Source organism: Schistosoma haematobium, chromosome 7 (genome assembly GCF_000699445.3).
Source record: "Schistosoma haematobium chromosome 7, whole genome shotgun sequence".
Taxonomy (NCBI): domain Eukaryota; kingdom Metazoa; phylum Platyhelminthes; class Trematoda; order Strigeidida; family Schistosomatidae; genus Schistosoma; species Schistosoma haematobium.
In genome coordinates this window covers 14,211,212-14,322,968 of record NC_067202.1, presented here as the reverse complement: position 1 = coordinate 14,322,968, position 111,757 = coordinate 14,211,212, and the positions used below count along the sequence as shown (strand labels likewise).

The following is a 111,757-nucleotide window of genomic DNA, read 5'->3' as shown; positions in this document are numbered from 1 at the left end:
AATTTTCGTATAAATATTCATGTATATTAGAGTAAAACCTTGCACAATGTTATTTCCTCCAGCAGCCCACAACAGACTTTTTGGGGACCGTAGTTGAAAGTATGTCACACCGTCGATTTTATTATGGTGCTGAGTTTCAACACATCTCAGGTACTGTTACTTGTTCTATTGATATCAATGTTGTCGAGGTCCTTCTTCTTTAAGTCCCTGGGCGTCTTCGTTTGTTTGTTCGTTTCAGAATTGCCTTTTTGCGGAGGTGCTAATAATTTTTTCTCAGATCTGTCGGAAGAATGTTTATATTGCCTCGCGAATCCTCAGCATATATGTCGCATGAGCCATATGCGAACTAGCTACCTGACTTACTAAGTCTATTGTAAGTAGCTTCTGTAAGGTCTACACATGCCTCATGAAACCAGAACTTGCACTTTTCACGTCGCAAATCACATGTTACAGCAAAGTGACATCCAGGTCGCTTGTATATGATCTTAGTGATCATGATGAAATGTGAGTTGTTAACCAAATTCTAGACAAAGTTTACGACTATGCGAGTGGCAATGTACTCAGAACGAACTGTCTAAAAAGTTAAGTCAGATCAGAATTTACCTCGCCGTGTAAAACCATAAGCGCGGTATGGCTAAGACAAAACCACAGTTAAATACTGACTCAGATAAAACTTAAAAAGATTCTCTTGATTAAAAAGAGCACTTTTTGAGTACTGGCACAGTAAACGTTTGAGGAATATAAATAACGTATGTATAATATTTCTGTTCGTAAAGAGCTCGTTAGTTTATTTTTACAGAATATTATTATGATGATTAGAAGTATTCACATTGTTGTAATGACTAGGGATTCTCAAAATAATGCAATTTACTGGAAGTAGAACCAAAATGAGCATACTAATGAACGTGCTACATTTGGAAATTCGTAACCAGCGGTAATTATGTCTTCAGTCTTCAGTAATAAAGATAGTAGGTTGGTGAAACTGTGTTAATCCTGACAGATTGCTTCCCAGTGAAAGTTCAGTTTCTCCTTGAAAATATTCACTGATGGGGCTGATACCACTTGTTCGGGTAAGGCGTTCCAATCATTGACTACTCGATGAGAAAAACGGGACCCCACTTTAAGTTTATTAGATCGCGGTTTGTGAACCTTCTTGCTATGACCTTGGAGATTATTAGTGCTGAAGGGCGCAAAAAGACAAGACATATTAACACCCAAATCATAATTGAAGATACGAAATGCCAGTGTAAGGTCACCTCGCATCCTACGATACGGCAAGGGGAAAAGCTTTAGGTATTTTAAATGCTCATCGTAAGGGAGTTTAGAAAGACCCTTCACTAATTTCGTTCCCACACGTTGGACACGCTCAATTGAGTTAGTATCTTTTACCAGATATGGGCCAGCGGCTTGGATACACTACTCTAAATGTGGTCTTATATATGTGGGATATAAAATTCGAAACATTTCCTTGTCAAAAGATTTGAACACTCGGCGAAGTGACCATAACGCACGAAAACGTTTGACAGCGGTCGCGTTGCAATGCGTAGTTGTTTTTAATTCATGACTTATTATTACTCCTAAGTCTTTATGTTCTTGAAGGCATGGAAGAGGTTTACCATCAATAGAATAAAGGTAACTATTACCGTGACCGATGTGCATTAGCACACTCTTCCTGTAATTTATTTCTAAGCTCCAACCTCGAGCCAATCTAACTAAATCGTCTAAGTCAGCTTGGAGATCCAGATTTTTACGTCCGCAAACAATAATGTCGACGACCTAAGCAACAGCGGTAACTCATTAATGTAGAGAAAGAAGACCAGAGGGCCTAAGATGGTGCCTTGGGGGTACACCACTTTTGACCGGCTCCCAATAGGATAACGTTCCATTGACCCTCACTCTCTGTCTGCGGTCACATAAGAAGTTTTTTATCCACTCCTGTACAGCATATATTATTCCGGAGCTCGAGAGATTCTGCATAAGACCTAAGTTTGAAACCTTATCAAATGCTTTTCTAAAATCTGTGAATATCATATCGACAGACAGGCCTTTATCTCAAGCTGCTGTCCAATCCTCTCTCGCGATAAGAAAGTTGATCAAACATGAACACTTGTTACGGAACCCATGTTGCTCGGGAGTTAGCAGATTGTGTGAATCTATGTGATTAAGTAACTTAACCCGAATTATCTTTCCAAGTAGCCTAACGACTATGCTAGTTAGACTGACAGGTTAGGATTAGGGTAACAGTAACGGGGGAATACCATCACTACGTTTCATTCGCCGTTTAACATACGAAAACAATCGTTCCGGACAAGTACGGCTATCATATAGCAACTGTCGTTCGTAAGTAGTACGGGATTTAGCTATGGTTTTCTTACAAATATTCCAGAATTTTCGGTACTCACGCAATGTGATAGCTTACGTGCCGACCATGGGATAAACAGCGACGTTACGGACTAGAATGTAGCCTTAAACTTGTTCCATTCGTCTTCGATCGATCCATCCGCGTCGACCGACCAATCAGTCGAGATAGCACTGTTTTTGATTGCCGGAATATTAGCTAACCAGATATTGGGACGGGGTGGAGCAGATACAAACTGTATACCAGGTGTCCTAAACTTAAAGTGAATTACGACGTGATCACTGTTCACTACTGGTGGAAGGTGCTGAATATCAAAGACATCCTCATAGTGGTGGGTGAGGGCGAGGTCCAGCAGTGACCGATCATGTTTCAAGTCAATATATGTCGGCTTTGCAGTACCTGAAACCCTTTCAGGTAGTACGTTTCTTATAACAGATTCCACTAACTGCAGATCGTGTGCATGTCTTTTCGGAGGGTCATTGTCTTTCGACTCCTCTAGATTCCAAATAATTAAACTAGGGAGGGGTTTAGGTTCGTTGGAAATCGTATCCACGGCTTTCGATCGTGATGTTAGATCTTGCATATTAATCGTTGGTATATTACGATTTGCTTTTATTGTAACAGGGTCATAGGAGTCGAGCGAGTGACTCACAACAATGTTTGACAAGGATTTACTTTGAGACTTTGGCACAGTAGTCTGACAGTGCACCAAGGACTTATCAAGTGAACGGGCATTAGTTTCAACGATGTTACATACTCTTCTGTGTTTCCGCGTCATCCATTCTCCATTAGTCGTAGCATCGACACTAGAACTACTCGGGACAGTAATTGTTTTGCCTGGATCACTGGTCGCTGCTGTAGCAACACGGACACCAATATCTAATGACGTGTCACCCACTGATTGTTTCGGGGTAGAAGGTTCAATAGCGGGTTGCACAGCTAGATGTCTGGTTTGCGCCGTGACAGCACTTACGACACTGACGCAGTCTTCACCATCAGTACGAATGTTACCAGTAAAGCCCTCGTCGACCTTCTTATTAGCCAACACAAGGAGGCTAATTGCTTCCAGGATGAGTAATGTTTTGCTCGAGCAACAAAAAATACAAAGCCAATGAGGGTTAGGCTTTGAGAACCTTTTATATGCAGTGGGGCTTAATCGGGTGCACATCTTATGGAACCACTAATTACACTCATCACATCGCATCCCTTCCTCCACTGGGAATAAGCAATATGGTTGTCCACATTTATGAGCAGAGCTGGCCATCTTGAGAAAATCAACTACAATGGTGACAAAAACAGGATATGTAAAAGAATTCTCAAACCTTAACCAAATAAATCAAGTAAACGTCGACCAAGTATGCTTCGATACAATAAATACACAAAAGCAAAATCGAAACACTCAATACAATATCACTTTGACTGGAATAGATTCAATTAAAGTGTAAACAGTAGTTTTGATGCGTAATTTACGATTAAAACAGTTAATTAACTCAACGTGAAACAATACCACTGCACTCTTAAATAGCGCGCTCGTACAAAAGAAATATTAGTTCGTAAAAATACCACAGTTAACATGCTGTGATACCTTTATAAGAATGAGCAACCAACCAGCTTCAGTTCTCGATACCTCTCTCTCATTCATTTCCTGCTTATGGAGTAATGTAAGAAGATTGCTACCAAAAATCTTTGAAACCAAGAACATAGTGGCTTCTAGAATGACCTTTAGAAGACTGATACCTTCTAGTCAGTCTAGTAGCGGGAAATATGAATAAACAGTTGATGGGACAGGTGAAGTGAATCGCAAAGTAATGAGGACTCCACAAACCCCTCAGTTATCCTTTGTATCGAGTTAGATAAAGAGGTTTTTCCATATGCTTTCAAAGTATTTTTCTAGAGAGTCTATATGTATTTGTAAATAGTTTAGCGACCTAAACGAACGCAGTCGCGTAAATGACCAATCTCATTATCTTGGGGAAATTTTTAAGAACTTTCGATGAATTTCTGGACTTTCCTCAGTCGTAAGAAATATGGTAGTTTTCCCCAGACGTTTCTGAGATCTCCCCAAAACTTTTGGGATTTTTGTGCCGTTTCCCCAAAATTTTCTTTAGCGATTTCCCCGGCGAGAGTATAATTTATGGACAAACCAATCATGTATAAGATTCCGCATTTTGGCACGAAATTCACTCATCCATTCGGCTGGAAAGTTTTGGCTTTATAGCTGCTGTCAGTTCGTGATGAAAGCCCTAAATTTAATTTCTAACATCAATCATCAACTGTAAATCGTAGTTCTAATTCCTCAAACAGGTTTATAGCCCTCTTTTGGTTCCGGTCCACTCAAACCAGGCACGATTTCCCCAAACTAGGGAGATTGTGTACCTTTATAAAGATAATCCATATTTAAAGAGTTAGTTTGGTCGCAGTTAGCCAATGCGTCGAATAAAACCTTTGTTTCATAAACTTCTATTTTGAATGGAAAAAGGAACTAATTCATTCTGATTGCATTCCTTCACTGCTGAGGATTTAATTAAATACCATTCACCTCTACCATGCAATCACTTTGCGATTGGAGTCTCAGGTCACTAAAATCCCGCCATTTCGTAACATGTTTGTTGTGCTTTCTAGACGAACTATTTATACTGGAGTTAACTGTTTAAAAAACACGATGTATACTGAGTTCATTAAGTAGTTCCCCCCTGTTTTTACTAACATGACGTCATTGAGTAACGGTCCTATGAAAGTAGAATATACAGTTGGTTTCATACAGACTGTGGGTCTTCCTGAGTTGGTAGTTGTATTTCCTTACTGCTTAGGATTTTTCTAATGAATCGTAGATGTGGATTATTTCCCATTCCACTCGGTGTCTTGACTTTAGTTTGCCTAACCGTACATTGTAGCCCAATCGAAGTACCCTTCGATATACCTTTGTTTGATCCTGTTTGACATGAACGGTTTTCTTTTTAAGGCTATCTAAGTCTCTGGAAAGGAATCCAAGCGATTTTCATTACTGTAGCGTATATTTTGTTGGTTGAGGAACACCACCGTAATAATCATGTCATTTCCTGCGGCCGAAAATGTCATACCAGAGTCTCTCAAAGGCTACAAAGTCAATGTGTTCTGCTCACCATTGGCACTGGACACTTGATGTTAAGCGAAAGATTCTCAATCATTTACTTATATCTCGTTCCAAAAAGTTCGGCTGGTTTTGCCTTCTTATCATCCTTCGAAATCAAGTCACATGGTCTTTATAGCTGGTAGGCGAATTATTTTCACCCATAACTTAATTCTCATACATAAAACCAGTTTTTAGTGTTACAACGGGTCACACTACTACAAGGGAGGTCGCGTTACTGACAGCGACTAATACCGTTTTGGTTACTATCTCTGTGAAGTAGCACATACTTGTCCATGCTGTACTGTCACCATGAGATCCTTCAGCCGCTAAGGCTGACAGGGTGGCTGACCACTTTGTTGCCTATGATCGGTCTGGACGCTGAAGTAGTTGGGACGTCTATGAAAAAAGATCAGACAAAAATTAGGACAGTGGCACCCTTAAAAACATCGATTGAGGCTGATTATTCCGATGACCATCAAGCAAATATGTAAATTGAAACCAGAGCAGGGATTGGTAGATCCAGCACTTAAACATGACTAAGTAGACAAGTTTGAACTAGAAAAGGAAACGGAAGAGGTTAATGTAAGTGGTAGTTGTCATGACATCCTATAATTTCTATTCCCATTGTATCGTTTAACTGTACCAAAGCAGCATATTCCCTTTTGTACTCAGAAAGCCGTTATTATGGTTCTCCGATCTTGTTTGAGGAGCAGATGGCCGACATCATTGTAAAGTCTTCATAGTGATAGTGTTGAATAAATTGCCTGCGTTCAATGGTAGCTTTTATCAGGTATATTTTCAGGAGAACTCGATTGCGTTACTTTTGTTTAGAACAGACACGGCACAGTGTCCAAATGACATGTGTTGTTTAACTGTTCTTTAGCTAGACCTAATCTACACGGCTTTCTCATTATGGGTAATACAACAACATAAGACTGAAAATAGTTCTGGTCATTTAAATTTTTAGTTTTCGATGTAGTACATAGGAAGAATTCGAATACGAGAGTGATCTAGATGAAGGACACTAAACCTCGTAAGTAAGTTGGTAAGCTAATTGAAGTTAACACTGACATAGCACAGCTGCCTTTGTACTATTGTGACCATTAACCATTCTGTCACTCGAGCCCGTGAAACTTGGTGTCCAACTAGAAATCCATTGTGAATATATGTTGTTGCACCGTTAAGCTAAGCACATGCTCCAGCAATCTCATTCGATTGGGGTTTATATAGAAAGATTTGCCTTTACTGGGAAGTTTATGTCAAATATTAAAACAACTCAATAAAGCTGCCATTATCCACAGCGATATTTCCAAAGCACCACTTACATATAGTTTACTTATTTAACCCATCTCCGGTCACGTTTTACGACTGTGTTATGGGTGAAGAGGTGGGTGAGTTGTTTTTTTTGTCTGAGTTCCAATGTATCGCAGTCATGGTGAATGTAGAGTCTGGCCTAGATATTTGTCATCCAAATTATCGTACCATTTCACCAGAGCGAGATGAAATTAAGGTAAATGACAGGTCAAAATGGTAGTAATATTGAAGATAGTGAGAGAGACTAATCACATGAAAAGCATGATCTGAAAAGAAGTTATGAGTGAAATAATATATCAACTCATAACTTAGAAGTAGTTAATAGTGATTACACATCGATGTAAGTTTAGTTTCAGGATACGCAGGGCATGTTCTACGCCTCTCATGTGATGCAGCTCTACAGTCATGTCAGCTGCATTTCCATCTTTAACCAGATTTTTACGTCCAACTTCAGTTTTTCTCATTCCCCTCATTCTTGAGCAATGTGTGTATTTCACCAACTACCAGTCGGACTGTCTTATTCACAATAAACTTTGTTTGTTTAAGTTATGTGCATCATCGTGATATTCCGGCCTCGTTAGTATTCGGTTTGCCAGGTTTTTTTTAAGCCTATGAACTTTCATCGTTCTAGAGATTGTGTTATATATAGTACTTGTAATATTGATTAGGAAGTCATATTTTCCTCTACAGGTTGCTGGATTGCATTGCAAAGCTTTTCGGTTAATCTTTCGAGCTAACCAGCTGACTTCTATCTGGTGTACAAATTATGAGCTCACAAGGTTTACCTCCTGGATGGTCTATGGGTTATGATAGTATCACTGGTTTCCCATTTTTTATCGATCACATTAACAAGTCAACTACATGGGAAGATCCACGAAAGTCTAAAACTCAAGTGAGTCTATATCAACATAACCGTTAACAAAATTGTGTCAATACAACTTCAAACAATAATAATACAATTGTTTGATTTGTTGGTATGTATATAATGCTTAAAATCATAGCTTGAAACCGTTACAACATATCGTCTTTATTTAGCTATTCCACCTTTCATAACCAAGTTGAAGCTTAAATCATCGAACCAATGGTACTAAACAGCTGTTTTTTCATTACCTTTGTTGGTGTGTGTGACCTTTCGACTGTTAATCAATGATGAATGTAATGATTTATAGTCTTGTAAAGTATGTGTTCGTCGTGTGTAGTTAATGGTTTAGGTTTATAAAATTGTCCTTTGATTGACAACCTCATATGTACTAATAAACTTTCATCCTTTAAGTGGTTGTACTATTAACTAGTTTTCCCGTTGGCCTGTTCTTTCTCTACTCTTACCAGACCTTGAACTTATATTTTTTTGTTTTTAAAAATAATTAGATTAGGTCTCTTTATTCAGTTATTATGGAATTTTGAATCACGAAGCTACTACTACAGTAATTTAATTGAATAATTTCATAATAAAGTTATTTTAAAAATTGTACACATAAAATATAAAGCATTTCAATTCTATGTACAGGTATATAGTTAGGGGGTTAAAGTTACACCAATAATTTTCTTGCAATTTTGATCAACTGATGAAAACAGATTTTTTTCGAGAAGGTCAAGGGTTTGTCAATATGTTAGAAACTTCAATAGTGATTCATAACTAGGATGATCGTCGAAGTCTTTTGTTGATAGAAATACTAAATATACGGAATCTCCTATACTTTCTAACCTCTAAACCAATATTGATAATTGTTGACAAACTAAATTTAAGACAGTTTTCTAGAAAGACGATAGTACTGAATAGACTAAATTTTAAAGATTTTCAGGGATATTTTAAACAATAGGAAGTACCCTTATGAACTCTAAATTTAGTAGAATAAAATTCTTGTCCTCAGTTGGATTGTTTACTGAACAGTCTGTGTATATACTTATATTGTTTTCAACAACAGATACAGATTAATACAGACACTACTGTCACCAGTAATTGTGTACTCATCGGCTCAATATTAGCGAGTTGTATATGTATAATTTAGGCAATAGAATGATCACTTCGTGGATTGGTTGAAGTTGGACATTAACACCGTTGGATGCCGGCTCAGTGGTCTAGTGGTCAAGTGCTTGCGCGCGAAGCCAGTAGGTCCTGGGTTCGAACCCCGCGTGGTGCAGGATCGTGGGTGCGCACTGCTGAGTCCCATACTAGGACGAAACGGCCGTCCAGTGCTTCCAGGTTTTCCATGGTGGTCTAGCTTCAATCGACTCATGATTTCAACCTATGAAATTTCTAAAAAAACTCCACAAAACCCATTCTGATAATTTTCAATAAGTTTAATTCTGTCAACTAAGTACACTCAACGCAACACAGAGTTGTACTGAACGAAAATTCATATAACTTTAGTTGATTAATTTTCAACTGTCACTTGCTTCAGTAGGATCCAGTTATTTCTTAAGAATAAAGAGTTTAACGTACATATTCCTACGTCAATCTTAATGAGGTCTATGATTATGTTGTTTTTATAAAACGGTGAAGCGTTTTTAATCCAACTCAGCCAGTAAACGTTCAGTCAATATCCCCTACTTGTCTATAAAATATAACTAAGGAGCAAACTCTGATAACTGTCTTACTTTTTGATGTCGAACAAAAATAATGTGATTCTTAAACAGTTTGTAATTTTTTATATACCTAATTGTAGAATTCTGGCTGTTCCATTCTATTTTTGGCGAAGCATCATTGAAATTCTGTATTTTAGACGAAAAACAATACGAAACTGATATTAACACCCTATAAGCCTACAAACATCTCCCATCATAACTGAATGTATAGATCAATAATTCAATTTTCATATTTCATCAGCTGATATCGACTATAACGTTCTTTTAGAATATCTTATTCAAAATAGTTTATTTGAAAAATTCACTTTTATTGACTGGATTGTAACGTGGAGTCGAGTCTCAGTTGACTATGAACACCACTACAAGAAAACTACGTGCCAGTTGACCGATAAAATCCCCTGTAAGTCAGAAGGCAGTTAGTGGCTGTAGTCGAGATGTATTTGTTGGCGATCTCGTGGTATCGAAAGGATACCGAGATCGTGTCAAAGGAGTACAAGCGTGGTTACCGAGCGCAACCGAACCCGTGCAAGGTCACAATCCGCGGAAAAGTAATGGAGGAGTAATATGGCTGTCTTTAGCACAGTTAAACAAACGAGCACAGTAAAACAATCACTGGTACAATTGGTTGTAATAATGATTGTTTCCATTCAATCAATCGCATTCTCTTGATAAAAGAAGGTCACTACACAGTAAACACACGTTATGAATACTGTCTAGTAGTAATGGTGAAACGAAATATTTTTCTGATAGATTGATCTTTTTGTGAATCTGTCGTTCGAATCTCGTAAGGCGGCATCGTAGATGGTCATTGATGAAAAGTTCTATACTAGGATGGAACGGCCGTTCAATGCTTCCAGGTTTTCAACGGTGGTGTCTAGCTTAGATCAACTCATAAGTTCATCTATGAAAATGCTACAATCTCCGAAAATTCTCATACTAATATAAAATGTTTTTAAAAAAAGTGAATAGTGTACTTTAGAAAATATTACTAATTCATTTGGTTATCCTATCAAAGAAAGCGAGAATATGACATTAATGATATAGAATACAACGTATTCATCATTAGGTGTTTTTGAGTTGCTTTATTTTTTAGCTACACACATATACAATCTAATACATTTAGTCATTTTACATTGTTTACACTAGAATTTGGAATTTACACAATATAAATTGTTTAATTACAAAGTATAGACTGTAAAAGAAAATGCTAAAAGCGATGACAGTACTAGAATATTTTAAGATCATTTTTGTTACTCAATGAGAATTCTAAATGAGGTTTAGAAAGAACTAATCAGTTAATTAAGTTATGATTATAATGAATTGAATGATAGAAAAAAAAAGAATAGAAGTCAATATACTCAGGTTATCATGACAGATGTTAGTTAATTACTTATTTGTTTAAACATAAAGGTCATGTTTAAGCTTTCTAAGTTGTTATGACTTCACTAAATTCCAATTATGTAGAATTACATTGTTATTCGATTATTTTGCATGAATGAATACATTCAGTCTGTCAGTCAACTACACTGTAGGACCAGGCACATATAAGCATCGGTCCAAGCTCCCATACCTCATTAGCACAACAAGATCAACACCAAATTCATAGAAGTAGTTAATCCAATGGTGGTAATATATAAAAGGAAGATTGCCTATAAGGAAGAATTAGTTCGTAAAAAGAAAGATATGAAGCGATTTTAATTTCATAGTTTAAGGGGAGACAGAGAGTGTATACACCGACGCCATTGTGACCGATTCTGAGACATGTTACCCAGAGTCTCCAACCATTGGTTACGATAGTCACACGGACCCCAACCAAGTAGTCTGTATCTCCCAACATGGCTCAGACTAGAAGTTAGTGACTTCAAGCGCTGATTCCACGTTTTGTTTTGGCCGCCCCTAACTTTCTTTCAACCATCTCCAACACCGGTTAGCATTGCACGTCGTGGTAATCGGTGTTCAGGCATACGTAACGCGTTGCATTCTCTTTAAGATAACCACTCAAGATATTGCTCGAATATGGACTTACAAAATACATACCTTGTACGGCCTATATAACGTGCTCCATCAAAGCAAGTAAACTGATAAATGCAGACTGAGGTGACCCAAAGCGGCAGTTTATCTTTGACACTTCGCTGAATGGTTTTTTTGCTGGAGAAAACATTACGAAACGAAGAAATAAAACGTCGTTCTCAGGGATCTACATAATCTGTTCTTTCATATCTTAGGATCCGTATCCCCATTGAATTCAATTTTCAACGTCGGAACTTCCCTAGGAACTGTAGGAATACTTTTAATTTGATGTTTTGGTTTTAGATTACTATCAATGAATCTGGGTGGGAAGCCATTCTTGAGAAGTTTTCACTGGACTATATTCAGCTCATCATCAAGTGCTTGTCTTCAGAGCATATTCCTCTGATTCTTGAGAATAGTGAATGGATTAAATTTATCCTTCTACTCAGCGATACATAACTCTGAAAGTTCGTATACTGTCCGTTCCAAGTAGGATTTCTGAATCACATCCGATACATGAATAATTTTGACTATCTTGGATAATTTATTAACACTCCTCTATTTTACTATAGACTAATTCACGCAAAAAACTAGCGATAAATACGATTGTACAGTTTCAAAAAAATGATATCGTCAAAAAGAAAAGATTTTCTTTACTGAAGCATCTTCACTTCTTCAAAATTAATTTTGTGCTAAATTTAAATTATTTTTATGTTAACCGTTCCAGATAATCAAACTTACTAGCTGGTACATGTGCTTAGTTGAAAAGAAAGCAACTAAAAATACGTAGTGAATTCGTCGTATTCTTGCTTTATTTAATAAATTTGTCACTAGTGGACACATGATTATTATCAGCATGGAGATTTTTGGAGGTTGTAGTGTTTTTACAGTTGAATTCACGAGTCAATCTAAAATATGGAGTCCCGTATTAGGAGGAAACTTCAGTCCAGTGCTTCTAGGTTTTTCAACGGTGGTCTAGCTTAAATCGATTCGTCAATTCAACTGTGAAAATACTACAATCTCCAAAAATCCTCATACTGACAACTGAGAAGTGTTCTGATCACTTTTCTTTTTCATAAAAGAGGGGTGTGTGGCTCCCTAAGTAAACCACCTATTTTCGTCTGGGCACCCTGGTAATAAGTATCACAGCCCTCACACAAATCAATGATAACTGCTACTGGCTTCATTGTTTTTGTGTGGCGCGTATGTGTTTAGTGCCCCCTTGTACCAATGTTTATCTGTTCAAAGAAATAAATAAGTCTATAAAAGATATCAGAGACATTGGTTATTTAAGAGAGTGGCTAAATATTGTTATCGATTGTACAGTTTGTTAATCTTATTCATGTTCTATTATTAATTACAACCTTGACCTTTGTGTTGCATATTAATCAACAAGCTTGTAAAGTAATTTTTCAAAATAAATCTATTTTAAGAAAAAGGTAGTTTAAAATGGTGCATATTCAATTATTTGTACTTACTATACGAAAATGTACTATATATATATATCTGTAGACCAACATACTATATAATCCAATCATTTATTAATGACAGCTAAATGTTCGTTTCCAACGCGAATGAACCGTTTCTGTAGTTTCTTATTTTTAGTTTTACTTCAGGTTTACAAACTTTTAAGAACAATGAAAATGTTACGTTTTAGATGTATAAAATAGTTATTTGAGAAAATGAATTCCTTTTTGTAATCGTTGAATTCATGAGTCGATGTATGACAATAGATGATTGGTTGCGCGAGACCGTGGACCGATTGAAATGAAGCATGAACATCGTTGAATTCCGGCTCAGTTGTTTAGAGGTTAAGCGTCCGCACGGGTGACATAAGTCCCTGTGTTCGAGTCCCGCATGAGGGATTGTGGATGCACACTGCTGGGGAGTCTCATACTGGGACGAAACGGCCATCCAGTGCTTCCAGTTTTTCAATGGTGATCTAGCTTGCATCAACTCATGAATTCAACTATTAAAAAATTACTACAGTGTCCACAAAACCCTCATTCTGATCATAAGATGAATTCTCTTTTATGGGAATGACTGTTATATTTCAAACGTTTATATGACTGAATTTGTTTACGCGCAATAATTCTTAGTTCTGAAGAACTGGGTTGAAGGAAAAATACAGGCAGTCAAGCCAAGATATGATACTAGTTCATAGAGTTATTGATTGTTGGATTAAGGCGTGTTGGTAGGTGCAAATGACTTGATCCACGCAATCATTGTGACCAGTGGTTTGAAAGACATTAAAGGATATGAAATGAGTTAAGCCGATCACAGTCCCCCACATGCATTCATTGTCTATCTTCCTTTAAATTTTTAGTTTTATAATTATCTCATCCTTTTTTTGCCAAGAATTCATTCTTATACTTTCTATGCATAATCTTTTTTACTACTACTTTTGACACTGTTACTACTTGCATTACTTTGGGGTTCGTACTGATGATTTCACCTCGTAATAGTGATTATATACATCAAGTTCTACATTGCTTGTGACTGACTGATTTACTGGGATTCTAGGCGAATCTTTCAAAATTTTCATGATCCCAGTCTACTACTGTCAGTATCTATTTATACCAATGTTTAAAATACTAAACATTTTGAAATTAAACTACTTAGAAATAAATATATTTTTCTGATTGAGTGATAGTACTATTTATTTATGTGATGGAATACAAGTTAAGGTAAATTATTTGTTGATAAGGCATTGATTTTCCTCGGAAACACGTTTTTTTAATCCCTCTAAACTGGATATTATGCAACTAATTGAAATGTTTATATTCACCACTTGAAACTAACATGAAAAACATTTCTTTCCATAAAATTTCCTCTTTATCTCATTTTGATTATGTTTATGTCTCTTATGTAATTTAGAATTTTATAGTCCTTATCCTATATTCATATTTTTAATGATTTTTCCACTATATTTATTTCTATAATCTAGAGTAATATCACACAGAATTTACAATCTGTCCCATCTTATTCATCTGAATCTATTAATAATCGTCGACAGTATAACCTTCCTGCAAATGAACCAGTGATCGATCCTTCCAATCCAGGAGATATTAAGTTAGGCAATGTAGGAGATAACATTCAACGTAAAACTCAATCACATTATGATAATGTTAGTGAACCAATACCAATCAAGGTAAGCTGATATAGTTGTTTTTTGTCTTAACTATGTGTGATGTTAACCATTATTATTTTTTGGCGGACTTAATTTGAGAGCTCTATTGTCCTATATGATATTTCAAATAAATCTAACATTCCCCTTTCCCCTATACACTCTCCGAGTGTCTTCATATCTAAAGGAGATCAATCGGTAAAGTGTTTTGGCATCTCTTCAATCAAGGCTCAATTGTTATATCTGCTTTGGTGTAAAAAACGGAACTTAACCACATAGAGTTAATCAATGATTTGACTGATAATCTCACTAAATTGAACAACGATAGTTAGCTATATTGGATTATAGGTTTCAACGTCATCGTTTTAACTATTTTCAACTGTGCTTCCTGAAAATCTTGTTGCCTTTACTATATAGTAGTACTGAGATCCAGTGATAACTCTTTTCACATACATACATCTATTGGTCGACATTTCTATAAGCCTGTCAAGTTGTCATTTTTAATTAGGGTTTCATCAGTGATCTTATAAACTAATGATCCAGCTACTGAATTATTCTGTCTGTACTTTTTCTTTCAGATACCTTTATTGTAAGAGCGAACCTTTCAGTTTCATTCACAATTATACACTGTTCTTCCCTTTATTTGTACAAAACTAAATTAAATAATTATGTTCAGTAATGTCTTTTGTCAATTAGCCTGACAACTATTTAGAAACCCTTTTATGGTTTTTATAGTTTAAATCACTTACTGGTCTTAGCTAAACCATTTTTGAAAACCTGATAGCACTGAACTGCCGTTTCGTCCTAATGTGGGACTTCTCAGCAGAGCGTATCCACGAACTCGCCTCCGGTAATCAAATAGAGGACTTTCGGTCTCATATCCAAACGCTTGACTTCTAGACCACTGGACAAGTATCTGATGACGTACATGTCTATCTTCAGTCAGTTCATGATATTGCACAACCCTCATCGCTTACCTAGAGTGAATATCTGTCTCACTCAACATGATTGGAGCCCGCCGATCACTCTCCTCACTAGGATTCCGGTAGTTGGATCTTGAAGCTTGTCGCTAGTGAGCACATGGTTATAACTACTACATGGGGTTTACAGAACTATGGAATTTTCGTAGTTTAGATCGTGAACTTAGCTAGTGGAATTGCCTTATACACTTTGAGTTTGGTATTTAATTTGTGTTCCTGTAGTTTAGGTAGTTCCATGTTAAGGTTCTTAATAAAGCCTCAAACCTGATCAATCGCACCTACTTGATCCTGCTGCCTTTCACTGTCCGAAAATTCGTGCATTTCCAGTCTAGCACTATCTGCATATTAGTTTAAAGACTTTCACGCTCAAGTAAACCTTTTTATCACAGCCTTTTTGCTTAAATTCTTTTTATTTTCCGGTAGATAAACTACATATCTAATTGTTTTTCTCAACTATTCACATGATAATCTATTAGAAAATTCTCCTCTTTAAAATTATAACTACTCATAAGTAATATGGCTGGACTGTTTAAGCACGACATAGCTCTCTATTTATACACTATTAGACAGGTATAGGTAATTAATACAATACAATGATGGATTGTTTTTGTGCCCATCGATAAAATTACAGCATGTTCGTACTTGTTACTTCAGTAAACTTTGTTTTTTTTGGCGATATTATTTGGTATCACAGATTGTTCATCAAACAGTGCCCGGTTTGACATCGGTGATAATCCTTCCATCGTATCGTTTACATCTTGAATAACCAGAGATCAATATTTCTAGTTGTGAGATAAAATGTGTGTGGTAGTTTGAATACTTGTCAAAATATGAGTTACACTTGAGCGTTGCAAACAACCTTACTGATTAATAGCGTCAATCAATAGCGCTCAATGACCAGTTTGATTACGTGTTAGTTAACGTTCTCATTAACAATTAGAAAATAAAGTGTTGTTTACACTACTACCTGACTAGCTGTTTATGTCAATGTGACTTTTGTTGTTGTTGTTATTCTTGCATTATTAATCATTGGACTTGAATATATTGACTATAGTTGTATTAGAATTGTATATGTTATTAGAAATATTTTCTTTCATTTTAACAACTCTTACCAAGGTGCATTCTATCAGCTCTTCGAATAATAATAATAATAGTAACCATCATGAATATGAACAAAAGCTGAGCAACACCCCAGCAACTCAGTCGTTTGATTCGTATAAACCTAATCAAAATTCTTCCACAAATAAAAGCGAATCAATTCCTATCAAATCTGTTTCTGTTAAAATTTCAGATGATAATAATAATAATAATAATAATAATAGTGATAATAATGAAAATGTATCTCAACCAACAACATCAGATCCATTCTCTCTTATAGAACAAGCTCAATGTGAACTTGCAGAAATAGAAACTGAGATTAGCGGGTTTACTTGTGAGTTGACTTATTTATTAAAAATATTTTGTACCGTATTATATACATATATAAGTATGTATATGTATTAATGAATCCGATAGTTTATACTGTGGAAAAACTCAGGTATAAGCGAGCAATATTGTTTTCATTTAGCTTTACTCTATTTTACAGTGATGTATATATATAAAAATCTTAAACCAATCAAGACAGTTTATGGGTCAATGAAAAAGGATTACATAACTAATCGTTATAAGTAAATTACACAAGTCGATAATAGAATAACAATTGTAGTAACAATGGTACGAATAATTAACGAAATAATGATATGAACAAACTTATTGATATATGAAATGGGTCAAAGCTTAAGAGAATAAACTGACCAAGATACTAATCATTATAAATTATGTAATAGGAAATGCATGTTAGCAGTCAAATAAAACATATAAGTAGTAAAAAAAGAGTTACGAAGATGTCGACTGGAGGGGGGATCCGGATGAACCTACAGATGTCAGTCCTGTGTAACTGTCTTTCATACCAAGATTTATGTCATAAACTGATCATCCTTTTTCCATTAAATTCCGATGTCTGCTAATGATAAATAATATGGAAGTCTGTGGAACAATATTCGTAACACGTATCCAATATACTGAAGTTCGATTTGGGTATACTATATCATGATTTCATACTAAGGATGGGAGAGTTTCCCGAAGACATCCAAACCACAACTACATGCTTCACAGTTGTCTTCAGGATATCATCGATGCATAAGTTTGGGGTCGGCCAGGAGTCTTCAACTTCACTTTTGACCTGAGACAATGGAGAGGTGGTTGTACGCTCTCACTCTGCCTGAGGTGTTTATTTACAGTGCATTTAGTTTATTCATATACTTCTCAGGGACCATTCTTAATCCAGGCTTGAGTTTCAGCATTGCATCGATTAGCTTATCTGTGATTACACCATTGGTGGTTGATGTTCCTCATGCCAGTTTTTCAGTTTGGGAGGAGCCTTCCACCCTACTAACACATGAACAGTTGTCAGTGGGAATCTGATAAGTGGGTCTCGATTTGGCTAGGGCACTTAGTGCGACATCGGTACCAGCTAAAATATACGTCGATGGTACGGGGCCCTTGAGTGAGAGCGTATGTGAAACAGGTTTTTGGAATCGACAAATAGAGATTACATTCTCATTTCCTTATTAGAGTCTTGTATCGAAGTCTCAAAAATTCAATACTTCAACATTATGGTTTTTCAAAAGACAGCCTAAGGTATCGTCAGCAGTGTGAATAACCAAAGAACGATATCGTCTAAATGCGTAGTGACTCAAAGTTTCTAGAACATTTTTTCGTAGTTATCCATCAATGTGTTTGTATTTGAGATGTGGTACTCCCTGTATTCCTAAACCGAAGCACATGTTTTCTTAAGGTATTACCTCTTTAGTCTTTGATCTGAAGGTCTAGTCCACAAAGGATTTGAACAACCTCAGAAGATCTCAGTCCCATGAAACCTGGTAACTAAATCAGGTTTATACACCACACTTTTCCTCAGGGTCGTATAGCTCATTTACATCATTGAAATCAAGATTTTCCAACTCCACTAGATAAAACTTTATCCAACGACCCCTGTTCTAGTCTCTTGAACACCCGCTTTTCGACTTCACTTTGGTAGAAATTACCATTACTACATGTAAGCAATAAGTGTGGCTTGCAATTTTTTTTTAAACAATATTGATAGTGACCCATTTTATTAGTCAAGCATAAATACTAATAAAATTACGTGAGGATGGTTGTAGCCCCAACTCTGCGTTGGATTTCCCGACAAATTAAATTTAATCTGAATAATTTATACTGAAGGCATAGAAGGTTTCTATTAGTTCCTTTCAATAAATTCAATTATTGTAGTTATCGTTAAGTCTTATTTTTGTGATTCATATCATGGTATTTGTTTACTTATTTATTTAAACACATAAACATAGGTACAGGAAGACATTAAATAGACGTGCACCACAAAAATCATTCGATTTATGTGAGTGTTAGGATACTGCCCGGGTGCTCAAACCAAAGCAGGTGCTTTTCTTAGGGGGCCACACCCCGAGCCTTTGACCTAAAGGTCTAATCCACAAGGCAGTGAAACAACGTGAGGATATACAGTCTCATGGTAGCCGGTGACCAACGACTGGTTCATACGCGATTTGTTTCCTTAGGATCCCGGATTCCATGTACACCTTTGTTTTGAAATGAGGGTTTTCCAACTTCCCTAGGTGGATCTTCCATATCCACCAACCCGGTTAAATCCGATTACTAGAAGACTACACCGATTTAAAGTATGAATGATCTTTGTATACCTTCATTATGATGAAATTAATGAATCTTTTTTATATTCTCATACATAATTTTATCCAACTCCATGTTGATATATATTTATATATTTTTTCCAGCTTCATATAAAACTAAAGCTTATCTGTTACTCGAAGATAAACTTGATAAGCTTATGCTACGATTGGATAAAATCGATTCATCTGGTGAAATATTTATCAGAAATAAACGTCGTGAAGTTATATTGGCTGTTCAAAATGCTCTTAAAAATCTTGAAAATAAACTGACACAAATAAAATCAGATCATCAAGAGCATGTTATCAGTTTAACTGATCAATCTTCTTCTTCTTCTAATAACAATAATAATACCAACAATAATATAAATAAACAAGATCACTCATCTATAGATTCTAGAGAAATTCATATAGGTTCTAATGAAGAATGTCAAGACAAGTAGATCATTCTCTATGGTACTTTATCTTATTCTTTAAAACTTCATTGTAGTTCAGTATTTTCCCGTCTACATTATAATATTTTCTGATTATTATTATTATCATTATTACCATTATCATGTGAATAGTTTGTTTGCTTGTATAAAAAAAATAATATGACCATAATTGATGCGTTCATTACTGAAAAGTCTTCTTAGTCGCTTTATCATGCTACGATAGAAATTTTAAACTTTTTCTCCATCCTGTTCATATCAAGATATGACGATATTAACTTCTTTTGTCACCATAGTCGGAAGTTGTCTCTGGTATTTATGTTATGTTCACATAAAACATAAAGAGAAAGTCCGGTTATACTTGATTTTGAGGGGGCTTTTTAAATATAATATTTTTATTTCATAGTCACTTTGTGGTAACTTCATTAATGTCCTTACACAAAATTTGTCAGACTAATTGATTGTAATTGATTTACAGTAGTAAACTCATCGTGAGCTATGGCAAGAGTGTTATGAATATTAGAAACAACATGGCAACTTAAATTTAGTAAGGCAGTCAATTTCAGTTCATTTATTACGAAAAATGAGTTATGTTAATAGGCAGTGAAGGTTCAAGTCATCCAGTCGTTTTTTGTTATCCAAGAGGTGTGAGTTATCCAACATTTTTGCTCATTTGGCTGCATATAAATGATTTTTACCAGCCTTCATTTGAAGCCCTAACTCATACCTTATTCGTTTTTCATCTGGCATGTTGGGATGCACTGCACTAAAGTGTATTCATAACAGACAGATGTGTGAAATGAAGTCCCCAGCAAGGTTACACTTTCATGCAGCACCCACTCATTAAAGGAACGGAACAACGCTGTATACTGCACATCTAATAAAAGGTCGGATAACCTCAGCCAGCATAAAACTGATGAGTACGTCCTCAGTAAAGATGCGTTATGTTGCTCCCATTTGGTCGAATACACTTATCAAAACGTTTTTTCATGCCGGTCATGGAGTAGACTATACACTCAATATTTGCTATTGACTGATTCGTCGATTACGGTCGCCCAGTTAGTAGACAGGATACCTACTCCTAAACCCGTTTCTGCTTATCGATCCAATCCTGTCGTCCTTTACTTTGTGATCGATATAAACAAATAATTTCTGTTTTATGTAGTTCCCCATATTTCCAATGAATTTGGTACTGGCTGTTTAAACATGTATTGCTGAAGTTTCGACCAACTATCAATGTCGTCATACGTCTAATTGATCAAGTTACCTTTATCATCCTCATCACTACTACACGTAGCTCACCAACTCATAAACCTCTTTGGATGTAGTGTTTATCACTTAGAAGTCCTTTTTGTTATTATTCTCACTAGATACTTGATATTTTTACGAAGCCATTTTTACACAGGTTTTTTTCATAGTGGTCAAGTTGTGACTGGTTAATAGGAGTGGTTAGTATTCGGATTTCTACACGTAAACTAGCATTTCGGTAGCCCCTGTATTGTCATTCAGTCTTACTAAGACACATCAACACAAGGAAATGGGATCGACGCAATGGATAAGAAAAGAGTTGAAATAGTAGTAATGTCAATGATAGTGTGAAAACCTAAACACTGTACAATGCATTGTGGAAAGAAGACGAATGTGGATAATGGCTTGTGTGAAGTAACTGTTGGGCTTATGTTTTAAAAGAAAATAAACAATGGTTTAGACATTGGTGAGCAAAACATCATGCATGGACCCCAGCCTGGTCTACATCTGCTTGGGGAGGAGTATATCAGATGCGCACTTAAATTTTCAGTTGAGCAAGCGTCACTTCAGTAACCTGTGTACCAATCAAGGCTGCTGAAATTGCAGAACTAAACTAAGCTTATTGACCCAGCAACGAAATAATCTATGGGGTTGTTCAAAGTAGGTGTCGGTACGATTCAGAGTATGAATTAGTGGAAATCCTGTCTTGACCAGTGGGCGCCCAATGGTATTCCATAAGGTAACAACTTATGACCAAAAACGGATAAGTTTACATTTTCTGTTGTGTCTACATATCAACACCTAAATATTCTGTTGTGGTGGTAACTTTGTTTGTTGAGTTCACATATAACTTTCGAATACCTTTTGCTTGTGGTTACATTGAATAGTATAGCTAGCGTTAATAAGATCGTTGCACACCTGTTTATCATCACAAAGATACGATGTTTAGAAGTGCGAATCGACTTTTAACTTATATCAAAATTTAGTCACATTATGTGAGACGGAAGTTCCCGTTCGTAATTAGCAGCTACAATTTCACAAATTACTCACTCAAGTGTTCCAGTCTATTTAATTTGTCTGTAAATATTGTATAATTGGGTTCTTATTCTATTGGTATTTTGTTCTGGAGATAAGGGCGCTTGTAATTTTATAATTAATTATTAATTATAATTTGTACATTTACTACAAATGACTGTAAAAGTAGTTTAAAATAACATGCCCTATCAAAGACATATCAGCAGAAACAGTCGCATCAGTATTTCCTGGTCTTTGGGTCGTCCCATCAATTGTTACTACAAACCGTGGTTCCATGGTTCAATCCGCTTTATTTCAGGATTTTGCCAAACTTCTGAGAGTGAACCACATCCAAAAAAAGCTTACCACTCAGTAGCGAATGGCCTGGTTGAGAGATTTCACCGTCGACTGAAAAGATCACTGATCTCACAAGCTGATACATCGAAGTGTAGCGACGCACTACCACTTGTACCACATGGGATTCGTTCAACTATCAGAGAAGATGTCGGTTGCACATCAGCCGAATTAATCTATGGTACAACCCCAACGTTGCCAGGACAATTAGTCAACCAAGACACAAATAACCCTACTCGCTTCGCGAGCCGTCTATTGCAAACAATGCAAAATGTTGAAGCAATACTCCCCCAAGTAAGCATAACAGTCTCATACAGCTTTAAAAACGCCTGAAAACATGTAACTCCGTCTTTATTCGAGTCGTAGTTAAAACAACCATACGAAGGACCTTATCAGAAAAAAAATCGGACAACCATACACTTCCTTATTAGCAGGAATGGAAAGAAGGAAACTATCTCTATAGATAGAATTAAACTTGCTTTCCACGAAGACCAGCAAGACAAAGAACATGCTATAACAGCTACAGGACTTCTACCATTAATTACTACGAAATCAGAGCAAGATGAAAAACTAAGCAGCAATTCTACATTCTCAACACACTCAGGCAAAGCAGTATAGAAACCTATGCGTTACGTCCATTTGCGAAATAAAATAAACTAACAAATACACTACTAAATCCATCCGGTCTTCTGTCGAAAACTATTATTTTTCCACACAATATGTACACAATTAGTTTTATTTTCCGCGGTTACTCGTTTTATATCTTCTGAAAATTCGACATAGCAATCTTGTCATTTTGAACCGCTCAATGCTGTCTTCAGAGTAATTCCTATTGAATTATCTTCCAACTGTCCAAGATCTTACTTCATCTCGACGCCAGTATGATAATTAGGATTATTCGAGTCATTGAATTAACTAAGAATTTCAGAAATAGTGCAATTTAAGACAGGTAAAACTAAATGAGCATAAATAAACCTATATTGTATTTGGAAGTGGTAAGCGTGAATGAATGGGTAGAAGTCAGAATCTAAAAGCATAATTGTCATAATATGGGGGAACAAAATGTTGTGCGCTCCTTACGTCTAAATTTAGCTCTAGTTTGATATGGAAACTGTCGATTGATCCACTCATAACTCAGGACCGAAGTAACAACAGAAGCAAATTCCAGTTCAGGCGCCGAAATTTTTCATCGTAAAGTACAAGTAATTAACCCACAGATATAATAATAATGATTTTTAACATTTTTCTGATTTTTGTGAGATCAAAATCGTCCATGTTCAACATAATTACTCACCTACGCCTGTTACCTCTCGTGGAGCAGCATAGGTCATCCACCAGCATTCTCCATTCAACTCTATCCTAGTCAATCGTTTCCAGTAGCTGTTCATCGTTTTGATGACTGCATCCAACTCTCGACGCAGTGTGTTCTTTGGCCTTCGTTTCCCTTCTGGATTCCAAGTTAGATCTTGGCCCGTGATGCAGTTTGGTGATTTTCTCAATATAAGTCCTATCCATCTCCAATGTCTTTACTAATTTCCTCTACAACTGGGAGCTGGCTTTCTCTGCCCTACAGTGGGCTGTTGCTGATGGTATCCGATCAACGGACATTGAGTATCCTGTGTAGACATTTGTTTATAAATACTTGTACCTGGTTGTAGTAGTTTTCGAAGTTTCATCCCCGTACAGTGGAACTGTTTTGAAGTTCTTATCGAAGATTGTGAGTTTGATGTTTGTTGACAGTCGAGTTGAGTTCAAATGTGGGAATGCCGACCTTGCATTGTTAATCCTTGCATTTACATCTTCATCGATGATGCCGTCCAGGTACGTGAGAGTTTCCATCACCTTCGGAGTCTCTCGGTCAGGTGTGATTGCGTTGATGTTCTCCATGTTGTATTTTAGGATCTTAGAATTTTTGTGTATGCTGTGGCATACTTATGAAGTGGCGTCTGCTACTCTAGCTGTCTTTGCATGAATTTGTTGGCGTGTATGGGATAGAAGAGCTAGATCACCTGAAAATTCCAAATCGTCTAGCTGAATCCAAGCTGTCCATTTTATTTCGTGCATCCTTCGAGATGTGAATGTCTTCGCAACCACCAGAAGGAAGAGAACTAGGGAGAGTAAATAGCCATGTCTGATATCGGCCCTCATTTGGATTGCGTCTGTCCACTGTCTTCTATGAACGTCTTTAAAGTGTGGTCCGTCGTCTGAATTCATATGATGTTGACAGTCTTCCCAGGTGCATCATAGTTGTAAGGTCCATCATGAATGTCTTGTATGTGAGAATCTCTCCATGTATACACTTTCAGTTTGTTCCTATTGATTCTCTTAGCTGTATACTGTTAGTCTTTTCGATTCCATTTGAGTTGTTAATATTTGCATTTTATTATAGTTTTTATTTTTCTTACGCCATGTTTCTTCTTGAACTGCATTTATGTTGTTTTACTTGATACTTAGTCTTGGCGGCAGCTATATTGGTTTGTCCCTCCTGTTGATTGTGTTGCTTGTATTGACCGAAATTTTGCATTTTTGATTGTGAATTGGGGCACTCTTCCAGAATTGGAAACATTCTATGTTATAAAGCAATCAAATATTATCTTTCGAACAAATCTGTGCATGGTTTATCCAGACAGCATAGAATAGCATTTATTTGTTGCGATTGGTAATTTTCTCGCATCCTTTATCAACTTCCTTATTTACTGTAATTTAGATTTGATTAATTGAACAATTATTGTTTGAATAGCTGAGTAGTCATACTCGTTTAGGTAACAATGTACATTTAAATCTATGATGAATTTTAGAACTGTCTTTTTGCCAGTTACTTTGTCTTGATGTCAACCGGGCAAGGACGCGTATCTAACCCACCTACACAGCTACTCATCAGTCCAGACCTTAGTTTGGATCTTACAATAGTATCGATTAAGGTTCCGCAATATTCCCCCATCAAGGCTGTCAAAACGCCTTCTCATAGTCAAAGAAGTTAATCTTTAGTGACATGTTACATTCAATTGATTTTTCAACGATGATCTGTTGTGTTGCGATGCGGTCTGTGTACGAGGGATATACATGTTATCCGGTCTGTTGATGGCGAAATTTTTCATCCGGTTCGGCAACAGACTGTTTCTCCCATAGCTGAGTTCCCAAACTTGCTCAGATCTTCCTTTGGTGTCTTAATGATGTATTCTTCTCTCCAGTTTGTCTGTGACACTTGTTGCCCTTCCCAAATCTTTCTTGATGAAACATGGAACATAATTGCAGTTGCTTCTATGTTTGAGTTCAATGATTCAGTTGGTATGTTGTCAGGTCATATTGCTTTCACACTCTTGATTTGTCTGATGGCCATCCTGATTTCTTCGATGTTCAGGGGAGTGACATCTATAGGAAGGTCTGTAGGTGCCGCCAGTGGTTTCAACTGAGTTGACGATGGTGTTGTATGTTGGATTTATGAGAACTGTGTGCTATATGCATGCAAATCAGCCACGTTATTGTTTTTGTTCCAAGTTCAAATTTGACCAAACACAAATGTTCAAAAGACAGTAAGATTATTTATATTTAATATCACCGTCTTTAATCGGTTACTTTCCTTCAGTTACTACTACAACAGTTGCCTCACAATTTAAGAAGGATTCGAGGTTCGCAGATATGAAACCAAAGAAGAGCAATCATCAATTCAGTAAGCCGTATCCAACTCACTTGGCATGGCTGAACTGGAGAGCTATGTAGAGAATAAAATCCAAAGGAATATTGTCTCAAAATATGATGCCAATTATCCACCCCTATTTTAATGGACCAAAAATACACTTAAGCTCAAAATTGTGCTGACGCAAGAATCACTTCAGCTTAGAATACCGTGAAACACTTACGAAAATACACTCACAGGGGTTTTATGAGCTCTGAAATTCCCCATCTGGAATAACAGAACTATGATATTTTGCTGAGTGTTCAAATATCAAAGTCATCATACACTTTAGTTTCGATGGAAAAGAAACAAAATAATTTTGTATCCTCCAACAATCATTCCAGTCAACAAATACTGACCTCCATTACTTTCAGAAAGAAGCTTCGACAAAAATTATAGGTCTTTTAAATGAAACATCTTTCTTAAAATTTTATGCTTACTCTTATCATTAGACAATTCGCAGATTATTTACAGTAGCTTCTGAGCTAACTAATATACGAAATTTGCCTCCAGTACATACCAACTTGCGCATGCTTGTTGAAATTCTTTAAAACAATTTAATTGAACCGCCGGACTAATCTTAGTGGGTGCTGCAAGATATCTGGAGCCTTTCACTGGGGTCATGTTGCAGCACTAAGTTAATCAATAGATTTATAACAAGTATTTTATATCTTATATAACCAAGTGGTTGTTTCTGATATCTTAGTCTTTGCTGACGATTTTAATTTATTAATGAAGTTAAACTGCGGCGTTCGAGCAATTTTCCAGTTCACATTGGCATTTAATTAAAGAACTTTATGTTCAATGGTTTACGTGTTCGAAACAATCAACGGATCTAAAGAGAGTTCTATGCATAAAGGTCACAATCAATGAGGTACTGTGGTTTTATGAATCGCAAGTGTGTTTACTCTAAGATTTTTCTCACCAGAACGTAAAAACGTCCATATAGAATGCGTAGGGTTATCGTTTTTTCCAAATTTCGATGTATTTAGATGGGAATTGGAGGCTGAACTCCGTCATAATGAAGTACCAGATTTTTATATATACTGAACTGACTATAATTCTTATTTATTAGATGAAGAAGGCCCCTCAGTCAAAATACATTTCCATAAATAGCTCACAAATATTGGTTCTTGTTAAAAAACAAAGTGACTGCCTACTTAAGCAGTGATTTAATATAATTATATTTATATAGCTTCATGTATACATGAAGCTATCTTTTGTGGCTTATGAATTTACAAAGGTACATATCCTTTGTTTGAGTTGTAAGTGGTATTTTATTTACAAAAACTTATGAGGGTACCGCAAGTTCTACAGTTCAATAATAGCGACGCTATACGACTCAGTATATCGCTGCCTTAATGATGTCATCTGCCTCGTTGGTATGCTGTTGAACAACAGTGTTATAACACGCATATTTATGCCAGTTTTAGTCTGTATATATTACAAGTGGCTTAATAGTAGGCGTTCTCTCAATACTGGTAGTTACCATTTCACTGATTTTTTGTACCCAGACATTGAAGTAGATGACGTGAAACTAACTAGGTTTACAGAAATGTTCCGTACTCGTTTTATTATTATTGCTCACTAGTCTCACAAAAACTAACCATTTTCTTAGACCTATATACTTGACTGGTTTCATTGCGTAATCGGTTATATTTGTTGCCCAATATCAGCAGTTGGCTTTAGCACGAGACGTCAAAGCAGGACGACAATTTCTGGACAAATTATTCAGATTTCATCTCACAATTTTTGCTTTTTTGCGTGAAATTCACTCATCCACACAGCTAAATCATATTCAGATATCGAAGCTGATGTCAGTTTGTTATGAGAACCCTAATTCTAATTCGTAATTTCAACTCCTAACTCCAAGTTGTAGTCCCGATTCCTCACACAAATATATCACCCTATATCACCTCTAGTAAGTGGCTAACGTTTCCTTAGAACACTTTTATATTACTCAGAGGTAGTCCATAAATTATAGTCTCCCTGTTGAGTGCTCAATCACATCCATAAATACTGTTCTGTATGCCCCAGAAAGCTGTTACATTGTTCATTTATATAATTATAAGTAAAATCCAATAGTAATGTGTTGGTTGTGTACACTAATCTAATGGTCTAGGTAGATCTCAGCGTATTTTAAAGATGTACTAGTTATACGTTGCATTCAGTTAATGGCTTGCAGAAATCTATTATTTACACCCTCCTTGAGTGTAATCAATAGATCTCATAAACCCGGACATTAGGGAAGAATCTCAAAATGAACTAACTAATCAAAACATACACAATAAACTAGCTAAGGAAATATAATAAACCGAAGCAAAGTGCAAATCAGTAGAGATTATTGTTTGCCGTCCTTCAATTTAGCCTAAGTAGATGGCTAACATGGTGTTCCAATCGTCGGCTGGTTTGTTCGCGTAAAGTCACCTATTTTTATACTCAAATAATTTAAAATTACTGATTTTTTATCATATCACCTTTACAGTGCAGTGAGCCATCGGCGTGTCACCCCGTCATTCGGCACGAATACTAACTTTTGTGAGGCGCAATATATCAAACCAAAGTAGCCAGTCATTTGATTAGGCCTCGTTGCATATTTGGCTAATATCATTTGACGTTTACAACTATCGACGTGTACTGCATAGGTCTGTGGTTTCTTCCAGTTCGTCGACTTTATTTGATGTAAAAGTAAGTTGTGTCTGTGTCAACTAAAATATAATTCACTTTGCGTATTTTGTCCGTCTTCGCTCTTTATATTGACAAACCTTGTGTTAATAGAACGAGGAATTATTATTGGTAAAATTGGCTCTCATGACGTTAGAAACTTCCAGTTTTGTCACAGTAACAGAATCCAACCAAGAAAAATAGAACGGGACTTCCACGATATCTGAGTTGTAGCATTTTATACTATTTGTACTAGATAAGAAATTGGGCTTCTCTGATCCTCCTAAGTTGGTGACTGTCAAAGCAAAGTAATGTTAGTGTTGTGATATTCTCCAGAAATGGATACCTCATATAATTGATTCTGTAATGATTTCTAACAGTAAGACAATATGTAGACCATTGTTAGACATAATTCGATGCAAGTTAACTCAACAACTCTTACATTGAGTGGATCACCCGTATGATTGATAAAAGACGAGTGACATAATGAATGATGGTAAACAGTTACGTTGACTAAGTTACTAGCTTATGAGAGATGATCACTCTAAGACAAATGTATTCAACCATTGTAAATGTGTTTTTGACTCCGTAAAAAGGCTACTTTAATGTTTAGTGTGCATTTCCCTATATGTTTGTTTGTATTTAAACAGACAAGTTGGTTATTCAACATTTTACCATAACTATCTGTGTTAGATGTATTTAATTGAAGAGCTAGGAAAAATTTGATATATAGCTTACTAATAGTTCAATTTAGGATATCGAATTTTATACTTGGAGATGTTAATTACATAACACTCACTGTAGTTTGGTAGATAAATTACTTGATGAATTACTTTGCCACACTTCTGTATCTTCTAGGTTAAATAACTATTCAGTCATGTCAGTTTATCCACCAGTTACCGAACAGAGCACCATTGTCAGAATGCCACGACTTTCAAACGCTGACACTCGTCATGGTAGTTTCCAGCCGTATCCCAGAGGTTCAAAACTCTCACGTCAGTTACAGCAGCCTCACGTCACACTGGTTGAATATAAAACAGCTCGTTTTCTAATCACAGATGAACCTAATGCACACAATATGGAAAATTTTATCATGGTACGTTGTATTTCTATGCATCAAGTAGATTTGCATCATTATATTTAAAAAAATCTAGTGTTCCTTTCTCTGACGAATTGAACTCAGTGTAAAATCTAAATCACATTGCTCAAATACACTAAACTGGATAGCTGTTGAATTGCGTATGTGAAGTCTGATAATCAATTAAAATTTACAGCTTCTTGTTAGATAAATTCTTGCTTCCTGGATTCTTATGTTATCACTACATACAATAACCAAGCCAATACTCATCTGAATTAAGTTTCTCGTTGTGTAAGACTCAATGTGTTATCGAGTTATCAGCAGTGTTTTGTTGATCACACAGGGGGAATATATTGTTTTGAATTCTTAATGTACAACAATATGCTAAATCCAGTGATTTATTTTACTTTGGGTGACTGAACGTCTTTCAGTGTCTTTTAATATAATTTAAAGGCTAACATCTTACGAAATAATAACACATATAGTGCAACAAGATAGTATTTGTTTTACTATCATATTTGGGACACTTAATCAATGTATTCAGTAATCCTATTTACAATTAAAAGATCCTAATCCCGTTTGTATACAGGCGTAAAATTTCCTTTTGGGATAGAACAAAGTACACCGACCTCACTGGTTTTAATGTAGAAATATTAGTAACATCATTGAGATGCTGGGTTTTTTTGCCTTATGTGGTCACGCAAGCAGTGAAAGAAGAATGCAATTATACCAGATGTTTATTCAAGCGTTAATAAATCTTAGACGCTAAGCGTATGTTTTTAGATAGAAGCCTATCTGAAGTAGAATGTCTCAATGGTAGCTTTATTTGTAACATGACAACCTCAGGAGAAATCCTTACATTTTCCAATATAGATATTGGATTGATTTAACAAGTTCAGAGACTCATGATTCGACTTTATTCGTCGTTATCCTCAAATGTTTTGTATTTACAACATATGGTGGGGGGCCATAATAGCTTAGCAAATATACTGACATTAGCCCTTTACCCGGGAGTTTTACGTATAGTGTAACTTAGTGTTTTTTAAAAAAAACTATTTCTAATCAATAGGTCGTAGATCCGAACCCTACTCCACCTATTTCAGTTTGCTTATTTGCATAAAATCACTAGTCCTTGCATCTTAACGTAAAACTTAAAATTTGTTTATTTATTTTATTTTAACACACAGATATTGGTACAAGGAGGCACCAAATACATATGCGCCACACAAGTCTCATTCGATATGTGTGAGGGCTGTAATACTGCTCGGGTGCCCAAACCGAAGCAGGTGGTTTTCTTAGAGGGCCACACCTCAAGCCTTTGACCTAAAGGTCTTATCCACAAGGCAATGGAGCATCGTAAAGAGGTGCAGTCCCATGGAAACCGGTGACCAACAGTTGGTTCATACGCCATTTGTTCCCGCAGGATACTGGGGCCCATGTAAACCATTGGTTTGGGATCCGGATAAAGCGCCGGACATTCGCTTTTCGTCCTCTCATTTTCATAAACAACACCCCGGTGGTGAGAGAAGGCAGTGAGCTAGACTTCCCTGGCAGAGGCTATATACGCGTGGCTATGTGAGAGCATTTTGAGAGGGAGAGCGGACTCTCCCCACTCTCGGCCGTACCAGGGCATTTGGGGGCATCAAACTACATTTAATAATTGATAAACACAGAAATATAAATGATATACTGTACATGAACTTCGAATTGTAACCGCTAAAAGAATGCATCACTTAATCTATTAAAGCATATAGATAGATTACATACGAATAAAATTCTTTCAATTGGTTACCTTTACGAATTTGAATATAACCAGAACAAACGTACATACCGAATAATATGAATTCATCATACTTTTACATGGTTTCTCATCAGCTACTTACAACTATTGATATGTATTGAAAGTTTACATTGAGAGATAAGATATAGTGTGAAACAATTGACAATACATACATGGCTGTTAGCAGCTGATGAGAAACCATAATTTCATATTATTCTGTATCCATGTTTGTGTTGACTTTATTCAAAATAAACTTCTATTTCTAGATGAAAGATAATCGATTAATTTGCTTGATTTAACTTTATTAGAATATTTCTATAAATCTTTTAATGTTGTTTTCTTTTTTTCTTAATCTCAATTTACGCTTTAACATCCCAATAATTCCTAACTCTCTGGATGAAATTAGGTCAAGCATTCATTAGAATAGAATAGAAATAAAACTTAAATTATTGATTGGGAATGAAAACTGCCAATTATGTATTTTATATCTATCAAATAATTGCTTTAGAGTTAAGGTTGTGTGTATGGTTTCATGTTCTGTATGGCAACTTGGACCGATGCATATATATGCCTGGTCCTACGTTGTAACTGAATGACTGACTGACTTTCATGTTCTGTAAAGATTGGGAAATCAAAGATTTATTTAGTTTGTTGAATAATTTGATGAAACAATTCTTTCATCTAATTACCGGTTCGAAAATTAGTATGTTTTTATTATTATTCAATAGTTTATTAATCTGGGCATTATTGACGTTAATCCCAATGGTCCATATAATGATTCCGCTTTCACTAGGCGAGTTCAAAAAGCTATATATTATTACTAATTTTCATGAACTAAATAAGTATACTTATTTTGGTGGAGTTTTGTTCTCTGAACTGGATAGTTTGGTCGTGGAGCTTTCATCGTTCTTCTGAACGACATCATCAGCACAAACTTCAGATAGAAGTGAAGTGTTCGAATTTCTCCATATGTGTTTCACAGCTTGTTCTGTGCACCTCGATGTTAATTGGTTGTTATTGACCTTAAATTTATCATGGTTTACTTCTTTGTTTTGGTTGTGTCCCATTGATTTGATTTTTATTCCTATATTTGTGCATGATTTTCCTGATTGGTTGGTAAATTGGATTGATTTCAATATGCTTGTTGATTGCTGATTGACCTGAGTACCAAGCTTCTAAAAATCCTCTGGTGTTTTTGGAGTTTCCTCTGTCTAAGATTTCCACATTTTTCTGATCGAATGAGTGTCCGCAGTTATCCACGTGTATTGATATAAGTGAGGAGATATCATGGCATTTGACTGCTAATTGATGTTCGTGTAGGCGAAGGTGAAGGGGGCGTCCGCTTTGTCCGATGTAGTGTTTTTCGCAGTTGGCATAATTTATTTTGTAGATGATGTTTGATTTGTTTTCTTTTGTTATTTCATCCTTTGGTTTGCATAGGATTGATTGTAGTGATTTTGTCGGTTCGTGTGCTACACCTATCCCGAAGGTTTTCAGCAGTCTCGTTGCGGTTTCTGATATTTCTTGTATGTATGATAGGGTGATCCTTTTGTTGATTTCTCTGCTTGACTTGGGTTCAGATTCTGTATGTGGTTGGTATTTTTTGATGAAGCTGATTGGGTAGCCGTTCTTTTGAAATACGTCCTTCAGGTACTTCTCTTCATTTTTTCGTGCTGCCAGTGTGCTGCAGTATGTCCTCGCCCTCTTGAACAAAGTGTGTACGCAGTTGATTTTATGACCTTCTGGGTTGTTGCTATTGTAGTTGAGGATTTGATCTGTATGGGTCGGTTTCCTATATATACTTGAGTTTCCAGTTTTCCTGTGTCGGTTCTAGTGATCAATATATCCAAGAATGATAGTTTATTGTTTGACTCCTGTTCCATCGTGAACATGATGTCATCGAAAACGTTGTTGATCAGTTTGTGTTTCCCAGCTCATTCTTTTTGACGATGACGAAAGTGTCGTCTACATAGCGAATCCAAATTTTTGGCTTGATCACTGGTAGTATCGCGGCTTCTAGTCTTTGCTCCAGGACCAAACCATCCAGCTCAGAACAAAACTCCACCAAAATCATCCACCTGAGGTACAAATCTCCACCATCTCAAGTATACTTATGCATAGTTGTTAATTCATTTCAAGAACATATTTTTTTATAACGATTTTCATTCAGGTTTTCAAACTACACAATGTACACAAATTGGTTCGAGTATGCAAAGCTACCTATGATAAAGCACCGCTTGAATCTGTCGGAATTGAAGTTGTGGTAAATTTCATTGTTTATCATAGTTATTATGATATAATAAAAACTTTCTAATGATGTGTATACTCTTACTCTTTCTACCACTACGGGATTTGAATCGACAATTGTATCTCTGTGCTAATGTGGTATGGCAACTCGAACTGGTATATGTACGTACGAAGTTCTACGTTGTTACTGATTGAGTGAAGACCACATATCAGTCAGTCATGATCAATATGAGAACCAGGTACATATGTGAGCGTTGGCTCAAGTTCCTATAACTCATTGGCACAATAAGATGAATATTTAAAAAAACGAATCGAAATAGTGCAAAAGTTGTGATAGTGAATATTGAGACGACAAATTTGAAAAGCATGTTTGAGAGAGTGCTGGAACTGAAAATCTGGAAGAGGATACGGAATGAATGGATTTGGGCTATTGTAACTGATTCTAGATCATATCACTCAATTTCTTCTAATCATTAGTCACATTTATTACACAGACCTCAAGCAGTTGGTTTGAATCTACCAATTTAGCTCTGACCACATATGTCATTATATTTCAGAAATGTTCAGAGATCTCTTTGTCATTCTGTTTCTCATCTTCAATTCTTATTTATTTATTGATAGATTAAGAGTTTTATCGAATGATATATGAAGATCTAGGTCCCCAGTAGACTGAATTTAAACTGCTTACTGTATTCACATATTTTGTAAACCAGACTAGATATAAATGATACAGAGTTAAGTCGAATGAATTTGTTGATCTTATTTTATCATAAAAATTAAATATTAACTTTTTCTCATTGATATCATGAATCAGTCTAATTTAGACCACCATTGAAAACTTGGAAGCATCAGATGGCCGTTTCGTCCTAGTATGGGACTCCTCAGTGAAGGTGGGCTTACACGACCACACATGCAGGAATCGGACCTAGAATGATCAGTGTTGCGCGCGAAAGCTTAAACCTATGACCAATGACCATGCACTCAGTAGTGTACAGGTCTAGAGGTTAAACGTTCGCGCGCAAGACTGGTCATGGGTTTTATTACTGCTGACGCACTGTTGAGGAGTCCCATGCCAGGACGAAACGGCTGTCTAGTGCTTTTAAGATTTGAATGGTTGTCTAAGTTCGATCGGTTCGCGGTCTCAATGAAATTCAACAATCTCGATAACCTCATGCTGATATTATTGTTTAGTGTTTCTAACCATAGCTTCTACCTTGATATAATGGTCAGATTTACTTATCGTGACGACCCTATCGAGTTATAATGAATTTTATGCTCTGTAAATCAGTTGATCAGACCAAACACAAGCAGTTTGTATATCTGAATCATAGGTCATTCTGTTATAGTGGTATCTGATTTCCTACCAAGAACTGACATCTCTTCTAATACTGGATTTCCGCAAAAATATTGGGGAACTAATATTTTAAATGTATTCACTGTGTATTGAATTCTTAACAAAATTAGTTTGTGTTGACTGAATAATAATTCTTAGATGATTCGGGCAACGTATTTATGTGTAAGGGAACAAAATATTAATTTAATCATAAATTGACTTAATCTTTTCAATATTTTACAGGATCTTGAATACGATGATGGTGCACCGCCTCCAGACGTAGTAATTGAAAAATGGTTTCAACTGATTACGGACGTATGTCAACAAGGACCTGGAAGTTGTATAGCTGTACACTGCAAAGCTGGACTTGGCAGGTTAGAGTTAGAAAATATTATGATAATATACTTCTATTATTAAAATTTTTATATCACAGTGACCACAATAAATTCCAAGCTGTGTATAGTTAATAAAGACAATATGAACGACATCGATTGTATCGACTTAATTTACACTAGTTTTCCGTTCCAATTGTAATTATGATATGCCATAAAACTTAATACACAAAGAGTCAGCGACATTTGTTTTTGCGTGTTATGAACTTTTTTTCACTTCATGGAAATATTTCTTGAATAAACAAATTTCACAACCGTTGAGGAAAGTTTTCTGCTCATTTAAATTTCGTATTGTCTTCCCAAGCAAGCTATTTTACTATTCGTGAATGTGTTAAAGATGAATTTTCAGTTTGGGCCACATTGATGTGTATTTGTATGTTTGTTTGCACATACAGGTCAGGTTATATTGACCACACATAACCAACATTTTCCAAACACATTTCAGAACGTTACAAGGCATGGAGTTTTAAAGAGGAATGCAAAGCAACCACTAAATAAATACAGCAGCACGTCATCAACTCTGGGAACGTTGCTCCAAAGGAATCATCCTTTGAAATAATCTACACAGTTAAAAAATGTGTCAAGGAGAGGTCAAAGAAAAAAAACTTATACAATACTGGGGTATTAGTGGTCCATCAATTCAAGCTTGAACTCTGGGTGCATATTCTCATCATTACATAGACCTAACACCTTTCTCCAGCATGTTTTGGTTTTGTTTTTAAGTTCCACCTGGAGCCCCTCTAGAATTTCTGCTGATCCCAAGCCTGGGTAAAAGAAGCTGGTTGAACTTGTAGTTAGCAACCTCATCTCGTAAAAAAAATCTTGTTAACAAAACTGTAAACTTGCAAACCTTCGCTTTACTTACACTTTATGCCTCTCGTGGAGCATATGCCGCTGACCTAACAATTTCCATGACTATTATTCAATTGTTATGACTCACACGTTTTTCATTTTCTCTTCATATCTGTTAAATAAACAGTTACCGCTCTCATTCCTCTCGAACCACACGATCACCACTACCCAATCTTCTTTCGTTATTTAAAATCTCGACTCACTTTATCATATAATTCTATTTCTATTCTCTTATAGACTACTATATGTATTTATCAAGTTACTGTAATAACAAATGTACAACTTAAGTAAATCATTTCATTGAAAACTATAATAATTTCAAGTAAAATTCTTTAAGTTTCAATATATTCAGTTTTATAATTTTTCATTTAGAGCTCCTGCTCTTGTTGCAGCCGCTTTAATTGAACTTGGTTTACCGTACAATGAAGCTGTAGAAATGATTCGTGGGTAAGTGAATAATAAGACTAGAATTAATGGATGAATTCATTAGATTTAAAATATGAAATTTGTTCATTTATATGACAAAAAAAGAAAACATTTTTTGTTGTTGTTGCCATTTATAACTGATGTTAGTTCGTGATGATGATAACAACTCAAATCTTTAACTTTCCAGATCGTGAATTTCGATTTCTTACACTAATTGATAACCTTCTTCCATTCTTAGCTAAAACGCAGGACTGGGTACATATATGCATCGGTCCAAGTTGCCATACCTCACTCATTAGCACAACAAGATAAACACCAAATTCATAGAAGTAGTTACTTTGATGGTAGTACAGGGAGAAAAAAATTAGTTCATAGGAAGAACGGTATAAAACAATTTTAATCTCATAGTTTAAGGGAAGATAAAATGTATACACCGACGCCATTGTGATTGATTCTGAGCCATTTCACCCATAGTCTCCAACCATTTGTTACAATAGTCACTCTGACCCCAACGAAGTAGTATGCATCTACCAACATGACTTGAAGGACCGATGCCAATTTTTGGTTTGACCGACCCCCCCCCTAACTTTCTTCCAACCATTTCCAACATTAGTCAGTATTGCGCGTCATGGTAAACGACCGTCTTTAGACTCTATTATGTTGGTGAATTTGTTTTAATGATCATTTTAGCATTACTTAAAGGTTGTCTATAATTTAGAATTTCATCAATTCATAAATCTAACATTGTTTTGATTTGTATACAGAATAGATCTACAAATGAACTCATATAAATTTGATTATAAATAAGAATAATTAATGTAGTAGAATACCATGAATTTATTTCTATTTTACCGGTTTTCATCAGCTGCTTACAACCCTCTAAAGAAGAAAACGCAGTCTACATACTTTATGTATTATAATAATGGAAGTATTCTCATTAATGAAGGTCAATGAAAAGAGTACTAATTAGTGTAGAAGAAGGAAAGATATAAGGTGTTCGTATGTTAATCGATATGAATATTTATAAGTTAGATATAAGAATATTCTAGAATAAATAACTAAGAGTATAGGAACAGAGTTATTCAGAAATAATATATTAATGTTATATTTATGTAACTCTTAAAATAAAATAAACGAACTAAATACAGAACATATAAAAGGTGAGAGGTTAAGCGCTCGCACGAGAGACTGATAGGTCCTGGGTTCGAATCTCGTGAGGCGGGTTCGTGGATGCGCACTGCTGAGAAGTCCCACAGTAGGATGAAACGACTGTCCAGTGCTTCCAGGTTTTTCATGGTAGCCTAGTTTTAATTGACTCATGATCTCAACTATTAAAATTACTATCATATCTACAAAAAACCCCTTCTGATATTAATTAATAATTGGTGTCATGAAAAGAATTTTATATCAAATATTTATGAATAAGTTCACCAATGCAAACCAATATTAACAACTGAATCTTTCTGGATATATAAATTTGGTTTCAGTCATTTTATACCTTTTGCTTCAGTAAACCTTAGTAAATTTGACGTTCTTTGTCTATTAATTATCTTGAAGGACTTTGATAAATCAATGTCATTGTTAAGCAGACGGCAAGCAATAGCACTACTGAAAATGTATTACCCTCTTAGTCTAAACTTCCGTGAATTTGGTTACGAACGAGGTGATCTCTAATGGAGTTTAAGGTTTCCGACTCTGTAGAAGGATCTCTACAATTGTTTTTTTCCAGGATTATTATTGCAGGATTCCTTCAAAACGACACTGATCAGTGTCGTCTACATGCATGTCTTTGCAAGTTGATGGCTAGAGATAGACGACAGGGTTAGGATACTGCCCGGGTGCTCAAACCAAAGCAGGTGGTTTTCATAGGGGACCACCTCCGAACCTTTGACCCAGAGTTCTAATCCACAAGACAGTGGAGTAACGTTATGAGATGCAGTCTCATGGTAGCCGTTGAACAACAACAGGTTTTTATTTCATTTGTTGCATCAGGATCTTGGAGCCCATGTAAACCGTTGGTTTGGGATGAGCATTTCCCCACTCCCTCAGATGGATCCTCCATATCCACCAACCTGGTTAAAGCGCCAGACATTTAATTTTCGTCCTCTCCATTTCTTATACAACACCCCCGTGTTGAGAGGAGGCAGTGGGTAGGACTTCCCTGACAATGGCTGTATACGCGTGGCCATGTGAGAGCATTCGGCGAGAGAGAGAGAGAGAGCCGACTCTCCCCACTCTCGGCCGTACCAGGTCATTTGAAAGCAGTTTCTGAATTATCTTATCAATGTTCGTTTATTCCGCTAATCCATATTTTCTTCTCGAGTCGTATCCTCGATGCCTAATCTTTTCTATTTCTACTACCCTGGATATTACCTTAACCATTCCATCTCGTTGTACTAACAGTGTGTAATCACTTAAACCAATACACATATATGCTGGGTTCTATGTTATAATGTATCAACTAGTATTCATCTTAATCTTGAAGGTTTATTACTGACTATTTCCATATACTTTTTAAAAAATTATTATTTTAGACAAAGAAATGGAGCATTAAATGCTCGTCAAGTTCAATATTTAAAAAATTTCCATCCAAAAAAACGTCTTCGTCATATCAAATCACAATCGGATCGATGTCAATTATTATAGAATAAAATGTCATTGTTAAATAACAGATATTTAACTTTATTATTATTATTTATTATCATTATTAATATTGTTGTACATGTATTCTCCCACTGTTGACATTATTTCATCCATCCCCCTCCCCTTTGACCATGACTTTACATTTTAATGTATCCTGTAAACTGTATCATTTTTATCTCGTTGCCTTCTTGTTTGTCATTTTCTTTCTTTCTGTACACTTTTATATTATTTCTCAAAGGATAATTTTTAAAATGAATAAAAAAATAAAGATAATTGTCAATGAAGAGAATTTCTTTTCTTCTTCATTTTTTTTGTTGGCAATTTAAGGTGTATAATCATGTTTATGATTGATTTATTTGCTGAGAAAATGGTAGTAGTGTAGCATGCGAGAACAAAAGTGCAGACAAAATTACAGAACGTGATATCAGTGCTTGAAGTCATTGATTTCTAGTCTGAGCTATATTGGTAGATGCAGACTATTTGGTTGGGGTCCGTGTGACTACCGTAACCAATGGTTGGAGACTCTTGGTGACATGACTCAGAATCGATCACAATGGTGTAGGTGTATACATTCTTTGTTTGCCCTTAAACTATGAGATTAAAGTTGCTTTATATCTTTCTTTCTACCAAATGATTCTTTCATCCTGTATTCTATCCTTATACACGATCTTTCTTTTATATATTACTACCATTGAAGTAATTACTTCTATGGATTTGGTGTTGATCTTGTTGCGCTAATGAGGTGTAGGAGCTTGGACCGATGCATATATGTGCTTGATCCTACGTTGTAGCTGACTGACTGACTGAGTGAAATCTGAGAATCATACAATAAATACTTCATTTGCAAAATGTCAATCCGCTGTCTCAAACCTCGTTGTACTTTCGTTTACACACCAATCATCCTCTGTTGTCGTTCTTTTCTCTTCGATTTTCTTAACCTTCTGCCTCCAGTCATTTCACTTTCGATTGATGATACATACTACTTATTTATATCTGTTGACATCAGTAGCGTACACCACCGTAATAGTAATGATAATAATATCAATCTGTAGTAAAATTGAATAGTGATAATTAATTTGCAAAACTTTGAAGTTGTATCGTACCATGAGCTGTATACAAAAGTCAAGTATTCAAAGAAAATTATATAATAATCCAACGGATAGTGAGAGCTGTAAAGATAATTGTCTATTTGATAAAATATTAAAAACAGAATAATGAAAAGTAGAGTTGCATGGTGACTAGTAATCTATGTCAGGTCTCGCGTTCCGTCTTACTTGAGACTCATCAGTTTGGTGTGCTTGAATTTCGAAGTTGATGTTTGCTCCGGAACTCAAACCTAGTACTGTTCTCTTTAAACAATTGGAGCGTTAATCACCCAAGTATTGAGTCCAGATAGTCACTAGGTTGTGCAATTAAGTGAAGTTTAATTCACTTGTACTGGTTGTTTGAATATTCTCTTTGATATTTAGGACTACAATTGATCAGTCTCTTGTTGACTTATATGTATCCTGTGCGGATTGCCTTTATATTTCCAATGTCATAAACATTATAAACAGAAATTGATGATGACTAGACTGATCAATAGGAAGATTCAAAAGGATAATGAATAGTTATAAAAACTAATTGGAAAATAGTGGAAAAAAACAGTAGATCATAGAAAATAGAAAGGAAGGTTAAAACCATGGAAACTGAGGGATTGAATGTACTGTTTTTCTACGCAGAGGTTTAGCTTGAATTAGTCCATAGCTATTGCCTCTGCTGTACTTACTTACTTACGTAAGTAAGTATTCCTTTAGAACCGATTCTTTTGATTATGAATAGCTTTGAAGAATGATTTTGATAGAACAGACTAACCAGTACTCACTAGATAGGTCAGGGTAGAGCTTTTGACTGATTTTTGTACTCCTTAAATAGCCAGACAGGATGACGTTTAGAGGTGGGCTTTGGAAGAACTCGATTTATGTAGTCAATATAACCTGCTCAACATAATCATATAAATGGATAGATGCTCAGTGAAGGCTTGGCTTTTGCACAGCTATGCAGCGAATGTCCAAACAGACAATGTTCAGACAAATGGGATGCTTTTCCTAAAGATCTCAAAAGTCTGCTTATCATAATTCTTACCTCAGCAAAATAAAGAGAAAAGGAGTAGAGACAAAAGAATTGTTAGTTTTAGTACAAACGACTAAATATAACAGGGAGTTTCAAGATTTGTACTTGAAATTGGATAGTACGATAATACACTAGGTTGAATCAAATGATACAAAATATCAGCTAGTGGTTGGGAACCAGATTATGAGACAGTAATCTTCTGTGAACCTGCACTCTTGCGACCGATTTTGAACCATGTTTCACAAAATCACCAACCGTTGATTATGTGCATATGTACTAACCACTTCGTTCGATAGAGATCTACAGTCTCGTTGAATTATTTGTCATGTTTGTGTAGTACTACAATCCTAACCACATCATCAGTCAGTCGGTTGTTTCAACATACACAGGTGGTGTTTCGAAAAGGCCTATGATCAGATAATGGTAACTTGAGAACGTCTAGTTCCAAAGACCAAGTTTTAGACCATTCATCTGCCAATAGCATTGAGATCTATAAATCAGTGACATTCTACTGTCCCCCATTTTACCTCCATGAAGTAGTTTTAGGACCTCGTGAAACGAAAATTACTTACATTCTCAAAGTTTTATTTGACCAACTTCTTATTTCTTTTATGTACATAGACCTCAGCATTTGTGATTGACAATTGCCGTAATATTACGAAAGGTGATATTCTTTTCGATCACTACGGATTTCATGGTACTGACCAGCCTTCTCAATATTACTCTCATCCGTTTCTGATTTTGAATACACCAAATAAAAAGTATTTGAGTATGTGCAGTTATTTCACTTTTGCAAACATGTAATTGATTGTTATTTCGTGATAAGTCGACCATCCTCCTACTGCTGACTTATTACTAAAATACTGTCTTTCGTCGCTTGTATTAAACTGGTAATTACTTTAAGACAAACCCTTGTTAACAGGACAATTGGGAATTAGAACAGTGATCTAGTTCGTGTACCTCATTGTCTCTTTCTAATTTTCAGGTGACCAGGAAGTAACGACCATCTTTGCATCTCTAAAAACACTCGGAGGCCTGTTGTTCACAATCGAATCCCCTCTTCATTTCCTGGTATCTCTACTACCAACTCCTCTTCTATGGTTTCTTCTTTGTCCCCACTAGCCATGTTGGAGCTTTCAATGTTCAAACCGTAAATCAAATCAAACAACAGACTTCATTAGCTAGGAGTCTAGAATTTCGTACCACTGATATATACTGTGTCTCTAAAACTTGCATTTAAGATGAAAGTGTAGTCAAGCAGTTAAACTCAATTAACACGGATTACGAATACTTTTCATCCTCTGTGTATCTGCTACTTCTCTCAGCCTTGCTATTGTAGGTATAGTAATCAGTTTAAATGTGAAGCAGGTTCTCTGTGACTGAATTTCAGGAGATAGTCATCAGTGTACTATCCATTTCAGTGGGATAGTAAGAACTCGGGAGCATAGTGATGCACATCGTTGTATTTTCCTCGTTTTTGCCTACGATCCTACTGACTGACTGAAATTTGATTGGAGAAAAGATGAGTTTCATAGGAAGTGTTCTACTTTCTACCGAAAAAATTATGGTGTGTTGTTCAGTCTTTAAAACTCATAGTTATAAGTATTTAGTACAACACCGTGATACATCAGATTAGCATTACATTTTAGTTTGTACAAAATGTTACGTTTGTTGTTTGATTAACACAGAATAGCGTATATCGCTACGGTACTCGAACACATGGAACTCCACAGTCACAAAATCAGAAGACAGAAGGAAGCTGGAAAAGTGTTTGTTAGGTAAGAATCAAAATGTACAGAAAATCATGGGTATTTATAGATATTAGCGTTTGTTCTAACATCATTATAATTCAGCCAATCCGCAAACAGGCAAACTATGCTACTGTCCAATCATAGTATGCCACGTTGATATTCTAGAAAGCCCCATCACGTTCTGATTGAATGAAAACTTTTCGTCTCCCTTAGGGCCTCCGGAGGCTCCGTCGTAATTCTCGGAAGCTGTCACAACACATAACTAGAATATGATAAGTTTCAGACATGGTAAAAATAAACAGTGTGATGATGAGAACTACCATGATAGTTTTAAAAAAAATTTAAAAAAAACTGAATTAAACTTAAGCTGACGGTTGATTAAGTAGAGTTAGTGAATATAAATGACTTATCTCTGTTCGATGAGACTATAATTTATGAACGACCTTTGAGCGACGCTAAAATGACACTGCGTCGATCTACTTACTAGAGCTAAATGAGGGTTATAAAACAGTTTGAAGGATAAGGATTATGATTTACATTTGATGGTTAGGGTTAGGAATTAGATCTAGGGTTTTCATCACCGACTGACATCAGTTATAAATGGATTTCGCGCCAAAATCTAATACCTATTGTCGTAAATCTGATTGGTTCGTCCATAAATTATAGTCTCATCGACTAATACATTGAGAGAGTTTTAGAAAGAATAAATTTATTATTATTATTGTGAAGTTTTCAGTTAACTACTTACTAATTAAATAGAGAAGTTACATCATCATATTATTGTAAACAAAATTAAGTAACAGTCACATAATACAAAGATTCTATTTATAGAAGTGAGAACATCAAGTCAGTTCTACTGTACGAAGCTCAGTCTTGGAGAACTAATACAACCATCATCAAGAACGTACAAGTATTTATTAATAGTTGTCTACGCAAGATACTCAACATCCATTGGCCAGATACCATCAGTAACAGCCTACTGTGAGAGAGAACAAACCAGCTTCCAGATGAATGGGAAATTAGGAAAAGTCGATGGAAATGGATAGGACATACATTGCAGAAATCATTAAACTGCATCACGAGGCAAGCCCCAACTTGGAATCCTGAATGGAATCGGAAAAGACCAAAGCTAAAGAACGCATTACTTTGGGAAATGGAAGCAGATCTGGAAAGGATGAATTACAACTGGAAGGAGGTGGAAAGGATTGCCCAGGACAGTGTTGGATGGAGAATGCTGGTGAGTGACCTATGCTCCTTCACGAGTAGTCACAGGCATAAGTAAGTAACTCTACTATACGGAGTTGAAACTTCGAGAACTATCATAACCATCGTTCAAAAGGTACAAGTATTTATAAGCAATTGTCTAGATAAGATACTCAATATCCATTGACCGGAAACCACCAGCGATAGCATACTGTAAGAGAGCACAAACCAGCTTCCAGTTGAAGAGAAAATTAAGAAAAGACGTTGTAGGTAAATAGGACACACATTACGGAAACCCTTAAACTGCATCACGAATCAAGCGCTAACTTAGAATCCTGAAGGAAAACGAATAAGAGGAAGACAAAAGAACACACTGCGTTAGAAATCAGAAGCAGAAATGAAAAGGATCAACAGATACTGGAAAGGATTACTCAGGACAAAGTTAGATGGAGAATGTTGGTGGTTGGCATACGCTCCTCCATGAGGAATAACAGGCGTAAGTAAGTTACATACAGAATAACACATGTTATTGAAGTGTAATTAATATTTTAAAAGTATTTTCCGGGACTATTTTATAGGTTATTTTTATATTATCATCCCATGTTCGTTCATAAAAGGTTTTAACAATAAAACTTTATTCACTTGGAATTGTTTTACATTAATCTTCCCATTGATATTTAGGACTGAGAATTGATTAGTCTCTTATTGGTATATGTGCATACTGTGCGTATCGCCTCGATATTGCCTTCCATCCAGCTGACGCGTTTTCTTAGGGGGCCACACCCCGAGTTTTTGACCTAAAGGTCTGATCCACAAAGTAGTGAAGCAACGTAAGGAGATGCAGTCCTATGGTAGCCGGTGACCAACGGTTGATTCGTACGCCATTTGTTCCTCTAAGATCCTGGAACCCATGTGCACCATTCGTTTGGAATGAGGGTTTTCCAACTTCCTTAGATGGATTCTTCATATCCACCAACCTGATTCAAGCGCCAGGCATTCACTTTTCGTCCTCTTAATTTCATAAATAACACCCGCGTAGTGCAGAAAACAGTGAATAGGACTTCCCTGACAATGGCTATATCCACGTGCCCATGTGAAAGTATTTGTAGAGGGACAGCTGACACTCCCCACCTTCAACCGTACCACGGTATTTGATAGCTATTCCTAGACTGTTCACTTCAAATTACCGATCATTCAATATTTATCATCAATATCAACTAAGAAGTAAGAATGAACTTATTGTATTCAATATTCAAAATCATTGAATGAAGACAATTTCAGCCTATAATAAATTATCTTTAATAACAAAAGACATTAGAAACAAAAGATTAAATTGATCAATAAAACATTCATTTCTATTTTATCCAAGAAACTGGAAAAAAACAAAACAACAACAAAAAAACATCTTAAAAACTAACACAAAGAAAAAAGTATACAAAGTTACAACTGTTGATTCCAATTCAATTATTGATTTTTCTTGATAACAATCATAATAGATGAGTATTGTTACAGTTCTACATGTGTGTGTGTGCATGTGTGTCGATGTTAACTAACATCTTGCTTACTGAAATGATAAATGAAAACTAGAAAAACAGAGAGTGGGGGGGGGAGAGGGGGAGAGAGAGAGACTAGATCATGTGTTCATCATTACATTCCTAACTATACAAGATCAAAATGAATTTTTATCTTTTATAGAAGAAGAAAAAAAGTTTTGTTTATATTCATTCTGACGTCTATAATCATTTTATTTTAGTAAGTTCTATTCATGAATCAATTAAAATTTGATTGGAAACAAATAATCAAGTTGGAATTTGTATAAATTTATATTATTTTGGAACTTTGGATTTGATACAGATGTGAAAGTGTGAATTAGCAAAGCAAGAACAAACAGCATATCTACCAGTGGAGTTCAACCAGGTCTGTTGTGAGATAGAAACTCACTGAAGATAGTGGTGTACGCTGGCGCAACTTCGTGGATTGGTTGAACTTAGACATTAACACCGTTGGATGCCGGCTCAGAGGTTTAGTTGGTTAAGCGCCTGGCACGAGACTGATAGGTCCTGGGTTCGAATCTCGTGGATGCGCACTCCTGAGGAGTCCCATACTAGGACGAAACGGCCTTCCAGTGATTCCAGGTTTTCTGTGGTGGTCTAGCTTCAATTGACTCATGATTTAAATCCGTGAAATATCTACGAGTGAAAAAAACATCTGGAACTCAAAACAAATGTCTTTCAACTAACATCAAAGTCAAAATTTTCAATACAAATATTAAGGGAGTTTTATTGTATGGGGCGGAAACTTGAAGAATTACGAAAGTCATCATCCAGAAGATACAAGTGTTTACTGATAGTTGTTTAAGCAAAATACTTCGAATCCGTTGACCAGACACTAATAGCAACAATCTACTGTGGGAGAGAACAAACCAGATTCCAGTGTAAGAAGTGCTGGAGGTGGATAGAACATACATTGAGGAAAACACTCGACCGGGTTACAAGGCAAACCCTCACTTAGAATTCTCAAGGCCAAAGGAAAAGAGAAAGACCAAAGAACACATTACGCTGAGGAATGGAGACAGGCATGAGAGGAATGAACAAGAATTGGATAGGACTAAAAAGGAAGGTTCAGGATAGAATGGGTTGGAGAATGGTTGTCTAAGGCCTATGCTCCATTGGGAGTAACAAGCGTAAGTAAGTGGACGTACTCCAAACTAAAGATGTATATATTGCACACTAATTCAATCTGTATTACTCTGTGGGTGTGAAAAATGATTTTCGAAAGTAAGAGGTATGTGTAGACTAAGAGTTTTTGATGATATATGTCCACAGAGTATTTCTTGAATTTCGTGAAACGACATTTTGAGTGATGTTAAGGATAATTCACAAAGATAGCGTATTGGTTGATGATGTTATGAATTATAATCAACTGAGGTGATTAGGATACATTTTACGGATATCTAAAAACCACTAACCTCAACGGACAAAGTGTGTTGGAATAAAAGTAGGTTTGAAAAAAGTTAATGGTAGTCAAACTAAAAAAGTGCATCTATCCATAAAGTTCCTGACTGTTGATTTAAGCCATGTTCATAGATGCAGACTATCTAGTTAGAGTTAGACAGATAACCATGGTTATTGTTTAGAGACTTCCAGTAAAGTGGCATAAGATTGATCACAATAATGTAGATTTATCCACTCTTTATCCACCTGTTGATCTTGGATTCTAGTATTCCTGTAGTACGAGGAAATGAATCATTCAACACAATGCTATGAAAATAAATTCCATTAACAGATACTAGCCTGTGATCCAAAGCATCTTCCAATGAAACAAACTACTACAAACAAAATTTATGCATCATAAATATACGTTGTTCAATATACAAATCCGAGCGTACATATTTAGTCAGTCAGTCACAACGTAAAACCTCATACATATAAACATCGGTCATGTCGGTTCAAGTTGACATACACCATCGCCACACAGAGATGAAATTTTCAGGCCAAATCCCAGAGTAATGCTGATAGTAACAGTACCAGTGTAGTGAACACGAACACCAGTGGGGACAAACGAATGTGTTTAACACAAACAGGACTTGTTAATAAAATCTAACAATCAAATAGTAAATACGTAATTCGCAAAATGTTCATCAGTTGTCTCATAATGACTCAGAATTCATTGTTCTTGCATTTTCATAAAAATTGCATTCTGTTTCGATTCTTTACTGTTCGATCCTCTTGTCTCTCTGCTGTCAGAACTTCTGTTCACGACTAACATCATATACTACTTATGTCAATATAAGTAGCACACACCACACCAGTACTAATAGGAAAGATTGGGTATTGAAGATACGATTCCAAAAGAAAATATAAATCAGCGAAATAAAAATACAAAACAAAAAACACGAGGAATTTAAGAGCTCAGAATTTGGGGGAAGACAAAGAACGGATGCAAATGCACCATTCTAAACGGTTTGAAGCCATGTCATTCAAAATCTCCAACCATCGGTTACGATAATCACACAGACCTCAACCCGATAGTCAAAATCTATTAACATGTCTCAGTCCATTTATCGGTGACTTCATGAACTGGTGTCATGTTTTGAATTGATTGCCACTAGTTTTCTTTTGGCCCACTCCTACACCAGAAAACATCGGCTGTCGAGGTAGGCGATGGTTGGGTATACGAAACATATGTCACAACCACCTTAGTTTATAAAGATTTAGTACATTGTCAGCTGTTTTCCCGTCCTTACGTAGTACCTTATTCCTAGCCCAGGCATTGCTCACTCGGTGGTCACAAAATACACGAGAAATGCTTAAAAGAGACCTATGATAGAATACCAGAAACGTACGAATATCCTCTATCTTTAATGACCATGTTTTGCCTCCATAAAGTGAAACGGAGAGAACCGTTGTACAGTAAACTTATCTTTTGGCTGACAAACGGATATCTAGCCTACGCTACAAGTGGGTCAAGTTGGCAAAAGCTAATCGAGTATTTTGAATCCCTGTAGAGATTTGGTCAGACACCAGATCATCAGGATTGGTAGAACTCTTAAAATAATGTAAGCGGTATATGCTTTCAACTTATTTATTCTCTGTCATTAATTCAGGCGATGACGCAAGTTAACCCTGAAGTAACATTTTACATTTAGAGGAGAAAACAGCATCCCAAACATGCTAGGATAGTTGCTTAAGGTAGTCAAAAGACCCTGTATTTTGTCAGTGTCTTCACCAAATAGTGTCATTTCTAAAAGCATATCTATTCAAAAGTTAAATAAAAATGGGGAAAGAGGACAACCTTGTCGAATACAATTTGAAGCAACCGATTCCGATGTCAGTTCTCCATAAGCCTTGACTGGACCAGTAGTGTACGATCAGAGAGCCTGTACAAGTTTAATCTACTTCTTTGACACGACTTTCAATATCAGACTCTAGTACAAATCCTCACAGTCGAACGCCGCCCTAAGGTCAAGGAATATAACTATAGTCTGTTGTTGGAAAGTATATATGTTCCAGAATGTGCCGAAGGGTGAATATTTGGCCCATACATCCACATCCAGGTCTGAAACCAGCCTGATTTTTTCATGTCACTCTTCATGTGCTCTAGTTAGAAGTTGAAATATTATCGAGGCTAATATTTTAGACACTATATAATTAAAAGTGATTCCTTTGTGACTATCAGAAGAGGATTTTTGTCCTTTGTAAAAGACTGGAACGATCAGCGATCGAGGCCAGCCAGATGGGATTAAGTTCAATCTCCAGATTTTAGCTTATTGGTGTCCATTTATAAATGTTTATTACAATGATCTCAGAAATAGGTTCCCAAAGCTTTGGTATGGCGTTGTCTGTTCTTGGTTTTGATTGCTTCTGCTTAGTTGTTTTCCACTTGGTTACAATAACCAATGGTTAAAGACTTTGAATGAGATCGCTTAGAATGGTTCAGGTGTATTCATTTTTGTCATCCGTTTTCAGACAGATTATAAGTTTCTAAACTTCTCATCACTTTTTATTGCTTTTATTTCACTAATCTATACTTTGTTCTGAAGTCGAATCTTCAATGCCTATTCTTCTCTGTTACCAACAATACTGTTATTTTCCTTGCTACTCTTGGATTTGGCCTAATAATTTCATCTTGTAGTGCTCATGTGGTATGGCAACTTGAACCGATGTATTCATATGCAAGGTTGTACACTGCGACTGGATATTTTAAGAAATCGTACCCTGTACATTTATGTCGGATAAATTAATAACTGGTAGTTTATTTCGCATTGTTAACATTAATAAGGTGGTCGATGCTAAATAGACCCAATTGAGTTCCAAGATACAAGTAGCACATTGAAAAACTGATGTATACTAATCCAGTTTACAGGAGTCAGTTATTAACAACGTATATACCGGCAGCTCTCTGTTAGCAGCTAAGAACAATACAAGTGGTAAGTATCGATGATCGGAAAAAACGATTAGACATAGATAATATGATTTAAAAAAATAAACAATCTTCCGACCGCACTTTGTACTCCTTATTAGGGCTATAGTGTATATGATTAATTGACAGTTTGTTTGGTAAAAGAGGGATGAAAATTATGAGAAATAAATTAATTATGATTTAAATATTAAAAGTACCCAGTAGCTAAGTGGATAACGCGATGGCGTTCGAAGCGAACGGTACTAAGTTCGAGTCCCAGAGTGAACATCAACTCTGAGATGAAGGGAAATCCAGCTGATGAGTCCCAAATAGGACGAAACGCGCGTCCTGGATTCCACTGCTAGCCATTATCCATCTTTGCATACAGTACCAAGTATATGTTTACTAGAACTGGCTTTGGAAATATTAGCGAATATACAATTTATAATTTTAAAGACGTTAATCGTAAGAAAGCATAGACATTGAGAAAACCCTTTTAATATAACATGAACATACGAATAATAGACCTACAAGTTCCATCTTGCCATTTAACATTGACAAAATCACCAAAGCAGAACTCTAGAAGTTAATTGATTGAAAGTAGTGAGCATGACAAACTGACTAACCTTGGTCACGTCGTATTTGGCACTTATTGGTAATGGTCCACCTGTAATCTTGAAGGGATTATGTTATATATATATATATATATATATATATTCCTATTGTTTAACTATTGAGTAATTAGATTATGCATATTCATATTCCTTTTATTCTAAGCTTTATTTTGACCTGTAGATTATTATCGTACGATTTACTATTCTTAAATTATACTCAGTTTATTAATTAGTCTTCCACGTTCACAACCAATTTTTGACTTGATCTTATATAAACATTAATTCTTATTTTATGGTGTAATGTGGTCTGTTTGGCTGCTTTAGAAACCAAGTATGTTTGAAATGAATGATTCGTATAGTGGAAGCTGGTATTGGTGTTCTGAACTCAACGGGCAGGACTAGAAAGAAAACAAATCAATAAGGACTCTAGGCTGATCATGCTGGTCAATACGTCATTGGATTAGTACAGTGATGGGATTGCAGAAGTTGTATTCCAATTGGCTAGTAAATCACGCGATAATTCAGTTCAGTTACACCTGTTACTCCTCGTGAAGGAGTATAGGTCACTCACCAGCATTCTCCATCCAACACTGTCCTGGGCAATCCTTTCCACCTCCTTCCAGTTGTAATTCATCCTTTCCAGATCTGCTTCCATTTCCCAAAGTAATGCGTTCTTTAGCTTTGGTCTTTTCCGATTCCATTCAGGATTCCAAGTTGGGGCTTGCCTCGTGATGCAGTTTAATGATTTCTGCAATGTATGTCCTATCCATTTCCATCGACTTTTCCTAATTTCCCATTCATCTGGAAGCTGGTTTGTTCTCTCTCACAGTAGGCTGTTACTGATGGTATCTGGCCAATGGATGTTGAGTATCTTGCGTAGACAACTATTAATAAATACTTGTACGTTCTTGATGATGGTTGTATTAGTTCTCCAAGACTGAGCTTCGTACAGTAGAACTGACATGATGTTCTCACTTCTATAAATATAATCTTTGTATTATGCGATAATTAGCCGGGCAAAAATCACGATAGATCACTGCTTCCTATCGGTGGATTCAGACTCTCTTCACCATATTGTACAGTTTGAGTATATTAACCAAGCCATGCAATCCCCAATAATCAGTTCGTAGTAAATGGCCGTAGGTATGGAATGTATTATGCACCTTCCAAGTGCAAAGTACTTTTACAAGACTGGAAGGACCTTAAACTTAAATTCACTCTAGATGGTGAGAAGTTAGAAGCAGCTGAAAGGTTTGTGTATCTGTGTATGTGCTGGCGGTGGCGTAAGTGATGAGATCAACTCACGTATAGTGAAAGCCAAACCGGCTTATATCAATCTGAGCCATCTTTGGCGCCTTCGTAATGTTAGTCTAACTGTAAAAGGTCAGATCTTCAACGTGTAGGTGAGAGCAGTTTAGCCTCATGCTTGTGAAACCTGGCCTCTACATATTAAGGATGTTAAACGACTCTCCATGTTTGGTTATTATTGTCTGCGAAGCATTACTAACATCTAATGGCTACACCATGTTAGTATTGTAGAGGTCTGTCATCGTATGTTCGGGTAAAGGGGCAATAATTCAATTGGTGTCACTATCTTAAACCATCGATTTCGGTGACTTGAACATATTTTACGAATGTCATCCCAGAGAATTCCATGAGACCGAAGGTCCTGGGTTCGACTTCTGCCTACGAGATCCCTGATATGCACTCCTGATGAGTCTTATACTAGGACGAAACAGCCATCTAGTGAATTCAGGTAAAGAAAAAGAATTAATTAAATAAATTCTACAATTATGAATTATCATTTCTTCCGAATAAAAAAGAGACAAACAAAAATAGGAAAAAGAAAAACAACAAATTACTGTTTTCATCTATTAGTGATGTCATCAACATATTGATATCTATACAAATAATGATCATAGTTTTGAAAGACTGTATGGTGAAAAAAAAGAAAAATCCTTACATTATTATTCAATAATTTCTCTTTGAAATGAATATAAATCTAGAGAGAGAGAGAGGGGGGAATGGTACAATCATTCTCTTTTAATTAGTTGTAATCATAACCCCGCCTGTAGCTTTTCTAAAGTTACTACCGGTCCCAAGCCCCGCTAAAAGAGGAGGGTTGGGTATGGGGTTAACTACCGTATCCTATAGAAAACTAACTCGATAAAAAACGCTAACCAAAAAAGTAGTTGTCATCAACAAACGGAGACAGAGAGAGAGAGAGAGCGGGAAAGAGACTGTTAAAACTATACATATTACATCAAGTTATCAGATTACATCAGCATAATAAACAGGAAATGATATAAAAGATTAAAATAAATTATAATAGAAAATGACAAAATACAAACATTTAAACATTGAGAATAAGATATGAAAATCACTGAATGGTAATGTATACATAATTAAATGCTGGAATTCAAGATTGTAAACAACATCTAAGCCATCATGATTGATTCCTAATCCTTTTAATGAACCTCTTTAATTGTTGATTATAATTTGACTATGCGAATAATCTGAACTACATAGTAGTGCTAGTAGTAGTGTAAGTAGTCTGTATGGACCAACATGGTTGAAGTATTGTATAAATATTTGTAGAAAACAAATGATAATTGATTTTCTTATGATCTCTAAAGGAGATTACTTGATTTGCCAATGATATGAGAAAAAAATAGTGTCTGATAAGACAAAAGAGAAGAATAAAATGATACATTTATATATGAATGATATGGTAAACAAATAGTGATGAATTCATGAGTCAACTGAAACTAGACCACCATGGAAAACCTGGAAACAGTGGACGACCGTTTCGTCCTAGTATGGGACTCCTCAGGAGTGCGCATCCACGATCCCGCCCCCCAAGAGATTCGAACCCAGGACCTATCCAGGTTTTCCATGGTGGTCTAGCTTCAATTAACTCATCATTTCAACCAGTGAAATTTCTAAAATCTCCACAAAACACATTCTGAAAATAGTGATGAGACTATAATTTATGGACGACATTTGAGGGACACTAAAGTGACCTTGAGTATATCCATCCTACTAACTAAAACTATGTGAGGCCTTATAAACTAGTGTGAGAAATCACAATTATGATTTACAGTTGATGGTTAGGGTTTTCATCACTAACTAATATAATCTATAATGCCCAAAACACTATTTAGCCAAAAATAAATGAATGAATTCCGCACCCAAATCGAAAACCGGTTATTCTAAATCTGATTAGATCATCCAAGCAGTTAATTGATTAGAATATCAAAGACTCTAAGATATTAACCATCTTTTTTTCTCTGTCAATCATCTGTAACATATAATCACAATTTAAGAAACCTTAATTGGCGAGACCATCATTTGTGGACGAACAATAATAGGTCTTAGATTCATTTACCCATTTGGCTAAATAGAGTCCTAGCATTATAGCTGATGTCAGTTCATGATGAAAACCCTAAATCTAATTCTTAACCCTAACCATCAACTGTAAATCATAATCCTTATTCTACAAACTGCTTTATAACCATCATTTAGTCGTAGTATGTAGACAGAAACTCTCATGGTCAGTCTGGCGTCGCTCAAAGATCATCCATAAATTATAGTCTTATCCCTTAACTAGCTTAATGATAACCGTCAAATCAATTAATCTTAAGTAATAATCAGCTTAATGTATTACAAACAAAACTAAATATTAATCCGTGTAAATAGTATAGAAATTTAATGCAATCGAAAAATCATTGCAATTTGAGATGGTGGTTCGAGATAGTCAACAGAAAACCTTGAACCCGAGTTTCGTGCTATTTGCCATTCATCAACAAGATGTATCTGTAATCTTGAGGAAACTGATGCTCCCTAACGGATTCAATCCCGTGTCAACTGGCTTCATAGTCAGAAATGTTACCACTAGGTTATTCGGGCCGTAACTGACCACCTGTAGGACTGAGATGTATTTACAATTGATTGATCACTTGGTGGTGATCAATGTCATGTGTGTCAGGTCCTTCTTAGTGTAAATCAAATATTATCAGTAAGTCAGTTTACCACGTTGGACTAATCACATATATGCATCGGTCCAAATTGCCATACCTCATTAGAACAACAAGATGAACACCGAATCTATAGTAGTTAATTCAATGGTGATAATATATAAAAGAAAGATTGCATAGAAAGAAAAATATAAAGCAATTTTAATCTCACGATTTAAGGGAAGATAAATACTATCGACCAAGAAGTTACAATGCGGTCACTAGTCTAGGTGATTCAACATAGCATTCAATTTGCACTAAATAGGACTTGACACACATGACATTGATAATCTTTTTGATGGAGTTTTGTTTTTTGAGCTGAATGATTTGATTGTGGAGATTTCATCGTTCTTTTGAATGATATCATCCGCACAAACACAAATGATGTTGTTCAGTAGAACGATGAAAGCTCCACAATGAAATCATCTAGTTCAGAAAATAAAACTCCATCATAATCATCCACCTGAACTACAAATCTTCTCGATCATTTCTTGATCATCACATATAATTGATTCAAGGTAATGCAAATCAGTAATTAATCATCTTCTTTCTGAGTTCATTCGCCAACTTATCAAGTTATAGATTGTTGAGGTTGTTCAATGAAAATAGAATTCATGCATTTGCTAACTCAAGGTTGAACTGAGTAATCTGCCGCGTTAAGGTCTTTTACTAGATAGAGACAATAATCTCATATATATATTAGTGGGTAGACGTTTCACGGATGTAACAGAGTCCTTATCATTTATCTTTATGTTCTTACTTGTGTTGACCTATACACAGGATCCTAGTACCAACTCAGTTAAGTATTGTGAGAAAAAAATCTTTTTTTATTAATTTTCTGACGTTTCGTAACTCAATGCAAGCTACTTCTTCAGAGAATAAATTAGATCATATTTGATCTGAATAAAAAATGTCTTCACTATTTTGACAAGCATTTTAGCAAAACAAAAAACAAATTCACAAGGATCAACAGAAAAATACAAAATGTTTCACATATCTAAACTATAAAGCAAAAAAAAAGGAAAATATACTATGGATATATGATCAAATAGTGTATAGTATTTAATTAGAATTCAATAATGACTAACAATGGCATTTAAGGCATGTGTTTCAGCCTATTTAATTGAAACTTATAGACTGAATGTATCTGCCATAGTCCAGTGTTAATGTTTACTTTGAGACTTGAAACCAATGCCTTCTGCTTAACTATTGAATTCAGATAACCGCTGGATTGTGTAATAAGGATGAATTGTAATGATTATGTATTTAATAACAATTAACCAGTTAATAATAATACTATATAATTAATAATCAATTGAATTAACCTGGATGTCAGTCCAATGTTCTTGTATTTTATCCAATAAACCACTTTAACAAGCTTGGATGGATGGAGAGAGAGAGTTTAGAAGTGAATAGAGTTATAGTAATATAATATCACTATTGTCTTTAAATCTATCACCCTGTATACTTTATCCATAACAAATATAATATTACTGATATGACCTTTAACAACTTGTCATTGTCTACATATTTATTATGATTGTCTCTTCCTTTGACCTAATTGCACAATCCTAAATTTTTTATTGGTTAATAAATTGGATTGGTTTCAATGTGCTTTTTATTGATCATTGACTAAATTCAATGCCAAGTAATTCTCTGGTCTTTTTATTATCTCTATTCAAACTTTTAACATTCTGTCACATTTGAAAATGTATCTATAATCATCCATTTAAATTGATATAAACGAAGATATATTATGGAGTTCAACAGTTAACCGGTATTCATGTAGACAAAGATGAAGAGTAGTTCCGTCATATCGGATGACGTCGATTAAAATATGAAGACTGTCGAAGCTTCATGGAATATATGTATATATAATCCCACAGAATTTATAATTGACTGATAACTGGACGGTGATCATTATAATGTGTGTTAGTTCCTTATAAGTATTGATCGACTTCCATCAATCAAATAGAAATGTGGTCACCAGTCCCAATGACTAGATATGGCACGCACTATGTTAAGATGTAAAGTAGTGAGGTTTGGAGGTAGTCGATAGAACATCATGATTGACCCATTTCTCCGTTTTAGTTGATGCTTTTAAGGAAGATGTACTAGTAATCTTGATAAAACTGACGAACCCTCGTGGATTTGAACATGTGTGACCAAGCTTGATAATCTGAGACATTCGAGCGGCGTGACTAACCTGTAGCCTATTCGTGAGGACTTTGAACGTAACTCTGAGAAACTTGGTATGAAATCCACCAAGGAATATCAATTCTTTCAATGTTACAGGTACACCTTGTTGATAAGTGCCAAAAAACACGAAACCTAGGTTACGTTTCATTCCTACTACCTCCGATCCTCACCTTACATAATAAAACAATAGAATTACTGCGGTGTAACTTACATTTAATCATAAAAAACTAGCAGAAACAATCGATACATAGAATAGATAGAGATTTAGATGACCAGTTCAATATGGGGAAAAGAACATTGACTACAACAGTACTCACGACAGCTTGCCAATAGTATGCGGGTAAAATAATTGAGCACTAAAATTTTGTTTACTTATAAGTAATATATATAACTATGTTTTAAAAACTCCACAGCACTCTTATGACCTAAAGTTTTCGAATTAGTTTATGTTATAGATGTTCTCATGAATTGAAATGACTTCAAATTATACCGACCAGTAGGATAAATTTAAGATAGAGTCACACATTAAAAGTATGAAATTCAACTAGAATAACTCAACCAACAAATTTAAGTTCAAATATATTACGATTCTTTATTGTCAGCATTGTCAGAAGTTTCCAATGATTAGTGAATTTCATAGTTTAATTTATTTGAAAAACTATTTGAGATCAGGAAGAACTGGAAAGATATTTTGCATTAGTGTTAGATATCTCAATAAAGCTCATTCATAAAATCAACGTAGCGGATGCATCCATTGCTCACTGGTGACTAATTCCGTCAAATGATTTTCTGAGTTCTAGTGATAAGCGGTGACTGGTGGAGTCCGATCGTGTCGAGTGTTAACCAGGGTAGGATCTAGTGTGGTAGGGTAGTGGATTTGCATTACTAAAAAATTGCATACCAGAACAAGACAGATGACCAGTGACTTCTGGTTTTCAGTGTTTATGTAGCTAAGATCAGATTTTGATGTAAATCGTAAGGTTGTTTATTGGTTACTTGTTTCTACTCAAAGGATACTTTCACCTTAATGCATTACCAGCCAGAATTTCGGCACTTTTGCAAACTTTAAAATAGCCAGTTACCCCTTATAGTATTATTATCTTGTCACTTATACATCAGAATTAAAATTTCTCGACCGTTGTTGCTACCTTGACGTGGTGGTCAGGCTTGCCTATCGTGATGAAGCAGTCAAAGTACAAACGTGCCTCATCCATCTCAACTGACGAATTGTCACCACTTCATCAATTGATTTGCCATCCCTAACTAGTACCCGTTTCCTAACAACTGCATTACTTACTCGATGGTCCCAGGATATACGAGCAATGCTTTGAAGACACCTGTGATCGAATACTGGTAACCTACGGATATCCTCTACTCTTATCAGCCATGTTTCACAGCCACTAAAGTACGACGGAACGGACTACTGCACAGAAAACACGTCCTTTGGTTGATAGACGGATATCTCGCCTACACCATAAATGACGCAAGTTGGCGAAAGCTAGTCGAGCCTTCTGTATCCGTGCTGAGATTTCGTCACACACCAGACCACAAGGGCTGATGAGACTTCCAAGATAAGTGAAGTGGTCAACACGCTCAATTACTTCACTCCCTATCATTAGTTCGAGTGTCGATGCAGCCCGATTCTGAAGCAACATTTTGCGTTTGGAGGATGGGGAGAATCGCATGCCGAACATGCTAGCATTATTGTTTAGAGTAGTCAGAAGACTTTGCATTTTGTCAGCGTCTTCACTGAATAGAACTATGTCATCGGCATATTCGAAGTCAACAAGTGAATCTCCTGGTAGAAGTTCAACCCCTGGAAATCTACAACGTAGGACCAGACACATATAAGCATCGGTTCAAGTTGCCACACCTCATTAGCACAGCAAGATGAACAGCGGATTCATAGAAGTAGTTAATTAAATGGTGGTAATATATAAAAGAAAGATTGCATATAAAGATATAGTACAAGAAGAAATAATTAGTACGTAGAAAGATATGAAGCGATTTTAATCCCGACGGTTGTTGCTACCTTGACGTGGTGGTCGAGCTTGCCTATCGTGACGGAGAAACCAAGCTATATTGGTTGGAACAACCGTTCCTCAAGGTCCTACCATGTCAGACAGGTTGGTTGAAGAGCGGTAAGACTAAAAGACATAAACCTAAGGTCCTAAAGCGAAATCGTACTGTTGACTGTACAGAGGTGTGACAGCAGTAAGGTATTTCCTTCAAACAACCAGCAGAACAGCGATGCTGCCTTCCCACAAGGAGGGGTGGGGTTAGAAAAGGTCGACCCTAAAAATGCATATCTCCCCTGATCCCACGGATATCCGTCTCCGGCAGTAAGGTTTTTACAAGTGCGGAGCTAACACGAAAATTACTCATAAAAAGGTCGTGTGTGACCGACCTCAAGCAGTTGTCTCTTGGTCACTGTGGTCACGCTTTCAGGTCACTAAGATCACCTCTAATCCAATTCCCTTTTTAGATACCTCCAGAAGAACCCTTCCACGATGTGCGCAACCGGGAAGCGAAAACTCCCTTTATACCTCCAACAGCACTCAAGATCACTGACTGACTGAGAGCTAAAATGTAAGACTAATATGAGGGTAATAATAATAAATTTTCGATCGATTGGTGAATGAGCTGACTAAATCAAGTGAAAAGAAAATAACCAGATAAACAAAAACAAAAAAACCCGAATGAAATCATAATTAAAATTTTAAAAAATCACCATGGTTGTAAACCGACCTACCAAAGATTTCCATAAATATAAAAAAACAAACATGTAAGACATATTCCAAATGTTTCCATGGTATTGTTTCAATGTTGATATGTGTTTACGTTAGAATTGATTTCAACAAATATCTAGAAATGTAAAGTAATCAGTGAAAATATATTTAATTATTATTTGTAAAGTGGAAGTAGTACATAAATAAAGAATTGAATTAAATTAATTGTTCATTCAATTACTTAAATATGAGGTCAGTCAGTCAGTAACAGCGTTGAACTCCGTACATACGTACATCAGTTCGAGTTGCCATACCGCATTAGCATAGAGATGCAGTTGTCGATTTAAATCCCGTAGTGGTAGAGGTAGTAAAAGTATAAGCAGTAATTGGAATATGAGGCATATAGTCTAAGTACGAGATCTAATGATACTAACTATTTAATTACTCAAATCGGAGTAGATGAAATGTGGTTTGGACCTTGAACTTAGTGATTGAAAGTTGAACCGTTTAAGCACTAACTCACTACTTTATAGGTTATTCGATTAAAATTAAACTGAAATAAATTGATGATTATGAATGAAGGAAGGATTGTGAAGACAATGATAAATTTGATGGGTTAAAACATAACGAATTTACATAGGCCGTTACTTGTATGAGTTTTTAATAAAAAGAAGAAATTTTGAATTATATGATCCCCGTAGAGACAACATTTGAAAACTCTTCAAGAAAATTCAAGGTCAATGAACCCCCCCAAAAAAACAAACAGCTATCAAATTTGTACCAAACAACATATTATCAGAATGAGTTTTGTGAAGATTTTTAGGAAATTTCACAGGTTGAAATCATGAGTCAATTGAAGCTAGACCACCATGGAAAACCTGGAAGCACTCCTGGAGTTCTAGTGAGAAGCCGTCACCAGTGGGGTTCAATCAGGTCTGTTGTGAGATATCAGCTCACTGAAGACAATGGTGGACGGTGGCGCAACTTCGTGGATTGGTTGAAGTCAGACATTAACACCGTTGGATGCCGTCTCAGTGGTCTAGTGGTTAAGTGCTCGCACGCGAAGCCAGCAGATCCTGGGTCCGAATCCCGCGGGGTGCAGGATCGTGGATGCGCACTCCTGAGGAGTCCTATACTAGGACGAAACGGCCGTCCAGTGCTTCAGTTGACAAACGACATATGACAAATCAGAAGTTACGTAATATGTAGATATAGTAGATAGATGTTCTACTTAAAAGGCGATCAAACAATATATGTCAAATGATAGAATGGATATAAAATGCCAATCAAGAATATAAATATATGGATATTACTATTCTATCTTACAACTGATGACAAATATCATGTGACAGAGCCACCTATAAGGAATCAGTTAACCAGTAACATATCTAACGAGTACTAGTAACTTTTAATTAACTGCTAGTACCTTATTAGTCTACGATATTCAAACTTCTCACTCTACCTAGGTTTTTGAGTCTAGAACGTAGTAATCAACCTGTACAAAAATATTATATTTCAAACATAAATGGTTTATATACAGACAATCCGATCATAAAATGAAAAAAGAACTAATTATACATGATCAAGATAGAAAGTGGAAATCAGTAAGGGATTAAGTGTAGTCAATCATTCAATGGGTCAGTCCGAAGCTTGTGATAAAAGGAATACATATGTATATAATTTAGTTATTTAATAATTATATAATAATAATTCATTAGGTTTTGATTAAGATCATGAACCGATTGATGTTAGACCACCATGGAAAACCTGGACGGTCGTTTCGTCCTGTTGTGGAACTTCTCCGTGGCAGTGCTCAACCACGATCCCGCTCGCGGGATTCGAACCCAGGGCCTTCAGTCTCGTGCGCGAACGCTTCCAGGTTTTCCATGGTGGTCTAACATCAATCGGTTCATGATCTCAATCAAAACTTAACAATCTCTACAACTCCTATACTAATAATTCATTAATTAGTCCTGGAGGTTACTATTTCTTTAAATTTTGTTTGCATGTTAGAATTAGGAAGAAAAACAAAAAATGGCATTCTATTGAGTGAATATTTGGGCTACTAGTTCCTCCCCTACTATCTAGATATTTCAATAAGTTATCTGTTTTCATGTTTGTTATAACACATCATTATGACTATTAGTTTCATAAGCTATTCAGATGCATTTTGTGAAAAGTTTACGACTTTTTAATTTACAAGTTGACAAAAAGAGCCCAATTAGAGACATCGTCAATGCTGGCAATATGTATCGAAAAGAATATACATTATTCAGATATCTATTCCTGAACTGTTAACATCTAATTGTCGATCACTTAATACTTATCACAAGGATCGACCAAGAAATAAGAATATTGAATAAAGTCAATAATAATGATATTCTTGATTATGTGTAATGAAAAAATCTCTTACAAGTTATCTCAAATTGAATTGTAAAATATATTAGCAATTTAATTTATTATTTATGTAACTGTCTTTTAGTAGTTCGGTTGCCTCCAAACGCCCTGGTACGAACGAAAGTAGGGAAAGTCAAGAGAAGTACTACTGACTGTCTTTTCGCAGGACGGAGGTGTTGTTTACGAAATTGAGAGGATGAAAAGCGAATGTCCGGCTCTTTAACTGGGTCGGTGGATATGGAGGATCTACCTAGGGGAGTTAGAAAACCCTCATTCCAAACCAATGGTGTACATGGGCTTCAGTGTTCTGAGGGAACAAATGGCGTACGAACCAATCGTTGGTCGCTGGCTACCATGAGAGTGCATCTCCTGAAGTTGCTTCACTGCCTTGTGGATCAGACATTTAGGTCAAATGGTTGGGTTGTGGCCTCCTAAGAAAACCAACTACTTCGGTTTGGGCACCGGGACAGTATCATAGCCCTCACATAAATCGAATGATTTATGTGGCGTATATCTATTTGGAGCCTTCTATTACCTATGTTTATGTGTTTAAATAAATCAATAAAAATGATGTTAGTCTTACAACATTCAACAATAATAAGCAACTACGTATTCATATTTTTTTTTGAAGAATGAAGCAAGATTACATTAAAAACAATGCTTAGCATCCAAAATTAAGTTCACTTCGTTGCTACTCGTTCATAGCGCTATTTATAGAAGGATAAACGTTGAAGCCTAAATTATGAATAATTTCGAGGATTGGATTATAAATGAAAAGAACAAAACAACAACAACAACACACAATTTAGTTTTACTCCATAAATTCTCTTTATTTAACGTATACGTGTTTGGATTAGTTGATTATAGAGTCAATTAATGACTGTTTCCTTCAACTAAGTGACATACCGATCAGAAAAAATCTTAAATCCTATTGATTCATTTATTTCTATGTTAAATGTACACATAACAACACAAATAATAAATCACTAAGTATACATAACTAAGTTCTAAATGATATAAAATTCGTATAGGTAAATGTATATTATTGACATTTAATTAAGTAAGTAGATGAAAGTTGATGATTAGGAAAACATAAACTAGTTCTTTAATAAATTGAAAAGTTTTGAAGTTTTCCAAATATCCAATTTTATGGAAACACAAAAGATTAAGTTTTTGATTGAGATCATAAACTGATTGATATTAGACAACCATGGAAAACCTGGAAGCATTAGACAGTCGTTTTGTCCTAATGTGGAACTTCTCTATGCCAGTGCGCATCCATGATCCCATTCGCGGGATCTGAACCTAGGGCCGTCAGTCTCGCGCGAGAACGCTTAACCTCAGACCATTGAGCCGGCCGACATCCGACTGTGTTAATGTCTAACTGTAATCAATCCACGAAATGATTAGTAAAATACTGAGCTATAGATTTATCATTGATGAAGTTGGTATCGTGAAGTACGTGTGTATATATATGAAAATAATTCACTATACAGTTATTGTGAAAATAAATAGGATACTATAAATGTAAACATACTGAAGATCTCAAAGTATATATGCAAGTGTTTATATCTATTTGATTCATGCATGACTAACTATTATACTTCAATGATATTTTCTATTAAAATAATAAACATTTCAGTTTTATAGTTTACATTACGGATTGATTGTGACAGGGTAACCATTAAAAACCAGAAAGTATTGAACAGTAGTATTGTTCAAGTGCAGGACTCTCAAGATATGTCAATTCATGACTTTATAAAAGTTCGAACTCAAAGTCAGCACATTTCAGTGAGTGGTAAACCTTTAGACCGGTAAGCCATCATTCACTAGTTTAAATGTCAAAATTCAATCAATTTGCGATGTTGCTTGATGATTTTTTAATGTGTACTGATGGATAGCTGTCTCATGCCCAAAATGGTGAAACTATACTGATTACGACTTCTCGGTGAAATTCTTAGAGTGACCTTTCGTGGACAGGATTATGATCAATTGAACTTAACTAAAATCAAATGATTCTAAACTTTTGAGATCATGGACCGATCAACGTTAGACCACTATTGGAAACCTAGAAGCACATAAGGCTATTTCGTCCTTGTATGGGGCTCCGCAATAGTGCACATCCACAACCCTGGACGCGGGGTTTAAACCCAGAACCCTCGACCCTGCACATTAACACCTTCGGATGTTAACTCAGTGGTCCCGAGTTCTCATGTGAGGCCGAAAAGTCTTGGTTTCGAATCCCGTGTCTAGGATCGTGGGTGCGCACTGCTGAGTAGTGCCATACTAGGACGAATCGGCCGTCCTGTGTCTCCAGGTTTTCAATGGTGGCCTAACATTGATCAAATCCCAATTCCTGTTAAAACTCAACAATCTTTACAATAGTATACCAGTAATTCTAAACTGGTGAAAAAATATAACATTCTTTAGATAGAGAAACTAAACTACAAATACAGGAATAAATACATATAAGGGGGTGTGGGTTGGTGTTTCAGGCGTTTGACTTCCGGCCTTTAGGTTCTACGTCCGAACCATGTTCTCCTAACTTCAGTTTAGATATTCAGAGTATTATTAACCATGACACGGGATCCAATAGTTGACGTGTCTAACTTAATCAATTCGCGATATTACTTGATCATTTCTCACATACAACATGCTTCAACTTCTCTTGTTAAGGCTTCACATTGGAACCCCGAGAACTATCTGTCGAAATTAGTCTCTAGTTAATCAGTCATCTACAAAGTAGAATCAGGAACATATATGCATCAGTTCATGTTGCAAAACTTCATTAGCACAACAAGATGAACATCAAATTCATAAAGGTAGTTACTTCAATAGTAGTAATGTATATAAATCAAGATTGCATGTAAAGATATGATGCAGAGAGAAAGGATTAGTTCACAGAAAGAAGGATATGAAGTAATTTTAATCTCACGGTCGAAAGACAAAGAGTGTATAAATCTACGCTATCGTGATCGATTCTGAGCAGTGTCATTCAGTAGCTATGATAGTCATGAAGACATCAGCCAAGTAGTCTGCATTTACCAACATGGCTCATACCGGAAGTTAATGACTTTATGAAGTGATACCACGTTTTGGTTGGGTGGCCTCTAACCTTTTTCTACCCGTCTTTAATGAGAGATTATCAATTGCATTTAAACTAAAATGATAAATAAAAAAACAACACTAAAACTCATATAACTTTTATCTAATTTCAAATGTATTGATAGAATGCAATATCTAGCAACATCGAGCACTTTTTCATTCACTTAGTAGATATTTATTGCATATAAGAGTGATTTCGATAAAGGATTTTATTTCAATCATATAAAGATATCTATATATTTTCTGTGGATATGCTACTGTAGTGTATTCCAACTTCCATAAAGGAAGATTATTTATTTACTTTAACACATAGATATTGGTACAAGGATGCACCAAATACATAAGCACCACACAAATCTCATTCGATATGTGTGAGCTCTGTGATACTGCCCTGATCCACTAGGCAGTGGAGCATCATAAGGAGATGCAGTCCAATGGTAGCCGGTGACCAACACTTGGTTCATACGCCATTTGTTCCTTCAGGATACTTGAGCCCATGTAAACCATTGGTTTGGGATGATGACTTTCCAACTCCCTCAGATGCATCCTTCATATCCACCAACCTGGTTAAAGCGCCGGACACTCGCTTTTCGTCCTCTCAATTTCGTAAACAACACCCTCCTCACGAGAAGGCAATGAGTAGGACTTCCCTGACAGAGGCTATATACACGTGGCCATGTGAGAGCATTTCGAGAGGGAGAGTGCACTCTCCCCACTCTCGGCCGTATTAGGCTATTTGGGGGCATAAAGGAAGAACCAAATAACATGAATGTAACTGCATGATATATAATCCTTAGGAAAAATTATTACTCTTAAACGCAACATGAATCTGGTAAATAAACAGAAAATCACCTAAAAACAAAAATGCTCGATGAATGAAGAAAAAAATGATTACACTACAATTCGACATACATCTATCCTATTTCTTAAATGATAACCTTACTAACCACCGATTGACAATATGGATGAAAAAGATTTTCTCTTTTTTGTTGTTGTTGTCATTAATGACGTCACTTAAATTGAAAATGTACAACTATTCTCAAAATAATAATTTTAGAAGTTTCTCCAACCATTATCAATGAAGGAATTGTTACTAATCATTAATTAGATATCGTTTAAACTTTCCTCCAAAATTTAACTTATTTGAAAGAGTAAACATGATGTAGTGATAGAATTCACTAGAATAGAATTTATTTATATTTTGAATGTTCATTTTCGTGATAAAAATAATATTACTGATAGGTTCTGAGTCCGAATCTCGTGAGGCGATGTAGTGGATACATACTACTGAGGAGTTCCATAATAAGACGAAACGGCTGTTTAGTACTTCCAGGTTTTCTATTGTGGTTTGACTTCAATTGACTCATGATCGCAATTATTGAAATATTACTTTAACTCATCTATATTAATATAAACCAAAGTTGTTAGGTTCGACCTCCACTGACAAGTCGTAATGTGAATTACTTAGAAGTTTCAGGTTTTCAGTTGTCTAATTTGGGTCGTTTTACGATCTCAGTAAAATTCAACTATCTTCGCAACTTCATATTGATAGTTTTACAGGTGTTGTGAACTAAACGCAATACAGTGTATACACAAATGAGAATCTAGAAAATAATATCTAAGCAAGATGAAAAGACACACAGTTCCTCACAAGTTTTATGGTATAGTTGAGTATGGAGTGAGTTGATTTATTTTCTTGAAGTATTATCAATACGCCATATGTCTACAACCTATGTTACAGAAGATTTACTCACTGCCGTCTCAATATTGATTAAACCAAGAAACGAACAAAAGGAAGTTAAGCGACAAAATCTAGAGCGAACTGATGGCGTATGAACATATTTTTGGTTATAGCTAAACATAAAACGGGAAATCCTCGAATCACTCCACTCTACACCACCTTATATATGAGATCTTTGAATCATAGTTCCAGAGAGTAGCTTCCTTGAAAAACTAACTCCTTCGATATGAACGTTCTAGTAGTATTCCAGGATCTTAAAATAAATGTAGAAATGTCAGGGTATGTTTTTCAGAAACCATAAGTAGACAGTCATAAACTATAAACATTCCTTAAACCTGTAATCTATTAGAAACTTCATCTCTTTAAACAGATGCTACCTACGTTTTTTTAAGGTCAACAGTATACGATAGAAACATTAAATAAAGTTGATAATTACTGATAAGTCAAACGGAGGAAATCTTTAACATTTTGAGGACTCAGTACAATGATAAACGGATTTAAATACCGGGAATGTATTCTTGTTTGAAAAAAAATTTCAGTGGAATATAAAACTAATTTCATAATAATCTTAGTTTTTAATTATTTACTACCAAATAACTTATGTCAACAGATACATATTTTAATTGAAGTTAAACCATTATGGAAAACTTGGAAGCACTGGACGATCGTTTCGTCCTATTGTAAGACTCCTCTATAGCAGTGCGCATCCACGATCCCACCTCATGGGATTCGAACTCAGGATCTATCAATCTCGCGTATTATTATTATTATTATTTGAACACATAAATATTGGTACAAGAGAGCGCCAATATATATGCGCCACACAAAACAATGAAAATTCGAAGAGAAATAGAAAGAAAAAAAAAACTAAGGAACGCAAAAGAAAAGGAGAACAATGACGAAGAGATTGGAGTAAGGTAGTGTGGTAGTAACGACGGAACGAAAAGGTACAATCAGAAGAAATCTTTCAGGTAAAGGAGACACAACCACTTTTTTATGAAGAAAGTAAAAGAAGGTTACAGCAGGATCGCCACTGGCTTCTATTCTGAGCCATATCTGATAACGTCTCTAGCCACTGTGTAGCACCATCTCTCGGACCCCAACCAGGGAGTCGTGAAGGACCAACACAAGCCAGTCCTTTGCAGCTTTCTTTCATACCACGACACCATGTCATGCACTGACCACCTCTCCGCCTCTTCCAACCAGTCCCAGAGTCGGCAAATAATGCACGACGTGGAATTCTCTGGGACGACATTCGGAGAACATGTCCAAGCCACCGAAGTCGGTGTTTCAAGATGGTGACACCAATTGAGTTATCATCTCTGTGCCCGAACACACGATGCCGAACCTCTGCATTACTGACATGGTGTTGCCACTGAATGTCAGCAATCCTTCGGAGACAACGATGATCGAACACAGAGATTCGTCTAACGTCCTCAACTCGGAGAGGCCAGGTTTCACAAGCATAGAGCAAAACTGCTCTCACCGACGCGTTGTAGATCCGACCTTTACAGCCAGACTAACATCACGAAGGCGCCAAAGGTGGCCCAGATTGGCATAAGCCGCTCTGGCTTTCACTATTCGTGCATTGATCTCATCACTCACACCCCCACCAGCACTTATGCAGCTACCCAGATACACGAACTTCTCAACTACGTCTATCTGCTCACCGTCCAGGGTGAGTACAGGATTAGAATCCTGCCAGTCTTGTAGAAGTACTTTGCACTTCGAAGGTGCAAAGCACATACCATACCTACGGACACTGATTGCCAACTGATTAAGTGCGGATTGCATGCCTTGGGCATTATCGCACAGTAAGACAATATCGTCCGCATACTCAAGGTCGAGAAGTCTTTCTCCAGGCAACAGATCCACACCACCATTACTTACATTCATCAGAGCTGTTTCCAGAATGTCATCGATGGCAAAGTTGAAGAGGAATGGTGAGATTGGGCAACCCTGCCTAACCCCACTGCTCGAATGGAACAATGGAGAGAGGTGGTTGTATGCCCTCACTCTGCCTGAGGTGTTTTTATACAGGGCTTTCAGGATGTTAATAAACTTCTCAGGCACACCCTTCTTCAATAGACAATCCCAGAGAACAGTCCTATCCAACGAATCGAAGGCAGCCCTGATGTCAAGAAACACTACGATTGTTGGCCTTTGAAAAGTATGGCGGTGTTCTAACATTTGGCGGAGGGTGAAGATATGATCGATACATCCTCGACCAGAACGAAACCCAGCCTGCTCCTCGCGAGTCAATCTTTCTCGGGTTTTGAACAACCTACGAAGAATGATGGAAGCCAATAGCTTAGACGCAATCGGAAGTAGACTTATCCCCGATAGTTGTTACAAGAACGACGTGAACCCTTTTAAAGATAGGGACAACTATCGACTCATTCCATGACGTTGGTACACACTCTAGTTCCCAAACCTTTGTAAACAACGTCGTCAATTCCTTAGTCAAAAGTCACCACCATCTTTAAAAAGAGCCGGAGGTAAGTCATCTGGGCCAGGTGATTTGTAACGCTTTAAGAGTTGGAGTTCCTTGCGGACTTCCTCCTCATTAGGTGGATCAGTCGTCACCGGCCATGTAGGGCAGGACAGTCTGACCGATGTTGCCGGAGCAGCAGGCCAGTTGAACTGCCCTTCAAAAATTCTGCCCATCGTCCAAGACGTCGATGGATGTTAGTGATTGGCATCCCATCATCCTCGCAGATTGTTTCACTCACACCAGACTTCTTGCTGCCAGTGGCTCGGATGAGCTGGAAGAGCTTCCGGTAGTTACCAGATGCAGCTGCTGCTTCCAGCTCATTAGCACGCATCGACCACCAGGCTTCTCGGTCCTTACGCAAGCTTTGCCCAATCTCCTTACGTAACATCCTTCGTTTATGGTCAAACTCACGGTCACCCGGAGTAGACTGACGGGCTTCAATGAGTTGTAAGGAACCAGAAGAAACCCAGTGCTTAAAGGCGGGACGTTTCGCAAACCCACAACTGACTGTTCCCGCCATTTTCATGGCGTCATGCAATTGCAACCAATGCTCATCTATACTTTTCGGTGGAGTGGTAGCTAGCCTAGAGGCTAGCTCGGTTCGATACTTACTTGCAACAGAAGTTGCAACCAGCTTGCTAACATCAATCCGTTGATGGCGTTCACTTCGTTGTCCACTGAAAAGTAAGGTAAGATTGGCGCAGACCAAGGCATGGTCAGAGTCCAGATAGGTACTCCAAAAGGAGCGGCAGTCTTTTACACAACCACGCCAGCGGTAGCTGATCGCGATGTGATCAATCTGAGTTCAGGCTTGAGATGCAGAGGGAGGACGCCAGGTGGCACATCGGCGATGACTGTGCCGAAAGTTAGTGCTAGCCAGGAACAGGTTGTGGTCTGTGCAAAGTTGCAGTAGACGGTCCCCGTTATCTGACCTGCGACCAACGAGTCCCCATCGGCCACCTAAACGACTCTCTTCTGTGCCTAGACGCCCGACCTGAGCATTCAAGTCTCCGGCTAGTACTACAATATCTGTCGAACGCACTTTCTGGAGAAGAACTGATAACTGGTGGTAAAACTCATCCTTGATTGCATCCGGGCTGCAATCTGTCGGGGCATAGGCGGAGATGACGAAAAGACATCGTTTCTCACGCCGATTTCTTCTCACTTTGATGGAACTTTCTAATCTAACAGCACATAACCGACTGTTAATGGGGATCCAATCGACTAGTGCTGCCTCAGCTCTAGCGCTTAGTGCGACACCAACGCCAGCAAGACCAGACGAAGATGCCACAGGGTCCCCGGATAAGCGCACGTAAAACAAGCTTTTCGAAGCGACAGATGGAGATCGAATTTGTAGTACTTCGCCAGAGTCTTGAATACGGGTCTCGGATAGACAACACACGTCGATATTAAGACTTTCCAAAGACATAGCCAGCCCTATCTGTTGTCCGACCTGCATAAATGTGCGAACGTTGAAGGCAGCCAGTTTGAATGGTGCACGTGGTTTCAGAAAATCTGCTTCAGTCCTCGTATTCGGTGGTAACATACAATTTTCAAACCGGACAGTGACTCGAGAACGTATAGATACAGTCGGATTTCCGCCAAAGACGAGCCGCTGTATAAGTATAAAAGAGGGTGAGTAATGTGGAAAATAATAATAGTAATGATAATAATAACAATAATGACAATAATACTAGTAATAATAATAACAGTATTAATAATGACAATAAATGTAATGATAATAATCTGAATCAATTGTTTGTTTTTCAAAGCAAGAAAGGTAATTTCCGTAGGCATAAAGAGTTCATCAATTTGTGTGTGGGCTGTGATACTGCCCGGGTGCCCAAACCGAAGCAGGTGGTTATCTTAGGGGGCCACTCCCCGAGCCTTTGACCTAAAGGTCTAACCCACAAGGCAGTGGAGCATCGTAAGGAGATGCAGTCCCATGGTAGCCGGTGACCAACGATTGGTTCATACGCCATTCGTTCCCGCAGGGTACTGGAGCCCATGTGCATCAATCTCGCGTGCGAACGCTTAACCTCGAAACTACTGAGCTGGCATCCAACGGTGTTATTGCTTAACTTCAATTAATCCACGAAATTGAGCGACACATCCACCATTCTCTTCAGTGAGTGATCTTAAAATAAAAGTTGAATTTTCTCTATTTAGCATAACCAATTATCATACTACTAACAAAAAATTACTAGTAGGTCAGTTCAAAAATAGTGAAAATGATAAACAAGTATTTAGGAATAACAACTTAAATATATATTGATTGATTAAGGGAGTTTTACATTCTTTATAAACAATAATTTAATAGTGATATTTATTTACTAACTGTAAACTAGGTTACATATATTGAAATCATGAACTGATCTAAGTTAGATCAATATTAAAACCTAGAAGTACTGAATGCCTATTTCATACTAGTGAAGGACTCTTCAACAGTGCTAATCTACGACTTCACACGCAGGAATCGAACTAAGAATCTTCGATTTCGTTAGCAAACACTTAACTCACATTACTATTGATCCGTCATCCAAACTTTAATCACATTTTACAATTCAAATTGACAATGATGAAAAAGATTTGCAATATAAATGAATGACTATGATTATTGTTCTGTTGTTCAATATGACGACGACAACAGCTCTAAAATTAAATCATTTAGCCCACAAAACACGACATAATATGAAAATATTCGGGTTTTAATTTATTATACGGTGAGACCTTTAACACACACCAGCATAAAATGGATAGTGACTAGCAGTGAAATTCGTCCTATTTGGGACCCGTTAGCTGGGTGTACCTGCATCTCAGAGTTAATGTTCACCCCAGGACTCGAACCCAGTACCGTTCGCTTTAAATACCATCTCACAAGCTAGTGGTTATAAGGACTCAGTAGCTAAGTGGATAATATGATGGCGTTTGAAGCGAACGACACTGAGTTCGAGTCCCAAATAGGACGAGACGTGCGTTATGGATTCCACTGCTAGCTACTATCCATTTTCGCTTAAAAAGCTTGTCACTAAAGGCTATGTCGAGGCAATCCTCATACGATGCTCATCTGCCAACAAAAGACTGATCAATTGCAGTCCTAAATAACAATGGGAGGATAAAAGTAAAAACAACACCAAGTGAATTTACACCAGCATAAGTATTTAGATGAAACTAAATATATAATGAGAAAATCAAAGATGGTTAACTACTGATTAATATTATATGTCATATTTGTCTAGTAATAAAATTCTTTTGATCAATTTACAGTATCACCACTCATCTACGTAACTCAACATCGCGTGCACTATATTTTTAATGTATGATAGTAGAAGGTAGTCAACGGGATATCTTGATTGACCTAAGTTCCGTGATATTTGTCACAAATAGTCACCAAGGTGTACGTACATTATTGAGCGAACTGATGGGATTCGAATCTGTTTTACACACCTTGACAGTATGAAACGTTGCCATTGAGGCAGTAATAGTTCATTGAATAACAAAAAACAAATTAAACTACTCATCAAAACTGTAACTGAAAAGCAGAAAAAATCAACAATTGACCAAAAAGCTTATGTTTTGAATAGTAAGCTAGTAAAGATACGTCTAACCATAAGTCTAACTGAAGTTGGAATAATGTTCGCGAAAAATTTGAAACTTGTCATGGAGTTGCAATTGAATTCTAGTGTTGATGTACACAATATTAAAAAAAAACAATGAAGTATAGAAATCTTTATGAATACGCCTGAGGGTATCTAAGCGATAGCTCAAAGATTAAGGTGCTAGAATTTCAACCACTAGGTTGCAGGTTCGAAACGTAATGAACCTACTTTGATTTCCATTAGCTTGATCGAGTCAACAGCCCCCCATAGATAAAAAAATGACTGAAAGTCGATTATATGAACTGATACTAACTGTGTTGTATCGAAGCCGTTCGATGTGTAAAACACTTCATTAAAATATTTAAATTAACGTCTAGATATGAGACCTTGAAAAAACTAAAATTAATTGGGATTATAGCTGAAAATTAAATAAAGAGAAAAAGATTGTCAACAAACATCTTAATATAAAACGTAGGAAATCTCTAAGAACGAAAACCAACTATAGACTTGATGTATAACATGAATAATATAATTGAATCCGTGTATTTACCAATTAGTAGATTATTATACATAAATGATATGACTTAGAAAATCACAAACCGATAGTAACTCTTTCTTGTTTCATAATACAGCACCTATGCAATTGACACAGAAACAGCTAAGAAAAAATTTCAGAATGTGAAATCTAGTTGTAACAAGTGAAGACGAATTCAAAATATTCCCGTTACTATTAAAGTAAATATGAGGGTAAATTGAATTCATTGTTTTAATTATTAGATTGATTAAGGCAAGATAATTAAAAATGTTTATTATGATCTTAGCGAGATCACCAACAAAAACCAGCAAGCATTAGATAGCTGTTTCATCCTTATATGCACATTAATGATCGCACCAAAGGAGGCCAAGTACAAGACTTTAAATGTCGCACGTCAACGCTAACTCTTTAAAACTTTGAGTTGGTACCTAATGGTGCACAAGTCTAACTTTAACCCATTCAAGATATTACGTAGTCACCTACGGTGGATAACTGTACCATATTTAACATGATTGAACACCACTAGAAGCTAACTGTGATCTAGAGAAGCAATCACAGTCGAGACGGGAGGTCCTGGGTCAAATCCCCGACAACTGCCACTGTAAAATCTCACACTAGGACGAAACGGCCTCCCACTGCTTACACGTTCTCAATCGTGGTCCTGTTAAGATGGGTTTGTGACTTAAACTATGAAATCTTAGATAGTCTAACAGAACAAGGTAATCACCAGAGAATGAAACGTGTGTCAAAGTGAGGACAAAATTTCAAGAAAACTGGTTAGTACAATATATATTTCATTGGTGACGAATCCTTAATATGCGATCACTGGGGAAGAATATCTAAACTTTCATCTAAATTGATTGCCAATTAAAATATAAAACAGATTATATGCAAAGATTTTTCGTGATGAACAGAGATAAACTCGAAATTCAGTGAAGAGTGGACAACTTTCTTGTCTTACACTGAGAATGTTTAGAAACATGACGTTACTTAGTCAAACGCAGCATTCTTAGGTCTTACAACGAGTACGATACTGTCGGGTGGTTCAGTTCAAAACTCTACGTCTATGAAATTCCGAAAATTTGTGATAGCCTAGCAACCACCTCATGAATCCTGTCTTTAGTTAATTGGTATATTTATATTCCTGACTTGATTATTTACACCGCTTCTTACCGCAAACTCTACTAATTTAGTTAAAGTTGAAAACGGCTGTCACTACAGATAAGCATTATCTGAATGAACGTTGAAAAATAGGCTACCATTTTGTTTTAATTTGTAATTCACAACCCGACAACATATAGGGACGCTCAGTCTCATGCTGAGTGTTATACTATTAAATCCCTCAAACAGGATGAGATCCATTACTTATATAATAATTAAATTTACCACGACAATTGCTTGTTTAAACAGCGTTAACTAAGGTGAATCCGATAGGTTATTTGATCAAGGTCTAAACATTTAAATCGCGGATCTTTTCAAATCGCCTTAATACAACAATCGAAGATTTAAACCGATGTAACTCATAAGTAGAAAATTTTTCTTTACGCAACTTAATTAAAATCCTATGTTCTCCTAAACATTCAACAATACCGTATTGTTTTGAGAAGACAGTTGTGAAAAGATACTACTACATTAAGTTATAATAGTACTATATTTTTAATATCCCCCAAGAAGTAGAAAACCGAATTCCCACCATTTCACGGGTTTTAATGAGAATTGAATTTTTAGGTAATCAGTAACCATTTTTCGAAATAAAATTAGTTGAAATAGTACAAGGAACAAGTCCTAGTTCTTTGCCTACATCCGGAACTGTAATAAAACCCCAAGGTTGTAAGTTAACATGATAGTTGCTTATGAATCAGCAAACAAATGATCAGTCAAGAATAATTCATAGTGAATACGTAATTCGTAAGTATCCAAAGATAAATGAAAGGAAAATTTAAATGGACCAACCTATCGCCAATTAAGTCAACTACACAGTATAAGGATTTTGTAGAAATGAATGAATTTTGTAGATAACATCATGGACTGGTTTTAGTTAGACAACCAATGAAAATTAGGAAACACTGTAAAAACTGTTTCATCCTCAGTGACGGTGCGTATCCATGAGCCCGAAACACAGGATCGAATCCACGACTTTTATGTGTTGTAGAAGAGGCTCGATCACCAGACCACTGGGCCATTATCCAATGGTTGACATGTCTAATTTCAAATAAGTTAAAAGAAATCGACAAGCATACTACCGCATGAAATCTAATGAAGATGGTGGCTTATTAGTGAACAAATTAATAACCGAAGGCAGATATACTGAAAATTACTAGTAAAAACATTTAACCATTTGGAATCAACTATCTACTCCGTAAAGCTATTTACAGGACAAGTTAAAATAATGAACACTAAGATTAATGAAAAGGGTACATGAAATTTTCAGTAGAAATATTAAATTCTTTGATGAGACTATAAATCTTTGGCGACTGAAGTAGTTATGACATATGCCACATACTCTCGGTCATCGACAAAACCAACACACTGAGTTGGTTAACACAGACTGTACATTAAAAACGGAATGGGGATGGCTAGACAGAAAATATTTAAATTTTATGATCAACTACAGATTAGTGGTTATTTCACAAGATATACGACCATACTCAATGTACTAGCGGCAAGTGTAACTATAGAAGAACTGTTTGCAACAAGAAAATACACCTGAAAGGAATGTGATTTCTAAGTAGTAGAGATGCTATGGCACAAATGTCCTAACATCACAAATATTTATCAATCCCAATAATCTACCTAAAATACATTCGGTTATATTATCTTTTCGTCGCATTCTAAACATAATTATATCATGGTACTATTCCATTGCAAAGTGGATAACTTACATGGCCAAACCAGTCTAAAGGGTGATTTGTCAGTATTCTCTGTGCAACACTTCTGAACTTGTTAGTGTTGTGTCATGAGCGTTTCACATAAGATGATATTTTTATTAAAATACTTAGTGTACAAACGTAATTTGTTTTATGGTTTAGGTTGAAAACGCGTTTTTAGCGTATTAACTAACTGAACGAATGAACTATATTTATATTGGTGTACGGTTAGCCTTGATATGAATACCGAGAATAAATTTTGTTCGATAATTTGTTCATTGCATAATCATCAAGTTTTATTACAATAACAAAATAAAAAGCTGTGGCCAGTGGAGTTCAACAGTATCGGATGAGAAAGATACCTAGTGAAAACAATAGATGGTTTCGCAAAATCGTGAATGGATTTAAGTTAGATAAAAATACTGTTGGATATCGATCGACTCAATGGTTTAGAAGTTAAGCGTTTGCACGCGAGACCGAAAGTCTTGGGTTCGATTCCCATTGGTTCGGTCATGGATATATACTACCACGAATGAGTCCTAGATATGGACAGAACGGCTGTCTAGCATTTCCTGGTTTCTAATGATTGTGTCCAACTTATGTAAGTTCGTGATCTCCACGACATTCAATGTTTTCCACAACCTCCAATATTGAAAAAAAAACAAACACTGATAAAGATTCAATTTTTGTATTCAACTATCCTTGTAAACATACTCGAAAAATAGCTGATATGAAGAGTCTTGAGGTCAACATCAACAATACAAACTATGAACATGAATGATTTGTATCTACTTATGTATAGATTATGTGTAAATAAACAATCTCATATTTATAATGCTTAATTAAATATGAAATTGAGTATAAACACATGCTAGTAGGATGACTGAAAATTGAATCTTTAAAATACAACCATACTAATTCAACTATGAGATAATGGAAATACAATTCATATATGGAAAAAAAAGCGACGTTTCATCAACAACAAAAAACGATATCGGGAGTACTCTCAGAGCGAGTAAACATATATACCGGATATCAAATGTTGAAATGAGGAGTAAACATTTGATACAATTGTGTTTACTACAGAGAAGATAATCAATCAAACAGGTGATAATTTCAATATAGTTTCAGGGGTTAAAAACTGAAATGCTTTTAGTGAACAAGTCAAGTTTATTATAAGTCAATTTCATACAATATCAATATATTGCCTACTTAGAGTATGATTTTTCAAAAAAAGGAATGTAACCATTTATGCATAGAAACCTAGAAAAGAACTATTTATAAATAGAAGAGATTCATATTACACATAAAGCGATGAGATAACTATTTACTGGATATATTCCATCACCACTTGTGAATAATGGTAAGCATTAATCATTGATTAATTAATTTATCATTTACATTGTAATTTTAAAGTGTTATCCACTTAGTTACTAGATGAGTGTAGTTACCACCTTTAAGTCACCTTCTAAATGTAACGGGGCCAATAATACTACATAATCAAATTCCTTAAATTAAAGTTGATGAAGTGAGGTTGAAATCTTAGCATTAGTGAGTTATAGTTACAGTACATAGTTCACTAAACCAATTATTATTAACCAAAAAGCTAGATATTTGTTAATAATAATAATAATCATAATAATAATAAAAACAACACTGAATATACAAAATCACTCGACTATAATAATTTCCCTTTTTCTAATAATCCTTATTTCGGTGTTAATCATCGAACACACAAAAATATACTTCAGTAAAAAATATGTTGGGATTAAAACAGATACATTTGTTGTACTGACTCTTTTCTTAACTAGAAATAGACGTTAATGTATATATATATATATATTCAAGTATAGATTCTCTGTTTAATTGAATGTATAGTGTTAACTAGTAGATTTTACCTGATATTGAGGAAATGTGTTTTTTTGTTTTTAAATGTGGAATTTGCTTGAAATGAAATATGTTGCCATGTCTAGAGATGAACATGTAAACCTGTAATAAAGAAAGGGTATATCACCCATTCACATGTACACACACACTACAGAATAGATTTATATACCATAGTGTGCTTGTATTCCAAGTAGAAACTATGTAATTAATTGCTGTAAGAATAAAAAAGAATATGCTCCAATATACAATACGCCATTGTACGTTTCAGTTGTACATACAACTCATTAGATACCATGATGAAACTTTCCATTTATTTTGTTCAGTTTTCTTTTTATTATGATTTCTGATTATAATGAAATAAAGCCAAGTTAATTAGTTAGTTAAGTACCACGAAGACAATGAATTATAAATGGTAGTTAGAAACAAGGAATTATTAAAATTATACACATAAAAATAAGAAAACACTTTTGTAATTTATGAGAATGGATATTGAATATCCGTACGTATGATAGAAATGTATATGCAGATTTATGTGCGTGTGACAGGGAGAGAAAGAGAACAAAATAAAGCAAGAATACACAGAACACAAGATCCAAAGAGAAGAACAGTACAAAAGACAACAACAACGAAAAACCATCACTAAGAGAGAGGAAGAAGAGTGTAAATAGTTTGCTAACAGAAAGAGAGACTTCATTTCCCCAAAACAGATACGATACATTGGTGAATATATATATAGGCTTATGGAGCTACGGAGATTAAAGAAAACAGTAGTAATAATAATTGTGTTGATAGATAATAACGACAATTGACAATACCATGTAATGGTAAACACGCACGTACGCGAGCACACACACACACACACACGAAGGATCCTAAAACTGTAAATTACAAATTAGTCAATAAGAAGTATACTAAGTGAATACAAACACTTGAGTAAAATTTAGATACAGAGTTTAGTTGTTTATTTTCAAAGTGAACAATTATGTTCATCTCCGACAGTTTGTATTTATACACTGGTGATGATATACAAACTTTATTTATATATCATTATTAGATACACTGTTTTATACACAGAAATAATTTAGATAAGAGGCTAATTAATAAGTCAATATTGTTTATGAACACAATCTTCATAGGATAGATAATATAAATACATATCTATGTGTGTATAGACACAGAGAGGGAGAGAGAGAGAGCAAACCTTTAGAATATTATAAATATCATTATATTGTTAACTGTGCATGAAAAATAGTAATAATAATAACAATAACAATAATGAAAGGAGACCAGTTAAAAATTTACACACCTAATAAATCATACAATTCTTCATCTTTCGAAGGCATTTTTGCAGTATTCGACATTTTGGTCAATAATGGAGGTGTATGAATAGTAGTAGCAGTAGTAGTAGTAGTACTAGCGGGTGTAATAGTAACTGAAGAGGATACTTTTTCTACAATATTGAATTCATTATTAATGGATGTTGGTGATGGTAATGGTGAAGTGACTGGATGACATGATTTGATCGGAGAACCAGATGCTTTAACTGCAGCTAACTTATCCGCTATTACTTTACGCTTAGCTAAAAGAACTGGTAATAGACTGGATGACGATGATAATGCAACTGTAGAAGATAAAGTGGAGGCCGACGATGTCGATGAGGTTACACTCGTTAAATTCGGCTGAATGTGATGAGATCGTGTTGTAGGTGTCATTTCTGATTTACCTACAGTGACTACAGGTTTTGAGTTAGATGACTTGGCAGATTTTTGTGAACTAGCTGCCGACATAAACAATTGTATACGTGAATCAAGATCTAGATGGTCAACACTAGGGGATGCCTTTGCTTCAAGTTGGTCAGACGGACCAACAGAGCCAAAAGATAATGATGGAGGGGGCGGCGGAGGCGGGGGTGGAGATCCTAAACTGGCTGGGTTTGGATAATTTATTGCGCCTGCCTCGTAAGCGGCTACTTGTTCGACACGTGACATGACCGATTCTTCATCTTCTTCATCATGCATATGAGCAGTGGCGGCAGCGACGGCCGATGCTCTAATTATTCGACCTCCTGTAGATCTTATAGAGGAATTGGTTACATGATTAGATATAGATTTATATGGTGTATCAGACCGTGTAGATGAAACGGCGGCAGCAGCCATTCGTTCTTCTGTTGCACGTATTCGTGATAGGACATCATCGACTTTTGCTTCTAAATCAGCTGTTAAATTTTCAGGTTCAATTGTAATAGTAGTAGTAGTATTGGTAGTAGTGGTGGTGGTATTATCCGATGTTGATTCGGAACTGTTATTTGAATTTGTATTATTTTGTAGTGTTTGTTTATTATCAACATCAGCGGAAATGGACAATGAATCAGTTTTTGAAGTATTTTCCATTACAGAATCTTGAACTGAATGAATACGATTTTGATGAGATGCAATAAGTGCCTGTGCTTGAGAGAGCTATAAAAAGAATAAACAAATTATGTTTTAATTCTGTTAATTGAACATTAGAATAATGAATAAAACTTTCATATAACAGTAGTTATTTAACAGTTTGGGGTTAATAATCTCCATGAGATTAGAATCTGCGTCATTGAGCATCACAATCTAAGACGCTATGAATAACTTATTTTCGAAATCTTGAAAAAGAAAGACTTACTATAAAACCGAATTGGGGAGTAATAGGGAATTAAGATGACAATGGTTGAGATGAGTTAACTGATAACAAATAATTAACGCTAACAGAAAATTAAACGGATAATAAAAATGATAATACCGTAACAAGACTTGAAAATAAATGCACATTTAACTTTCATTTAAACCACCGAATGCAGAATATTTGTTATCTTTTTCTAAAAAAAGAATCAATGGAACATTTCTTGGATTAATTGCTGATAAGAACAATTAGGTAACTGGTTTGTTACAGGATGATAATAATAGTGGATAGTACGTTCTTTGCAGCAACCATAGAGTGAAGTGGTTAGTAATCTATAGTTTACCATATTTTAGTAATAAAAGGATAAACGTTAGTGGAGTTAGGTATATATAGGTAATTCGATGCGCGCTCTTTGTAGGGACATTATTGAACTTGGTTGAAAAGCGGAAACCACGGATCCATAGGAAACTTTATAATTGAACGTCATGCGAGAGCACAAGTCATTCAACTAAAAACAGGCTAAGTATTCAAAGTCATCTTACAAAGTGAATAGAAACTTGACTAAAAATAGATATAGCTCCCATCACCTTACCGTTGCCAAGATCTTTTGCTATACATCATCTAGAAAAGCCAGGATTAGGTATGAGAAAAAACAATCCATATTTCTACTATAATCTGAACATTTTGTTCTTCAATGTCATTACTTTCTATATTTACATTTTACCTGTATCGTATTTTTGTTTCCATGCCCCCTACCATTCTATCTCTGATTATACCTTACTATAACGTCAAATATTTTATCTGATTATGTTACGTAACTGCTTCTCCAAATGTAAATTTTACTGTATATTAGAGTAAAGCTATATATATATATATATATATATATATATATATATATATATATATATATATTTGTTAAAAGTATTGTACAGTGACGAGCCAGTAGTAATCAAGAACTTACTTATAGTGTTTCGCCCAAATTTCAAATAACAAGTGTAGGAAACAGTTAAAATAACTTGGTGCATTACTCAAACCGTTTCAAATGATTGTATTTATTTTTTTTTATTTCAACACATAGATATTGGTACAAGGAGGCACCAAATACATATGCGCCACACAAATCTCATTTGACATGTGTAAGGGCTGTTATACTGCCCGGGTGCCCAAACCGAAGCAGGTGGTAATATATTTTATGGACGAGCTAAATACATATCATCTCTTGACTTTCTTTTCACCGCTAAATTTATTCATTCATATAGCTACAAAGCATTTATATGTTAGAGATAATATCAGTTCATGAAGAAAAACCGTCAACCCTTACAGAAGGAACAATGTGGATGACTCTGAAAAATCTATATACATCCTTTTAATGGTCCGATAAGATAGACAGACTAAATCCATAATAAGTTTATATATCGTTATCTTGTTTCCATTTAGACAGATTACCCTGTAGATTTTAAAAGATTCATTAAAATCAGTCTACAACTTTTTATTCTCTTTTCATTAACTATCCATTAACAATCGCTATTTCTTAATTGACTGTGTAAAAAGTAGTCACAGATGTTCTAAGTCCATCACTATACTACACTCTTGAAGATAGTTTCTGTGAAAATATGAATAGTTTTAAGATTGCATAACAACTTATAATATGAAATTGCGTAAGAATCTTTCTTGTATTTCATTAGGTATGTACGTATATATAATAAACTGATTATAGAAAAGGCTTAAATTCTTATTAGATTCAAATTACTGTTCTAAGAAACTAGGGCAAACGTCAAATAGTCACGCCTTATTATTATCATATCAAGAGATCGATTGGAAAATACTGTTTACATTATCAAAATAAATTGTTGTGCCAATATGAGAGCCCAGATAATCTAGTTTGTTTGGTTATTTCCATAATATCATAATATTATTATTATTTTCAGACTGCTTTGCCATAAGGTCATTTTATGTTACTATGTAAACAGAGTTGTACCTTTGCGACTTTCCACTTTTTGTTTGGAATATAAATTCTATACTAAAAGTGCTAGCTCCTCTGTTTTATATTATAAGTATCTATTATTACCCGCAGTGTTGTTATGTCAGTCAGTAACAATGTAGAACTTCGTACATGCGTAGGTACGTACATACGTATATCTGTTCGAGTTCCCATACCACATTAGCACAGAGATGCAGTTGTCGATTTAAATCCCGTAGTGGTAGAGTTAGTAAAAGTATAAGCAGTAATCGGAATGATTAGGGTTTAAAGATGTTATTCAAGGAATATAATCCAGTGAAATAAATTTGCAAAGAGAAAAAAGTGATTTGAAGAATTCAGAAGACTATAATTTGGGAGAACATAAAGAGTGGATGCACCTGCGCCATTGCAAACGATTTTGAACCATGTCATTCAAAGTCTCTAACCATCGGTAGTGTTGTTATGTGTTAGATGTCCAGTTTATTTGAATTCCTATTCAATGGATTGCATTAGGGAAAATTTTCAGTTGTTCTCAAATGGAACTGATCAGTCAATGGGAACCTTTCAATATATAAAGTCATTTTTTTTTAACAAGAATTATTATAGTGATATTTTTGGAAGGAAAAGAATATACTACTTTTATATACCTCTTCTTTGGTAGTATTCGCCTGTAAAGATTGAAAAAATTGAAATGTTGTTTGAGCAGCTTCACGAACTTCATTTGACAGTTTATACCGTCGACACTAAAAGAAATATTAATAAATATTGAGAATAGAAGAAATTTGATGAATGATTGATTATAGAATATCACTGAATCAAATATGTTTATTAAGAGGAGTAGAACAAAAGTAGTTTGCAGCAATGATGTGAGTTGAAACTTACAGAATTGTAATTAGCTCTAGTGAACTCTAGCATTAACATATTCTAATTCAGTTTATTTATACGACTATGAAGGAAGATTTGGCTATAAACACTTTACAATATATTGAAGTAAGGGTAAAGAATTTGAGAAATAATAATAATGGGAAGTTATTTAATCTTCCAAGGGCAATAATAATTGATTGAAGAAAGCTTCGTTTATAGATATTCACAATGAACACTTGCATCTATCGACATTTTGGTCCGTTGAGGTGGTTGGAACATTTGTTTCATATGCCCGGCTACCACCTAACTCGACGAGTGATGTTGTTTGGACTAGGAATAGATTGGAAGAAAGTTAAGGGGCAGTTAACATGGAACCAACCCATGAAGTTACTAACTGCTGGACTAAATCATGTAAATAGATGCATACGACCTGGTTAGGGTTTGTGTGATAACGGTGACCAGCGATGGGAGATTTTAGGTGACGTATTTCTGTTATATCCTAGTGAAGATTAAAGTACGAGTAACTTCTGAGACGAATTAATGGAATAATATTATCTATATATTCTTATGGTATAACTATTCAGTAATTAGATTGTATATATCTATATTCCCCTTATTATAAGCTTCATTTTGACCTATAGATTATTATTGAACGATTTACTGTTCCTAAGTTATACTTAGTTTATTAATTACTGTCTCCCACGTTCATAGGCACTTAGTGGCTTTATTGTGTGAATGTTATTTTCTGTTTTATGGTGCGTTGCGGTCTGAAATAAATGATTCGCATAGTGGAGGCTGTTAGTGGCATTCTGAACTTAGCTTGACGGGCTAGGCGAGCAAACGACCATTAGGACGCCAGGCTGGTCAGACCGGTCGAATGTCATTGGTTTAGTACAGTACGAATGTGAATAAATCGTATTTTGATTGGCGAATAAATTGCGTAGCAACTAGCGAGCCATAAAGACACAACAAGTTCAGAATCGTCAGCAATTATTATTAACGGTTTTATCCTCTTAGTTTCCGGATCACGAAATATCCTTATAATCTTTTCTTTTCTACTACTACTAATGACACTGTGTTAATATTTCTACTCATGAATCTGCCTTGACCATTTTATCTCACTGTGATAATGTGGTAAGACACATTGAATTGATGTATATATGTTCTAGACTCTACGTTGCATATGACTGAGAGATTAAAATCAACCTAAATTATGCTTCAAAAAAACAAACTAAAAGTGAGATTATCTGGCATTTCTTAAAAATGAAATATTGATGTAGCGTTTAGTACGTACTTCATTAGAGATTTAATCTTGACAGAATTTTTATCGTTAATTGACACTACTCAACTGAAGAAACACTATTGGCAAATACATTAATACCTATAAAAAGTGCGGGCATCCTTGATCCTGACTCCATAATGATCTGGTCGCGTAATTCGAAGATAAAACCAGGAAGGCGACCATCTGTAGTTTCAAAGTTACGTTTCTTATTATTTGATAGTAATTAGACTGATTATTTCTGGTCACTGCTTTTTAGCAGAGCTCTCTCTATTGTGAGATGGGGGTTGCTAATGCTCATGCCTAATCTTCTTCCTTTATCCGGGCTTGGGAACAGCAGAAACTCTAGAAGAGCTTCAGGCTAAGACGCTGCAAGGAAATCAAACTCCATCACAAGACAAGCTTTGATCACGAATCTTTAAGGCGGAAAAGAGGCAGATCAAAGAACATATGGAGTTGGAAACTGGAAACAGACATTAAAAGCATGAATAGCACCAAATAAATACAAAGGAGGGGGCAGGATAGAGTTGATTGGATATCTTTAGTCGATGCCTATCATCAACGAGAGGCAACACACGTAAGTAAGAAAACTTGAATCAGCGGCAATGAGGTTGAAATCTAACGGGGAATAATGATATGTATTTAGGTACATCCTGCGAAGAGATTTTAAACAGATGGAAGTGAACGACTGTGAACATCACTATGGGATACCATTAGATGTTATTAAAAAAATAATCAACCATTTTATTCTACAGATATACGATGAAAATATTACAAAATAAAAAAGCATTGATAGTAACATTTTACAATAATCACATTATATACAAAGAAAGTCAAAATACTAACTTCACTCACCTTTTTAATACAATCCATAAGATCCCAAGCTTCAGCTAACTGAGGAAGTCGAACAGGGATAGAACGAACTTTATTCAATAGTTGTACCGCTTCGGCAAAATTCTCGTGGCCTTTGATTAGACTGGTTTTCAGGTCACGACAGCATTGATTCAACTGAGTGACAGGATCATTTGATGCTGCAGCCTGACGAATACCTGTATTTTTATTAGCAGTTATAAGTTAAATAACTAACTGATATCAGTATGAAGGGTTTGTGGAGATTATTGAAATAACAACCCAATGACTACTTTTGATAATGTTGCTATATTTTCCGTTACTCTGGGATTTGTCTTGATATTTTTAGACATCCATTAAAAACGACGAAGCAGTAAACGGCTATTTCGCTTTAGTATCGGTCTATTCCGTAGTGCGTACACACGATCCAATCACAAGGAGTCGAACCCAAAACCTTCAATCTTGTACACAAATGCTTAACCTCTAGGTCGTTAACCTGGCATCCAATGGTTTACATGCCTAACTTCGACCAATAATTAATAACATATCTCAAAGAACACCGTAACAATTAAAAGAAAACAGAAATCAACGGAAGACCCGAGACCAGTACGTTAAGAAAGAACTAAAGAAGCAGTAGCTAGCCATAAACAATCTCGTGTAAATCGGCTCCGAGTGTCACAGTGAAGAGGGAAATAACAAGGTGAAAAACGTAAAGAGATTGAAATTGCAACATTGATGATTGTGAAGATTATATCCGGTAAATCCGAAAACGAACTAAATTGGCAGATGAAAAAATTATGAACATTGCAACATAGAAATATGAAGACGAATAAATGTAACTGTATGTTATGGGTGCTTAGAGGTTGTCGTCAGCAGAGAAGCCAGAATAGCTCAATAGTGACATCTCAAACTGTGAGGCTGAGTGAAGAGGGTTGAGTCAGTCCCTTGATGATCAGAGGTATACTTTACTGATCAGTTCCCATTAACACGAAACCTATGTCAAGTACTGTTCCCTGTTGACTACGTCCAACCAACCATAGGTCGAATCACTTAAACTAGTGACCACATTGCCCCCAAATGCTCTGGTACGGCCTCTCGAAATGCTCTCACATGGCCTCCTAAGGAAACCACCTGCTTCGGTTTGGGCACCCAGGCAGTATCACAGCACTCACACAAATCAAATGAGATTTGTGTGGCGCATATGTATTTGGTGCCCCCTTGTACCGACATTTATGTGTTCAAATAAATAAATAAATAAAGAATGACCACATTGCAACTTCATCAACAGAGTTCCATCCACACAAAGGGATTAGACAAACATCACATTGGTCACTATTCAGTGATCAACTAATCGTAAATGCAAACTGCATCAGTTATCGAGTTTCCAAACAATTTGTTCTTTATTTCATATCAAGCTTGACATTCAAGCAACATAAATATCATCACGATCTATTATTTTCCATAATCTGCTATGTATCTAGTTTATTTTCTCTTATTATGGTAACATAAAGTATGGCAACATCATCCACTGATTCAATGTTATGTCAGGTCTTACGTGAGATGATTACTGACTGATAAATAATTTAACAGGATATTAACACGCAGATAAACTGTTACAGACGTGATTCTTAGATAAAAACAATAGCTTGTAACTGATAAATCATCACGTTCGGTAGCAGATCTGATGATGTATAAATCCACGGAATTAGTTAAGTAAATCCCAGGTAATAAATTTGTTAGTGATCTAAATATTCATATGATATTATTACGTGTAATAAAAACAATTTGATCGACATCGCTTGAGTTCTAATAACATCACAACTAGATCTCATATACAAAACAGATATGATTCGCAAAATAGTAAATAGAATCACGTAGCTGTTTGTAATTATAGACCTTCAAAGTTTAACGTTGAAGGTAAACCAAGGAATTTGATCGGCTAAATTATAATTTTCATAGTTCAAATCACGAACTGATTTTAGCTAGAACACTATTGATAAATTGGAAGCCCTGGATGGTTATTTGGTCCTAGTACCCGACACCTAAGCAACGGGCATTCAAGGCCCTGGAACCGACAAATGAACCCAGAGCCTTCAGTCTCACGCCCAAACGTTTAACCTCTAAACCACTGATCCGATATCCAACAATATAAAATGTCTCACTTTAAATAATTCACAATATTGTCCAACCCTCATCGATTGCTTGCGGTGGATAACTGTTTTGCACTCGAAACAGTTGAACTCCACTGGTCAAGGCTTTTGATTGAAACTCTAGGAGTTGCATCTTTAAGCTAGTCACTATTAGTTAGGGAATAATTATTATCAGTAATGATAGATTTATAGAGATTGTAGGATTTTCATAGTTTAAATCACGAACTGGTCTTAGCTAGAATTATCAGTAATCTAAAACAGATCCAGTTGTCAAGAAAAGTAAAATAAGAACTTCCAAAAACGCGCAAAAAAATAGAGAGATGTATATAGATACACAAACAACTGAATGATGACGAGCGTCACATTTATCGAGTACGTCAGTGTTGTTAATCTAATTCTATCGATCAATTTACAAGGTGACCACATGTCTAATGGACTCGAAATCACATGCACTATGTTCAGATGTAATTTATTTATTTATTATTTATTTGAACACATAGATATTGGTACAAGGGGGCACCAAATACATATGTGCCACACAAATCTCATTTGATATGTGTTGGATCTGTGATACTGCCCGGGTGCCCAAACCGAAGCAGGTGGTTTTATTAGGGAGGCCACTCCCCGACCCTTCGACATGAAGGTCTGATCCACAAGTCAGTGGAGCAACGTAAGGAGATGCAGTCCCATGGAAGCCGGTGATCAACAATTGGTTCATACGCCATTTGTTCCTTCAGGATGCTGGGGCCCATGTGCACCATTGGTTTGGAATCAGGGTTTTCTAACTCCACTAGGTGAATCATCCATATCCAGCAACTTAGTTAAAGCGCCAGACATTCTCTTTTCGTCCTCTCAATTTCGTAAACAACACCCCCGCCACGAGAAGGCAGTGGGTAGGACTTCCGTGGCAGAGGCTATATACGCGTGGCCATGTGAGAGCATTTCAAGAGGTAGAGCAAACTCTCCCCACTCTCGGCCGTACCATGGCATTTGGGGGCAGTTGAAAGTAGTCGACAGGAAACCCTGGACCTAGAATTCGTTTTATTTGGCACTCGTCAGCAAGGTGTACCTGTAATCTTGAAGATGGTACTTCCCGGAGGTTTTGAGCCTATATCACTCAGCTACACAGGCAGAGAACGTTACCACTGAGCGATTTGGGCCGTTAATGGTATCCTGGAGAATTGAGATCTATTAACAATTAACTGACCATTGTCATGTTGATCTAGTCGTGTATACCGTGATATCTTTGGTCACGTTTTTCATATTAACAAAGGGAAATATAACATATATATGATAAAAACTTACCACTTGAAACGTTAGAGATTCTAAAAATTATAAAAAAGAATTTTTAAGATGACGGATCACGGACAAAATAAAATATAAAATTTTGGAAAAATACAAATGACCTAGTTAATCTATAACTGGATTCAATTTTGAGCCCTTTTTTCGTATCAATAATAATATTACGTAACGTAATAGTATTACGTAACAGTAATAATTCAATAATGGCTCAGTAGTTAATACGTTTGATATTCAGCTAGTAAGTTATAAGTTTAAAGCTCACTTCATCCATTGTAATTGGAGTAAAAAGAAGGGCCGCATTATTAGGGATGAATATACTGCGCGGCAGTTGGTTCTGTTCTACTTTACGGCTACGAAACGTGGCCATTAAGAGTAGAAGATACTCTACCATTGAATTAACTACTTCTATGAATCCGGTGTTCATCTTGTTGTGCTAATGAGTGAAGTATGGCAACTTGAACCGATGCATGTATGTGCCTGATCTTACGTTGTAGCTGACTGATCGACTAGCGGTTTCACTACACTTAAAGTACGACTATCGAAGCCAAGTACATACATCTGTATTTGATGAGTTGTGAACAACATCTATATTCTATATTATGTGAACAAACCAATGATTTTGAAAACTGAATAAAATTTGTGTGAATATACTTTATTTCCTAATTATCAGTTATTTATGAAAACTTAAAATAGGCAATCGAATCGATTATTAATTGGAAGTATCTTCTTGAGCAAACAGTTGAAAAATAGAAAAGTGAGACTATAATTTATGAACGACCTTTCAGCGACGCTAACGTGACCTTGCGAATGTCCACCTAAAAAACAGGACCAAATGAAGGTCTTAAAGCTGTGTGAGCAACTAGAATTATGATTTACAGTTGAGGATTAAGAACAAGATTTAGGGTTTTCATTACGAACTGACATCAGCTATTATGGGAAAACTCTTTTTATTCAAATGGATGAATGAATTTCGAACCAATAATAATAAAATACTCGTATTGAACAATTCACCTCAATGATCTTAACAATAAGTCTGAGTATCAAACGGAATTACACTATTTACTCATCAGCCTGAAGTGTCTGAACGTAGCACAGATTGTAAATTATTCAATGAAATATCTACTAATTCTGCTTATTTTATAAATCTTAGTCTAATGAGGTGTTTGTAACAACAACAAATATGAATATATCACTCAGTCTTACATCATATACATATACAAGTTGATTTCTTCTTTTAAAGTTGTCTACTTAATTTCCGTCATTGTTTCAAAGTCAGTAGATCTTTACGAACTGATAACATGTTCTATAAATTCATCTTAACATTGAATATTGAAATGGTTAATCTACTTTTAAAATTCAACAGCTCTTAATAACTAGTAAGCTAAGAAAGAATATGACTTGTGCTAAGAAAACAACAACCAATTAATGAATATAAGCAAGTAAGATATACATATGATAGACTGACTGAACTTATTCTCTCTAGCTGTAAATATTTACAAATCATCATTCATTTAGATTATCTAAAATAAGAACCAATAAGTATTTCAGAAAGGGATCTACGTTTAATAAATCTAACTGATTACACAATAATGGTTCACATGTATGGTTAAGACTTTTTATAAGTGAATATTTGATTTAGAGAAGTTTTATGGAACTAAATAAACAAATAGACAAATAAAAAGTTAGTTGACAATTAAATGTGTTAGTTCTATCATCAAAAAAGCTACAACTAACTGTGATAATCCATCATAGTGAAATTAAATGTCACTATACCGTTGATAACCATAGAGTGTGGGGAATAAATATAAATTAGATCAGGAGTCGAACAATTACTCTGATATCATACAGAACGACTAAGTTGGATCTAAAATGGTCGTTTGGAAGAATATCAAGATAATCAGCGGTGTCTTGTGGAGCAAAGTTGCTTAGTGTTTAAGACATTCGGATTTCAGACTCTCAGGATCGCAGCCCATTCTATCAACTTTAGTTTTGGAATCTGAGTAGTATCACTGATTTATTCTAAAATGCCTGGAGAGTGATTTAATTATATTCTTAATCAATCTTGACAAGTTCGTACTTTGGTCAGATATTTAAACTGGAATACTCTGATTAACTCATTTCCGATCAACGCTAACGGAGGAATCAAGATGCTAAAAGATTCTTATGTGAATCCAAGTCACTGAAGTATTTATTATTTGCTATTGATTCTTGATCTGATATCAGAAGAATCAAATTGAATACAATATGTCCAAGTGGTGTATACTTGACAGTAAAGTAGTATATCAAGGTTATGAATAGTGAGAAGAAAATCAGCTACATTTAAAAGGGATTAAGTATCATTATATGAAAGAAAATACCATTAAAACCTTTATTACTCTTACCTTTTTTCCTCCTGTACACTGATATTTGATGCTGCAGTTGGTTTGACTTCTGATTGTTTTCTTTTCACTTTCAAATTATTATTAGTTTTCTGATTAGATTTTTGATTTCTTGATTTTCTAGCTCGATTGGATTTGTTTATTGTTGACGGTTTTGGTGAAGAATTTCGACTTTTCTCTTTTAACTGTGAAGATAATTGATCTTTGCTCTTTGAATTCTCTATGTCAGAATCATTCGACAATGATAAAGGTGATGGAGATGATAATGATGATGGTGAGGAATCATGTAGGTTAATTACTTTCTTTTCAGAATTTATTTCATCTTCATCTGAATCAAGTAATATAGCGTTAGGTTTCTTTTTACGTAAACGAGAACGTTGTTGTACAGACTTGTTTCGTTTTTTATTATTATTATTACTAGTAGTAGTAGTGACGACGCCATGTTTAGTGACAGCTTCCGGCAAAGGTTCAGGAACAGTTGGTTTTGAATTGTCAGACGCATCAACTACTAATGAATCAGTAGCTTCAATTACTGCTGCTGATTGTTTGACATCTTTTTCATTGTTCGTTTGAGAGTGATGACTATTTGATTTTGACGATGACATAATTTTCATTTCAGGACGACACACTGTGTCTTCGTCTTCGACGTCATCATCATCATCATTATTATTCTTTATTAATACTGTTTTAGCTTTTTTCTTCGGAGGAATTTCACTATTTTCCAATTTAATTGTTCCACCATTTAATAGTTGAGAACCTTCATTATCACTTCCATTCGAATGAAATAATATTCCTGTACGTTTAATTCCAGTAGAATATTGGTGTTTATCATATTCTAATGGTGTAGTGTTTGAGAAATTTATTTCTTTAGTTAAAAGTTCTCCATTAGAAGAAGAGTTATCATTTTGATGAGTTGAAAAAATACTATCATCATCAGGTTGATGCATGAATTCTATAAATGAACAAAATTGTATAACACATTACTTAATTGTATTAAATAATACTTTGTATATAAATTTCAAAGTATCCATCATCACAATTACTAATAAAGTACATTGTAATATAATATCACAAATAGAATGAAATAATACAAATGAAACATACAATTATGGTACTAAACTCTTTGATTAGAAATAGAATAGATGATTAAGTTCTTATAAGCTGACTGTTTAGAAATGGATAAGATTTTTTAAGGGCAATAATATAAGTAGAATTTACTCTTTTAAACAATAAAAAAAGAGATATGATTAATCAATGGAAATGAATGAATAGAAAAATGGTTTTTCACAACAATATTACAAAGTAATGAGCATAAAATGGTTAACTAGATGCTGTAGGAAAGTAATCAATATAAACCATTTCTTGATTCAGGTAATATCGGTTGAAAAACTTTAAAAAAATCCATTTTATACTCGGTTATTTTAGTTTGAGGATCTATGGAGTAGAGGCTTTCTATGGTTAAGGTGTACGATATTAAGTTAAAAATTCACAGGTTCGAATGCTGTCTCGCTTACTTCGGATTGGACAACCAAGTGAAATCACTAGTCATCACACGTAGACTGTGGCTCTGAACAAATTACACGCATTTTGTCTCACCTCCGATCCATCGGCCGGAGTGCCTGCCAAATCCTAGTTTTTATTTTCATTCTGAGAGTCAAAGCCATTGCTTCTCACTTCATATTCAAATGCACTATACACCCAACTAGAGTCTAGATAGGTAAGCCCTTATAACTGAATTAATCACCGTTGCTCAAGCTAGTGGCTGGGATGTGGTATATACATTCAGTTGAAGATTGCCATACAGGACGAAACGCGCGTTATAGATTCTACCACTAGCTGCTAATAAGTTCTGCTTAGAAATGCTTGCGACTGATTGCAATATCGATGCAACTCGCTCAGGATATATAAATGCCAAGAGACTGACCAATTTCAGTCCTCAGCAGCAGGAATGGTAAAATTCAAAGCCTTACAACTGAGTTATGAAATAAGTGGTTTGAGAATCCCAATCAGTGATGGGTTACACAGTCATACTGACTAGATATATCTTAATAATTTAGACATATATATCTCGTTTATTAGCTATACTACTGATTAAAAGTACCAGTAGTCTGGATACTGATCCTCAAAACCTTATAACAAGGACCACAGGCCTATTAAGTCGAGGTAGTTCCATTTCATTTTTATTTCGTATATATATTGTCGCTGAAGTACTCACGTTCCATACTTAATCGGCTCCTTGGTATATCTTTAGTTAGTCTTAGATATTTTATCAAATAAGACCTTCCACAATTGTAGTATGAAAAAACCAAAGTAGATAGACAAAAGGCAACGTGATTTTGCATATAAAAGTTGAAACCTTGTGTGGTTGGTGGAAGAATAAATCCATTTATTTCCATTTCCTCACACGCATAAACTTTTAAGAAATAGGGGGCCAAAAAGTGTGCCATATAAGCGTTAATACTGCGAAGAAATGAAGGAGAGGACAGTACAATCAATACATAAAAGGGTAGAAATGATATGCAATGAAAGGTATAATTCAGTTAAATGTACAGCCTTTAAGACCTTGTTGCGTTTAAGAAAGCCCATCTACCTTTTGTGAAGAGCGTCATAAAAAATTAGTGCACAAACACTAATGTCCTCTATTCTGATAACGGCTCAAGCAACTGAACTGAACCACTTTTGAAACAACAGGCTGGATCTATGATAGCCAGGCCTAAGCAACCACCTTTCAAATCATGAGGTCATATCCTGAATTGACCACTCTTCTACTTTTTAAACTTAGTCCCATAGTAAGCAAATGATGCACGGTGTAGAATTAGCTTGGACGATACTCGTAAGATATGACAGTTACTGAGGTTGGTGTTTCGAAATCCCAACTGTAACTGGATTATCGTCCTAGTACAGAGATAAACATTGTTGGATCTTGGCATAATTAATATGGTATTGCAACCAAATGCGAGCAAACCTTCTGAAACAACGATGGTAGAACACGAAGAATTGCTAAAACCTTGAGGCTGGAAAGTAGAGTAGAACCATTACCTTTTTACACATAATTTGCCTTAAAACCAAATACGCAAATCTATACCTGGTTAATGGGCTACATTCAGGTCTTCGAGTACTGGTCTAGTGGTTAAAGAACTTGACCACCAACCACAGAACTGTACGTAACAGGAGTGGCTAAGAGCAACAAAATGATAAACTAAGACGCCTTATGTAGAAGTGGTTAAAAACAGATACTTGATTAACGATATTGACCGAAAACACAAAGAATAGACTTGTTTGGCTTTAAGCATAATTAATTAAATAATTCATACAAACCAGGATTACTAGAAACAGAGAAAAACATAGTTTAGTCAAAGTTTTTTCAAGGCTATAAAATTGATTGATTAATCAGTTGCATGTTCACCTAATTCTTTAATGCTCCTGACTGAATCCTATTGGTCAGGTTGAAACGTGACCACTAGTGTCTAAGTCACTCAACATTGTGTGTACCATGCTGAACTGTTAGATCATAAAAAATGGTTGGCAAAAAACCCTGATTGACACGCAGATTTCCTGTTATTTGGCACTCAACAAAAAAACCGAGTCCGCTTGTCCTTATCAGTTGTTTTAGATTACGGGTAGAACTCATAAACAAGTGTTAAATGGCACAAAACTTAGGTAGAGAGTATCCTGTCGACTACCAACTTTCAACTACCTAACAAACCGTACTCTTATCATATAAGGCTTATGCGAAACTTCACCAGTTGAGATGGCTTGAACACGTGTTACATATGCCCAACCACCGACTGCCTCAACATGCGATGTTTTATGATGTAGAAGTAGGTTGGAAGAAAGCTAAGGGCGGCCAGACCAAAAAATGGCACAAGCCCATGAAGTCACTGACAAGTAGACTGAGACATGTTGGTAGATGTAGACTACCTGGTTGGGATCCGCGAGATGATAGCAACCGATGATTAGAGACTTTGAATGACATGGTTCAAAATCGTTTGCAATGGCGCAGGTGCATCCACTCTTTATGTTCTCCCAAATTATAGTCTTCTGAATTCTTCAAATCACTTTTTTCTCTTTGCAAATTTATTTCACTGGATTATATTCCTTGAATAACATCTTTAAACCCTAATCATTCCGATTACTGCTTATACTTTTACTAACTCTACCACTACGGGATTTAAATCGACAACTGCATCTCTGTGCTAATGTGGTATGGGAACTCGAACAGATATACGTATGTACGTACCTACGCATGTACGAAGTTCTACATTGTTACTGATTGACTGACATATACAGAATAGTAATCGCATTACAAGTAGGCATTCATTTATTATGGAGATATATACATATTGAGAAAACAAATGATTTTGAAACTATAATGAATTTAAAAAAAAAATGAAGATAATTATTTTAGCAATTAGAAAAAGTATAGAAATTGAGAGACTAGGTCAGATAAACACAATAATATAAATAGGCTCAAACTGTCATACGATAATAGCTATGCAAGATGAATAAACACAAATGGTTGCAGCAATAAAATTAATGAAAGATTAAACATTGAGAATATAGTGCAAATATATAAAAATGAAAAGGTATGTGTACACAAGAGTTATAGGGCTCTAAATCGAAAGTAAATAAATCTGCATCATTTTGATAGACTATGAGTTATATTTGATGTAGAGAGCAATGAATTAATTGATTAAGAGTGCTGACTAGGATGTGAAATTGATCGTCGATGACATGTAGCCATATTTTAAAGAATAATTTAATTATATCCTGTTTGGTTATAGATGCTTAGTTGCATGATTTTGTCAATGTATTTAAACAATAAGTTATTGAGTAATTGATGTTAAGTACTACTCCGTTCAATTTATTTGGTTGTATGGAAACCATTCAAAAAGTACTATACTTATATATCACATTGATTTATTTCCATAATTAAATAAATCCAAAACTGTAATTTTTGTATTTTCTCTATGATAAGATCAGGGAAACAAGAAGCCCTGACAAACTACGAAAGCTATTTTTCGGGACGTTATTTCATTTTATTCAAAGCTTGTAAAACACAGACATTTATTTTTGTCCCTATTTTATTCTACAGAACATGAGCTTTCGTTCGATGTATCATTCATTGCCATACCCCTTTTTGTCCCGAAGCTATTGTAATTTAAACATAATATTTTGCACCTTATTTTCTACTCTAATTCCCAGTTTTGGACATAATTGTATTTTCCCAAATTATTGTACGTTGTGGTCGGGTAAATCACCTACTTATTCATGTACCTTTTTGCACTAATCTGAATTCAGAGATTTCACAGGAAATCAGGATATCGCGATACAGCCAATAGTGTTCCGACTGTCTTGTCTTCTCTCATTTACCGTGCTTGCCAGCCAATCAGATGTTAGAATAGTTCTCTTCTCTCTACCCCACCTCGAACTCACGCGTGCTAGCCTTAAGGTTAAACCGGCCAGCCTATTGCGTCAAGGTCTTAATCTAGAGTAGACAGATTAAGGTCATAACACTCTGTGCGTCGTCTGATTTGGAGTTTTCACTACCAAGTGCAAACTAGTGAGGCAGTTCCTTGGACAAAACAATCAACAGACGCAACAGTCAGCTAGTCACAATGTACAGTGTAGTACACATATGTACATCGGTTCAAGTTGTCATACACTATTAACACACAAAGATGAAATTGTCAGACCGAATCCCAGAATAGTAAAGGTAATAATAGTGAAGAAAAAATTAACCATTGAAAATACGATTTAAGAAAACAATCTAAATGATACAACAATGTCCTCAAATATCATATTAACAATCCTGTACCATCTATACAAAACGAATATTAGTGAACATGGCAGAAACTATTTTATTGACTTGATAACAATAATAATGTCAGCTAAGTAAGGGGAGTGCCTCAAGTATATTAAATGAATAGATAAAAATGCTTGGAAAAAACTGTTAAAAAATAAACAATTGTCACCTATGAACTAGGAATAAAACTGGTTACAGTAAAAGAGTGGATGTATTTGCATTTCTAATTATTTTCAAGATTTTAAACAGCATACTATACTTGGTATTGTTTTCTTTGTATCTTCCCATTGAGGTTTAAGACTGTAATTGATCAGTCTGTTATTGGCATATATGCATACTGTGCTTATGCCTCAATATTGTCCCAGGGTGAACATCAACTCTGAGATGCAGGTATATCCAGCTGACAAGTCCCAAATAAGACGAAACGCGCGTCTTGGATTTCATTGCTAGCCACTATCCACCTTTGCTTATATAAGCACATTATACTACTCAATATTTACTGAATCTTTCTTCTAATTGGATTTCTTGTCATATTTCGTCAACATTGCATACTTTATTACTTACGATCCTTTGAGGTTATTTTTTCTCATTCTGAGAAATATGATGATTTGTACGAATGTAAAATTGCATTGTCTTGTGTTGATGTTACTTCCTTTTATCCCTTCTTATCATATATTGGGAAGTAAAGAACATTTTGTGATGAATTAGTTTTCAGATGAAGAGGAAATTAGGAAAAAACTCTGGAGGTGGATGGGATACACATTACGGAAATCGTCAACTGCATCATGAGGCAAGCCGAAACTTGGGATCCTCAAGGCAAAAGGGTAAATTAAAGAACACATTGTGTCGGGAACTGAAGACAGGCATCGCGAGAATAAATAGAACTTGGGAACAACTGGAAGGCAGAGCCCAAAAATAGTGTTGGTTGGAAAGTTCTGGTCGGCGGTCTATACTTCACGAGGGGTAACAGGAGTAATTACTTTGAGTTGTACACGACTTTCATAAAAAAGGACTACAATTTTGATGGATGAACTGAAAGATTCTATGAACCTACGGTTTTCCATGAATGTAATCAATAGATTGTATAAGTGATAGTCTTAACTAAGACCAAACTTTTTGTCATTAAGTATCTAACCTACGAAAAAGAGTTTACTTGTAGTTTACAATGTCAACGTAGATTTTAATTTGGCAAACAATATCTATATACATCATCAGGCGTAGTAGTCTCAAGTTAACTATTGCAATTAGAATCCATACGGTTAATGAAAAGCTAGTATAATGTAGACGAATTTACGTCTAACATCAAAAGTGTTTATCAAATAAGCTTTCAAACAAACAAACTATTAAGCTGAAAATGAATGTATGGGGAAGTAGTTCAGCTGCAAACCTGCAAACTTAAAACAAAAGGATTGAATAAAACTTACGAAGCGGGCTGGCACATCTATCGTCCAAGGTAGGCAGGATGGGTCTGTTGGAACTGGAGTCAGTAGAATCTTCATTAGTTTGGACAGGCTCAGAATGAGAAGCAGGAGACCAGTGATTGTCATCCCATGCATGATTACTAGAGCTCTCTTGGTTAACGTCAGGATTTCTCGTATTCGATTCTTGAACATCAAAATTTAAATTTTCTTGTTCCGTTAAACGAGATTTTTCCAGTTTATGAAGACGTTTTAATTCACGTTTAGCTTCTCGTCGAGCACGTCTTTCAGCTCGTTTCTCTTTTGCTAATCGTTTTGCTTCTCGTTTAGCAGCCTTCTTTAAAGCTTTTTTCTCAGCTTTTTTCTGCATTTTACGAGCAAGTCGACGAGCTTCTCTATTCTCTTGATAAGAATCTTTTTCATCAGATGGACGATCAATTGTTGAACTAGGGCTAAGCCTCTCCGAACAACTTATATCCATTTGTTGATAATTATTAAACTGTATGTGATGATTTGTATTATCTATCAATGTCTCTTCATCATTACTATCTTCCGGAGCTGGGTCTAAGCTATTGACTCTCGATTGATCTGTGCTTATTTCACTCGATGTATCATCACTGACACGATTTATTTGATCACCCTTACTACTTGTCCCTTGATTAGTAGTACTGAGTGGTTGATCATTGTCGACTTTTGACTTCCTAATCATTCAAATCAAGTAAGAATGAAATATTCAAATTATCAAATAAATACTTGATTATATAACATTACAATTTATTTGATAAAATTCATTGTTTATGAAGACTGATATTTGTACATACTTTAACTTCAGCAACATATGCCATTAGATGCTTGATGATAAATAACTGTGTTCGTGAAAACGAATTAAAGAATAATGCTGTTTTTATCACAAATATTTTCGGTACGAAAGCGAAATTAAGATGTCCAACTTCTTCAACCATATTAATATTTATAATAAATTGCGGAAATAGTTAACATACTGAAAATATCAGTCAAGATTGAACATTAAGGAAATTAGATGTAGAAATGATTAATACTAATGTTCAAAATCCCACAGCTTAAACATGCCTTACATTTGTCTAGATCATGTTTCATAGCCATAGAGTATGTACTACAAAGTGTAATACTGTGTGGTAATACAAGGTCTTTGAATAATCAAATGAAAATCTCTCCTGCAGTAACATTTTACACTTGGAGGATGAATAAACATATGCCGAATATGCTTTCGCTGTTGTACAAAGTGATCATAATATACTCTTGATCAAGGTTATTAAATGAATTTTTGTGGTACAGAGATCAATCTTAAAATAAAATGAAGAAAATGTTAATCCTAAAAGAATGTTTTTAATGAAGCTAAATAAAAATAGAAAGTGAGCAATCCTTGATGTCACCTACTCTGACGACAGTTTTTCAAATGGATTCAAGTAGAGAGCTATTACAAAGTTTATGCATTATTTCCATAGATCTCATTACAAACACTACTACAAAACTTCCCGATCTATGAGGTGGAGAAGCACCACTATAATCCGTATATTTGTCTTCCATAACCTATCAAAGAGTAAATATTTGATCAATAAGTTGACGTTCAGGTTTGAAACCCGATTCGTCTCCCTGATTTTTGTTTTCGAGCTCCATTCAGGCGTCAAATGATTAGAGTGGACAGTATTTTCGACACTATACTAGTTAATTCGATTCCTCTGTTGCGGTTCCACGAGGAAATAGTTTTCTCATACAGTTAAACGAGAAGAGGTCGAGACCAGTAACATGAAAGTATAATTAATTTTCGGATACGTGTTAATATCTCAGTAAGTGTAACTTATAAAACTTAGTCACTATCATTAGAGAACTATGAATCTGATCTGTAACACTTCACGTTAGATATGGCCTTTTCAACCACGCTAAGAGCTAGTGGACTTGAGTCGATATTTCAGCTACGCTGCATTTGAATGGAAGGCTATTGAAGTATATCTGTAAGCCGATTTCCAGAAATGAGAGTGGAACACAGTCCCAAAGCGACCCATTCTAACCCCTTTTGTTGTTGGAAGGTAGGATTGTTAGAGATGTTGATTGTTTCAGGAAAATACCTTACTGCCACCATACATTAGTACAGTTGGTAGCAGTCCTACCTCAGACAATAAATTTTCTGCTTTTGATGTTACAGCACTAAGCCTAACCCGGATGGCAGGCACGGTACAATATAAAGAAGCGAACGTTTCAGCCAATATAGGTTGATTACATTGTTACGACAGGCAGGCCTAACCACGACGTCAAGAAGTAGCTACCGCAGAGCGATTCAGGACACAGATATTTCCCATACAACATATTACATCGGTTTATTGTGGAATTAAAGTATTTAGAAACTATATTATTTTCAACCTAAATTATTTTACAATTACCATGTAATGTCTCCTAAACTTTCCACAGATTATATATGGCAGAATTTAGGATATGGAATAAATGTGCATCAATATAGGCTACCGAAACCTCAGTCAGTCAGTCAGTAACAATGCAGAACTTCGTACGCACGTACATTAGTTCGAGTTGCCACACCACATTAGCACAGAGATATAGTGGTCGATTCAAATCCCGTAGCGCTAAATGTAGTAAAATTATAAACTATAATCAGAAAAATTAGGGTTTGAAGATGTTATTCAAGGAGTATAATCCAGTGAAATAAATTTGGAAAGCGAAAAAATAAAGGGACATGAAGAATTCAGAAGATTAGAATTTGGAAGAACACAAAGAGTGAATTCAGCGGCGCCATTGCAAACGATTTTGAGCCATGTCATTCAGGGTCTCTAACCATCGGTTGCTATCATCTCATGGTCCCCAACCAGGTAGTCTACACCTACCAATATGACTCAGTCCACTTGTCAGTGACTTCATGGACTTGTGCCATGTTTTGATCTGGCCGCCCCTAGCTTTCTTCCAATCTACTCCTGTACAACAAACATCGCATGTTGAGGCAGTCGGTGGTTGGGTATACGTAACACATGTCCCAGCAATCTGAACTAATGAAGTTTCACTACGTCATCAATTGATTTGCCATCCTTACCTAGTACCCGTTTCCTAACAACTGCATTACTTACTCGATGGTCCCAGGATATACGAGCAATATTTCAAAGACACCTATGATCAAATACTAGTAACCTACGGATATCCTCTACTCTTACCGGCCATGTTTCACTGCCATAAAGTACGACGGAACGAACTGCTGAGCAGTAAACACGTCCTTTGGTTGATAGACGGATATCTCGCCTACGCCATAAATGACGCAAGTTGGTAAAAGCTAGTCGAGCCTTCTGTATCCGTGCTGAGATTTGTCACACACCAGACCACAAGGGTTGATGAGACTTCCAAGATAAGTGAAGCGATCGACACGCTCAATTACTTCGCTCCCTATCATTAGTTCGGGTGTCAATGCAACCCAATCCTGAAGCAACATTTTGCATTTCGAGGGAGAGAATCGCATCCCGAACATGCTTGCACTGTTGCTTAGAGTGGTCAGAAGACTTTGCATTTTGTCAGCGTCTTCACCAAATAAAACTATGTCATCAGCATATTCTAAGTCAACAAGTGAACCTCCCGGTAGAAGTTCAACCCCTGGAAATTTAGACGAGGAAAGTGTTATCTCTAAAACTACGTCGACGACAAAGTTGAACAAGAATGGGGAGAGTGGACAGCCCTGACGAACACCACTTGAGGTAATCAATTCTGATGACAGTTCGCCATAAGCTCTCACTCTACCAATTGTGTTCGATTAGAGAACCCTTATAAGGTTAATGTACTTCTTTGGTACTCCTTTCGGTGGCAAACACTGCCACAAAACCTCACGATCAACAGTCAAATGCCACCTTAAGGTCGAGAAATACTACCATTGTGGGGCGTCTGAATGTGTGTCTGTGTTCTAGAACCTGACGTAGTGAATATCTAATCTATACAACCACGTCCAGATCGAAAACCAGCCTGATTTTCTCTAATCTGATCATCACGAGCTTTGGTTAGGCGTCGAAGTATTATTGAAGCTAATATTTTAGATACTATATTAGTCAAACTGATTCCTCTGTGATTGTCACAAGAGGACTTTTGTCCTTTCTTATAGACTGGCACAATCAGTGATTGAGACCAGTCAGATGGGATTACATCCAGTTCCCAAATTCTACCTAATACCTCGGTTAATTTCACTGCTAATACTGAACCACCATCCTTAAAAATCTCAAGAGTAAACCTGTCAGGGCCTGCTGCTCTCTCTCGCTTCAGATTTCCTATAGCTTTTTCAACTTCGTAAAGACGGAGGACCTACATTAACTTGCCATTCAGGTTGACTGGAGATCGTGGGAAACCGAAGTGTGGCTGAAGGCCAGTTGAACTGATCCCTAAAGTGTTCTGTCCATTGACCCAATCTCCTGGATTGAGAATGTATAATATGTCCATCTTTCTCTGAGAGTGTTTCGCTAACAGTCGGTTACCTAAACAAGTCTGAACAATTGTCTGCTATTACCTATTGCCGCTGTCTTTTCCATTTCTCTTGCTTTCGCTACCCACCACTGTTCACGATCATTGCGTATACTTCTTGTCAGCTTGCGCTTAAGCTGACTTCGCTCTTCGTTATGTTCAGAGCCAGGTGAAATGAGTTTCCGAGCATCTATCAGTGCGATAGATGCTGCTGAGATCCAGTGTTTCTCCCTAACCTTGTGGTTTACCGTACTAGCAGATATCACTGCTGTTTCCACAGCTTTTCGGATATCATTCAATGCTGCCTCAGGGTGGGCATCACATACATGGCTGCCTAACTGTTTTTCTAGTTCCTGAAATATACTCTTAGCTTGACTATCATTAAGTAGGCCCCTGAGAGGTTTCCTTGCAGCGTCCTTCCTACGTCCAGTAAGCCGCAGGCAAATACGCGCTCGTACTAGGGCATGATCTGAATCTAAGCATGTGCTCCAGAATGAGCGACAGCCTTTTATCGAGCCCCTCCATCGGTGGCTGATAGCGATGTGATCTATTTGAGTCCAACGTTGGGACGAATTAGGGGGTCGCCATGTTAAAAGATATTTTTCCTTATGCTTAAAGTTAGTATTTGCAAGAAACAAGTGGTTATCTGAGCATAGCTGCAACAGACGGTCGCCATTATCTGTTCTTTGAGCCACGACGCTATAAGATCCACCCAGGTGTCTTTCCCTATCGATTAGTTTACCTACATGAGCATTAAAGTCACCAGCCACTATTACTACATCCCAGCGCCTAGCTTTTCGGAGAAGGTCGGAGAGCTTTCTGTAAAACTCATCTTTTACATCATCTGCGCTGCAGTCAGTGGGAGAATAGGCAGAGACGACGAAGAGGCAACGACGAGTGTCCCTGTCTTTTCGGATCCTTACTGTTCCGTTCAGTCGGACAGCGCACAAACCGAAACTAAACCGAAACCTCAATGGAGTATAAAGAGATCAACAAGACCCAGGTGCTTGAAGATGACTGTACTGACAGTAAAGTGGAGGAAACATAATCCACTTAGTGGTCTCTTAAAAAAACCGGGATACCAAAAATAGGAAATTAAAATAACTGTTTCAATCCAACTACCATAAAACTACTAGTTTACTGCCAGCACCATAAAATCTCTCGATGATATTTGATCAAAAACCGTTTCGAGTACGATAATTTTTATGACGTGTTGCATAACTCCAATACCATAACACTAATAGGCAGGAATGTCTGATAAATACTTAGACATTTTAAGGATCATATCAATTAGTTTGGTTGAAAAACAAAGATATTTACGAGTAATGGTGAGACGATTTTCCATTTAACTCCCTCCTCTTATTACCTGAGAGGAAATAAATCACAACACAAGAATGTGAAGATGAGTTTTATCAACAGATACCAGTCTGTGATCCAAACTATCTTCCAATGACAAAAGCTACTACAAGCAAAATTTATTCATCATAAATATATACAAATCCGAGTGTACATATTCAGTCAGTCAGTCACAACGTAGAGCCTCATACGTATATACATCGGTCAAGTCGGTTCAAGTTGAAATACACCGTTACCACACAGAGATGAAATTGTCAACACACGTCCCAGTATAGTAGAGGTAATAACAGTACCAGTACTAACAGGAAAGATTAGGTATTGAAGATACGATTCCAGAAGAAAATATGAAGTAGTAAAATAAAAACACAAAACAAAAGTCATGAGGAATTTAAGAGCTCGGAATTTTGGGGAAGACAAAGAACGGATGCAAATGCACCATTCTAAACGATTTGAAGCCATCTCATTCGAAGCCTTTAACCATCGGTTACGATAATCACACGGATCCCAACCAGGTAGTCTACATCTATTAACATGTCTCAGTCCAATTGTCGGTGACTTCATGAACTGATGTCACGTTTTGAATTGACCGCCACTAGTCTTCTTTCGGCTCACTCCTACACCAGAAAACATCGACCACTGAGGTAGGCGGTGGTTGGGCAAGCGTAACACATGTCCCAACTATCTCAGGAGGCAAGTTCTACCTATTATGTACAATATAAAGACATTTGCGACCAAGCTAGCTAGAACTGGGTTGAAACCTCTGAACTGAGGATGAGCCGAGTATCTACATTTACTAAACTTCTCTTGTTAAAATTAATATACTGAAAATTACCTGGGATGCTGACGTTTGTATTGGCGAACACATTCACTGCCCACTAAAATGGAAATTAAAAAACCAGTTTTAAAAAAAATATAAATCCTATGGGTGACCAATCAACTGAATGATACATGACATGAGTGAAAAGATGGACGTTTTTAATTTGATGAAACTCACTAATAAAATACAGGTTCCTATACTCGGTATTTAGTGGCATTTTTAGTTAGAACCAGTGATATCAATCGAATACTTAAATCAAGTAAGCGAAGTGATGTTCGAACCTGTTGTCTAAACGTTGGAAGTTAAGTACTTTTATCATTAAACTTCGTAAACTGAGGAATTTCATACAGATTACATGCTAGGTGAGGGGCGGAAGTGTAAACAGGCTATTGTGCTTAAAATGAATGAAATCCGATCAACATCACCTGTGTCCCTGTCTGGATCAGGCAATATATATATATATATATATATACCTATGAGTTGTGTACGTTGTTGACCCTTTAGCACAAATTTCCCTATGTATTCCTAGTCCTCTTTCTACGGATAGTTTCTAAGCAAAAGTAGGGAAAATCACTGTAAGTGAATCATGCCAATAGAGCTGTTAGGTCCCGATAAGCATGATGAATGGTAACTTTGGGATCCGTTTATTGACCAATACTAGACGTATACTTTTATCGTAGAATTGTTAAATAACTAAACTATTCATATTCATATTCCTCTTATTATAAACTTTATTTTTACCTATGAACCATTATAATACGTTTTACCATTCTTGAATTATGCCCTGCCTATTAGTCACTGCCTCACACATTCACAGCCACATTTGGCCAAATCCTGTACAAATGTTGTTTTCTATTTTATGCTACGTTGTGGTATGTTTGATTGGTATATAAACCCCGTATGTTTGAAATAAATGATTCATATTGCAGAGGCTGAGATTGGTGTTCTGGACTCAACTGGCTGGGCTAGACAGGAAGCGAGACCAATCAGGACTCTAGACTGTTCATACGGGTTTACGTGTCATTGATCCGATCGATAAGTCACTGCTCCCTAATTGGCGGTCACAAGTTATAACAAGAGCACAATTAAATCACTGCGCAGCAACAACTATTGCATCCAATATAGGTTGGTTGGGGAGCTATGATGACAGTCATCAGGTCGAGGTGGGGGATACGGCCACCATCCATACATACGAACCACTTTTGGAAAGTCTGATAAACAAGTATTGTGAACCTGAAGTACATCTCACACTGTTGCTTGAGCGGTATTAGAACTGATTATTAACCACACTATAAACTTCCTTGCAGCTTTACACAGTATATATGACATTTTAGTCCTAAGCTCGAGAACAATTACAACCAGGACTAGACAACACGCCTGAATGCATCAACACCCTACCCATTTACAATAGCGAGATTGATAATCCCATCTATATATTCTGAAGAGCGATAACGCATTACCAATGGTACTAGATTGAGTGACTAATGAGATTAAGAGTGCATCATCAGTCACATCCAAATGAATCATATATGAATGGAGTGAACTTGAGGTATTCAGTTATCAAAACTTGAATAAATGCCGTTTCTTAAGTGCATAAGACTATAAATAGTGAGCAACCGAAACCTTTGAGAACTACTGCTTGCTACAATTAGGGAAGGTAGTTCAGGTCTCAAAAAGGTTTGAAAATATCAAGACAGTACATTAACACAAGAGGTTTAATTTAGTGTGCGCTGTACACCGAGAATTGGTAAAGAACTTATGTACACATGAAATCTGCCAAACATCGCCGTTCGTACTATGAAGTGGAAGTATCACCTGGTTTCATAAATGCAGGCTGAAATGTAAACGGCAAGATGTTGAATTAGTTGTAGTATACTACAGTCTAGAATGTGTAGTAGATGACTTCCTCCTAAGCAAACTTAATTTCTGGTGTAATAGGGATGAAAGCCTTATGGTAGGCGACTTTAATGCATCGTATATAAACTGGGAAAACTTAAAGGTGGGGCCCCCAACAATTACATTTGATTGCAAATTGTTAAAAACCACAATCTCCCTAGCTTTATTCCAGAACACTAGAGATCCCGCCAGACATGACTTACGAAGGTCCTTGTCTCTCTTGGGCCTAGTCTTCGCGGTGATGACGTCGGTCGAATGACTTTCCTCTCACCTCTAGGAAGAAGTGACCATGTCGTCATCTTATTTAAATTAATGACTGAGATGACCCGTCAAGCAGTTGCACCGGCCCGTCCTAATATATGGAGGACAGATGTGAAGACGACCAACTCTGCAGCACCGGCTGAAAACTGGATAACTGACTCAGGGGCATCAGTAGAAGAAGCATGTACTCATTTCAGGCATTTATACAATCAGGTAACTCAACCATATATACCCTGGACAGTCCCAAAGAAGAAGCACAGCTATCCCCAAATAGGCCGGGATGTTCGACGTTTACTAAGACAAAAGAAATGCTGAAACATCGCCATCAGTCTTGTCACAGCAGGTACAATGGAATGCTACAGGTCAGTACGAAATAGGTGTATAATTACAATCTGAGAAGGTAAGCGAAAACATGAAATGCAGTTAGCCCGATCCGTAATCAAGCAACCTAAAACCATTCTCGCACATAAATTACGGAACAAGGACGCAGCATTGGATTCCTAACTTAATTACGGAAGGGGTGGATCTGAAATGATGGAGAATGATCAGAAAATAACAGAGGCTATGGCAAACTATTTCGGGGCAGTTTTTACTCGGGAGCCTCTTCTGGACGAAGAACTAGACCCTAATAAGAAGTCAACAATCCGTATGCTTGCTGTGGACTTTGATCGAGACAATGTACTTAAGGCTCTTAGAACTTTAGACGGGGAAAAGTCAACAGTACCAGCTGAACTACATCCTAAAATCTTGAGACTAATTGCACAATACATTGCAGTCCCACTGGCTGTTATATTAAATATATTGCTACGCCAAAGTGAGCTACCTATGAACTAGAAGGATGTAGTAGTCACTCCAGTACATAAAACAGGATCAAGACAACTTCCACCAAACGACAGACCTGTCAGCCTCATCAGTGTCGTAGTTCAAATACCAGAAAGAATTATCGAAAAGACCATAATAACAGTCGTAGAAACCAACAATGTGTTAAACAGTGAACAACAAGGTTTCAGAAAAGGTTTGTCTACTTAATATAACCTTTTCCTTCCCACTAGAGTTATGAATTAGTGAGGAACTACGACTGGGACTTGAAGTTAAGTTACGGTTAGAAATTGAATTTAAGGTCTTCATCACGTATTGACATCAATGATAAAAATGGGCGAGACTCTAATTTAGCGACGAGCCAATCAGAAGCATTTGAGCAATTTCAAGGTCACGGCGCCAAGTTCAACACGCGATGCTAACATACGGTCGGTTCACAGCGGATTTTAGAGAGGTGATTAATGAGAGGTTAAAACAGATGGGACGGCGAAACTCTAATTTAGGGACGAGCCAATGAGAAGCGTCTGAGCAATTTCAATTATTAGTCAATCAGAAGACAGTACAAAGTAAAAATATGTTACAAGAAAGTAATGGATTACAGGGGATATTCTTCTTTTACATGATTTAAAAACTTGTCAAGGTTTGATAAAGGCTCAGAAGTTCTGAATTCATAACGCATATTGCATAGAAACTCATCCATAGGATTAGGGCTTGGGGTTAAGATTAGGGTTAGGTTAAGGTTAGGGCTTGGGGTTAGATTAGGATTTAGGGTTGAGGTTAGGGTTAGATTAGGGTTCAGGGTTAGGTTAAGGTTAGGGTTTAGGGTTAACCTTAACCCTAACCGCTAACCCTATGGACGAGTTTCTATACCATATGCATTATGTATTCAGAGCCTCTGAACCTTTATCAAACCTTAACAAGTTTTTAAATCATGTAAAAGAAGAATATCCACTGTAATTCATTACTTACTTACAGTATATTTTCACTTTATACTAACTGTCTTCTGATTGATTAATAATTGTCAAGGTCATTTAAGATTCGTTCAAAGGTCGTCGCTAAATTGGAGTCTCGCCGATTTGTTCACAAATTGTAATCTCACCATGATATCTGCTACTTAGAGTGAATCATATTATCAGGAACAAATAAGATAATTTACCACACGTAACAACAGGACCACAAGCTCGCTTTAAAAAATACTGTCCGTGTCTCTATGTAAACTACTGCAATCATTTGGACACTGAGCTTCAGAAGAAGATTACTGTATACATTTATATTATTTTGGTCTACCTACTATGTAGTTTCTTGTAGATAGCTTAGAGCCAAATTTTTCGTGAAGGCTCGTGATACCACTCAGCTGGCCAAACCGAATAATGCTAACCAGTTCCAATCTGAAGCCCGCAGATTGACTAATCTCAAGCAGGAATTCGAGACACCAATACATTGACCATGTCAACACGAGGGAAATCTCTATTAAAACCTAGTACGTTGACAAATCAAAGCGATTTCGGGATTTAGATTCAAATAAAACGTTCTATCACGAGATTACTGAGTAGATTACATCTATTTGACTAAAAACAGCAAAAAGCTACTTACTTGGTTTAAAGTCATAGAACTGATGCAGAAACTTCTCAGCTCTAGGATCCTAGGTAGGTTTCAGTCTAATAGAAATAATATTACCTCTCCCAACATATAGATGCCTGGATTAGCTTCGATTTCTTTCATAGCTGTCATGAACTGTGCGCTTGGCTTTGGTTTTCCCCACTTATCTTTGAATTTCTCGTAAGGAACAATATTCTTGACGGAAACAAATGAACTGTACAAGTAAAGACAAAACTCAACAAGCTTACACTTGATAAGTTCCGTAGAAAAATATAGGAAGTTTTCCCTTGGGTATTTGTACATCATGTGGAAGAGGATTTACCTATAAATATATTAGGACTATCGTCAAAATACCCTAGCAGGCCAGTTAGGAAATCCTTTTATCTTAGCGAAAACTTTGTCGCCAGGGGAGTGGGACATTGATTCTTCCCAGAGTAACTGCCAGTAAGTAAGCAAAGATACACAGAGATCCGAATCACCGCGCTTACGTCGTGATTGATTCTAACAAGCACTCATCGCCAGCTAATGTTTTGAGTCTCTCGAATCTCTTTGGGAAATATATAAGATTTCCATGCACAAAATAATTATGCCTTCTGAGTTCATTTTTGATTGAAATACTAATGAATGATGATATAGAATATCACAAATATGGCTCATTTAATTTTGGATACTTGTGGACTAAGCAAATTAGAACGACGTAAAAATAAAAGTTCAAATAAGAGATGCACTAAGTACAAGTATGTTTCAGGTGCTAATGTGGTCAGGGAAACTGGACGAGTGAATGTAGAGACTGAAATATCCAGACTAGAGTAGCAGTGAGAACCTAGGCATTGCAAAATAGGCAACTTATTTTATACTGTAGCGGTGTCTTCACACACATACGATTTTGGTTCGAAATGCACTCACATATACTTCTTTCTTTTTCAGGATGGCTGGAAAAGACGAAAAAGGAACGACAAACCGAAAATTTCATTATACCTGTTTCTTTATTACTATATTGTATTAGATGGCCTCTTATAGCAAGGAAAGACGGACAGACGCTGCTGAACATAGCAATCTATCAGAACAGTATTTATCAACGACAAACTCGTTGAGTTTGAACTTCCGGCTGGCCACGTCTTAGCGGTAAATAAATTCCCAAAATCAATAGCTCTGTCTTTGACATTTGGAGCTGACCACATTAGTTTTAGTTGACTCATCTAGCTGAAGGCCCTAGGTCGTCACGAGTGTTAAAGCCGTGCTTAATTACTCCTACAATCGCTAGGCGGTTTACATCAGTCGCTTCTCCATATATTGATAGTCTATCGAATATATCTTCAAACCTCCTCGCTTCTGACTTTTGATTTCACTAGGTGCGCA

General features: G+C 36.0%; 4 protein-coding genes across 6 annotated transcripts; 2 read left to right on the top strand and 2 right to left on the bottom strand.

Annotated features, from left to right (window-relative positions):
- Positions 1–3,872: 3,872 nt before the first annotated feature.
- Positions 3,873–21,270, top strand: BAG3_2 (Bcl2-associated athanoprotein 3). The gene is made up of 5 exons (XM_051218059.1): positions 3,873–4,164; positions 7,476–7,677; positions 14,329–14,532; positions 16,605–16,920; positions 19,337–21,270. Exons 2-5 carry the CDS (start codon positions 7,552–7,554, stop codon positions 19,669–19,671), a joined length of 981 nt encoding a protein of 326 aa, XP_051064493.1. The 5' UTR covers positions 3,873–4,164; positions 7,476–7,551; the 3' UTR covers positions 19,672–21,270.
- Positions 21,271–26,470: 5,200 nt separating this feature from the next.
- PTP4A1_2 (Protein tyrosine phosphatase type IVA 1) lies at positions 26,471–39,651 on the top strand. Of its 2 annotated transcripts, none has more exons than XM_051218057.1 (6): positions 26,471–28,639; positions 29,474–29,711; positions 33,644–33,736; positions 35,297–35,427; positions 36,670–36,744; positions 39,258–39,651. In XM_051218057.1, the coding sequence occupies exons 2-6, from the start codon at positions 29,493–29,495 to the stop codon at positions 39,367–39,369; spliced, it is 630 nt and encodes a 209-aa protein (XP_051064491.1). In that variant the 5' UTR covers positions 26,471–28,639; positions 29,474–29,492; the 3' UTR covers positions 39,370–39,651. The 2 variants fall into 2 exon arrangements, with proteins under 2 accessions (XP_051064491.1, XP_051064492.1); XM_051218058.1 differs by having other exon boundaries at positions 26,471–26,825; positions 28,437–28,639; positions 35,297–36,744; positions 39,258–39,650.
- Positions 39,652–43,097: 3,446 nt separating this feature from the next.
- HDGFRP2_1 (Hepatoma-derived growth factor- protein 2) lies at positions 43,098–111,331 on the bottom strand. Of its 2 annotated transcripts, XM_051218054.1 has the most exons (13): positions 110,753–111,331; positions 110,647–110,720; positions 110,477–110,612; positions 110,393–110,441; positions 105,839–105,881; positions 99,181–99,875; positions 91,954–92,902; positions 89,576–89,595; positions 86,127–86,320; positions 83,776–83,871; positions 79,823–80,972; positions 50,552–60,027; positions 43,098–43,491 (listed from the first exon to the last, which is right to left on the bottom strand). In XM_051218054.1, the coding sequence occupies exons 1-12, from the start codon at positions 110,816–110,818 to the stop codon at positions 60,017–60,019; spliced, it is 3,483 nt and encodes a 1,160-aa protein (XP_051064488.1). In that variant the 5' UTR covers positions 110,819–111,331; the 3' UTR covers positions 43,098–43,491; positions 50,552–60,016. The 2 variants fall into 2 exon arrangements, with proteins under 2 accessions (XP_051064488.1, XP_051064489.1); XM_051218055.1 differs by lacking the exons at positions 83,776–83,871; positions 86,127–86,320; positions 89,576–89,595; ... (5 more) ...; positions 110,647–110,720; positions 110,753–111,331 and having other exon boundaries at positions 45,075–52,690; positions 59,915–60,027; positions 79,823–82,029.
- Positions 67,891–69,699, bottom strand: CNTN5_8 (Contactin-5). Its single transcript, XM_051218056.1, has one exon. It carries the CDS (start codon positions 69,322–69,324, stop codon positions 68,617–68,619), a length of 708 nt encoding a protein of 235 aa, XP_051064490.1. The 5' UTR covers positions 69,325–69,699; the 3' UTR covers positions 67,891–68,616.
- Positions 111,332–111,757: the final 426 nt, after the last annotated feature.

Coding starts and splice junctions, on each gene's coding strand:
- BAG3_2 (XM_051218059.1), top strand. CDS start 7,552: ATGAGCTCACAAGGTTTACCTCCTGGATGGTCTATGGGTTATGATAGT. Junction 7,678..14,328: donor CACGAAAGTCTAAAACTCAA/GTGAGTCTATAT, acceptor TCTATAATCTAG/AGTAATATCACACAGAATTT. Junction 16,921..19,336: donor TGAGATTAGCGGGTTTACTT/GTGAGTTGACTT, acceptor TATTTTTTCCAG/CTTCATATAAAACTAAAGCT.
- PTP4A1_2 (XM_051218057.1), top strand. CDS start 29,493: ATGTCAGTTTATCCACCAGTTACCGAACAGAGCACCATTGTCAGAATG. Junction 29,712..33,643: donor ATATGGAAAATTTTATCATG/GTACGTTGTATT, acceptor ATTTTCATTCAG/GTTTTCAAACTACACAATGT. Junction 35,428..36,669: donor TGCAAAGCTGGACTTGGCAG/GTTAGAGTTAGA, acceptor TTTTTCATTTAG/AGCTCCTGCTCTTGTTGCAG.
- CNTN5_8 (XM_051218056.1), bottom strand. CDS start 69,324: ATGTTAGAACACCGCCATACTTTTCAAAGGCCAACAATCGTAGTGTTT.
- HDGFRP2_1 (XM_051218054.1), bottom strand. CDS start 110,818: ATGTCCCACTCCCCTGGCGACAAAGTTTTCGCTAAGATAAAAGGATTT. Junction 110,442..110,476: donor GCATCTATATGTTGGGAGAG/GTAATATTATTT, acceptor AAACCTACCTAG/GATCCTAGAGCTGAGAAGTT. Junction 89,596..91,953: donor AGTGTACAGGAGGAAAAAAG/GTAAGAGTAATA, acceptor TATAATTTTTAG/AATCTCTAACGTTTCAAGTG.